This window comes from Cimex lectularius, unplaced genomic scaffold, assembly GCF_000648675.2.
Source record: "Cimex lectularius strain Harlan isolate CLEC.00 unplaced genomic scaffold, Clec_2.1 scaffold8, whole genome shotgun sequence".
NCBI lineage: Eukaryota > Metazoa > Arthropoda > Insecta > Hemiptera > Cimicidae > Cimex > Cimex lectularius.
The window spans coordinates 3069822-3191717 of record NW_019392656.1 but is presented as its reverse complement, the minus strand read 5'-3'; the positions used below and the strand labels follow the sequence as shown (position 1 = coordinate 3191717).

At 35.8% G+C, this 121896-nt stretch overlaps 6 protein-coding genes across 16 annotated transcripts; 3 read left to right on the top strand and 3 right to left on the bottom strand.

The window, feature by feature from the left end:
- Positions 1-284: 284 nt before the first annotated feature.
- LOC112126171 lies at positions 285-17432 on the bottom strand. 6 transcript variants are annotated; one of them, XM_024224695.1, is made up of 6 exons: positions 17341-17432; positions 17077-17251; positions 16941-17010; positions 10969-11454; positions 521-768; positions 285-462 (listed from the first exon to the last, which is right to left on the bottom strand). In XM_024224695.1, exons 4-6 carry the CDS (start codon positions 11150-11152, stop codon positions 355-357), a joined length of 540 nt encoding a protein of 179 aa, XP_024080463.1. In that variant the 5' UTR covers positions 11153-11454; positions 16941-17010; positions 17077-17251; positions 17341-17432; the 3' UTR covers positions 285-354. The 6 variants fall into 6 exon arrangements, with proteins under 6 accessions (XP_024080463.1, XP_024080465.1, XP_024080464.1 ...); XM_024224697.1 differs by having other exon boundaries at positions 10969-11251; positions 17077-17426; XM_024224696.1 differs by having other exon boundaries at positions 16941-17005; positions 17077-17426.
- Positions 11985-14316, bottom strand: LOC106664479 (probable protein phosphatase 2C 52). Its single transcript, XM_014390197.2, has one exon. The coding sequence runs from the start codon at positions 14206-14208 to the stop codon at positions 12088-12090; it is 2121 nt and encodes a 706-aa protein (XP_014245683.1). The 5' UTR covers positions 14209-14316; the 3' UTR covers positions 11985-12087.
- Positions 14466-17792, top strand: LOC106664481. The gene is made up of 3 exons (XM_014390202.1): positions 14466-14812; positions 17433-17552; positions 17611-17792. Exons 1-3 carry the CDS (start codon positions 14716-14718, stop codon positions 17679-17681), a joined length of 288 nt encoding a protein of 95 aa, XP_014245688.1. The 5' UTR covers positions 14466-14715; the 3' UTR covers positions 17682-17792.
- Positions 17793-18323: 531 nt separating this feature from the next.
- Positions 18324-25557, bottom strand: LOC106664480 (transmembrane protein 14C). 3 transcript variants are annotated; one of them, XM_014390200.2, is made up of 5 exons: positions 25449-25557; positions 25311-25362; positions 22775-22954; positions 18575-18761; positions 18324-18518 (listed from the first exon to the last, which is right to left on the bottom strand). In XM_014390200.2, exons 3-5 carry the CDS (start codon positions 22896-22898, stop codon positions 18458-18460), a joined length of 372 nt encoding a protein of 123 aa, XP_014245686.1. In that variant the 5' UTR covers positions 22899-22954; positions 25311-25362; positions 25449-25557; the 3' UTR covers positions 18324-18457. The 3 variants fall into 3 exon arrangements, with proteins under 3 accessions (XP_014245686.1, XP_014245685.1, XP_014245684.1); XM_014390199.2 differs by lacking the exons at positions 25311-25362; positions 25449-25557 and adding an exon at positions 23024-23133; XM_014390198.2 differs by lacking the exons at positions 25311-25362; positions 25449-25557 and having other exon boundaries at positions 22775-23066.
- Positions 25406-40152, top strand: LOC106664477 (putative leucine-rich repeat-containing protein DDB_G0290503). Of its 2 annotated transcripts, none has more exons than XM_014390193.2 (12): positions 25406-25589; positions 25640-25830; positions 31924-31983; positions 32051-32370; positions 32431-32542; positions 32596-32829; positions 32892-34795; positions 35987-39336; positions 39404-39468; positions 39546-39717; positions 39786-39919; positions 39993-40152. In XM_014390193.2, the coding sequence occupies exons 2-12, from the start codon at positions 25654-25656 to the stop codon at positions 40071-40073; spliced, it is 6609 nt and encodes a 2202-aa protein (XP_014245679.1). In that variant the 5' UTR covers positions 25406-25589; positions 25640-25653; the 3' UTR covers positions 40074-40152. The 2 variants fall into 2 exon arrangements, with proteins under 2 accessions (XP_014245679.1, XP_014245677.1); XM_014390191.2 differs by having other exon boundaries at positions 25432-25589; positions 25654-25830.
- Positions 40153-40942: 790 nt separating this feature from the next.
- Positions 40943-92176, top strand: LOC106664478. Of its 3 annotated transcripts, XM_014390194.2 has the most exons (9): positions 40943-41212; positions 66100-66359; positions 87600-87751; positions 88083-88145; positions 88206-88389; positions 88534-88678; positions 88769-88930; positions 89192-89335; positions 89902-92176. In XM_014390194.2, the coding sequence occupies exons 2-9, from the start codon at positions 66182-66184 to the stop codon at positions 91667-91669; spliced, it is 2796 nt and encodes a 931-aa protein (XP_014245680.1). In that variant the 5' UTR covers positions 40943-41212; positions 66100-66181; the 3' UTR covers positions 91670-92176. The 3 variants fall into 3 exon arrangements, with proteins under 3 accessions (XP_014245680.1, XP_014245682.1, XP_014245681.1); XM_014390196.2 differs by lacking the exon at positions 89192-89335; XM_014390195.2 differs by lacking the exons at positions 40943-41212; positions 66100-66359 and adding an exon at positions 80681-81134.
- The last annotated feature ends 29720 nt before the right edge of the window (positions 92177-121896 follow it).

The following is a 121896-nucleotide window of genomic DNA, read 5'->3' as shown; positions in this document are numbered from 1 at the left end:
AAATCTATCATTATTTCTAACTAGAAGCAGGTAGGAACTGAAGAAAATCATAATTAAGAGACACACAATAGCACATTTAATTAACTCTTGAAAAAATGGGCAAAGTTGCGGCAGAAACCTGAAGACTGAATTATGAAGAAGCAGAGGTATCACAATCAGACAAAATTTGTTAATTTGTTTCAGAAGTAAGACATAGTTGAAAGTTGCACCTTAGATAAACATAATGTTAGGCTGCTGTAGAATATATTTGACAAAAGATTCCAGGATAATAAAAATTTCTTCTCTTGAAAATAAATAATTTAATATAATAAGAGTATACAATATTTACAGTATTTATAAAATTTATGGTATTCGTCATGAATATTGCCAGTAAGGTCCTGCTGAGAGCATTCTCCTGTTGATATAAGAGCCGTATTCGGGGCCGCCATTGTAGCCGTAATGAGACTGCGCCAATGTTTGTTGCTGCAAAGGCAAAATTTGTCGAATATCCACATTGAAAATTTATATTCATCGTACTTACCTCGTATTGTTGGTCAATATTGTTTGCTCCGATGATCGCATTTCTCAAAAGGTTCAGACCGAGGATGAACAGTGCCAGCTTACCAATCATCATCGCTTTCACAGCCATCATCTTCAGCTTGAGAAGCATCAGCGGCATCATCTGTGACTGGATCATGAGCGGGATGAGTAGAAGAGGGAGCAGCTTTGAAGCCATCTTTTTACTCGGGCCTTTGGGGCGTTTGATTTTTATCTTATTCTTCCCATCGACTAAACATCAAAGGGAAACACTATAATTTCACTTTTAATGAAAATTTAATCAAATAAAAAAATTTAATTGAAAATTACTGAATTATACAAAGAGTATGATTTTATCAATATTATTAATGTATTTAAAAATCATACAATTTTAATACACAAATTAAAAGCTGTTTTTTGATGTTGAAATATTTCATAAAATTAGTATCAATACAAGGGGGCGTTGGTGGCCGGAACAGTTAAGGTGTTGACACAGATCATCTCTATAAGAAAGAATGTGTGGCGATTAGTGACCGTTAATCGATAATTATTCAGAAATCGAATTTTTCGAAGAAATTTCTGAATAACTGTGTAAGTAAGGTAAAGGTGCTGTGTTTGAAACCTGCAGCCCGAATTCAAATCCAACATACTTACAAATGTGTGGTTTTTTTAATCTAAAATTTTCTAGCATTGTATAAATTCATTTTTTTTAATCTAAAATTTTCTGGCATTGTATAAATTCATTTTTTTAATCTAAAATTTTCTAGCATTGTATAAATTCATTTTTTAATCTAAAATTTTCTAGCGTTGTATAAATTCATTTTTTTAATCTAAAATTTTCTAGCATTGTATAAATTCATTTTTTTATCTAAAATTTTCTAGCATTGTATAAATTCATTTTTTTTTATCTAAAATTTTCTAGCATTGTATAAATTCATTTTTTTATCTAAAATTTTCTAGCATTGTATAAATTCATTTTTTTTAATCTAAAATTTTTTAGCATTGTATAAATTCATTTTTTTTAATCTAAAATTTTTTAGCATTGTATAAATTCATTTTTTTTAATCTAAAATTTTCTAGCATTGTATAAATTCATTTTTTTTCTCACATCTTACAAGTATTTGTAAAATTTAAACAATGTTTATAAATCCCAGGCCCTGAAGATGATCTCAGTAAAGATCAAAACTACACCAGACCGCGTCTCATGATATCTGAATAAAGATCAAAACGTTGGCACGATAAAGAAAATCTTTATCTAAAACCTACGTCACACCAGACCGCATCTCACGACCTCCAAATAATCATACTTACAAATGGAATGTTTCCCAAAACACTAGCACCCCGAGGATTCATATAACCTCATAGTTGAAATACCCTTGCAAATTCATTAAGTTTTTATATTACAAATTTTAAAAATGACGAAATGCACACCAAACTCAGATAATTAGATAAAAATATTTTCTTGTATTATCCATGGTTATGTGTAGTATAGTTTAAAGGGTATTAAAAAAAATCAAAGAAACCGATGGTGATTAATTACTTTTTGGGGGTTCAGGTTGCCCATCTTCAGCAGTCTAATGAACGAAATGTCCAAAACATAACATCACCTTCGATTTCTTGGATTTTTTAATACTCTCATTTTAAAATATTGGCCATGGTTGTTTCTGCATGCTGCTACCCTGACAACCTATGCTTTAAAATGTGTTCTGATGATCTTAAGATGTTAACCACCCTGTTTTCACAACAGGGTAAAATTAAGAATATAGATATTTATTTTCTTACTATTCTATGGAAAAATACTTTTTTCTTTCTATTTGCCATAATTTCCTTTCCAAAAAAAGAAATATATATATATTCAGGCAATAAATACATTCACTCACAACACACACTAGACACAAAACTATCATTACTGTATACAATAAAACGACATTTTTTCCTCCCAAAATCAGAGGACCTGTCTACTTTTTATATCTTTTAATCTTTGTATACAGATTATTATATGGGCGCATGGAGCAATCTTTCTCTACATGCTGGACCCATATGTGGGCTTTGGCCCTAAAGTAGGTGCTGTGTGTTAACCTCGCATGGCCCATTCTTAATCAGGTGATGATGATGCCTCTTCTACAAATCATATCATCCAAGGGCCACCTAGCGGCAGTGCTCGTGACACATGAGAGCTAAAACATGTTATGTTTGGACTTATTTTCTTTTTATTTTATATTCTCCTTCATTTTTATCTTTATGTTCTGTTGAATATATTTTTTACCATTTATACAGTTTTACCACACATCTCACGATTTCTGAATAATCATCGACTAACGGTCACTAATCACCACACATATTTTTTACTTATCTCTTATTTTTATTAATTTTGTAAAGCCAATATGTGATATAATCAATCTTAAACAAGTCCTTGTTGAATTGTAATAATTCTAGTTTCAAATTAACTGTATTGTAATAAAATTGAACATTTCCGATCATCCCGATCTGGCTGGTTTCTCTGTTGGACACATTTCAACATTTTGCTATTGTTGGTGGTTTATCAAAGCTGAATAAGTTATATTTAAGTAATAATTCTAATAGTTGTTTTTTGAAATAAAATAAAAACATTAAAGATTACACAGTTATGTTTAACTATTACGTAGTAAAACGACCAAGGGTCAACAAGAAGTGTTGATTAGTTAGTTTCATAGTTCATAGTTCTGGATTTTTTAACATTATCATTTTTTTACTTTTTGGTTTTAATTTTACATCTAATTTAAGTAAAACAGATAGCTAACAAAAATAAACTGATATTTAGCCAATTAAAATTAGTACAGTAGAGATTGTTCATGATGGAAAAATATAAGGATAATATAAAATTAAAAATAATGACATAATTTTGTAAATTTAAATTAGCTGCTATGATAATAATCAGTTTTTCAACATCATTTTTAAGAAGAGACACACATGTTAGGGTTAGGATCTTATGGATCCAACTCCTAGGGTGCTTTTTTTTTAGCATACTTATTATTTTTGACCCCATATTAGACCTTAACACTTATTCACAATGCAGCATAGAATTATTATTAAAATTATTACTCAGCGAAAAGCGGTAGTTTTATTTTAATTAGGGAACAATCGGAAGATGTAAACTTTTCCTGGTTATTACAAGATTTGATACTGGAAATAAAATCACGAATGCAGTTAAAAATGTAAGGAAAAAAGTATAAATTCAAATGTCGAGTTTTTACCGAAGTTGTTACAATCGGTAAATTTTCCGTGTCCGTTTTAGCTTTTCAACGAATATTTTCTACTGTGCTTGTTTTTTTTCTCGTCTTAATGAAAATGTAATTTATTCTCCAGCCTGGTTTTAACGCTGCTTGACCCTAATTAAAAACGATCAAAAGAAAACTCGAACGGAGATATCGTCCATGTGTAAAACAATCCAAGAGGCCCGAGAGGCCAGCGGTTTGACACCCATTTTATGAAAAGAATCGGAGCGGAAAGTAAAAGTTAATACGGATGATTCTTACGAATACAAAGCGGGAATATGACTATTTGAAAAATTATATATGAAAATGTGTTTTCTTTAAAATAAAACTGAAAATTTTTTTGGCAGAATTTGACGAGTTATTTTAATTGATGTCATTTTTTAAACTGATGGACAAATTTAACGCAACAGACAATTTATTCAGTTTAAAATTAAATCTATTATCTTTCTTCATGAGTTACAGGTAATCAGAAGCTATCGTAATCAAAATAAGCATAAATGTAGCATATGCCCTTCCAGTCTGCTAGGTCTAAATATCGCTTTCAGTTAATCTTTTTCCTAGGCCGATTTCGTTCGATATTTGTCATATTCTTAATCCATTTTCAATGGCTGCAGTCAGGTATTTGAAAAGGAAAATAAATCTGATCCGAAATGTTTCTATTTCTTCTAGGACTGTAAAAAGAGGCACAAAAATAACCTCATGGCACCCGGCTCTTCTTTCCACACCTAAAAAAATTGCCAGGCTTCAATTCACATGTGAATTGGACATTGGAAGATTGGGGACGAGTTATCTTTACTGATGAGGTGAGAGTTGGCCTCAAATCTTCAGATGAGTTTAATTTCGTATGGAGACGTTCAGGAGAAAGGAACGTCCCATGCTGTACGGTTCCTCAGGTGGCGTTCTACGGGTGGAGTGGCCGCCCGTACCGAATTGGTTGCTGTGCCGTGTGCGAGGATCTGCGACAATCTTAGAGGTACTTAAAGACACAATCGAAGAACATGTATTGCCACCCCGACATCGGTGCAAGATTCTTGCTAATTCAGGATAATGCCAGGCCCACAGAGCAGGTATTGTGTATGACTACCTGGAATAAAGTTGGAATTGAGTATGGCCGGCTCGAAGTTCAAATTTGAACCCAATCGATCACATTTGAGACCAATAAGAAGGCGAAACCCAGGTCTTAACACCCTGGAAGAGTTGGAAATGAAAGAATTCCTCAGGATTTTACCAGAAATCTTTTCCAAGAATGCAATAGCGTTTAACGGAAATGTTTCCTGCCAAAGGTGGAATTATTCGCTTTTAAAGAGCGTATTTTTTATATTTTTATTTGTTTTGAATTTTCGTTTTTTTTATACTCTCAATAATTTTTTTAAACCTATTTTTGGTAAGCAAAACATGAATAAACCTAAATATATTAAAATTTAAGGTTTATGTGTTTAAGTGTGTTTATTTTGGCCATCGGTCTATTATCTTCTTCGCCTATTCTCACTGCTTTTATGTATTTTTGTTGTCGTAGCTTTCCTAAACTTACAACTCTGAAATCACCAACTTGTGAGTTTTGTCTCATCACGAGACATGTTTGGCTCGTTTTCACGGATATGAAGACAAATTCAAAATATTTTATGAACGACGTACATTAATTTTATTTGCGGAAAAAACTCGTTCGGTAATAATTAAAATTTATAAAATAATTCTGAGGGTTATTATTATTTATATTTCTGTTTAATTTATTTAAGAAATTAAGCTGTTCAAAGAAGTATGACGGGATCATTTTTGATCCGCCTTTCTCTGCGACCATTTTCTTAAGTGTTTGCAAATGTTTTAGGGCACAAAAAAACTTTGATGACTCTCAGCTGATGACAGGCTGTTTTAATACTGTTTTTTTTTCTCTAATGTTAGATTTTTACACTTATTTCTTTCTATTTATGCTATTATTATTAGTCTATTAGGAGCATTTCTGGAGCGAATCTAACTACTTAATGATACAGATAAAAACTCCTTTTGCCCTTTCCGGAACACGTATTGTTGGATTGATTGACCTAATCCCGTTTGGCCAGCGGCATTCAAATCGGTGAAACTGTTCCACTGGCCTTCACGACGAAGTTTTGGTCAAAGTTCATCCACGACAGAACCCGGATTTTCCTATTTGGTCATCCAGCTCCCACCTACGAATAAAAAGTCCCTTCGATGAACATTTATATGGAGAATCCAAAAGGGGATTTTTTTTCTGGACATTGGCCTACTTAGCCGTACAAATTGCTGAGTCGGTTTTAACAGAAACAAGTTCACGGAAATTCCCACATTATTATACACTTATCTTATCGCCCACTTTTACTTCATAGTAAAATCTCTTTTGATACAGACTTAAAAAGTTTTCACCATGATTGTTTTTTTACTAAGAAGACAACGGGAAAAAATTAAACCCGGGTAGTTCATGTAATAAGAGCATCAATTTTGGCTTCAAACGGCAAACTGTTTCTTTTATTTGAGAACCACCAGAGGTAACTTCACACATGCTTATTAGAAAGTTGAAAACAATTTGTGGCTTTGGAATCAAAGAATATTTCTAGAAAAAATATATGAACCCAGCCTTATTTCATTGGTTGTTTCATCAACACACAACAAAAAAAGTAAAATATTGTTACAAACGTGTGTATATTGTATAACAAATAGATTTTTTTTCTTCAAATTTATTTTTCTCTAACGTTTATTCACCGAATCGTTGAATTTCAGGCCGTGACGATACCAAACCGCTACGCGATTCGGCTGGCCCACTGTCCCAGTGACAATGGCCAGGAGGAGGATCGAATATAATTAAATAAAGCAACAAGTCGATTAGATTCTCCAAAATTAGGGAAATATGGCGTTGGACCGAACAGTTAATTTACAATCACAAGTTAATAAAACTACCCTGAAAATTTACTCTATCAACCTGGATTTCTCAATTAACGTTCTTCGATCTACATTGGGTTTGGTAATTTGAAATTTCGAACGACTCGACTCGGTGGACAGACACGGAGGGAGGCGTGATGTCGAAGCGACAAAGCGAGAATGGGCGGATTCAACGAGCACAGACCACCCGACACGCCCGCGCGATTGACTGAAAAACTACACTGGCAACTTCTAAAGCCGTCATCAAAAGGACTTGTTAAATTGTAAAATTTCCTCTTTGGGAATGATGATAGTTCGGTCTTCGTGGATAGTAAGGCCAAAATGATCAGAAACTACCAAACATGATTTGAATCATTTTTAATACACACGTCTTGTTGGGTAACAAGGAATTTTTTTTTCTCCATCAATCACCATCATATTTTTACTCGGATTAAAGTATTCCGGTTGAACCCTCAATAAAGCAATTGTGACGAATCTGCTGACCAATTAAATTTAACCGTGTTATACAACAATAGGTAAATGATCAATTATTGGGATTTGTTTTACCACTTCTGATTTCTTTGGGACGCAAAGCGATGAATAACAGTATATAAAAAGTCGAAATAATAAGAGAACAACAATATAAATTAATGATGATGTTCTTTTAGGATAAAAAATTAATCTATTTACATATTCCCATTCACAAATCACCAAGAAGCACAAGTAACCTAGTTTCTTACACTTTATCGTGTTTTGGACCTAAATTCAAAGAGGTTCAAGTTTGGAAAATTAAGCATAATTTGATGTTTGTCATGATTCTGGTCAAATATTTAATTAAAAAAAAAAAAAAAATGGAATTTGCCATTTTGGCCAGTATTGTAAAAATCAAAGGAAAGTTTATCCTGGGATCCATAATGGAAATAAGCTGAGTTGGAACTAAGTACAATAAAAACTTAAACTTCATTTCAATTTCAATGAATTTTTCAAATTCAGATATTTCAAAATGATAAAAAAAAACTTCATTTAAAGATTCAGGTAAATTTTCAGTTATAATCTGGTCGTTTCGTTCAATTTGGCCTAACGGCTTCTCGCTGGGTCCGTCCTAGGCAGGTTGGTCGGGAGAGGAAAACTGACAAAGTTTTGGTTACTTGGGGAACTGGGAAGCCAATCGAGAAGAGACATAAAGACACAGCAGGAACACCAAAAAGTCATTATATTCAAATTAACCTTTTTGTATATTTTTCCACATATACAAATCATATCATTTGTATCATTTTTATTTTCTAATTAACCTTTTTTCGCTTAAAATGAACCCTTTTTTACTTCAAATGAATTATTTTTAACCTCAAACTAACGATTTTTAATTTCTAAGTAAAGGTTTTTTTAAACTTCAAATTAACATTTTCAATTTTTAGATTAACCCGTTTTAACTACAAATTAACAATTAAAATTTGTTTATAAAAAGCAAAAACCTAGGAGTTAGTTTGAAATGTAAGCACGTAAAGTAAAATTTCTGCATTTAAAAAATAGAAAAATTAAAATTCTTTTTTACTCAAATTAGCCATTTTTAATTTTTAAGTAGAGGTTTTTTTAAACTTCAAATTAACATTTTCAATTTTTAGATTAACCCGTTTTAACTACAAATTAACAATTAACATTATTTATAAAAAGCAAAAACCTAGGAGATGATTTGAAATGTAAGCACGTAAAGTAAAATTTCTGCATTTAAAAAATAAAAGAATTAAAATTCTTTTTTAACTTCAAATTAGCCATTTTTAATTTCTAAGTAAAGGGTTTTTTATTTCAAATAACATTTTCAATTTTTAGATTAACGGTCTTAACTACAAATTAACAGTTAACATTTGTTTACAAACAGTAAAAACTTAGGAGATGGTTTGAAATGTAAGCACGTAAAGTAAAATTTCTGCATTTAAAAAAATAGAAAAATTAAAATTCTTTTTTAACTTCAAATTAACCTTTTTAAACTTCAAATTTACCATTTATAATATGATTTTTTTTTTAAATTTCAAATGATGTTTAACTAAAATTGATACAAGGTTAAATGTAAAACTATCGGGTTGTCCGGAAAATAATGCAGGATTTTAAGTTTTCATTAAAAAAAATCTATATAAAATATTCTGTTTACGTTTACAGGATTACTCATTTGTATGAATGTCAACACTTATTAATCCTCTTCCAAATGATATTGTTTGTTTACCTCTGTAGCATTCCGCTACTTGGAAATAATTCAGTCATCCTTATAATGTCAAAGCGAGAATTTCGTACGATTTTCTTTTACGAGTTTAAACTCGGCCGAAGCGGAGCCCAAACGGCTAGAAACATTAACCAAGTCTGGGGCGAGGGTTGTGTTAATGAGTGCACTGTGCAAAGGTGGTTTAAAAAATTTCGGGAGGGAGATTTCAGCCTTGAAGATGAAGAAGGTCGTGGAAGGCCTTCCTCTCTTAATGATGATGTTCTGCGATCAGTGGTGGAAGAAAACCCCAAAACAACTGTTCGAGAACTTGCAGAGCAACTCAAAGTCAGTAAAACGACCGTCGCTGACCACCTCAAGGCGATTGGAAAAGTGAAAAAACTCGAAAATTGGGTTCCACACTCATTAAACGACCGCCAAAAAATCAGCGCTTTGATGTTTGTGCATCACTTCTTTGTCGAAACAAAAATGACCCATTTCTGGCCAGAATTGTTACATGTGACGAAAAGTGGATTCTCTACGATAACACTAGACGTTCTGGACAGTGGCTCGACAAAGGAGAAGCTCCAAAGCCCCCAACTCATCAAAAAAAGGTAATGGTTACGGTATGGTGGGCTTCATTTGGTTTAATACACTACAGCTTCTTAAATCCTGGCGAAACCATCAATGCTGAATCATACTGTAACCAAATTAATACCATGCATCAGAAATTGGCAGTAATGAAGCCCTCTTTGGTCAATCGGAAAGGGCCCATTTTGTTGCATGACAACGCTCGACCACATGTGTCACGTGTAACGTCACAAAAATTATTGGAGCTTGGCTATGAAACTTTGCCTCACCCACCCTACTCTCCGGACCTCTCGCCTACTGACTACCATTTTTTTAGACACCTGGACCACTACTTACAACACATAATATTCAAAAATCAAACGGAACTGGAAAATGCATTTATTGACTTTATCAATTCTAAAAATTCTGAATTCTACTCAGACGGAATTAATAAGTTACCAACACGTTGGGAGAAATGTATTGAGAGTATGGGAAATTATTTTGATTAAAGAACATTGCTTTAAAGTAACTAGTTTCTTTTTTTTTGTTTAATACCAAAATCCTGCATTATTTTCCGGACAACCCAATAGATGATTCTACTTTTAATTTCAGATTTTTTTTACAAGCAAAATAATTGGGCTCTTAAAAACCACAATTTCTCACATTTCTAAAATTAACAAGAATCCTTTTGTTATTATTATGTATTTCATATAATTTTTAATATTAATTTTCATTTCGTGTCATGGTTTTTAAGAATTCGGTTATTTTATATTAAAAAAAGCTGAAATTTAAAGAAAAACAATTTGATTATTTAATTTCAAATGTAATTAATTTTCATACGGTCTTTTAAGAGCTCAATTATTTTTATATGTATTAAACAAATCTGATAAACTTTTTTAAAATGTTTATGTAGGATTCATTCGAACTAAAAAATGGTTCATTTAAAGTTAAAAGGGGTCATTTGAAGTTAAAAAAATTAACTTGATAAGAAAAAAAAATTAGTCTGATGTTAAAAAGGGTCAGTTTAGAGCGAAAAGGGTTTATTTGAAATTTAAAAAAAAGACTAATTTCAATTATTAAATTTGATTTAATTTTTGTAAACTTGCAGCAATTTATGGTAATTTTTTTATGAAAGATTTTTTGATGTACAGTATTTTTTTATTTATTTTGTTGTTCTTAGGGGAATGTTGTACCCAGATCGACGGAAAAAGCTATTGCATTTGACGTGAGGTTTTCTGCTCGTTATTATTATTTTTAAATTGGTGAAAATCGTGTGTATTGGACGAGTAGTTTGTTTGGGAAAGCTTGTCGTCGCACGCTGTTAATTCTAGAACGACTGTGATGAATCAGGGTGTCAGTACGCCTGTTTTACAATTTGGTCTGTTTAATGATGTACCTGTTTTTTTACTGTTATCCTAAGATCATAAAAGGAAAAATTTTTCATAGAAAAGAAAAACATGCTTTCTGTATGGAATACAAGCGACAATTAAAAGAAGAAAATTTTACACAAGAGTTGAATAATTGAAAATTTTTAACAAGCACAAGTTGTAAAAGAACGTTTGATACCTTTATCGTAAATCTTTGATTCGGGTTGATCGGCGTTGCCGTTGCTTTTCTGAGTGTAATCCACGGCAGTCATCGTCGTTTCTTCCACGAGGACGTCGTCCGTCGTCTTGTCCTCCCGGAGGGCCTCGTCGGCCCTGACGCAGGCCGCTATACCGAGGATCACCACGAAACAGATCGCGTTCATCTCTGAAGAGGACCGTTTGTGGCCTGGTGATCAGGTCTAGCCCACTTTCTGCCTTCCCCCTCTCACCTCTTGACGGCCACTTTCCTTCTCTTCTTCCTTCTTTCACATACGCAACTTTGATAAATTAGATGGAAGATATATGGCAAAAGTATTGACAACCTCAATATTTGGGTGTATTTTAAGTTAAAGGCCTCCTAATACTAATTTCTTATTACTTTTTGTTTATTTATCCTTACTGCTGGGTAAGGTGTAAAACGACCGATAAGCTAGGTACATTTTGATTTTGATTTCTTGCGTCAAACCTAGAAAACATAAAACGATCAAGTAATATATACAATAAAACAGCCCTGTATCCTCTAAAAATGGGAACTCCAATTATCGCTGACATTCTGAAGGGAAATTCTGATATCGAGTGGCATTCCTACACGCTCTCTATACGGAGCCAAGGACCCTTCAGTTAAGTGGGACACATCGAACAACCTTTCTCTATTTGCCAGACACATGCGCGGTCACTGGCCCAAAAATAAGGATTCTCTTTTGTTAGCAGGATTAATACAGATTTACAAAAAAAAGAGGTATTTATTATAACATAAATCGGAGAGATTTGACGTGTTTAGTTGAAGACAGAAGTGTTGACAAGAAGTTTATGAGGGGTGATTTACTAACTTCCATCGTTCCATAAATTCAAAATATCTCTAGAAAATTTTTCAACAGTTTTAATGCAGGTTGATGTTGAAACTTTAATTGTACTAGGAAAATTCACCATATTGGTGTATGTAATATTATACATACTTATAACAAAAATGTTAATAAATGAAAAACATATGACTACTTAGAGTGGGTCATGTGAAGCGAAAACAAACACGTTATATTTCAAATTAACCTTATAAAATCTTTAGTTAATTGGGTTCGGACCAAATTGTACATTTCCTCATCTATCCGTTAACACTTAATTTCTGTTTACATTCTTCTTTATCTGTGATGGAGCGGAGACAAGTTGTCTTTGTCAATTCTTCTGAGAAGAGGATGATGATGGCGGTCATATTGTCGCAACCTTTGTTCGGAAAAAACGCCGAGGGGGCGAGGCATTTCATGAAGAGTGATTCGCAGATTTCGCTGAGGTTGATATCGTTTTTGATTTTATCTTTGACGAAAGCCGCGACAAGATCGTTGGACATGACGTCCCAGATGCCGTCGCACGCGATGACGACGAACTCCCAAGAGTCGGTCAGGCTTTTTTTGACGATCTCCGGCTGTGCTATGACCGGCTGCTGCAGAGCGGACAAGTGGCGGAAGGACTTGTACCTGAAATCCCCCAAGGACCTGGACATGGCCAAGCCTCCGCTGACCCGGTTGTTCAGAATGGGCAGACCTGCCATGCCGATCCTCTTCGCCTCTTCGGGGAGCGTCGGCTTCTGGTCCTCGGAGAGTGGGACGACTTCTCCGTCGATCACCGCGATCGCCCTAGAATCGCCGACGTTGGCGCAGTAAACCGTTTGGTCTTTGATCATCAGGGTGATGGCAGTCGTACCCTGGCGGAACTTGCCGATGTCGTTTTCCCTCATGTGGTTGTCGATGTTCATGTAGCCTTCTTTTATCGCGATGTCGATCTCCCCAAGGTGAAAACGATCGCTCTGTAAGATGAATTTGTACAGGTGTCGGGCGACGTAGTTGGAGACTTCGTTGCCTCCGTGACCGTCGAAAACACCGAAGAACGCGACGGTCGGATCCAAAGGCGTTTCGAGTAAAGTGACGTGCGCATCTTCCATCCTGATTCTCCATCCTTGCATTCCGCCTCCGACCACTTTCCATCTGTCGTTTTTCATGAACACTGTGTATTTTTCCGTGACCGGCGCTTCCAGCAGTATCGGGAGTCTTTTTGGGTGTTTGGGCTTCTTCATTTTTCGGTCTGTAGTCGGGTTCGCCACTTTGACGCTTTCCTTCGTCTTAGGTGTCAACGGCTTGGTAGTTGCAGGCGAGGCAGCTTCTCCATCTGGCATTTCGAGAACGTCGTTGGTTTTTAAAGAAACTTCTACCAAGATACCGTCTTCCGGTCGATTGTGTTCGGCGTCGTCTGAAGTGTCGAAATCTTTGTTTTCGTACTCGAGCCTGGGTTTCTTTGAAGGCAGCGGTTCGGCGATTTTCATTGCGTCAATTCGAGTTCTCTTCCTTTCCAGAGAACTGGACCGCTGCTCGTCATCTTTTAGGGAAATGAAATAATCATCAGCATTGTCGATGGGAAAATTTAAAATCGTATCTGTAGAGGAACTCTCGAGCGAGGTTTCAGACTGGATGGACCTTTTTGAGTCAGGGGAAGACGCCTCACTCAACTGTAGCGAACTTCTTGAACGCTGTCGGGCTACAGCATCGATTCTCTCTTGTTCTAATGATTTAGTACCGTCAGACCTCTGTGGGATACTGGAACGTTGTTCACCTAACTGTGTTCCGCTTGACTCCTGTGTGAGACTGGAAAGTTGTCCGACCAAAAATTCAATTTCACTCGATTCCTGGGTGATGCTGGAACGTTGTTCGATTAATTTGATTTCACTCTGCTCCTGTGCCATACTGGACCATTGTTCTACTGATTCAGCGTCGCTCGGCCTCTGCAAGACACCGCGATGTACTGTCATATCTGTAGCACCACCTTCCAGACTATGACCCATTTTTTCTGAGGTACTTGGGACTTTTTCTTCTTCTGAACACTGTACTATCTTATAACTCGCTTTGTCCAAAACTTGTGACGTACCCGGTTGCGGTCCGATCTCGTATTGTTCATTTGGATAATTTGGCCTATCTTGGTCCGCTGTTGCGCCTGGCTGTACGACCATTTGAGCTTTGCTCGGATCCTGTTTACGTAGTTTGTGGCTACAGCATTTCCTCTTTTCTTTAGGGACATTGCCCTGTCTGCCGCCGGTTTCTTTTTCGGCCTGAATTTGCGAAGACGCTGGGGTGCATACGTCGGTGATTTCTGCCCTGGACTTTTCTTTTTCTTGCTCCTGATCGGTTTTCGGGCGGCTCCTTTCATCGTTGTTTGTTTCGTCATTATCTTTTTCCATGTCTGTATTGGCCACAAACTAATCTAAACAACAAAAAGCTCCCGACGGTGCGATATTTATGTGTAAATTAAATTATTGCAAATTTCTATAACAATTGGCTTGCAGACAAAATTTTACGGAGGAACTAAATATTTCGTAAAGCATATGGGACATAACACATGTTTTATAAGTAAAGACTTTTAAATACGAGGATTTGTGTCAAAAATTATTTCTTATACGTTACAAATCTTTTCTTAATGGTTTAAGAACAATACGCATGAAATAATGGATCTACTGTGAAACAAACATTTCACGCTGCCTAAGCAGCTTCACGGACTTGCCCTTTATTCTTTAAAATGACAATTTTGATAATACTGGATTGCGCAACCTGTCCCTTTTCCATCTGCTCACATCTTGTAGCAAACGGGGCCCATAAGCGGGAGTAGCCATCCTTGGCAAGTGGGCAGAGATTTGAGGTCATGCCCCACCTGCAGGCAGGAAACTTTCCCCGCTTTCCCAGTCGGCAGCATGCGCTCCTTCGTGTTCCTCATCTCCTTCGGGATCGCAGCAGTGCTTTCCCATCCGACGGTCTACGCCAAAAATGACCAGGACCGCCTTTCCCCAGGTAGGCCTTGTGTCAAAAAAAAGCTAACATATGGCCAAAATGTTACCAGACACATTTATTTTCTAGCGGGGGTTCCGTTTAAATTTAAAATTCGGACTATTAACTACTGTTTTTTAGCCAATATGTTCTTTTATAAAAACTTTTCCAACCTTTGACATAAATCAGACTTAGAAAACTTTTTTGTTTAATTAAAAGGAAACGTAAATCTGAGTTTACAAGCCAACAAGTTGCTTCCAGATGTTAGTGGTTTAGTTCAAAAGAACCATCCCTAGTTTAACAAAAATATTAATAAAATAAATTATATTTAAACGATTTATATAAAAACAGAAATGTTTAGAATGACAGATTGTTTGCTTTAAACGAGGAAACTTACAAAATTAAGTTAATCCATCCAAATCGCGGCAGTTCAGCGAAACAGCTCGTACCCAAAATTATAAACTATGTGCAAATCGTTACCAAGGAAATTAATAATTTCATTCTGCACAACTATGGCGGGAATGTTAACTTAGTAATTTTAAACCATAACAAGTTTTTTTTTTAAACGGAGGCGTTCATCCAGCAGTTGGCCCGCAAGTTCTTGCTGTTGGCATCAACTCGCAGGCCAATAAACCTGTCTTGGTCTGGAAATTTAAACTTAAAAATTTTATTTCAGTTATGTTCTTGTATACAGGAAACGAACACACCCTGCTGACTCATTGAGATAATAATCCACCTTTTACTCACGTTAAGTTTTCAAGGGCGACTCTCGATTTTATTGGGTTTTGTTATTGAAAAATCGAAACTGGACTGGGACTTTTATTAACCAGTAAATATTTCAACGGTTTCACGGTCTCCGTGGGTTGAACATCAAATTTATGAACATGTTGAGTGGAAACATCTGTTGAATAAAAAGTTCCGGTTCCGTTAAAGGGCTTGATTTTAAGATACAATACGGGCGTAAGACGGAACACCGGAAAGGCGAACAGCGAGATCAAACGCACCACTTTTCTTATAATCATGCCTTAATAATTTAATATTTATTTCGTAATAAATCGGAATGCAGGCAATTCAGCAATAAATAGCATGCTATTGCTGTATTCTTCTAAACTTTTTCAACAGAAAAAAAGCTACCAAAGGCACCGACAACGAAAACGCCGGCACACGTACCTACCCGACTAAAAACAGACGACTTAACATCACACCTCTTTTTTAGCTTTTTTATTATAGACGGAAGCGGCTGAACTTGGGGGTCAGAATGAACGAGCAGATTTAAAAAAAAAAAATAAAATAAATAAATAAATAAATAATAAAAAAAAAAAATAAAACCACTGAAGATGGCAGGGAAAAAACTAGGTTTCAGCTTATCGATATGGAGCAAATAACAGGTTTATCATCCCCGCAGACCACACGAAAATATGGCACTCTCTCTTATACGAAGCCTACTAAGTTTTTCTACAAATATCACACGCCTCATAAGTAATTAATTATATCTGTTAGGCAGAACATCTTATATCCAAGTACTAGGAGCCATTGTTAAAAAAGCATTGGAGGGCGTGTTTCCCAGGGCTCTGTGATGGGGACTACTCTATTTATCATATTTAGAAATGACATTAAAGACATCAATTCGTCTTTGGACTTAGCATTGTTTGAACGAGCCTGGCACCGAATTGTTACCGTATCTAAAGAACAATATCAGACGAAAAATGTTTCAAATACTTTAACTAGATTTTGGCTAGCCTACCCTTTTTTACTCTCTTTAGTAAAAATGAGCATGGTTATTTTTAGCATTTTATATAATTATGTGATAAATTTATTTCTGTAAAACATGGCAACAAGTAAAATGTAGACAAACTATGCTTTAAAATGTGTCACAAAAGTATAATTTGACAGAAATACATAATTATACATAGTTTTATTCATGTTTTTTCTATGACAATTAGGTGGAAAATTAAGAAAAAAGTCTTTACATTGAGCAAAGCATAATTAAAACAGAAAGAAAAAAATGTATCAATGGGTACTTTTTTTTTAACGAGAATTTGCAACAGCAGAGGTTATATAAACCCTCAGGGTGCCAGTGTTTTTGAAAAAAAGCCCATTTGTATGTCGGGTTTGAATGCAGGGCCGTTGGATTCGAACCTGGGACCTTTACCTTACAGTGATGAGCGCCGTGTCAACGCCTAAACTGTTGCGGCCACCCTCCCCTGAAAATTGGTGCTTGCCTCAAATAAACAGAAATAATTAAATAAATAAATAAACAATAATATGTACAGTAAAAAGTAACTCACCACGTGCTCATTAAAAATTGAAGATCAATGTGATGAAGCTTCCCAGAACCAAAAATATATTTTTGCTTTTGTGTCTCAGCCAGCTCTCTGTTCTTGTCTCAAACTGTTTCATCCCATTCTAAATAAAACCTTATTCACACAAATATTTAAACACAATTTTAAATCTGTAAGAAATCTAGAAAACCAACATAGTAATATGATTCTGGAATTTATCTGCCGTTATAAAATTTTTGAATACTTAATGCTTTGGAATTAGAAGCTTACATTATCATAACTTTTTTTGGATGTTTAATGACATAAGCAGATATTCGTTTAAGAACATTGACCAGTTTGATTAAATTTTCTTTTTGTTACAGTACTGCTTCCAATATCTTCGACAGTAATTCCACTTCCCATATATAAAGTCAGTTATTCCCTCGGAGGAAGTTCTGACGACGGGGCTGAATTCAAACCTGGCAACACAAAGCTGATCACAGGTAATTTTTGGCTCTGACTTTTCCTATTTATTATATTGATTGAATTTTTTTTTGTCAGCTAAAACACAAAAAGTGAATAAGGGAAAAGTGAAAGCGATCAGCAGGGAAAAATTCGAAAAAGGCATTTAATCTTGTTCAGTTAAAATGAATAGTTGTACTAAAACTTTGTATTAACAATTAATTTTTTTTATATTTAATTTTGTTACCACTGTTGTTAACTAATAAAAAAAAGACCAATTACACAATTAAAATCCTTGATCCTTGATTTATCCTGCAACTTAAGTAAATATGAATTCATATGAAAATAAGGCAATTATTTTGATTCTTGTTTTCTTTGAGCCTACTTAGAATTAAATATTTTGTAATCACTTTTCAATTTTTTAAAAAATACTGTTAAGAGTAGTTTAAAAAAATATGTATAAAAGAATTTTTAAAAATAATAAATCTTCTAAAAACTACATTCAAAAAATAAATAAATCATGAATGAAAGATTTTCAACTTGAACAGAGCAAGATTGCATTCCTCCAACTATTGGATTTTTATGAGTATACTCCTGGAGGTGGTAAGTTAAATCTTAAATTGTCGTGCATTAAAGTTGAAAAGGCTTCTTTGATTAAAATAATTAAATTATTAAGTTAGTCCAAAGCCTTGGGAAAAAATTATATTCAAAACTAAGCATATGCAAATAGTAATATTAATACACACACATTATTCTTTATTTAATATATCGTTTTTGAGTAGAATCTGGTTTGTAAAATATCAAAAAAGGAATACATTCCTGAAATGCAATATATATTGCATATTTAATGCTAAATGATACATGGTACATAAAAAATAGAGATAGTGATGATTTTTTAATATATTAAACTAAAAACATAAAATAACATATATTCCCATCGTATAACTCAATTTTTCATAGGCTTATTCATCATGGCCATGATACCATATCTGACAGTCATGGCGACACTGAAAACGAACATGAATCAGATGATTACATATATAGTTTGAATTTAAAGAATTACCTAATGCCCGTCAAGAGTCCTGCAGGCATGATTTTTCCAGATGAAGCAAACTTATATCCCATAAGTGCTCCGAGTGATGACGAAGCGATTAGAGAAGGTGTGTGGTAATGGTTTCTAGACACCTGGTACGCTCCGTATGCAATAGCCGTCCCAAAAAGTAATCCGGCTGCCAATGACGGAACACTTTCTGAAAACCAAAAAATATCCAAAATCAATCTAATCGATTACTGCTGAAAGATGCCTTCATTTAAACAAAGTTATCGGAAGGATGGGTACTAAACGGTAATTAGCCTATTTGAGCTGCTGAAGATGGGCAAAAAAAGCAAAAAAAAAGTTACAAGTATCAAGTATATTTTTGATTTACATACAGCATTTTTTATTATTATTGGGAGTAAGTAAACTCTTAATAGATAATTTATGAGAAGTCACACTGTCCAGGTGTGTTTAGGTACTGTGTTTGATTCAAGGTATATGAAGAGGAGGGTGTCCATGGGGGAGTCCAAGAGGTTTTTAAACAAGAAGTGGTACACTTTCTCGATTTCATCAAACTACATGCCATCCAGATTTAAGCACCATATAATTCACTACACTGATGAAGTTAAGCTTTGAGTGGAACAAGATGTTTCTATTTTCAAAGATTGTGGCTATACGTTAATGCCCCTGTTGAAATTTGGTAATTCTGGCTTGAAAATGTTTTTAAATGAGAGCCTTGGGGTTATACCCAGGTATATATGACCTCTATTTCACTATTTTGATAATACCATTTTTTCCATACTCCCTCTTCCATTCCTAAAAATCTTAACCTTGGATTTGTTCAGATTTAGTTTTAATTTCACAAGATGGTATAGTCATCTATTCGGTTGATCATCCTTTGCTAAGATGGGACTGCAAGGAATGACTAGGTCATCAGCATATGCAATAATCTCATCAAGGAAGTACTCCCAATCGTTTAGAAATAGAGAAAAAATAACAGGACTAAGCATGGCACCTTGATTCATAACCATATTCATTCAAAAAGAGAGACTCCTTCCTTGTTAAACCAAACTGATTTTACAGTGCCAGAGAGGGCTTCTAGCCTTCTACATTTTTTTTGTAGACAAGTTAAGGAACTTAACTGTTAAATATTCATTGCCAATGCTTTCCTGGATCAGAGAGAAATGTAAAATTTACTAGAGATCCAGAGAATCTAAAGGGAAGATAAACCTAAACATCTCATACACTAGGGCATCAACCTAACCCAAAAAGTATTGGGTGTAACAAAATCATCTTGATCTTAGTTTATTCAATGAATCTACAGGGGAACTGGTTAGGAGTAATGTTAATGCTCAAAATAAAGAACAGTGCAAATCATCCATTGTGCTGAGTCATATCCACATCACTGATCATCTCAAGGGTAAATTCTGCTTGATTGAAACTATTCTATGGACACTAACAGTTATATATTCATTGTCAATGTCTTCCTGTACCTTATATAAATGTAAAATTTACTAGAGATCCAAAGAATCTAAGAGTACGACACATCCAATGTCACATGCGGCAGGGCATCCAACCAAATCATGCTAAAATGTACAATGTATCTTTTGTACCAAAAGCCTTTTGGCCATAATTTATTCGTTCGATTTTATTGTTCAAATTTCTGAATACTAAAACATACATACAAAATATTAAAATTATATTTATCCCACATTATATAATATATGAGGTTGGAGGTTTATAGACTGACAAACATGTGAGGTCATCCCTCTGTGCATTTTCCTTTTTTTTCTAATCTTTTGTGCATATTTTAGTGATGTTATAATTACAAATTAATGTTTTTGAGGATATAGTGGCGGGGCCCTATAACTTCCGCATGCAAGCATTGCCCATAAAGATTTAATTTTACCTAAATTAAGGTTTTATCACTTTTTTTAGTTTGTGGGAAAAATTATCATGCAAAAACCACAAAGCTCTAAATTAATTCTTAACATAACATATATATAAATAAATATCTTTGGTATTGAATATGTTAACTATTTGAATTTATTGCACACAATAAATACAAACATAAACTACTTATGGTAGTATTAATGTACATTTGCTTGTTAATGGCTAGAATGATGGTTGTGGATTTAATAACAGTTGTTAATTAGGTGTTTCACCCTTCTGCACTTCCAGTTTACTCCTGTGTAACTACCTAAAGATCTACATATGGTTAGTGCTTATTGAAACCTGCAAGATTACTTCTGGGATTTCAGTGGATACATGGTGGTCAGAAAGTTTAATGCACTATAGCAATGAGGTAGTAAGCCTTACAAATTTATTTTGAGTATAATAGCTTTTTAAAGTATGTTCTCACTGACGAAAGGCAGTTTTCACTAAAGCATATATCAATCTATTCAGTTTTTGTAAACAAAGCTGTCTATTATTTATCTACTTATGGCCTTTCTAGCCTGTTTTGATCGGTTTGTGTCTAGGAGAGGTGTTCCAAGCAGTTTTCAGACAATGCAATGAATTTCTGGGGAGCCTATTGGGCATTGTGGGAATTGTACACATGATGGAGAAATGTTGAAACCACTCAAAAAATTATTCCCATTTGCAAATCCATGAAGTAAGAGTGGAGCTTTATACCTCCTGCTGCGAGAGTGCTCCTACTTTGGAGGACTCTGGGAAGCAAGCAACAAGTCCATGAAGTATCACCTTTCATAAGTTTTAAAAACTCACCCATTAACCTTCGGGAAATTGACAACTTAACATCTTGAACCGAAGCCATATTAAACCCACACCCTCTTTCCTCCAATCCTGATAGTTTTGACAAGCTCACACCTGTACATTTTATCACTGGAGCTCTGCTGGTCACCCGGATCTGGATTGGCCAAATTGTCCTGGGCACACCCTAACCCACTAGCAGTTTTTACAAAAATGTATCGGGGACGTATGGAAACTGGCAAACCAATTGTCTGCCTTCAACAAAGAGCAAAGTAGTCCGGACGTGAGGTTGGTGTCACTCATGGAACTGTTGCTCGAATCAAGCACAAGTGAGGCTTCATAATGGGCACGCACAGAGGAGCATTGATCTGACTATGGCTTTATAGAGAGAGATTTTATTATTTACACATAGATTTGATTCCCTCTGAAAAGCAGAGAGTTTTGATTGCTAATTTATCTTTACTCACCAGTTTGTTAACTTGTACTTTAAAATTATGTTTGCTATCTAGCAGAAAACCAAGGTGTTTTAGTTTATTGCCCAGTTTGATAGTATCCCCTGTGATTACTTGTTTATTGATGAGTGGTCTACGTTTTGTAAAAAAGTGCCATCCTTTTTAACGAGGTTTAATTGTTATATTTATGCTTAATTTACACCTATTACAAAATGCTTGATTTTTTTTAGTGCCAGATTTAATTGCTTTACTATACGCTTAGTCTCCAGGATGATACATATAATGCAATGTGGCACTTTTCCTCATACCGAGGAGTACATTTAGTATAATAAAAGGATCTACCCCTGACGAACACCCACAACCATCTTATATAAGGGTGAAAGTGACTTATTTAGGGATATCTTGGAGTATTTGCCCTTTAAATAAGAGTAAGCGATTTTAGTTAGATTTGATGGGAACCCATACTCAATTTGGTGGTACATGATGCCATTTTGCCAGACCGCGTCAAAACTCTCCTCCGTGTCTACAAGGCCAATGCCTGCGTGTGTTTTTGTTACTGAAGGCCGCAGTTATGACTTGTTTACCTCAACCACCAGACTACAATGTACCTTGCGAACCAAAACCCTATTGGCCATCATTTATTCATGGAATTTAGATTGAAAACTAATTAGGTGAATGTTAATGAACATTTTAATTTATACTTTTTATCTAAGGTCTTGGTTGAGAAGTCATGATAGCTCAAGTGGCTAGAGCAGCGTAGCCGGTTTGAATCCTGCTTGTGACACTAACTTTTTCAACCAAGACCTTCGATAAAAGTATAATAAATTAAAGTAATTAATAATGACTACTTAACATGGATTAATTAATGAACAGGCTAAGGGAGAAACAAGGCGAATCACCTATAATTGCGGTTCTGCTAAGTCATATCTATGGTGCTGATCATGAGTAAATTCTGATTGATTAAAAGTATTCTAAAGTGATTAACAGTTAAATATTCATTGTCAGCGGTTGTATTCAAAACTGATAGTTATCTGTTGTAAGTACGGTTTAGGGATGAACTTACTTGACTTGGCATACCCGAAGGCACCACCAGATACGACGATGACTGCATAAGCGATTCCCAAGTAATCCATATTCCACTTCTTCCTTTCGGCTGTCCCTTCGAATTGAACTGGGCTTTCTGACATTCAAGAAGATGAAGTGACTTCAGCACGCTACCTGGTCAATCTTCAAACTGCAGAAACTAAAAAAACTTCAAATAAACGCAGTGTCACAGTGATTAATTGGAGCTCTTGTAGAAACGAACACGTACAACGAAGTGTAACTTGTTTGTTTTGAATGTTGACAAAGGAAAAGTTAAATTGATAGCAGATATCAGTCGATGGCTTAACAAATCTTACAAAATCTGCTTACATAACAACTATTTCTGTTGCTATAATAAAATCATTAAAACCTCTCAAAGTCATTTTATTTATTAAATTATGGAATAATTAGATAATAAATGTTCCTGTTTTCATTACAGTGTACATTTGGCAACATGGAGGGGGTTCCCTCGTTTATTTAAAACGGATTTTACTCGGGCTTTGGTCTCCATCTACATTCTGGGTCCGTCTATCTTCGCTTTTAACACATTACTTTAAACAGTATACACGGGATAGTTTTTCGTATTATCTGATTAATTTATCTTTTCTTTGGATATTTATTTTTAACTCATTATGCCAGTTGTGTTTTGTTCTTTTTCTGAATTGAGGAAAGTTGAATTGTTCATGTGGTTTGGTTGCAACTATAGGGTCCGCCTATACTCCCTGATACCGTTAGAACTTTTAAGTTTTTAAGAACAAAATAAACGTTTAACGAAAGCTTTATGCAGATCGATTTTCTTTATTAAGCGAAAATGGATTACTATTTCTGAAATACGCCTCGTAGTTTGGCTAATTTTTTGAAGCTTACAAAGTTTTGCTGAAAGATTTTTTTTTCAGATTGATGTTGCTTGTCTATTGTTCTGCTGAAATGCATTATTATCTCGGAAAATACTGCCTGTAGTTTGGTCGTTTTTTAGAGCCTAATTACAAAACTTGGTCAGCACACCCTTACTGATACCATTAGAAGTTTTAACTTTTGTTGAAAGCTTATTTTCAGATTGATGTTGCTGATCTATTGTTCTGCCGAAACGCATTATTATCTCGGAAAATACGGCCAGTAGTTTGGTCGGTTTTTAGAGCCTAATTGCAAAACTTGGCTAGCACACCCTTGCTGATACCATTAGAAGTTTTAACCTTTGTTGAAAGCTTATTTTCAGATTGATTTTTCTTGACCTTTGTCTGCTGAAGTACATTATTTTCTCGGAAAATACTGCCGGAAGTTTGGTCTTTTTTTTAGAACCTAATTGCAAAACTTGGTCAGCACACCCTTACTGATACCATTAGAAGTTTTAACTTTTGTTGAAAGCTTATTTTCAGATTGATGTTGCTGGTCTATTGTTCTTCCGAAATGCATTATTATCTCGGAAAATACGGCCAGTAGTTTGGTCGTTTTTTAGAGCCTAATTGCAAAACTTGGCTAGCACACCCTTGCTGATAACATTAGAAGTTTTAACCTTTGTTGAAAGCTTATTTTCAGATTGATTTTGCTTGACCTTTGGTCTGCTGAAGTACATTATAATCTCGGAAAATACTAGTAGTTTGGTCGATTTTTTAAAAATCACCGCTACTCCGAGAGTTCATATAACCTCGTAGTTGCAATACCATCGTAAAAAAAATCTATTATGTATAGTGTCATAGACAGACATTGTATATGTCTATCTTCTTATTATTTTTTGGCTACACTATAATCTATTATGGGTAAGGTCGTAGATGATAAATTGTCAGATAGAACCTGGTGCTGTGATCAATCTTCTTCTGAGTGTTATTCAGATATCGTGAGATGCGGTCGGGTGTGATGTAGGTTTCAGAAAAACATTTTCTTTATCGTGCCAACGTTTCGATCTTTTATTGAGCCCTGAAGATGATCTCAATAAAAGATCGAAACGTTGGCACGATAAAGAAAATGTTTTTCTGAAACCTACATCACACTCGACCGCATCTCACGATGTCTGAATAACTATCGATTAACGGTCACTAATCTCTACACACTTCTTCTGAGATTTCATATGCTCAATATGGGCATCGGTGGCCACAACGGTAAACCGTTGAAACTCGACTCATTACATTAAGCAAATGGAAAGTGCTATAAATAGATAAATTATCTAGATGCTGGTATCCTCAATGGTCTGGTTTGTCAATATTAGGCATTTTGGCATCTTCAGTGGTGGTTTTGGTTTGGCTACATTATGATTATGGTTTTTCTGTTTCATTCTATTTACCAATTTCTCTATTTATGTATACAACATATTTATTGGGTCATTTGAAGTGACTTTTATCTTGGACCGTAGTATTCGTAATTTCTTGGGTTTAGCCACAAACCAAAACAGCGTGTATGGGCAGATCAAAATGTCCGAAAACAACCAAATTAAGTATAGTTTTTATAAATAAATTATTTGACTGAATTATTTACACTAGTTTAAATAAAACTATATTGTTGATAGTTTGATTGTTTATTACGTGTCTTTAAGTTTTCTTGCATGTTGGTCCTCTCATCTGTTAAGAAATTGTGCTGAAAAAAAAAGAAAAAAGAAATGTGTCATCAGGCTATATAGGAGAAAAATGTTAATGCAAAACATATGTTTTGTCATTATTTACCATTATACTGTTCTGTAGTTTTCAACAAGATTTTTGTAGAATTTCTTTAAGTAGTTTTTTTTAAACAATTCTAAATGCTTTCACATTTTTGAATGAATTCCGAATCAAGCCAGGTCTGACTTGTTCGCTCGACTAGACAAAGTAAGCAACTACTTAGTATTGATGTACGTTTTTTTATATTAAGTTTCTAGAGTTTACGTTTCAGATGCCGACGTTCATCGCACACAAGCTCGACGTCTTCAACGATGCTCAAGGGCGGAGGCTGCAGCGGAAACGAAGCGATGGCAGGCTCAAAGCGTCCGCCTCGGCCACCGACTTGAGGAGCTGGACGAATAACGATGAAGACAAGAGACAATATATGCTGGACGTCATGAATAATTCGGTAACGGAAATGTATTATTATTTTTGATCAATCATGTCTACTGCAAATCAAAGAGGAACGTGTGTCGATACTGAATTGACATGTACGTGTGTCTGTTGGGGTCAACTGTCTTTTTTTTCTCAGAGGGGTTTTAGTTAAACTCAGCTGATTTTTCTTAAACTTATTGCCATAATAAGAAGGGATGCTAAAAATAAATAAAAATTCTATACAATGTCTCTTCTCTGCTTATAGAAAATCTTTAAACTTTCAAAACTAATCAACACAGACTAACAAATTCAAGTTGAAATGATCGACTCTGATAACTTTAGTTTGCTTGTTTCCGATCATTTTGGTCTGCCTATCTTTGCTGGATCAAGGTATCAATTTATCTATCTATCACATAATGTATCCAAAGAATCCCTCCACTGAAGAGTGCGAAAAGTCAAAACGCATCTTACCAACCAATACCAGCGAGAATAGAGGAACCAGCATCACCAGAAACGCATAACTTCAGTTTTATAACTTGCAGACCCCCAATATATCTCACAATGAAAATAAAATTTAAAAATTTATACATCACAAATCTTATATTTTCAACTTACGACCATGATCAAATGTTTGAATAATCTCTTTCAATTAATCTTTATGTAAGGTATTGGCTGATATAAAAAAAGTCAGTGTCACGAGCGGGATTCGAACCCACGACCTTCACGGCTAAATACGCGGCTGCTCTACCACTTGAGCTATCGTGACTTCATCCACTCGGACACCAACCTCCCTCTCAACCCAACCTTTCGAATCTTCCCTCCTTTTTGCCATTTTTCAAATGTCTTGAATATTGAATTTTTCAAATGTTTGAATTATTAAAAATTAAAAGGCGTTGGCAACAATCCAATTATTCTTCCGATAAAAGAAGCTTCGAACCAGTTCTCTTCTTCTGCGAACAGTACAATAAATGCCTTGATATGACTTCCACTCGCTCCAATCATGACAACAACCTCTAATTCGCATCCGCAATTGGAGAAAAAAAAAACTATGAAATTATCACTCAGTCGATTTCCAACGCCCTTTTACTTAAGGGAACCTGGGCCAGACGCGACAAAGGCAAATAAAATCTTCTCGCAACCTATTAAGGATCCAAGTTTTTAGTTCTCATTCAGATGTAAATGATGCACCTCATGTAAACCTTGGTATACCACATCCTTCTCATATGCCTCTCAAATCTTTCCATCCTTCTGTAGTTCAGAAACCTCCCAGCCACATATCCTCCTACAGACCTATCAGCCTTCTTCTTATATTGACCAAAATCATCGAAAGACACATTTTAAAACGTTTAATACCTATCCTTGATTCACATAAAACTCACCTAATTGGCTTTCGTCTCAACTGAAGTCATTTCATGATATAACAAGGTTTGAGAGTTGTTGATACCAGAGCGTGGCCCAGGCTTTCGATAGGTCAGAAACCTAGGCATCCTTTATTGCTTCCTACCAATCCCTTATTACCTTAAATTGAACATGATCTTCAGAGTGAACTGTGGCAACGAATACTGAGATATCAGACCAATACATCCGTCCAGGAAGCATACTTGGTCCTAGTCTGATGAACATCCCAACACTATGCGGATGATATCGCATTTTGTCTTCTTACCCGAATCCTATTCCAAGCAACATCCCAACGGAACACCTTGAGCTTATCAGAGTATCAGACTAGGGATAAAAGTAGAGGACAAGACTGAATGAAGAAAAAATGTACCCATTGTGCATTAAATAAACGTTCTACACAAGGTAGATATTTAGGACTATTTCTAGACAGCAGAGTGACGTCTAGACTAATTTTACACAAAACATTACTGTGACCACACTGGAATTTCGGAGTGGAACTGTGGGGTCTCGTCAATTTTTCCAATCATAATTCCTCAGACATTGTCAAAGCTAACTACGCCACTAACCTCACTAACCACAACGACAACCAAGTTCCTCTTCTCCACGAAGGAAAAGTTCCACAAGATTAGATCTATCCTAACCTTCTGCCCAAGAATTATTGACTCTTTTCCATCCTGAAAATCCGCCACTTCACCTTAAACGATGGCCTCGAGACCTCATCACGAACGACTTAATCACTTATATTGTATGCAGTGCCCGCGTTGACCGGATTCTCTTAACTTGCATTCATCGGCTGTAGTATTGACCATTGAAGTATTTGACCAGAAAAAAACATACATATTAATACATCCTATAAAAAAAAAAAATTAAAAAATCTAATTGGCTAAAGTTTGTAATTTAAATCATTATCCTCGTTATCTCTAACGAGTTTAGAATGGTCTGAGTTAAAAAATAATGTTCAAAATTTCGATTTTCTGAAGGCTTGAAATAAAACGAGTAAAATTTATAACAAGTGGGACGAGGCGGACAACGATGATAAATTATGATCGATGCGGCATACTTTGGAATTAAGAGGGATAACGCAGCTCTTGTCTAAAACCAGAAAACGCCGTCTCGCTGAAAAGCGAGTTTGCTTTTAGAAAAGTTACTCATTAATAAATATTTTAGGTCTTTAATTTATAATATTGTTTAAGTTACAGAATGATTACGTAATTAATTTGACGTAGAGTTTTTCACTTAAATTATTGTAGTCGAAATGAAAGCTGAAATTCGAAAGAAATCGGAGGGCAATATGTTTAATTAATTATAATTTGTAATTTTTTCTGCATAAATAATATATTTTCAAGTTCAAAAATTTAAATCTCACTTTTAATCCGGGATGTCAGTATGCAACAACCGCCTTATTTATAATCCGGTTGTCAAACCCATGCTATTATATGCATGTTATGGAGTCTCAACTGCAAATCAAATATGCTAAATATTCAAAGAATGCAGAACAAGTTTTTTTAAGGCTAGTGACATCATCTCGCAGGCGGACCAGGCTGGAGCAACTCCACGGTGAAAACCGACACCAAAAAATTTTATTGTAAGTTTGCCTCCAGCAAAAATCTTTTCAGCAGATCGTAGGATAGTACGACAACCAGATTCAATGGAAGCATAAACGCATAAAAGCGATTCTGTGATAAATAATTTGTATATACATAATCTCAACACGACACACAAGAATGACACAATTACGCAGAAAACAAACACTTTGCGACCTGAAGATGATCTCAATAAAGATCGAAACGTTGGCACGATAAAGAAAATGTTTTTCTAAAACCTACGTCACAACAGACCGTATCTCACGATCCTCCGAATAATAATTATATAAGTAATATTTATTTATTTTTTTACGAACATATTTTGTCTTCGTCACACGACGAATTACACGACATTTGAAATATGGCAAAAGGAGGGAAAACTCATAAGGTGGGGTTGAGATAGGAAGTTGATGTCCGAGTGGATCGAGGTCACGATAGCTCAAGTGGTAGAGCAGCGGCTTATCTAGCCGAAGATCGTGGGTTCGAATCCCGCTCGTGCCATTAACTTTTTTCATCTCAACTAAAAACCTTAATTAATTGTAATGATTTAATTGGTCAAGCGGACCACGAAATTAGTGAATTTAAAATGTTATAGCTGAAATGGATTTCCATTGTTAAGAAAATAAGCAAGATTAGAAAGTCAAATGTTTAATTAATTAATAAATTTCTAATTTTTCTCTATAAATACTATATAATTTATATATAAATACTATAGTTTCAAGTCCAAAAAAGAGTTTAAATTTAAATTTCACACATACTTTTTCTACTAAAATGTTATACTTGGAATGGAAGTTCAATTGTGAGAAAATAAACAAGGAATGTGTGGTGATTAGTGACCGTTAATCGATAATTATTTAGAAATCGTGAGATGCGGTCTGGTATGATGTAGGGTTCATAAAAACATTTTCTTTATCGTGCCAACGTTTCGATCTTTATTGAGATCATCTTCAGGGCCTGGGATTTACAAACATAGTTTACATTTAACAAATACATTTTGGATGTGGAAAAGTGAATTGCATTGTATAAATTCACTTGTCCACATCCAAAATGTATTTGTTAAATGTAAACAATGTTTGTAAATCCCAGGCCCTGAAGATGATCTCAATAAAGATCGAAACGTTGGCACGATAAAGAAAATGTTTTTCTGAAACCTGCATCACACCAGACCGCATCTCACGATTTCTAAATAAAAATAAACAAGATTGAACGGTCAAATGTTTAATTAATTAATAAATAACCGAGAGATGAACAATTTTCACGTAATAAATTCGTACATTTTTAAATTCTGGGATATAAACAATAAAAAAATTACCTATGAACTTCACTTGTGACTTAATTCATACGCAAGTGGTTCAGGGGGCAAATAATCGAGATTGGACGGGAAGTTTTATAATTAATTAGAATGAACGAGCGTACGTCCAATTTGTCCAGTAATAAATCTTATAATACCTAGTTACAGGTTAGATTAATTAGACAGAGGGAGACTATTCGGACAAAAACATAAATCTAGCTTAAGACTTTTATTTATGCTGACAATTTTATATGATTGTGGTATAAAAAATATATAAAAATTAGATATTTTTTTGTAGATTTTATTGATGTTCTCTATGTACTTTATATCCTTTATAAAATAGATAAGCATGGTGTCTACCTTTTTAGGTTTATAAACTAGAAGTGGTAGCAAAACCCATCAAATTGCTTGTTTTCAGGTACGCTTGTAACAAAAGGGATTTCCTCGTCCTTAAAAGAAACTTTCTCTATTTCTAAAATACAAAGTCGATTGGGCAGGTCAAGTTCTAGCAAGCTGCCATGGTACCTTTACTCGAACCAATCGACCCTTTTTTTCTCACCCTCATATCTCTGCTTCCTATTAAGGTGGGGTTTTGAAATTTGAAATAAATTGTACTTAGATCGCTTAAGACTTTGTAAAAATGTAAGCATTTAGCCTTTTCGAAAGGGGATAATTTCAAAATTTGCATTTTTCTTACTGACTGGCTCACTGATCTTCAAAATTATAAGGAACTGCTCTAATAGCTAGAAACGAAATTCGGTAAAAAAAAGATTTTACAGCAAGTAAAGAAAAAATCTGAAAATTGCAATTGTCTCAAAATAGGTACCGCTTTAGGGGGAGGAGGAGGTAATTTCGTCATCGAAATTATAAGGCAGTTCCCGTACAAGTAGAAATGTGATGTTTGGTCTTATACTATAAATAAATTTTTTCAATTAATTAATCTTTTGATGTAAGGTATTGGTTCAAATGAAAAAGTTAGTGTCACGAGCGGAATTCGAACCCACGACCTTCGGATAAGATGAGTTCGAATCCCGCTCGTGACACTAACTTTTTCATTTCAACCAATACCTTACATAAAAAGATTAATTAATTGAAAGAGGTTATTTGGTCAATCGGACCACGAAATATAATGGATTATAAATAAAGGTAAGAATCTGACAAATCTGAAATTCGTGCCACATTAGGTAGACTCATCGTTAAAATTATAAGGCACTTCCTGTATAAGCAGAAACGTGAAATTTGGCAGAAAGGTAGATCATATATCAGAACCAAGACGATGTGCACGATGCTGAAGCGAACAAACAAGTATGATATCTCAAAAAACCAAACCATGAAAAAAGCCAAGTTTCCGACCCCCTACAAACAATTATTAATCAATTTAATAATTTCTACACTGTGGTCAAGCCCTCTCTTTAGACATAACATGAGAGAACTCAAAATACAAACGTTTCACACTCCCTCCCATAAAAGTAAAAAAGTCAGCCTTTCAAAATAGTGACATCTACATTGTGGCCAATCTCACTTCACTCCTTTCTTTATGAGGATTGCATCAGGACCCTGTGGACAGTAGAGGTGGGTGACTCCGAAGAAAAGAAAAATGTTTCAGACTCCTCATTTCTCATTGGAATAGGTCTAAAATTGGTCTGGTAGTACTAGATGAGACTAAGATAATGAAAGTTTAGATATTGATTCAATAGATGTTGAATTCCTCTTAGCAAGGTGAATATGGTCATTCAGTGAGGTGCTATGATAAACAATTATTGTTATATGTTATTCAATATGTTGAATATTTAAGGACTTTGTTTTTTGACGGTTAAAATGAAAACTTTTAATAAAAAAAGTAAATGTTTTACAGAAAACCACGTTTGGAAATTATATACCTTTAGACGATCTGCTGGAAATGGTGGCCAACCAGGTACCACTCGAAATTCTGAAACCTTTTACAAGTTTGACCATTTTTACAAATTTGATTTATCTCTCAGGCCGATTTAGGCGGGTATGCCGCTACTCTTAGAGCGAGAGACAACGAAGAGGTCAAAAGGCGGCTTTCATCACGGTCCTTGTCCATCACGGAGTCCGAAGCCAGGCTGAAAATGAAGATATACCCCGATGACGACCCGTACGAGCCGATAATTCATAACGAAGAAGTCCGAAACTTGAGATGCCAGATAAAAGAGTTGTGCGAACAACACCAATACTACACCTCCATGCTGGAAGGCAGAGAGTTAGAAAAGCAGAGGTTCTCGAGCCAAATCGACGAATTGCAACAACTAAAAGAAGAAAATACTTGCCTCCAGCAACGGTGAGTGATTAATTTAAGGAAAGATCAACAACATGATATAATAATAATGTTTCTAATTAGCTTGAAACATCAAGACGAAATGAGCGAACTGTTAGACAGGATGTTTAAAAAATACGATGACGCCCAAAATGAAAATCAACGGCTGAGAAAAGAAATGGCGAAACTAAAAGCTGTAAGTGTTAAATATTCACACTTAGATTTGATTGATATCGGAAGTCTTTCCAGATGGAAATGGATTACGAAGAAACAATGCAGAAATTGCAAGACTACGAGGAAATGGAGAAAGAGGCGAAGATGTTCAGAGTGAAAGAAAGGCAGTATCGACAAGCCATCTCTGATAGTAAAGATATTGAAAGCGAGCTCATCTCGTGCAAAGCTCTGCTTGCGGATCAAGAAGACGAGATTCAGCAGTTAACGAACAAGATCGAACACATGGCATCGAGTACTGATGAAAAGCAGGTCGGTACTTCATAACAAAATTGAAACATTTAGCAAAATTAATCATTTTTCGTTGTATTTAGGAAGTATTGAGAGATGCTTTACAAGAAATCAGGATGTCCCTGAAGGAACGAACGGACGAGCTTCTCAAATGCAAAGGAGAATTGAAAGACGCCAAAGAATTGATTTCCGAGTTGGAGAAGGTCCGTGAAGAGCTCAAGAAGAACATAATGTACCTTACGGACAACAAGGAATACTTCAAGGATCTGGTCGGCTTGATGTCCAATTCAGAAGCGGAATTGCAGGAACGGCTGAAAAAGAAGCAAGAAGAGCTCGAAAGGATAGAAAAGCTGAACGAAGCTGCGATGTTGTCCGCCGAGAAGAAGGGCTCTGGAGACGAAGCGGCGCACGACTACATGACCAGGGCGGTCAATACGACTAGAGACGCTCTTCGAGCGCTTATGGACGACTACAAACAGAAGAAAGAGGAATTAGAGCGCATGCAAACAGAGAAGGACCAGCTGAAAGAAGACATCAGGAACCACCAGGAGCAGGTACGGGCGGCGACGGACGAGTTGGAACGCTTAGCCGTCCTTCTCGGAGAATCGAAGGGCAAGCTTCAGAGAGAGCAAGCCATGGGTAAAGCCGCTCAAGACGAGCTGCAAAAGTTGAGAAAATCCAGCGACGAAATGAAAAAAGATCTCGTAGATCTCGATTACTATAGAAAATTGTCTAACGAGAACAAAAACGAATTGATGAGAAAAGAGATGTCGATCTCAAGCCTTCAGGACAGACTAGCAAAAGCCGAAAATGACAACGATAATCTCAGAAACGAGATAAAAAGTTTAAACGATATGATAAACAAGCTAAACGGCGAAATAGAAAAACTTTCAACAGAAGCTATCGATGCTAATAACATAATATCAAAGCAGAGCATCGAGGCGAACAAAATGTTGAACGAGATACGGGAAAAAGAGTTGCTCAAGTGTTTGACTGAAGAACTGAAGAAACAGATATCCGGCTTGGAAAACCAATTGAGAAATACACAAGACGAGGTCAAAAACAGGGAAAACGATATTAAACAAATGCACGAATTACTCTGCGATAAAGAAAAGGAGCTCGAACTTTTTAAAAAAATGCTCCAGGATAAAAATAATATAATAGAATGTCTTGAGAGAAACCTCGCAGAGTCCTGCGATTTCGCGAATAAAGTAAACCAACAAATCGAGTGTTTAAATGACCAACTGAAAAAACAGCACGAAGCGAACCAAACATTGCAATTAGAAATGAAACGGTTGAAGGATGAATTGGATAAGACGAAACATTTGTTGGAAGAAGAAAGGAACACGAACGATATGCATTGCAGAGAAAAATCAATATTAAAAGACGAGTTGGCTAAGGCCAAACAGGACATGGCGGCATTGAACGACGAGCTGAATATGACTCGAGGGCAACTAAACGCCGCACACTTAGAAATCAGATCGTTAAAACAGGACATTGAAACGCTACGGTCTACGATCCAAAGCAAAGACAGAAAGATAAGCGATTTAGAAGACGAACTGAAACTGACCAAAGAGAAACTTGAAAAAGCCTGTTCGCTTTACGGAGAGGCGTGCAACAGGAACGACGAGCTTATCAGACAATTGAAAGAACTTGAGGACGAACTCCACGCGACGAAAGACGCTCTGCACAAGTCAAGACAGTTTGGAGAAGATATGAAAAATTGCAAGGAGTGTCTGGAAAACAATCTCAGGGACGCCAACCGAACTAATGTCCTCCTTCAAGGAGAAAACGAAGAGCTCAAGGAGAAAATAAATAAGGGGAAGAACGAGATTGACAACCTTCTAAAACAGATAGACTCATTGAAAAATGAAATATCTAGGTTGAACAACGATATGAAGAAGCTGAGCCAAGAAAACAACAGTCTTGTGTTAGCTAAAAACAAGACAGAACATGACCTGCTTGCAGCAGAAGATGAGATACGGAAGTAAGTACTCCTCATTGTTAATACTTAAACTATAGTCTTCGAGGGCTTTGGTGGCCGTAACGGTTTAGGCGTTGACACAGCGCTCGTCACTGTAATGTAAAGGTCCCGTGTTCGAACCCAGTAGCCCTGAACTCGACATACTTACAGGCTTTTTTTTTTCAAAAACACCAGCACCCCAACGGTTCATATAAGCTCGTAGTTTAAAAAAAAAACTTCATGACTGAACCCTCTAAGAATTAGCACATCTAAGGAGCGTCGGTGACCGCAACGGTTTTGGCACTGATACGGCGTTCATCACTGTAAGGTAAAGGTTCCGGGTTCGAATCCAGAACTCGACATATTTACAAGTGGGCTTTTGCTTTTCAAAAACACCGGCTCCCCGGGGGGATATGACCTGTTGTTGTGAGCCCTTGTAACAAAAAAAATAAAAAAATTAGCACATTTGCTTTTTAGTGTCTATGAACTTGTTATGCGTATAACCGGCGTGGTACCCTTGGGGAAGCGAAGGATCGGACCACCTAGGCTGAGCCTATGGCGACCCTCGACTGCGCATGGCAGGTGTAGGCTGAGCTCGAAAGGAGATTTTTACCGTAGGCGGTGCTCATCTAGAGGGTGGTTAGCAATTTCACTTAAAACTAAACCGCGGCCGGGGCGGGTCCGGAAGTTTCTACGCTGGGGAAGCCCCAATACTCTGGGAGATACAGTGGCCTTCTCCATCTAGGGAGTGCGCGGGAGAGCAGGCTGATGTATTTCGGCTTGTCAGCCCTTTGGGCGCGGCATACGACACGATGCACAATGCGGGCCCGACCATTCGGAGTGGACAAGCGGAGAGCGAGGTTGTTTTGGTCCTTATGGGCTGGGACGCCTCTACACCAATGCTGCGGCGGTAACACTCTTCCGTCGTATGCGGAGTTGCGTCAGCTCTCATCTTGAGAATCAAAACGTTCGATAAGGCCGAATAGGCCAGGTGCGGACGCTAAAGATCCTCTAGTCTTGTGACGACGAGTACTCGGGAACGACATGTCTATATGTCATAGATATGTCTAGATTATAACATTTAAAAGTAAATTTATGTGTATTATGAATGAGTCATAGAATTGTACCGTAAGTAAAATATGGGATGGGTTGAAAAATTCCTATTGTACACTACAATTTACCTTTTTCTCAACGTCCACCGTGCTTCTGTTACAGGTTAAAGGATCGTTTAGACAATTTGCAGAAGTTGAACAACGAAAATCAGAAAAAGATCGAATCGATGCAAGCTGCGTTGAAAATGATGGAAGCCGAAAACGAATGCTTGAAGAACGAATTGCCGAAGCTGAAGTCTCAGAACGAGGACCTTTTGAGCAGGGGTAACGGCCTCGAGAAGAGCCTAGACGACTGCACTAACGCTATGAGGCTGAAGCAATCGGAACTCGAAAAATGCCTCAATGAAATGGAAAACCTGAAGAGGAAGCTGGCCGAGGCAGAAAGGAAATTGAGTAACTTCAAACAGGAAAACGACACTCTGCTGCGGGAGTTGGACAACGCGAAGAACAACTTGCAAGAAGCGAACCGAATGAAGGCGGGAGGTGACTCGCAGTTGTCGGCAGCTCTGAACGAAATGACCTCCTTGAAGGACGAGGTGGATCGACTTCGCAGCGAACTCGCGGGTTGTAACAGCAGGTTCAACGAGCTTGAAAAGGATTGGCGACAAGCCACGGACGAGTTAAACAGGCTGAAGAAAGACAACGAGAACAAACAACTCGAGTTGGCGGGGCTGAGAGCGGCAAAGGATAGCCTAGAAAAGAAGTGCAAAGGCGATGCTGACAAGCAGATGCAATTGAAAAACGAACTTTCCAATTTACTCGAAGAAATGGAAGACACGAAAAACCAACTGGAGGAAATCTCGAAATGTTACAACGAAGCTTTGGCGGAGTTGGAGAGACTGAGAGAGAAAAACGAAAACGCGAATTCAGCTATCGACGCGTTGAACAGAAAGAAAAACGAATTGGAAAGAGACCTTAGCGATCTGAGAAAACAGCACAAAGATTTAGAGTCGGACTACGCACAAGCTCTGAATGATTTGGAAAGAGCCAGGAAGAATATCGAACAAGCAGATATGCGTTATGAAAAGGAAAGACGCGATCACGAAAAGACACAAAAGGATTTGCACAACCTTCAAAAGCAATTGGAAGGTCTGCAAGGAGAATTCAACCACTGTTGTGCAGAGCGGGACGTTCTAAAAGGGAAAGTCGCGGAACTGCACAACCGCTTGCAGGCCTGCTGTCAAGAGCTCCAGAGTGCAAGCTGGAACAAAGAAGCCTTAGAAAACGAACTGAGAAAAGTGAAAGACCAAATGAATCAAATAGTCAACGCGTACGAAGGCAAGCTCAGAGAGCAAAAATCTCGAATCGAAATGCTGGAGTCTCAGTTTGAAAATATGGAATTGAAACTGGAGAGAGCGCTTAACGATGTTAACAACCTTCAGGGTCAAGTAAGCGACTTGTTGCAAAAAAACAAAACTTTAGAGATGCAGTTAAACCAGTCGAACGATCTATTGTACAAACAGAAATTAGAGAATGGACAGTTGTCACAGAAAAACCGGGATCTCGAGCAACTGGTAAGCAGTTTGAGAAAAGAAATAGACAAACTAAAAGGCGACAAAGAAACCGTAGAGAAGCAATTGCAAATCTGCCAAGATACTTTAAATAAAATGAAATTGGAAATGAACAGGCTAGAGGATAAGTGTCAAAAGTTGCAGGAAAAATTTAACGAAATGTCACTGCAACTGAACGAACTGAGAACCCAGAATAAAGGCCTCGAGCAGATTAGAGCGGGGCTGGAGAGAGACCTGGAACGTGCGAAAGACGACAAGGGATTCTTAAAAGAAGAGAACGACGACTTGAAAAACAAACTCAGAGACGCGCTGAAAAAAATCCAAGACCTGACCGACGGAATGAAAAAGACCATAGATCAGCAAGACAGAATCGCCAAGATGTCCAAATTGTCGGACGACGAGAAAAACGGCATCGAACTTGTTAAACTCCAATTGGAAGAAGAGCTGAAAAACACTTTGAGGGAAAACAAGAGGCTAAAAGAAGATCTGAGAAAATGTCAAGACGAATTGCGCCATTTGGACAAGTGTAAAGAAAACTTGAAAGCTACGAAAGAGGAACTGGATTCGGCCTTAAAAGAGATCGAAGAGTGCAAAAATAAAGTTGACGACTTGAAAAACAAAGCCGATGAGGAAAATATCAAGAGAAGAGCGGCTGAATCGGAAATGGAAAGACTTAAAAAGGAAATTGAGGAATTGACCAAAAAATTGGCCAAGGCGGAAGGGGCTTTGGAAAACGAAAAATGCAAAACGGAAGCTTTAAAGAGAAACATAAACGACCTGACAAAAAAAATTAAAGACGGCTTAGCCGAGATCAACGCTTTGTCGTCCGAACTCGCGAAGACGAAGGAACAGCTGAGAAGAAAGGAATCCGAAGACAAAAAGAAAGTTTCCTTGGCTGGCTTAGACGGAATCCTCGACGAAGAAGAAGAAAAAGGTGACGAAGAACGTTTGCGAGAAGAAAATGAAGCGCTGAAAGAAGAACTCGACGCTCTGAAGGAAGAGGTGATGAAATTGCGGGATCAGTTTGAATCCACGAAAACCAGGGCGAAACTAGCGGAAGAAGAACTGGCGAGAGCGAACAAGAATATAATCGAGCTAAAGGCGAATATCCAGACTCTCGTCAGTGAAATGAAAGTGCTTAAAAACGATCTCAAAGACACAAAAGCAGAATTGGTGAAGTCGAAGAAAGAGTTGTCAGACACGAAAAAAGAAAAAGATAAGTTTAAAATGCAGCTAGAAAACGAACAGATGAAAGTGCGTGAACTGCAATTAGAAGTCGACTCTTTAAACAAACAGATGTTGAGTCTCGAAAAGGAATTAAGAGACAGCAGAGAACAGATAGAAGCTCTCATGAGCGATAACAAAGATTCCAATGAAGAAGTGATAAAACTATGCAAGCGTCTGAAAGAATTAGAAAAAGCGAAAGCACATTTGGAGAGAGATCTAAACACGACATGCAAAAAACTGACAAACAACCAGAGAGAATTGGACATTCTCAGGGCCAAAAACGAGGCTCTGTCAAACGCGAAACGACAGCTCGAAGAGTGTCTGGCGAAGAAGAACGTCCTGTGCGAAGGGCTCGAAGAAGACCTGAAGCTGGTCAAAGACGATCTGAACAGCATCATAAAACAGAAGGAGTCTTTGGAGCAGCAGCTGGCGGCTCGCGAACGGCTGAACGACGCCCTGAGGAACGAGATCAAGAAGCTCAAAGAGCACATCCAGGATCTGAAGAACTCGAAGCAGGAGTTGAACAGGAAACTCCAAGAGCTCCAGCAACTAGGACGGGAGAGCTTAATCGAACTGGAGCGACTCAACGGTCTCTTGACCTCCGAACAGAACAAAGTTCAAGCACTAAACAGCAGAATACAATATCTAGAGAAAGAGGGTGACTTATATAAACAACAACTTTGCAAACTCAAACAACTACTTGAAACGCTCAAAGGTTAATTCAATTGAAACTATTACTTATATAATTTAGAGAAATTTATAAGAATGATTAATTATTTCAGCTATGGAGCCACCGGATACCAAAGTAAACAGAATATTGAAGAAAATCATGCAATTTGGATATGAGGTATATTGGACTTTTATTATATTTTTGTTTAATGTCTAGTTTTTAATTAAACATGAGATTTTGTCGAAATATTTTAGGAGTGCGATCTCGGCGAATTGGCCGAAGTTCACCAAGGCGTCAGCATAGCCACCGACGCGATTGTGCAACGCTGCGACAAGTGCAAATGCCCCGGAACTGTCACGAAGGGCCAAGGTCTGGCGAAGGAGCTCGGCCGAATCGCCACCGCCGAAGGCATGGCCAGTATTAAAGGTAAAAATACTCGAATAAACTCTTTTAACAGTTTTTAGTTTTAACTTAAAAAACGATCAAATCTACAGCTTGCGACGTGGCGAACAAACTGCAAATCCTTGACGCGATGGACGACAATACGTTCGGCCTCAACGACTACCAGCCTCCGCAATCATCCTTGAAATCCATGTGTGAAAAGGCCGCTGACAAAATTGAACAACAGGTAAGTCAATTTTCGAACAACGACCTCTTACAAAACAATATTCGATAATTAACGTAGCATTTTAAAACAACAGAGATCAAGACCAAAAACGAAAGAGAATAAATCGATGCAGTTTCCCAAAGAAAATCCAAAAAGCAAAGGAAGCAGAAAATGATTATAACGCGTAAAGAAATATGTCAAAAAAAAGTAAAAATTGTGAAAGTACTCAAATAAAATTTGTTAATACGGTGAATTATAGGATTTTTAGCTAATTTAATAATAAGCACTACTAACAGTATAAAATTCAAAACTAGAACAGGGTTTTTAACATTAAACAGGACATTAGAGTGTAAATATTTAAGTGTGTGGTGATTAGTGTAATAAATATTTAAAGAGAAAAGAGAAACAAGAAAAAAGATAGAAAGAGAGAGAGAGAGACAGACAGAGAGAGAGAGAGAGAGAGAGNGAGAGCGAGAGAGAAAGGAAGAGAATGGAGCAGCGGCGTATCAAGCCGAAGGTCGTGGGTTCGAATCCCGCTCGTGACACTGAATTTTTTATCGCAACTTAAAACCTTAATTAATTGAATATTATTTATATAAGTTGGGCAAGAATGGCTTATTCAATTTTTTTATAAAGTATTTTTAGTAATTTGGTGACAATCATGTCTTTATTAACATAAAAATATAAAACAATATTAAATACAAAATAAAAAAATTCAAGAAGAAAAAGCGTCAAAGCAGTGAATAGTCTCATTAATGGCTCGACAAACATCAATTTTTATTATTTATTTGAAGGATTCCTTTGTACCTGAGGTCGTATGAAAAGAATAACCTTTTTGGTAAAACTAACGGTTTTAGTTTCAATGAGCACCCAGTCCGCCTGGGAACGTTTCGTGTTAATAGACGATCCAAGGACCAAAGCTCATGCGTTCGATCATGATCTGGCTCTAATCGGCCGCGGTTCGACACGTCGAGTCGATATTATCTCCTCGATCAATAAGAGCCAAGAGGTGTAGGAGTCCTGGACGGAGGACGCGGTCCCTCGGGTTCTTGAATATCGGTTGGACTCCTGGAAGGAACCGGTCCTGTCCCCTCTCTTCGACCCCAGGACGATTGAGTGGGGTGGGAAGGGGGCATTCTCCTAGTCCTGACCCCCGTCCCCTTCACTCGCAAGCGGTAGAGGTCCCGTGGAATTCGTGCCGATTCCGTTGTTGCCGGATTTTGAGACCAATCTGTGTGCGCTCTTTTTGGAAACTCGGAGTTAATTGGTTTACCGGGAGGCGGAAAGTGAAAAAAAAAACGAAATGAAACTAAGGTGAGTGTCAAAACTTTAACTATTAACTTACATATACTGTAATATTTTTTCCACTCTTAGATTTAGTGTGAAACATTTAAAACGGTAGTAAATTTAAGCATAATTGCTAAGCCAAACCACTTATCCTGAAGATTTTTTAATTGACTGGAGTGAACTCAACCTACAGAAGTTTCTTTGTCTACGATCTGACAAGAAAACTGACGAAAACACAATATTCATTTTTACCACTTACCAAGTAGATACACTAAAGACACTTGGGTTTTAGCTTCAAAAACTAACTTAAAGTTATAAAGAAAAACATTTCTTCAGAGAGGCTGTTTGTCTACAAATAGGAGCGTTCCTCGGCCCGACTTATGGTTTGGATCGGGAGGGGGTGCTCAAACGGTCTTCCTACTCTTTACGACGTTATTCGAAAAATGTTTCTACGATTGCGGCTTTGGTTCTGTTCTTTTTAGACTGGAGCAGGGTGAATCACGTGCCGAAGATCGTGTGTGGGTCCGGCTGTTCTCGCCTTTTTTCAGGTCGAACACGCGACTCTGTGTGGTTTGTGTTTACCTCCTTCCAGAATAAACTTTGAAACAACCGAGAAGATGGCGGAGACTTTTATTTTTAATCGTATCGCATGTATACACATAGAATATAGGTCATAAGCTGTCGGATGGTACAAATCGTCTAGATGGTCAAGAAGATTGTGAGGACCCTTTCGTAATGTCTTCACGAGGTGAAAAGCGTTCTCAGTGAACAATACCTCGTTCGGTTTAGAGGAGAGTCCTAAATGTGCCGCATTGTCCGAGACGGGATCTCCGAAGAATGGACGGTCCGTCGAGGGCGGCAGTCCATATGGAGAATTACGGGCTCCAGATACTATTGTCGCTTTTTCTACCTGGCCGGCCCTTTCACGAGGTCATTCCCTAGAAATCGGCCCGTCCAAAAATGAATAACTCCTAGGATCGCCTTCTCTGTGGGAGGGGACTGCAGAATCCTTACACCTCCCCTAATTATGTTTATGGGAACTGATGAATTATTCAAGAGGCCCCCGCCGGAGGATAGTGGGTACCCAGGAGATTTTTTTTCCACGAGCCCATCTTAAGCCTATCAATTGATGTTTATCCATCCTTTAAATAGGGGATTTTTTTTATATTGGTTATATTGGCTATAACGGCCAATATCAGTTTTGCATGATAAGATAACCTTATGATCGTCCTAGAAACTCCACCTCAAAAGATATTCTGACAAATTTTAGAAGAAAAAAAATAGGCTATTTGCTTTGATTGAATAAGAGTAAAACCTGTTTCGTATATGGGAAAAATCAACTGAACATCACTAGAATGATGATCGAATAAATTTATTTTTTTCCTTCCTAATAATAGAGCAGGATTCAAGTATGATCAACGATCTTATAATTTTTCCATCCAATACTTGCACTGGACATAAATTCAAAGGTAATCTGCTAGAAATGATTTTCATTCTATTTCGTCGTAAAAAACCACAAGGCGATCAATCATCTCCGATATAATTGATATCAGCCTTCAATTTTATAAATTTAAATTAAAAATTAGGGATAAGACCAGTTTGAAAGAACTTCCCTCATAGAATTTGCAAAGAATAAATCGTCTTTATCAGGTATCTATAAAGAAAAGGCTATTAATACAAGTTAACAAATATTAACAAGGAATTAAAATATTGAACCTTGTGAAATTAAAAATTGATTTTACAGTACTACAGCTTATCATTATAAACTATTACTAATAGTTTTATAAACATGATGAAGGAAGTTTATTCATCGATAACTCGACAAATGAAGTTTTTTTTTTTAAATTATCCCCAACCTTGATTTTTACAATAAACTATGCTTTTTATTTACTTGGACCTATTTAACCAAAGTAACGATTTAAATTGATCTATATTTTTATCTATAGCGTGTTTGAGATGCAAAATTAGTGTCACGAATGGGACTCGAACCCACGACTCCCTTCTCAATACGCTGCCCCACCACTTTCTCGACTCCTTTCCACCGGGCACATATCATCTCAACCTAAGACTTTTTCCAATTTCTCTCTTTTTATTCAGTTGCTTGATTTTTATTATACAATTAGGTATGGATGGTCGTTCAGGTAAATTGCGAGAACAGTCAAGACAGTATGAACAAAATAGAAAAACACTTAACGATAAAAATCTTTTCATTACCAGCCATTGTTCAAAAAGGAAGAGCCAAGTCTCATCGTTATTGCAAGTCAGAATACCGGAAAATTTTATGCGTACCATTTTCCAGTAGAGTATATATTAAAATAATTACAGAATGTCAGCAAAAAATTCCTTAACCCGAACAATTTTGGTTGTGTAATCAGAGGCTTAGAGAAAATAATCGACGGTATACGTGAGAGCTTAAGGGTTTAATTGCTAGTCGGCCATTTTGTACAAGAATAGAAAACCAGTATATTTACTAGTTTTATCGCCTGATGCTGATCGGTTCTGAAGGAATAGTTGAAAAAGAACGTTTAAAATGTTTGAAAACCCTTTTAGCCCTGCGTCAAGACTTTTTCTTTGACATCTGTGTTTACATTTTAAACCTAAAAGCTTTCGGACGTCCAGATGCGGCCGGGCCATCGCCTTCCGTAGAGTGTAAACTGGAAAGTCAAAGGGATTGTTGTCAAACGGGGGACTTTGACGCGATGGGCTTTTCGACCGGTTGACGAAACGGAGTTCTCGTCTTTTTAACAGGGAGATTTGTATCCTTTGTCAAAACGTGCCGGTTGAAAAAAAAATCCATTCTGATGTGCCAGTCCTACTCTGGAATCAAGATAGGGATCAGGCATTTCTAATGGACTCTTGAAACTTTACACATTTATTTTCGAAGAATCTCACAAGGCCATCTGATCATTTTAATATATGAAAATGAAATAGTGTGGGCGAAAATTGGAGTGATCTGAGTCTAAACTACACCGACTTAATGACCAGCGGCTTTTAACCCAAACGAGGCTAAATAAGTTGAGAAAGATTGTAGTAAAATCAACAGAATTTTTCTCATTTCAACTCGGTTTAAACATATTTTTTGTTTAAATAGGACAATCCCTAACTATTTTATTAGTGTATATCCAGTGGTGGATTTGGTTTCGGTAATTTATGATCTAAGATAGATAGACTAAGTAGGTAAATAAATTGACAGATAGATCCTGATATAGTCGCTGGTTTGGTCCGTCAGAGCAAAAATTCTTTGACATTTTAGCATCTTCAGTGTTGGATTTGTTCGTCTATATTAGAGATCATAATGGTTATTCCATCTACCTAACTGTCAACTTCTCTATCCAGAAAAAGTCAAAATTTACCTACCTCAATTGACATAAAACATGAACTATTTCCAGAACTTTTGTCAAAAAAATTTACATAATGTAACTATCAAACAAAATTATTCTTTGTATTATCTGAGGACAAAAGGAAAATTTGTTCTGTCTAAATGAGTCACATTTTATTTTCCGCGTTTTCTAATTTATTCTGCAAAGTCTCAATACCGATAACGAACATCGATCAGCGGAATAATAAAGACTAGGGGTAGAAATGTTAAATTCTTCAAAACATTGAAACAGTTGGTTGCTTAACATTAGTCACGTTGACCGTTTAATGACTTCGACACATGAATTTATTATCTTTTTTTTATTACTGATAATTATATTGCTTGTACTGCGATAATTTAGGCAACAATAAATTTTTACATTTTTTCTTGGGGTTCTGTGGAGTGATGAACCTGTAGTTAGGTCGTTACCGATCAACTTTCGATACAATTTTTTAAAAAATTATTCATGAACACTGAAGTAACTGCGAACTATACCTTAATATCATAAATTTACATTTCGCTGGGTTCTTTTAGCCCATGATCATTACAGTAGATTACAAGACCACATAATTCAGAATTCATGATTTCTATGTCATCGTTTATGCTATCCATTTTCGACTATACTAATATGTCCAAATCATCATACATATTAGATTCTTTTCAATTAATTAAGGTTTTGGTTGAGATAAAAAAGTCAGTGTCACAAGCGGGATTCGAACCCACGACCTTCGGTTACTCTACCACTTGAGCTATCGTGACTTCGATCCTCTCGGACACTAACTTCCCATTTTTCAAATGTCGTGTAATCTATTTGATTCTCGGCGACAAATGACATGGCCACGGAGAGGTTTATTAAAGTATACTTCATTTTCAATTTAAAAAAAAAAAAAAAAAAAAAAAAAAAAAAAAAAAAAAAAAAAAAAAAAGTGGGGTTGAGACTTTTTTACTTGAACTATATACTTGGAAGTTGGCACTACTTGGAAGTTAGTGTCTGAGTGGATCGAAGTGACGATAGCTCAAGTGGTAGGGAAGCGGCGAATTTAGCCGAAGGTCGTGGGTTCGAATCCCGCTCGTGACACTGACTTTTTTATCTCAACCAAAACCTTAATTAATTGAAAAGAATTTATTTGGTCAAGCGTACCACGAAACGTAATAAATATACATATTAAAGTAATATTTCTTGAAAATCTCAAAAATCCCGTTTACATATAGTGTGAATAATAGAGTTGATAAAGTAGAACCTTGTGGGACACCAGTTTTTAATTTTCCCCATCCAGAAAATGTATAACTCATGGTTCTAACTTTTTGAAGTCTGTTTTTTAAAAAATATGTTCTAAACCATTCTAGTCCATTTTGAGAAAAGTTTACATATTTCAAACTGGCTAATAGCAAATCATGCTTCACACTATCTAAAGCTTGACTAAAGTCGACAGTAGTCAAGTAAGTAAGCATACTTTACTGTTATCGAAATCTTTATGAATTTCATCGAGCAAGTTTCTTAACGCTGTTTCAATACTGTCCTTAGACATATTGAAATCTGTTTATTAGATTATATTGTTTTACATATGTATTAATTCTTTTAAATATTATTTTATCTAAGATCTTTGCTAATGCGCACAAAATATTAATTAATCGAAAGTCTGAAAGAGAAAAAATCTGTATTACAACCAAACAAGACATTGGATAAGAGTTTTGAATTAATGAGAACTTGGGCTGTCATTAGGCTAGATTGTAAACTTAATGTGTGATCTTCCATGAATGCTCGTGCATTATTCCTTATTTGAGAGTTCGTAAATGGTCGATGCCCGTCGTAATAAAAACTCCAAGCTATAAAAGGGTCTTTAAACCTTTTCAACACAGTAGGTATTTTGTTTTATTTGATGGTTTAACTTAATGTTTTTTCGCTTAGCGTAGGCAGGGTACGAAAACGGTAAATGGTGGACTAATTTGAAGGCGCGAGAACGGTTCTCGGCAGAAAAAAAACCCCCGGGAATTCCCGGTTTGCTTCCTTTCTAACCCAATATTGGGTTTAGTAAAAATCTTCTCGCTTCTTGGGCGGCGTACAGAGGGGCCTTTTCTTCTGTCTGGCCTTGACGCCATCTGCTAGTACACGCAATATTTCCCTGGACCTTTGTATTTCGTGGGCCCGCAGGATCGTAGGGTACGCAAGCAAGGGGTCTCACACGTTTTTCTATCCAGTAGAAAAATCCAGAGGTGATTTAATCACTTCAACCATATTTTACAAAATGACAAACTTGGAAAGAACGATACATGGTTTTTTTTAATGGTTTGGTCGTTCCCGATAATTATGCTAAAGTTCTTAAGCATAAAATATATGTATAAAAAAAAATTCGGACACATGTTACATTGATAGATAAATAGGTAGGCAGAATAGTAGAATAAGATGCAAAATGAAGGGAAGTAGATATGATAGAAAAGAGCCTTTCTCATGGAAAATTTACTAAAAGAAATCCACAATAAAAATAACTCTTTAGGTACTCTCTCGAATTCAGTAGTTCGGAAGCAAAAATCGAACAGACGGTATAATTAAAACACTAAAAGTATCGAGTTGAAATATTTCTTCTTGGAGCCTGACGGTTGATAAACCTCTAGTTTTGTCTTTGTCGATCATTTTGGTCCGCCTATCCTCGCTGTTTTGGACAGTCACAGCCATACCACACAGAACAAGGATAGCAGACAGTACAGTATATACAGTACATACAGAGAGTATATAAACATAAAACAGCAAAATCTCACTTGCACTCTCAACACGACACGTAAGAATGGTTCAATTACACAGAAGACAAACTCTTTGAGTGAGTAGAAATGCTTTGATTGAATATAAAAAATATATTTTGCATTGTATAAATTCACTTTTCCACATCCTAAAAGTATTTGTTAAATGTAAACAATGTTTATAAATCCCAGGCCCTGAAGATGATCTCAATAAAGATAGAAACGTCGACACGATAAAGAAAATGTTTTTCTGAAACCTACATCATACCAGACCGCATCTCACGATTTCTGAATAATTATCGATTAACGGTCACTAATCACCACATATTACTACTATATTAATTCATTAAAAGTTTGTGTAAGCATGACCCTGTTGTTGTCAGAAAAGTGTAAAAGTGAAAAATAGTTTTGTGATATTCAACGAGAAAGTACACTTTTACACCTTTTTTTTTATGGCAGACCAAAATGATCGGAAACGACCAGACTAAAGTGGTGCATTTGTAAGGCTTTGGCCACAAAACATGTGCGCAATGTATGACATCGGTACACATAAATAAAACTAGTACTTTAGGATATTTGTGCATGACATTGTTTTTGGGCTGTCTGTACTGATTAGGCCACATGATATGAAACAATTTTTTACTAACAGTGCAAATCGAATCACCCAATAAATCCTTTACTCTGTACTTTGGTCCTTTCCGATCGTTTGGGTCTGTCAGTTTCAGCAGTGGGTCTTTGGGGCAGAATCGAAAAAGGCCAAAATAGTTTCCCTTCGGGCCCAATGAGTCAAATACCACAATTGTCTTTATTGCGAGACATTCCTCGAAAATTGTTGTAATCCTTTGAAAATTAAATAGAGGGAGAAATGGCAAGGAATGTTTTCAATTGGTCTCCGCCCCTATATCTTGAACCGTCGGAGGAAAAGTCACGGATCTTGTAATAAGAAACACGTAGTCGTTTGGCGTGACAGGAGATTTCCTCGGCTCCGACCCTTGACCAATGGATAATTCGGGTGAGAGGGACGTGAGGGCAGGAAAAGACGCCAATTCGAACAAATAAGAAGGGCGGCCGGGTCAAATGTTTACATGGGGGACGGGTCTGACATCTGCTTTGAACCCACAGGAAAACTAGGCATTTTTTTTCTCTAGGGGGCCATTATACAGGGTATACCTGGAGGGTTCTTTCCAACCCCGAAATCTCACTTGAGTTAATTAGAAACCTCCTACTAACCCAAGGCCAATGTTTGGAAAAATATGACAAATATACTTGGTTGAGTTTACTTAACTTCATATTAATGAATAAGTAAACACATGTATAACATGTCCTATATTGCTAAAATTGAACATTGGGCAAGGATATCAGGATGTTAGTGTAGAATATCCTGACTGCTTATGAAGTATTCCGAATGACCTATTAAGTTTGAGCTCAAGTTTTTATATTATATTATTTTATATCCAACCTATAAGGTCAAAAGTCAGGAGTTAATTTGGCCTCGGACGCAAGACGCTATAGTGGCAGGAATAATAGGTCCTAAATCAAATAATCGGAAACAATAAGGATGTAAACTAATTCTTCAAAAAGGAAGTTTGAGCAATTGAGAGCTGCGCTCAATTCGTTCCGAACAGAGGAAACGGTAATAAAGACGTAGCTAGCAAGTTTAGGTAGTCCATCAGTTGACAACAGAGCACTGAATTTGAACATGAACCAACCTAAACCAATTGGAATGCAGAAAAGGTCCCATGATTCCAGGACAATAATTGATTGACAAGCGTCCTTCCTATTAAGGGATGTTCACAGCACGGAAGATAAGATGAAAAGTATGAAGTCATTTGAGGAATTTCCTATGGCATGAAACAAATTTCTGGATTTGTAAAGAAAGAAACAGGAACGCAAGAATCACAGATTGCTAGACACAGCACTATCAAGTTTTTATTGTTCCTACCTATTTCTATGAAGTTTATACGTAGATTTTCGAATAGGTTTTTTTTTTAACGTTTTTCGTATTTTTTGAATACCTTTTTGATTCTTCCCTCCTCAATCTAACTTGTTTCCTTGCTCTTATGAACACTTGTAAGCAAAGAACAGCACAAGATAATTAAAAAGGAAACTTATAATGTAACTTTTGATGACCATTGAATTATAATTGTGATGTTCGGTGGTGATCGGATCCAACAACTATTGACCGATAATCCCATCACCACCGATACGAACATCACAATTAAAAAGTAAACCATAGACTAACCTTAAAAAGAGTACCAGGATATTCTATTAGTGATTATTTGGAGATCGTGAGATGCGGTTTGGTTTGACCTAGGTTTTAGAAAAACATTTTCTTTATCGTGCCAACGTTTCGATCTTTATTGAGATCATCTTCAGGGCCTGGGATTTATAACCATTGTTTACATTTTACAAATACGTGTAGGATGTGGAGATGTGGAACATTGTATAAATTCATTTTTTCCACACCTCCACATCCTACATGTATTTGTAAAATTAAGGTCGTGGGTTCGAATCCCGCTCGTGACACTGACTTTTTTATTTCAACTTAAAACCTTAATTAATTGAATGTTTTTCTAAAACCTAGGTCATACCAGACCGCATCTCACGATGCCCAAATAATCATTGGTCAACGGTTAACACCACACAGGTTCCGACTTAACGTCTCGACTTTAACATAACACTTCAGCACATGTTTTCTGAACACTAGTAGTGTTCAACAGGAAGTAGATAAAGGTGGATGCTGGTAAATTGAAGTCTGGTTTGGGCTGTTCGATTTCTTCCACTAAAGAGAAAGTTAATATGAGATTTAAACCACGAAAACGGTATGCTTTTTTTCCAGTCAGTAGTTACATTGCTGCTAGTCTAGTATGTACCCTCCCAGTGGAAATTGGGCATATAATGAAGTTTCACGGACCCAGTTTTCCATGACACCTATCGACCAGATCTCATTACGCTACCTTCCATTGGACCATGAATGAAGTGACAACCAACCAGAAAATTCTCCTGATAAAGAAATTAATATCGAGAAAAAAAGAGCAGATTCACCGACTCCCGAATTCTAGGTGTCGTTACACATAAATCATAGAAATATACAGGTTTTTCGTCGTAAATGTGCTCTTCGAAAATCCCCCGGTCATCTTCATTAAATGTGCAGTTTTGGAACGAATCGGAATGAGCTAAGAACAGCTCATCAGGGCCGAAATTGAGCCATTACCTCTTCTTCAGGCGCATTACCGTCATGCCGCTGAGTGTGGTCTTCGCGTTTTTTTAAACTTAGCGTTTCCTTGGTGGAACAACAGGCTTGTAATTTTCATCCAAGAGGATAGGAATTAATTATTCAACTAGTTTAAGAGGTTCAGTTTTACAAAATAAAACCACTGTCAATTGGTCATTTCTGGATACAGAGACTGATTTACTGGCTAATCATTTTATAATGACACAAATTACTACAAATTTCACAAAATTTTTAATATTCCAAAAAAAACTACTTTATTAAACTAAAGAAACATGGAAATTTGTCCATCCCGGTTTCATCAATATCAGTGTGTCGCATTTTAACAGTAATTAAAAATCACCGAGTGTGCAATTTATCCAGTTTGCTATTCTAATTGTTAACATGTGAACTTGCTTGAAGGCCGTCATTACCCCGAACCGAATTGACATTGGGTTAGCAACGTAGCAAATTACCCTGGCGAAAAAGTTCCCCGGCCGTCCAACAACCGTGCCTAACATCCTACATAAAAGGTTTTAGAGGAGAAATAATGAAAAAAGGGTTTCACAGTGTGTTTTCCCAAAAATTACAATTGAAAAAACCTGTATTTCTTATGGCGTTTGAATTATGCTAATTCGGTTTATGCTCTTTTCTTATCTCATCATATGCACTATTGTGGTGTAAATTTTCGACTTGTAATTTATGAAAGTCATAAACAATTTTACTTTGGTAGCAAAAACGTATTTTTAGTGTAATAAAATGATTGATAAAATAACTGAAAAACAACGTTTTTGTTTGACAATCTTGTGAATTTTTGCTTTTTTTAAATACAGGCAAACAGAGAATGAAAAGCAGAAACACGCCTGATAGGCAGACCAGAATACCCACTCATTCACTATTTATCTTAGCCATTTACTCAAACACTCGCTCAGTCCCTCCTTTAGTTACTGACAAATCCACTTGCTGGCTCAATAATTGCTCATTGATTCACTCACTTACTAGGTCCTCACTGACACCTGGCTCAGCCATTTGCTCACTCATTTAATAACTCCCTTAGTCCTTCACTTCTCACTCGCTCAATTACTTGTCTATTGATTCACTAAGTATGTTAGTGATAACTTGATCAATCATTCACGCATTTTCTCAGTCCCTGTTAGTTAGTTACTCACACATTTACGGATTTAGTCACTTGACCGTCGCTTACTCACTCAGTCAGTTGGTAAATTGACTCAATTGGTCACTCACTAAATGACTCGTTCAGCCATTTCACTCACAAATCGATCCATTCACACATTCACTGATTACTGGCTTAGTCGTTCGCTCACTCACTCAGTGAATGAATTAATAAAAATTAATTAAAATTATATAAAATAACATATTAAAATAAAGGATTGTTCTTTTAAATTGAGAAATAGTGCTTTTTAGAAACTATTTTTTTTTAAATATCTCAAATTAAAAGAAAAGTCAATTGTTTTTATAGTTAATTTTTTTCTGTTTTCAATTTTAATTGTAATATACTTTTCCTATGGTTTCTGACCGAGAGCCCAATAAAAATTAATTTTAATTAGAATAAAATAAAATAAAGGATTCTTCTTTTAAATTGAGAAATGTGAGAAATACTGCTTTTTGCAGACTAATTTTTTTTTAAATATCTCAAATTAAAAGAAAAGTCATTTGTTTTTATAGTTAATTTTTATGGTTTTTAATTTGAATTGTAATTTACTTTTCCTATGGTGTTCTAAGCAAGAGCCCATTTTTTTTTTCAAATATAGGGATTTTACTTTACTTGCTTACAGTTTTATTTACCGTCTGCTAGGTTTTTTAATGTTTAAAAGAAAGGTTTAATTTGATATCAAAAAAACTAATTTGAAATTAAAAACGGTTAACTTTATGCGAAAAAGGGCTAATTTCAAATCAGAAAGGGTTTATTTGTTCAATTATATATATTTGTATCATTACACAAAATAACATAATAATCCATGGAGCTTTTCGTTTTATTTCTCCTTTTTTTTTTTTTTACTTTTTCAATCCTGTTTTCTAATTTTCAGACTAACTACAATTATATTAATATTTCATTGGTTTTTACTGGATTATATTCTTTATAAGGCGGAACTGAAGATTTCTTTTTTTCACTCTCACGTTTTAAAACGTCACAAGTAATTACACACGTGTCTTCCAGGCAGGATATTAAAGAAAAAAGTAACTCATATTTAAATTTTATTGTTGTTGAAGCCTGACATGATGTTCCTAGATCTTTCAACTCCCAATATTATCATAAAGTGTTAATTCTCGCTTTTTAACTGGTTTGGATATTTAAAATTAAATTTAATTTCAATTAATTAACGTTTTGGTTGAGATAAAAAAGTCAGTGTCACAAGCGGGATTCGAACCCACGACCTTCGGCTAAATACGGTTCGAATCCCGCAAGTGACACTGACTTTTTATCTCAACCAAAACCTTAATTAATTGAAAATAATTTATTGGGTCCAGCGGACCACGAAACCCAATAAAAATAAATTTAATTTAAATATTAAAAATCTTCTCTTCATTGTTATAATTTTTTTGTGTGGTGATTAGTTACCGTTAATCCATAATTATTCAGAAATCGTGAGATGCGGTTTGGTGTGATGTAGGTTTCAGAAAAACAGAAAATGTTTTTATGAAACCTACATCACACCAGACCGCATCTCACGATTTCTGAATAGCTATAATTTTTATTACAATGATTATATTGGACGTTTAAAAAAATTACAGTTCGTTTATACACAAACTTAAACTAATGGAGGATTGTTTTTAAATAGAGCAAAAATAAGTTTAAGCAAAGGAATGTGAAATAATAATTTTAACTTCTGATGCAGTGAAACCTTATTTCGACCAGACGTTCTGTTTACCATTTATGAGTATGTTTAATAATAAATTCTGTTATGCAATTTATAGCTGTTCATGTTTGTAATTTGACCTTAGGGTAATTTTTTCAGATCCATGCCGGCCGACGGTATTTTTAGCGAGAAGCGTTGCTCGTTAAATAAGGGAGCCCCTTCATTGCCCGGGGTCCTTTTCGTGTATGACATCTTGGCCGAATTTATGACCCGACGGCCTGGAAGGGGGCTCCGGCTGCCATTCATAACTAACAGGGCTTCTCTGATTCAGAGGTTCTGGAGGGCTAGGAGAAAGCGCGACCTTCGGGCCCGGCGAAGTCCGACGCCTAGGAACCGTCACGCCCAAAAATCTACGTCCGTTGCTCAATCTCACAACCCGGGGCAGGATGAAGTCAAATCCTTAGATCTTTAATCTAATACGAGACGATAAAGCCCCCTTCGTTCAAAGCACAAGAGGGTAGGAGTACGGTGCTATATCGACCGGGCCCTTTCCCTTGCCAAGTCGCTAGATATTCAAACGTTATAAATATCTTTATTTCATGTAACATAATATTGTCAGGTCTTATAAAGAATTGGCATTTTTTTGCATGTAGTAAGTTTTATTTCAATTAAAACTTCTTTCATATCAACCATCTATATTTCTGTATTGGAATTTTTTTCGAAAGATTTGCTTTATTTGCTATATATCCTCGCCATCGGTATTTTGAAATTTCTATTATTAGATTACAGGGTATTCAAATCCAAAGTTTAAAATCCTATGGTTTAATGTGAATGAAACAGAAATATCATCCGGTTGTCGTATACGTACAGCCAAAATTTCAAAATTGCCAAAATTTTCTATAACGTCAGAAACAATATTCTTAACCAACCTAAAAAAATCATAAATTATCTTATAAATAATATCTTCCAACTACAATACCTAATTAATATAAATTATCTGAAATAATTAATTAACTAAATAATAGCTACGAAATTTTTGGCATGTAGAGAAAAGTTTCTCGATGTGTCCTACCTAATTGAAAGGTGCAATTTCTTGGTTATTTATAGAGAGCGTGTAGGAAAACCACCCAATATGAGAATCGTGCTTGAGCAAGGCAGTGCTTATCTGGGTCCCCTGTTCCTATTTTTGGAATGGGGGTTGTTTATATTGTATACAGTAATGATGAGTTTTGCGTATTTGGCTGGTGTTGAAAGTGAATGTATTCATTAGCGTGAATGTATAGCGTGGAAGGGTCGATGGTCTGCTCAATATTCCGCCATCGACCCTCAATTAGGTTAGCTATACAGGGTGTTACAGGGTTAAATGTCAATATTGCCACGGTGAGTTCACTAAATAAAACGTAGTTCAGTGCCACCGGAACGAGGTTTCTACCTTGATTCTTTTCTGGGATATTAACATGTTTGTGGTTATAAAATTCATTAAAGTTCGTGGTCTGATTGATCAAATAACTTCTTTTCAATTAATTAATCTTTATTTAAGATTAATACGGCGCTGCTCTACAACCTGAGCTATCGTGACTTCGATCCACTCGGAGACAACTTCCCATCTCAACCCACCGGCGTATTTAGCCGAAGGTCGAGGGTTCGAATCCCGCTTGTTACACTGACTTTTTTATCTCAACCAATACCTTACATAAAGATTAATTTTTGTGATTGTAATTTCTCAACTTTAGCGTCATTAAAATACAAATCTGACTTTTATTTCGCAAACGACGTTAAATTTTCCACAAGATAACATTTCCGTTGAAAAATTTACGCTGCCGAATACACAGTAGCTACTCGAAGAATAAGAACAAATGGCAAAACCCGTGCTTTTTTTTTTTTTTTTTTAAATACTCAATTTGTGGCTCATGCAATGACTTTTCCATCAAAATTTGCGGATATTTCACCAAAGTTGCCTTATGCATTCCAAGTACATTCTCACTTTTACTTATTTTAGTACTTTTCTTAGTGAAATCCCCTTTGCAAGATTGAAAAACAGGATATCGAATCCAAGGAGAGCAGCAACACGAACATCGTACATGACATATTTTTAATGAAAACATTTATTAGTTGGTAACAAAAATCAGATCCACTCTTCTCGTGGCTTGGACAGCGAGGAATCCTGATTTGACCTTACTAGATATGATTGACACTCTGGGACACTCCTGCCATCGAAACTAAGGAACAGCTTCATAGAGATTATTGAAATCACGTGCAATGACATGAGAGAAAGAAGGGAAGAAGTGTTCCTCTTATCTATGACTTTACCCATCTGAAAATGCGATGTCCATTAGCAAATCCAAAAACCACTCGCAAAAATCTTAACTTCTTCATTTTATGAATCATTCCGTTTTAAGAGAAATTCTATTGTGTACAACCTTTACTACGCTGAACCGGCATAGTGTCGCTTATTGTGTCCATCTTCACGACGTCTCAATATGTGACCCTATGGGTTCAGCATGAGTTCATCGAATCCCATACTAACCCCCATCATCAAGTATAAACCTTTACTATGTCATTTTTTTTAAGAACGTTAATATTTATTATAATATTTGTAAATAACATGTTTTTGACACTGAATATTGGCCCGTGTTCACGAAATCGTGACGAAAAATTTCAGATCACCACAGTTGTATGTACATCAGTAAGAGTGAAACTTTTTTATATATTCACTAGTTTTCGCGGTCCGCTTGACAAATTAATATCTTTCAATTAATTACGGTTTTTAGTTGAGATAAAAAAGTCAATGGCACGAGCGGGATTCGAACCCACTACCTTCGGCTAGAACGCCGCTGCTCTACCACTTGAGCTATCCTGACTTCGATCTGCTCGGACACTAACTTCCCATCTCAACCTCACCTCTCGAATTTTCTCTCCTTGTTGCCATTTTTCAAATGTCGTGAAATCTATTTGATTCTCGGCGACAAATGAAATGGCTACGGAGAGCTTTAGTGAAGTGTACTTCATTTTAACTTATTAAATTCACTAGTTTTCGTGGTCCGCTTTTTATATATTTTCTTTAGTTAAGAACTAGTCAATGTATGTACATAATTTCTTTGATTAGCCTTCTGCCTTCACTAAATATACATTATCCCAGCCAAAATTTTGATCCGTTTTGTGGACGTGTTGTCTACCACCCCTGTCGGATTTGTGTACAGATGTTACATTTTTAATTACTAGCTTAGCTTTTCAGTCAGCATTGTTTAATTCAAAAACTATTCTAATCGGCTTCAATTTCTTACTTTTCCTTTACGAAATCCTTATTGAATTTCGGATTATTGCTTCAAAAGCTTGTTTTTTCATATTTTCTCCTAGAATCCTTTATCCTGCGGGAGGATTAAACAATATTATGCCTCTCGTTTCTCTTATTTTCCCTTTGAACGGTTAATATTTGTATTTTATTTATCAATCTTCTCCGACGTTTATTAATTTTAGTAGAATTTTTTAAATCTTAAGGTAAAAAGGGTTCTATATGTGGATTACGCGTGTTTAATAATTTTTAATGACTATTAGCAATATTATACATTCAATTTTGAATGCTGGTTAAGAAAAGAAATATTCCGTTTATTTTTACGGTTTTTATAGATGTTGATATAGGAATGTTTAAAAATTCACGCGTTATTACCTGCTGGCAACATGAAAAATGGATATCGAATAAGAGATACCTTATTTTTATCCATAAATTATCGTTTTCACAGGTAACAATGCGAAAAAAAGATAACGTCCCCCTAAGAAGGTTAACAATAAGCCAATGGGGTGCAAAGGCTACGTTCCTGGAACATCCAATACAGAAGAATAAAAGGACAGAAAGCTGTGGGACAGAAACTGGCACATCTCATGATCGACCGACCGTTGCGCAGTTAACAATGGAGGTCTTTATGCTAGACCGAAACTATTTTCTCGAATCATTCCAGTGCACAAATCTTTTATCACCGGGGAACTTTAAGGGCCGAGATCTACCTGACAAGCTTACAGGTGGTTTTCACAATGGTGGAAAAAAATACAATCCAGTCTACGCCCCCGAATGTGGTAGCCGTTCCCACGACCTCGTATCTCCTTTTCCGACCTTGTAACGAAGCAGTTTCACACCTCCGGCTCGAAGATTCCAGCGTCCGTCTCCTTAATGCTCTGTAATAAAGCTTAATTCATAATTAAAGTGGCCCCGGGCTGTTCCAGGACGGGATAATAATCCCTACCGCTCCCCGAACTGGTTCCTTTATAATTTGCCCTTCCAGGATAATACTGCATTAGTTCTCCATCGTCAAAACTGATAATCAATCCTCAGGGAATCCGCTTCGTTGATTTTACGTGGAACTCACTTGTTTTGAAAACCCGAGCCCTGAGGGATATTTCATCTCTTTAGGCCGGCCTTCAAAAGGGTAATGGAGGGTTTGAGCCCAAAGGGACCGACGGCCACGATCCTTCTCTAAATAGGACGAGGTACTACTTAAACCTTACAGGTAAGAGAAACTCGACAGGTACATTCAACGGATTCCTTCCTCAAAAGAAAAAGTAAAACTGCTTAACGTTCTTCTCTGAACAGGTGTTTCCAACGTATAAAACCACTTTACTTTATCAAAATATTTTCTTCATTTATATAGACATGCTTATTGGTAATTATCTCGTATAAAGTTAGCTATCAGCCATCAACATTATAAATTTCCAGTAAAAGTCGACTGGGGAAGAGACCAATTAAATAATAATAATCAGCTCTTTAGTCTGCCTCTTCAAATCTATTAAACTACACTTATTTATTACAAACGTACTAATATAAATATCTTTAAGGGTTTCAAATTTTTGAATAGATGATCTTATTTTTTAACATGAAAATTAATAAAAATAAATAATTTTCATTTCATAGTCCTGATTGAAAAAGGAACTATGAATTTTCTTTAGAATTCGTGAACTTCCCAGATCGTATTTTATTATAAAATCCTATTGAAAATGTTACATCGTTGTCAAAAGATTATTTTCTTCTCAACGCAACCTTCTCAAATTAATACTTGCCATTATATATTGTGCTAGGCAATTTTTTAAAACTCGATTCGCACTCTCCACAAGTGTTTCAAACTAGAAAAACCGTTTTACTATTCTCGAGATTATTAAAAACCATTAATATTAATTATAAACCGATCTCTTAAATGATTTATATATCTAAACTGAACCTTTGGCCATTAAATCTTGTCCCTATGCAAATTAACGTTTATTTTGAAAAAAAAATTGCATAAAGGTTTTTTTTAAATCGATTTACGTAACGATTTACGACGTGGAAACGATTAACTATCCTTGCCGTTATTGATTGTAAATGACAAAGTATCAATAATTCATGCAGTTTTCTTATTTTTCTTCCAAAAAAAAGTTGGTCGTTAAAAGTAGTCCAGTGGCAGATTTCTTTCGAGAAAAGTACAGAAAATACGGGTTAACGGAAATATAATAATAATAAATGTTTAATTATAAATCAAGATAAAAGAACAAAGAGACAAATTCGTTATGACCAACAATAATCGGAAATAAAGTATGGAGGCAAAATATATGCAAGTGGGAAAACTTGCTACACTAAGAAATCCAAGTAAAAACTTGTTTTGTTTTTATAGCTTTACAAAAATTTAATGAAAAAATGCTTAATATTTAAAAAAATTGTGGCTTATCTGATTTAATGTGTTTGTTTTTTAGATTTTTTTGGTTATTGTAAAGTTTGATAGCTTTTACTATATTTTTATTGAAATCTACAGACAAAATGGAAGTAAAATGATGTACTGATATATAATATATACTTGCAAGTAGAACGGCGAAATAAAAATATTAAAAAACGGAAAATTTCAACTTTCAAAATTTTATTTTTGGCGAAACCAGGGCCTATTCACAAGAAGTGCGGATACATGTCCGATATTTTTTTGAGTGTAGAATCACCAAAAAAATTTGGTCCAAATCCTTGATCCGCGAAACTGGTCATCCCCTTGTTAATTTGTTTCTTTGTGTTGGGAGTGCCTCTGACCGAGTATAAGCGAACCAAGGTTAACGAAAACGACAAAATTAGATTCAACACTAATGCAATTCTCTGACTATTCTTTTAAGTGTAAAATAAAGAGAACGTACATTTGATGTTAACTCGTTTTTGGTTATTTTATTCTGTCTATCCTAGCTGGTTTTGGTCAGTTGTGTTTCCGCATTCTTCAGTGGTGGGTTTATTTTCCTACATTATGGATGGATAAAATAATAGAAAGATAGACCAATTTACAAATGATCCTGGTATCCACACAGTTGTGGGGAAATAATTGAACCTTTTGCCATCTTCAGTGGTGGGTGAATCAGTTGATTAGAGGTGATTTGACTAGAGAATGGTTATGATTTTTCTATTCTTTGCTCTATCTACTTGTATTTTATCTGTCTATCTGAACACGATCATAATGCACCAGTAGTGTATATAAACTAAATTTTCATAAACTAAATAAAACAACTGATAATATGATAAATCATACTAAAGTAAAACGCAATATAAGCAAAACAAGAAAAATACAGACACAATCACGACAAAGTTAGCTTGATTTTATCAATAAATGAATGTGTGGTGTTTAGTGACCGTTAGTTAATGATTATTTGAAGTTCGTGACGTGCGTTCTGATATGTGGCTTTAGAAAAACATTTTCTTTATCGTGCTAACGTTTCGGTCTTTATTGAGATCATCTTCAGGGCTCAAAGTGTTTGAGCCATTCTTGTGTGTCGTTTTAAGAATAACACAATTACGCAGAAAACAAACACTTTGAGCCCTGATTATGATCTCAATAAAGATCGTAACGTAACACGATAAAGAAAATGTTTTTCTAAAACCTACGTCAAACCAGACCGCACCTCACGATCTTCAAATAATCAATAAATGATGTTGATTCGTTTCAAATTTATCTAAAAATGTATTCATGTTTTTTTCCCTTGGAGTTCTTGGTGGTAGAGGGTGCATAATAATGGTCAGTTTGACATTTGGGCGGTCAGTAATTGCAGTTTACCACACATCTAAATTCTGATGACCAATAAATATTTGTAGACTGCAAATAGTATCATGACTTCATCCGAATTAAAAAAGACAGGGTTATAAATAAACAGGTTGAAATTTGTTGGAGTAATTCGAGATGGCATGAGCGCTATTTATCCCGCTTAAGTAGGCCGTCCAAAAGAATGCCTCTTCTTGTTTTTCGTAAATCCCTGACGTACTACAGTCTTACAAAGCCGGTCAAAAAGTGTGCTCAGTTTGAGGATGAAATTAAGGAGGAAGTGAGACCAACTTTTTTTATGAATATCCTTCATCTGCGATTATTTGATTAATTCCGTTAAAAATTTGTCAACCTTAATTTTTCTTTGAATACATATTTCCCTGTGATATACAGGTCTGGCCGAATGACTGCAAAACTCACTAAAATACTTAACACAGAAAGGTTGAAAATATTGAAATAAATGTCAAAAATGTAGCTTGCTTACACGCTCTCTACAAGGAGTTACATCGAGTTTTTTCTGCTTGCGAGATAGAATTCGGCCCAAAATGTATCCAGTTGTCATACGAGATTGTCCGATTCTAAGTCTGATAAGAAAAAACACATTTCTGTGGTTGTTGAAGGCTATTGGATCTATTGGATCAATACTGATACACTACCAAGTTTACCATTGATTGCTTAGTCTACTATCTAGTTTATCAAACATGATTATGTAAGTTTATTTATATAGTCGAAGAATAATAAGCGGATCAAAGATATCCTATTTTGATCTATTAACTATTTTTGGGAATTAATCTATTGATCATTTTCTCCGTGTGTCTTCGCTATTTGCGCCTAAATAATATTGTCCGAAGATGTGAAAGAAACTTGTCTTCATGTACGATCATTAATCATAGCCGGACAAGACTCTCGTGTGTTATAAAGAAAAAAAACACGTAATATCGAAATTTAATTTGCCCCGTTGGTCGAACGAAATGATTAATTTCGATCTACGCTTCATCGGTCAATAACAATCAATTCTTTATGAAATGTCAATTTTTAATATGTAAATATCTTTATCATGAAAGCGTGTCAGATAATCACTGAAATTGTACATACATGTGTTTTCGCGGTGTCCTTCCTAGTGACGGACGTAAAGCGAGGACAGGCGGACCAGAACTAATAGATTCGTTCAGACCGATGCCAATGGACAATGTGCGATTGTGTTGAATCGTATTGTCTTGGCGTTTCTGTGAAAAGGTTACAGTAAAACCAAATTGACTATTAACCAAGTAAAATTTCTTAAGAAAACGTCTGTTTTACACCATCAAATACTTTCAAAATATTGCAAGTTATAGAACGGGTCATCCTGATTCATGGTACAGCGCAAGAAAAATTCATACAAATAAGGCAGTGTTGTTGGTAACAAAACTGATTTTGTATCGTAGATCATCTCCGTCATAGGCAGGACGCTGTTAAATTGTTTAAACGGGATCTTAGGAAAACAGTCAATTACTCACTGGATTGGATAAATATCAAGTAATTGATCCTCTGGGGCCATTGGAGACATCCTGTTATTACAGCGCAACTCTTCCCGACATTCTTTGATTAAGACGGCAAATGCAAAATTGAAAAGAAGAAAAAATTAAAAAAGGGTCGGGTTAAATTGATTTTGTTTTAGGAAGTTCCCTCTCCCCTAGTTTGGCCACCTTGGCCTGCATATCATCGTTAAATCTGACAGATCTTTTCGTTTTTTTGTCATCTTCAGTGGTGGATGTCCGTTCCTGAGAGACTAAAACAGTGAGGCATAACAAAATTGTCGGAAACGACCAAACAACATAGCAAAGTTCAATGGATTAGTTATTCAAAAAACCAAAGCAGAGATTTATTTAAAAGATGATTTATAAAAAAATTCACCACTGAAATTCTAATTACAGGCTTGGTGGGTGCGTGTAAGGAGAAACGTCGTGATCGGTCCATCTCAAAGGTCCAAGGACTCCGTTCTCCGTCATGCAACCAACAATCAAATTATGTTGCCAAATAATAGCACGACTGATAGTGCAGTTTTTGTTTTGTTTGAAAATCGTGGAACTTTCATCCTTCAGAGTTTTAGAAAGAGGGAATCGATGGAATATCGAAAATATTTCCTAACATTAACAGTTAAACTAACTATGTCAGTCTGCTTCATTGACATTCCTGGTGCAATGGAAGATAAAGCACTTGAGTGATTTTTTGTAAGAATCTGCCGGTTGATAATCCTGTAATCTGATCTTTTATAATTTGTACAAAATAAGACAAAATAACAAACAGGCATGATCACCAAAGATGGGAAAATGTCGCCTGACAGACAAAACCAGCGAAGGTGAACAGTTCGGTATTTATGAAGTTGCATGATTTGAAGATGGAATGTTTACGTTGGATAGTTGGATTTATTGATTTCATAGCAATCTTTGGCTATTCTATTAAGTGGAAAATAAAGAAAATGTTCTTCCGTAGTTTAGTCGTTTTTGGCATTTTGATCTGCCTATACCAACATTTTCTTTCTTTCAGACATGTTTTGGCTTTTCACTATCTTAAGTGGTAGGCTTATTTAGCGATATATGGTCCATGATGGATAGATTCCTCGTCATGTCAAGCACGGTTTGGCATTTTCTGTTGTGGGTTTATTTAGCTATATTACGATCAATTCTGGATAAATCATAGATAGTTAAGTCAATTTACTGATAGTCATAGATATAGCCTGGCCCTTTCACATACAGTTGGGCATTTTGTCAACTTCAGTCATTTTACCTGTTAAGGTTAATATGATATTTCTATCGTTCATGCTATCCATCTTCCTACATTTCTTGCTCCTGGAGAGTGCTGACAATGTGAGGACCAAAACAGCGAGTAACCGGAAACGACCAAGCTTGACCCAACTACAGGTTCACCACTAATGCAATATTTAGCTATCCTTTTAAGAAGAAAATGAAAAAACGTTCTTTTGAACTTAATTCGTCCATTTTGATCTGAATTTCCTCCCTGTTTTGGTCGGCCAAACGTGTTTCGGCATTTTGCCATCTTCAGTGGTGGGTTATTTATTTAAAATTTTCTTCCGTAGTGTGGTGACTTTTGGATCTCAAACACTCAAAAATGTGTTTAATGGCAAAATTAGCAGGGTTGGGCAGACCAAAATGATCAGAAACGAAAAACTACAAGTTTGACGCTTGTTCCATGACGAAAAGCGTGGAAAATGGACAGTTGAAAACCTATAGACATACCATTCAGTACTTAGCAAACTATCAATAACAACATACATTCTTATTGCATGCAATACAATAAAATTGGCGAACAATCAACGAAACATAAACATAATCTGTATTGGAGAAGGCGAGAAGCGGAATTCAAAGATACTGGAAAGGACTAAAGTACAGAATTCAGTTTGCAACATTGTATTTAAATTGTTAAAATGGTTTATTTTTTAGCCTTTTTAACATCCACTAAAGCTGGGCACACTGACGAATAGTAATAGATGATAGCGCAATAATGAGTGGATCCTCAAAGTTGATCAGTAATGATAAAAAATTCCACTAATTCCCCGACCAATCAGTTAAACTAACAGTTGTTAGTCTTTCTTTACTAGTTTCTTCGTTAGTGGGCATTTCAGTACAATATAATGACAGACCCGGGAGTATGAAATTGTTCTGAACGAATAAAGAACAGTTATAGTTTAAAAAAAATGAAATTACATTTTTGAAATTCTTAACCAACTGACGTTATTTTGAGTTGTTTAGACATTTTTCACAAAAAGTGGGCTTGTTGAGGTTTATACCCGTTTTACCCAACGTTAATTAACCAACTTGGTAATCTCCAATAATGGCCAATGGGTTTTGTTCGTAAGGTTGAAAATTAATATGCGCGCGACCATTATTACTTGTCTTAAGTTGTCTCAAGAGTTATCGGCGTTCCGTTAACAGCACACCTGCCCGACCTCGGGTACACACAATTGACAAAAATCGCACGACCCGACGGACCCAAAGTTTACAGAATGCCAAACCCCAGGCGTGAAAGGCACCAACTAAATATATTCAAATACGAGATGGTTATCGTTTTTTATTTCTCGTTGAAATAATTACAACCGTACGGGGAAACCGTTACCTGTTGGATTATAAATAGACGGGTTTGTTTCCTGCTTTCAATTCAAAGAGAGTCGATTAAACGTCCACTTCAAAAATATTACTCTTTAATTAAGCCACGTATTTCTGCCTTTGTTTAAAATAAGAATGTAAATTTGCAATTTTATATTAAACTACATTCCACTTATATTTTATAAAATTTTTAACAAATAATAATCTGCAATATTCGTTTAATATTTATACTAGATAGATACCGATAGCGCAAACATCTCTCTCTCTCTCTCTCTTAACCTCTTCCTCTTTCAATCTCCTTCACCCACTCTTTCCCCCTCTTATTATTGCTCTCTCTCTCTCTCTCTCTCTCTCTCTCTCTCTCTCTCTCTCTCTCTCTCTCTCTCTCTCTCTCTTTCTCTCTCTCTATCTCCTTCACCCACTCTTTCTCTCTCTCATNTCCTCTTTCAATCCCCTTCATCCACTCTTTCCATTTCTCATTATTGCTCTCTCTCTCTCTCTCTCTCTCTCTCTCTCTCTCTCAATATCTTCCTCTTTCAATCTCCTTCACCCACTCTTTCTCTCTCTCATTATTGCTCTCTCTCTCTCTCTCTCTCTCTCTCTCTCTCTCTCTCTCTCTCTCTCTCAATCTCTCAATATCTTCCTCTTTCAATCCCCTTCACCCACTCTTTCCATTTCTCATTATTTCTCTCGGTCTATCTATCTCAACCTCCTTCACTAACTCTCTCTCTCTTTCTCTCTCTCTCTCTCTCTCTCTCTCTCTATCTATCTATCTCTCTCTCTCAACCTCCTTCACTAACTCTCTCTGTCTTCCTCTCTCTCTCTCTCTCTCTCTCTCTCTCTCTCTCTCTCTCAACCTCTTCTTCTTTTCTCTCTCTCTCTCTCACTCACACACACTCCCTCTTAATTTCTCTATCTCTTAACCTCACTATCTGTCTGCCTTTGTCTCTCTTTTTTTGTATCTCTCTCAACTTTCTCCATCTACTTCACTCTATTTTTCTCTCTCGCTCCTTCCCACCTCTTTCTTGACCTGTACATTCTCGGTGATTCGGCCTGTCAGAACACGCATTTCGGCATTTTGCCATCTTCAGTGCACCGTTTGTACATTGTTGTTGTAATTTACTTGATTACATCCTTGGCCCACTACTAATTGCCTGACCGTCTAAAACAGTGAGGATAATCATACCTAAATTATTGAAAACGACCAAACTACAAACCAAGTGTCTTATCCTTTTCAATGGAAATTCTTTTTCTGTTAAATTATTTATATCAATCTGCTATATATTAGTTTTTACTATATTTTTCACTTTTAGATACACTAGTCGGGGTGTGTACTGTACTGCGCCCTTTAAGAGCTATTGTATTATATTTTTCACTATAACAACACAGTTTAGAAGTACATTTTTGCCGTGGTCAATTATAGCACAGTTTAGTGTGGTAATTTTTACAATGTGAACAAGATATCCACAATCTATATTGGTTATTACTGTATTATAGTTAGTTAACATTAGTAGAACAAGAGTACTTAACAGCCTTACAAGGGACCAACTTTTGTTGTTAAGTACATAAAAAAAATCAAGTCAAATTTTACTTTACTATATACTACTATCGATTTAAGCTTCACTAGCGTTTAATATAATTTTTTTTTTTTGGTTTCAGAGTGAGCTGACAGGCGCAAAACGTGCAGTGTTAGTTCAGTGAGTGGTGTGATGAAATGTGACGTGAACGCGGCATCGGGACGATGATAGAATGCGAGGAGCAGCGATGCGGCAGTGCGGGCCCACAGATCCTCGGGGGGCGGCGCAAACTGGAGGACGAGGACGTGCCGCCCCCGGAGTTGCCCCCGCGCCCCCAGCTCTGCCCCAGGCACCCCGACCGGCCCCATCAGGCCTCCATCGAAGCCCACCTCTCCAAGAAAAGTAAGATTAACATTACTCGAAAAACGATTAAGTGTTTTAAACAGGACCAAATTATATTTATATTATATTTGTAGTTATTGTTCAGTTTGCAATATGTATATTTAAATTTATATTGTTACCATTTAACAAATCTCTGCTATCTCCGAGGCAGTTTGCGAAGTTTTGTTTCCAAACTTGCACGGATAACGGAAAGGATTCGCAACCACTTCTGCAATCTAACATCTCTAATTTACAAGTAATTTGCAACTTGTACAATGGCTTTACTCACGCTTTAAATAGTGATTAAAATATTACTGATGTTTTAAGAGTCACTTTTCTGTGCCCCTTCGAAGTTTTTCTCCCTCGCCGGAGGATCCGTTTCATTAATTTTCAAATTCCTTTTCGAAATAACTGTTCATGATCGCCATGTTAGAAAGCGAACGAAACGAAAAATCGAAAACCCATTCCTGGGTCAGAGATAGAGGGCTAGAGGTCATCTCTGAGATGTAAATCCTTGTTTGACCCAGTGAGAAGAGGCGCACGAATGTAATTGCGATCTGGACTTATTTTCTTTTACTCTTCAACTTACGAGGGACGACGATGTTGATGGGATAAAACTTTTTTTGGTGATTCTACATTCCAAAATACCGGACACGTATGCGCCACTTTTTGTGTCTAGGCCCTGGTTTCGCCAAATTTTTTGTTGGTGTGTTGAAGGTGTTGAGGTGTTGGTTGAGATGAAAAAGTTAGTGCACGAGCTGGATTCGAACCCAAGACCTTCGGCTCGTATTCGGTATCGAAGTCACGATAGCTCAACTGGTTAAGCGGCCGATAGACGATCAGTATTATTGCAAAATATTTTGGGTTGTGCAATATAATTGATCGTGAGTAGACGATATTGAAAGTTCGTGCAATACATTGCACGATTGACGAAAAGTTGAAAATATATTGTACAACCTGGAAAATATTGCACCGTCTGTTGGCATTATTGCGCAATATCAGTCAGTTTGTGAAGTATCAACAAGTGGTACAAACTATTCAAGTTCATTACACAAATAAAATTTTGTACAATATTATTGAACGTCAAATTATTGTGCAATCTATATTGTACAATAATATTGACCGTCTATGGGTCGCTTAACAGCAGCGGCGTATCGAGCCGATATGGTCGTGGGTTCGAATCCAGCTCGTGACACTTAACTTTTTAATCTCAACCAAGACCTAAAAAAGAATTATTAATTGAAATATTAATATAGTCAATTAGACCACTAAACATAAATATATATTTTTTTAAAGTTGAAATTTTCCATTTTTTAATATTTTTATTTCGCTGTTTTGCTCCAATAAACTATTTGAATATATCATTTTACATCACTTTTTTTGTAATAGTAATAAAAGTGTACTAAAAGCTAACAAAGTTGATCAATAACCAAAAATTTTTTAAAAAACAAATATATCTCAAGTAAACTAGGTCATAATTTTTTTTCGCGAACGTAATATGAAATTTCGTTTTAGTTCTTGTAGAGACCCCTAAATTTAAATATTTGCTTTAATTTAAAATTAATCATTTTTTACCCCCAAAATTTTTCTGATTTTAAAGAGGACGTTAAAGGAATATCTGATTGAAACGGCTACAATTCAAAAACAGCTAAAAGGATTTTAAGATAAAACATACCATTTGAAAGAATAGGAACTTTTTAACGACGTATAGACCATTAAAATATATAAAATATTTTTATAAGAAAATACACAAAATAGCAAAATGTTTTGTCAGAAAATAACCTCTTTTTTGAAAATAGAAATAATAGTCCGAGTTTAATGTTTAATACAGTTATAAATTGCACTTGAAAATTTTTGTAAAACGAAATCATGAAAACCGGTTCACTAGGTTTTGAAAAAAACCAATGTATAGCTTTCACAGTTAAAAAATTAATTTACTTTTATGGCTTATTTTTCTTACATGTTTACTTATTTATTTATTTTAGTACATCACAGGGGATGACCCCCCCCCCCCAAGTCAGTACAGTCATATTACAATTTTTAAAAATTAAAAAGTACAAATATTAACAAAATCAATAAACTTATTATAATCACGACGACAAGCATTTATTTCGTTTCTGAATACATTGAATGAGGATCCAAATATATCTAAATTATGCACGCAACAGATTTCATTAAAGGCATTTTGAAGGAAAGTCATTGTACCAAATTTCCCATAATTAGTCCTATGAAACTGGGTATAAAAACTTGTGTCGCTGACGACAACTGTGAGTAGGGTCATGGAAAGTTATCCGACTGAGAAGTTGTGGGCAGTAGTAATGACCGTTTATCACCTTCAACAAGAAACATCCCCATCAACAGAGATCGATCCTGAAGGGAGAACATTTTGCACAGTTTCGACCATTCGTCAAACTCGTTTTCATCTCATTGAAGTCCTAACTTGTTTGTTAAAATATGCAAAAAAATCAGTATTTTGTTGACTTATCTATCTTTTTAAATTATACTAAATTAGAATATTCATTATATTCTGTTCGTCGTTGTTTTTATGTTAACCAAAAATAAATTTAATATACGAAAAATAATATTTTTTAATTTTCATCCCTGGCAAGAATTCCGCATGAATATTTTCACTCTTGGATATTTGGAATATTATTGAACTACACTAATCAATGTCAAAATATCTTCTGGCCTTTGCTTGCTAACAAACTTAAGCAGTTTATGTTGACAATGAGAAAATTTTTTCAAAATTTAATTTTAGTCGCAACGAGCAAAAATCATTATTTAGAAATAAAAAAATATTATTTTTGTCGTATTAACTTCAATCCCTCACTTTGTCTCTCACTGAATAACTCGACCAGTCCTTCAAGTTGTCGCACACTGAATGACTCGCTTCGTCCCTCACTTTTCAAACAATCTGTTGAAATGGAAATACTCTCTAAAAACAACAACACATGCAATCCATATATGTTATAATTGACCTATTTAATTATTTCAATTAGTTATACTTTTTATCTAAATTCTTGGTTGAGATGAAAAAGTTAGTGTCACGAGCGGGATTCGAACCCACGACCTTCGGCTAGCTAATCACGCCGCAGCTCTAACCAGTTGAACTATCGTGACTTCGATACCGAATTTGAGGCGAAGGTCTTGCGTTCAAATCCTGCTCGTGACACTAACTTTTTCATCTCAACCAAGACCGTACATAAAAAGGATATTTAATTTTTAAAAAAATTGTCGAAACCAGGGTCTAGTCACAAAAAATGGCGGATACGTGTCCGATATTTTGGAGTGTAGAATCACCAAAAAAAAGTTTTATCTTAACAACCTGGTCGCCCCTCGTAAGTTGAAGAGTAAAAGAAAATAAGTCCAGATCGCAATTACATTCGTGCACCTCTTCTCACTGGGTCAAACAAGGATTTACATCTCAGAGATGACCTCTAGCCCTCTATCTCTGACCCAGGAATTTGATCTGACCCAGGTGGATAGGATAAAATCTTTTTTTGGTGATTCTATACTCCAAAATATCGGACACGTATCCGCCATTTTTTGTGACTAGTCCCTGGTTTCGACAATTTTTTTTTTGAAATTAATTATTCTTTAATTAATTATTATGACAATTAATTATTTTGAGATGATCAAATGAGATGAAAAAGTCAGTGTCACGAGCAGGATTTGAACGCAAGACCTTCGCCTCGTATTCGGTATCGAAGTCACGATAGCTCAACTGGTTACAGCAGCGGCGTATCGAGCGTGGGTTCGAATCCCGATCGTGACACTGACTTTGTCATCTCAACCAAGACTTTAGATAAAAAGTGTAATTAATTGAAATACATGCAATAACAAACAATAAGTTATCTACTGACGAACTATAATTAATATGATTATTCGGAAATCGTGAGATGCGGTCTGGAAGGTGGACGTAGGTTTCAGAAAAACAGTTTCTTTATCAACACGGCACGCAAGAATGACACAATTACACAGAAAACAAACACTTTGAGCCCTGAAGATGATCTCAATAAAGATCGAAACGTTGGCACGATAAAGAAAATGTTTTTCTAAAACCTATGTCACACCAGAACGCATCTCACGATTTCCGAATAATCATAGACTAACGGTCACTAATCACCAATTATACTTAATATTTGGTTTTGACTGATTTTACCCATTTAGAATGTTTTTCTAATATATTTTTGATTCTGACTCGCCATACGTAAGTCGTAAAGAAAAAATATCCACAGGAAAGACAAAAACAGGAGGAAAAATTCTCGACTCATCCATATTTAACTGCACCTGGCCCCTCTATTATGCCGGTGTGCCCTTTTCTTGCCATCTGTTTCGAAAGTCGGAAAATACCCGGGTTGCACTTTATTATATCAATTACATTTGCAAAAGTAACTTTTTTGCCTCGAGCCCTCGTTAGGGAAAATTGGAAACGAATTGGACATGGTACCAAACTGTCGCAGTTTTTGTGTTATACTCTTGTTTGGATTAAACAGACAAAAAGAAAGTCCTTTGGTGTACAAAGAAATAGGCCACAAACAATAATCCCTAATACAAGTGCCTAGAAGTTATTAAATTTATACAATCGTCTATTTGCTTCTTCTCAATCGTTTATTTTTTTGATACCGTTTGATTGAAAATTACGTAATTCAAATGTCTATTTGTTATCCTTGTTAGAAAATCATTACATTAAAAAGTGAACGCAGAAAGCTATGCGACGAAAGGGTGAGCGAGGTAACGTCAAAGCATAGGTTCAATAATTTTGGCCCCATTACTAACGAAATATGGTGCCTTGAGAGAGACCAAAAGGCTAAATTACTACTCTTACTAAAGATTAGCATCATAGCTTTGTTTAATCAGTCGGTTCGGCCGATTTATAACTATTGACAGTGACTCAAAAGAAATCCTTAATGAAAGATTCCCCTTAAATCCTAACAAACTCATAGAATTAACACGTACGAAAAACTTGACATTATTAGTAAATTAACGTTTATTGGGTGAAGTTGAACTTATTTAGTAAATAATAATCACTATCTGGCGATTTATGTTGAGGTTGAACGTCAAAGACAATTTTTTCACGTCGCCAACGAAATTTGAGGACTTGCGATTGATGAAAAAGACTAAATTTCTTATCATTGATTAAAGTAAGACAATTTTTTTAATACACACGTTTTATCAGACAGTATGCGATAAAAATCTATCACAATTGACCTTCTTTCCCATAAATTAATGCTTAAAGATTTACAAAAATCATACAAACACGTTGAAATAACATTACAAAAATGTTAAACATATCAACAAATAGTTGTCTGTGATTGACAATATTCGCATTCATTATTGTCTAGGGCTTTATTGTTTTTAATCAATGAAAAAAAGCTTTAATGTTTATTTATCTGGCGAATTTATATTCAAGCTAGACGTCACTGACACTACGGTAATTTACCAACGTAATGTGAGGCCTAAAAACCTAAATTTTGCATCATTTTCTTAAGTAAGACGATTTCTCCTGTTTTAGAATTGTTTAATCTGTTGGGAATCATAATTTATAAGGATTAATAGTTGTTTCTCAAGAATTCTTTTTGAAGGTAGGATTTAAACGAAAATAGATGTTTTTTTGGTCCAACTTCCATTTAAGTTTTAACAATGAATTTAGCTTTTGTTTGGAAACTTTGAAGGAGATTTATCTTTAGTACTGTTGGATTGATTCTAGTTTGAACCAAGATTACACGAATGTCCAATTTTTTCAGCGATAACCACACCTAACAATTTCAGATAGGGCATATGGATGGGAATGATCACGTTTTCGGTATCGAGTTTCTTTCGTCATCGAATTGCTTAGCTTTGAATCATTCTATGAATCCCAAATTACAAAAATTACAAGCAAGGAAGCTGAAGGAGCCGATATTAAAAATGAAACCCGGCGGGAAGATTGTAATCGCTGGAAAATTTATGAGTTGTTTCGGCTTTAGTGTCCAATAAAAATGTCTTCTGAAGGAGCATAGGAGTACATAAATTTCTCAAATTGAGTTGTTCTTCTCGATACTACAACGGATTGTATAATTTTCAAATTCACCAAAAAATGCTAGGGCAATTAAAAGACAAACATATTACATGTGCATTACATGTTGTTCATGTTGATTGAAAAAATAAATAAAATAAAATAAATAAATTGCAGGTGGTATTTCTAAAGTTTACGTTTGCATTAGTAAGTAAGCTCATTTCTTTTTGAAATGCAAATGATGATATATTTTCAGTTTGTTTTCTTCTTCTCTTTTGTATGCTAGTTTCTCTGTTGGTTATCGTTTTTCAATGTTTCTTGTTTGTATATTTGTATGCTGCTTGACTCTCGGTTGGTTTGCATAACTACTGTGCGTGTTTGTAAGGTTTGTTTATTTGATTGATTGTTTTGTTAATTTTGGCTGTTACAAGGTTTGTCTGTAAGTAGACATTAGTCTATTCGTATCTGTGCTAACTACTTATATATTATTTGAGTTTTTTGGTATTTTTGTACGTTTTGTTCGGATGATGTTGTTTTTCTGATTGCATTTGTTTAACATGTGCTGATAATTTTTGTATGAATGGTTGTTCCTTAATTATTTATGACTTTTAACTTTCCTTGTGCTGTATGAGTTACACACATTCTTCACTCTCTCATTTAGGCAGTCATTCACTTCGCCCCTAACTCGCTCGCTTACTCATTCACTCAACAACTCACTAGTTCAGTCATTTAATCAATCGATTCACTCACCTTCAACTTAATCAATTGCTCAGTCCTTCAATCATTAACTAACCAAATTACTCGCTTAGTCACTATCTATCTCAGCCTCTCACTTATTCCCCCACATTTACTCGCTCATTGAATCACACACTCACTTAATATCGCTCATTCAATCACACACTCACTTAATATCGCTCATTCAATAACTCACTCAGACAGTCCCTCATTACCTTATGCACTCTCTCACTTGGTCACTCACTGAATAACTCGATCAGTCCTTCATTTTGTAACTCAATGAATGACTAGCTCAGTAACTCGGCCAGTTCTTCACTTTATCACTCACTGAATACCTCGATTCGTGCTTAACTTTGTCACTCACTGAATTTCTCGGTCAATCGCTCACTTTGTCACTCACAGAATGACTCGCTTAATCTCTCACTTTATCACCCACTTAATAACTCGATTCGTTCCTAACTTTGTCACTCACTGAATTACTCACCCACAGAATGACTCGCTTAATCTCTCACTTAATGCTGGATAACACGTCAAGTCCATCACTTCGTACTCACTAGGCAACATGCTCAGACCCTTACTTTGTCACTCATTGAATAGCTCGCACACGTATTAACCCAATCACTCACTCCTTCACTTAAAAACAACACACTGCTTTGCTCGTCATTGAGGTTAAAGGTCGAAGTCCAGATTCAACACTTTTTACCTCGTTACTAACAAAATATGAGGCTTTGATCAATGAAACGACTAAATTTCTCATCAGATAACTCGCTCAGTCTTATCTTAGTCACTCATCAAGAGGATCACTCGCTAGGCGCTCACTCACAAATACATTCAGTTGCTCGTTACTCTCTCACTCTTTCTCTTTATCATTCCTACAAACAATTGATAGCTTTGATTTATACGTACTCGTATATGAGAGATCCAGCACGACTTGGAATTTAAAAAATCCTAATAGTTTATTAAACCTCCACCATACATCTTTCCACATTTCATTAATGGATAACCACAAGTGCGATGTATGAGGTTTATTTAATTGATTTTATAACTGTTTAATATTTACATTTACCAATTTTGTTAAATAAAAACACTTCCTGATAATGGACCGTCGGAGGGGTATCTAGGGAAAGCATCTGGGACCGCCTGCGGCATGTTCAAATCTATTTCCTTATGTAATACGACTACATAAGAACATAATTGCCACCCTTTTAAATGGGCCGGGCTCTTCTACGTTAAGACGTTGTTTAACGTAATTATCGGGGATGCCCATCTGTTCGTTTAGTCGGATTTTCAAAGATGGGACGAAATTCCGAGAACCGTTTTATTTATAGCGACTTATGCTGTTGACAGGATGTGATACTTGACGCGCATCCATGCTGAAAGAATAACGATAAATTAGTCTGCTCTTCATAGAATTGTTTTTATGTTTATGTTATAGTTCATCCTGGTCTTATGCCTTCTGTGAAAATATCACGATCATCTGAGTACAAAAAAATATGCTTCATGCAGAACGAAAATTTGATAATTTACACAACAGTTTGTTTTCTCTTAAAAGCTGAAGGTGCCTTTTTTTAAATGAAACGTGGACAAAACATTGTAATCGTAACTTATAATTATTTAGAATTTAGGACGATCGATTAAAAAAATAATTCGAAAAAGAAGAAGATAATTCGATTTCAATTAGATAAGTGCCGACTTTGTTTGATATAAACTTGTTTGCCATGGGGGTGATTTAGCCGTATAACATGTATTTACAACTAAATATAACATAAAAGATTTATGGCTGCTTATCTTGCTCGAGATAGATGGAAAAAATGGACTGTGGCAGGCTTTTGACGCACCATGAAGTCCTGTATGTGGCTGATAATACTGTTTCTTTACTGAATTACAAAGATTGACGACAGGAAATAAATCTGAATGAATCCAAAACGGTTAGCGAGAAAAAAAATGGAGCGGACACAACGATTGTCGGTTGTTGGTTTATGGTGAACTTTTTTATGTATGTGTAATGTATCATATAAATATTTTTAAAATACAATTAGGTCTTTTATATTTCGGACAATTCTGATGATTAAATACTCTATGAAACCGTAAAATAAAATGCTATAAAATAAATAAATAAATAAAAACAAAACATAAAATTTTTAAGAAAAACAATCACGATTCAACGCCTACATATTATTCCCATTAAAAAAACTTTCCTTTAAAAATTGAGAGTACAATAACGAAATATTAGCCTTGTGGTAAGTTAAAGCGATTAAACCTCTCATTATTGACAATATTAAGACGATTTTTTCTTAATATTCAAGAATAATCAAGCAATCAAGTGGTCCTAGAAGCACCGGCGCGCAAAAAGCCAACTATGATTTGTGGGATATGATCAAGTAAGAAACCACATTAAAAAAATGAGACTGTGTCTAGAAGAGGCAGAGTCAAATGAGTAAATCTTATGCAATTGCTCTGCAATAGCTAGGAAAAGGTTTTGATGCCAAGAAAAACTAGTCGAAACCAATCTAGACCTTAATACCATTCCCCTGAGAAGAATTCTTTAGTTTATTAAAGAATAGCCATATCCATATCACATCGTAGTTGGAGAATGCATCCAAAACCTGGGAAAACATAATTTAACAAAAATGAGAAATGAACGAACTCCAGAACTATTAACCCCAAATAACCCTACTCAAAAGTACCAAACATTGTTTAGATAGGGATGGTTATCCCATTTTGTTATGCAATAAAGAGAAAGAAACTGCCATTAATGGTACCAAGCCTACCCGGGAAACAAATTGCAGCAGACCTTATATTTCTTAACTGTAGCCAATTGAAGTGAACTAAGAAACTAGGCAAAGTACAATAAGCCAGAAGGCAGTAGTGCTTCGGGTATACCAAACCCCCCCGCTTCATACTATCCTTCTTCCTACTTACTAACATCAAAGCGCCTTATTGTATTTACACAATAAATAAAAACAATCAAAAGCAAAATTTGTGGTGAGGTTAAACGTTAAAGCACAGATTCAGCAGTTTTTGCCGCGACACCAACGAAAAATTAGACCTTATTATAGTGAAATTTATTGTCCGTTTGTTAATTCTATTTTCGATTTGTTTATTGACTACGATTTATCAGAATTGACAGTCGTCTCACCAGAACTTGATCTTCATCTGACTTGACGGTCGTTTTTCTCGAAAAATAAGCAAATAAAAATAAAACTGCAAGAAGCATTAGAAAAATAGGAATAAACATTTATAGCGTAGGTTTTTAAGAAATAAATTTTTACAAAATTGATGTAATAACTCATAAGATTCCCCCACATTTGACCATTTTTTCTTCTCTGTTTGTAAACAATATAATATATTCGTTAAAATCAGAATAATATACCATATTTATATAAAAAAAGTCAAAAGAAACATAAGTTAACCAAAACCCCCATACATCAAATGCCCAGAAATTTTAGCCTTTTTTTATATCGAGTTATTTAACTATTGGTATTTTTAACGTTACAAAAATATGTTTAGTAAAACAATTTTCATAACTCGGGCATATAAATTTATGCTATGTCTATCTGGTTCTATATATNTTTTTTTGGACGAAAACCTTTCTATTGTTTAAGTAATAAATAATAAACTAGTTTAAAAAGGACCAACCGGCGGAAAAACCGTCATTCTCCAGCTTGGATTTTTTCTTCCCTCTCGAGGATAAAAGTGTAGGGTTGGCCCCGGGTCTAATTTGTATAACGATATCGTCAAAAAGTTTAGGGTGACACCCTTATAAACGACCGAGTTTTTATTTATTTTTAAACATCTATTGTGTCTCGGAGTCAAAGCCCCCCCGCGCACTTCGTAGACGGGGACTTTCCCCCGATTTATACCCAGGATAAAAACACGAAATGCTCTACAATGACTTACAAAAACGGAGAAAAATTGTTACAATTAGCTTGGTAAAAAGTTGTGGCTTTTGAACCACTTTGTACTTTTCTCAAGTTAAAGTGTTCTCAAGTTATAAAGTATTCAGAAGCGTAGCCTTATTATAAAAGTAAAAAGATAACCTCGAAGGAATACCAATTAAAATGAAACCTTTCCGTTTGATGTGATATTTAAAACTTTAGATCGAGATATTGTATAAATTTGCGTACATTTGTTATAAATTAAGGCAAAATGTAAAAAAATCCGTGGCAATAATTTTGTTCTTTGGATACATAGAGTTGCTCTGCTAATGGTTCCTGGAAGATGGGGATTTTGTTTCTACAATAATGTTTTTAATAAGAGGGCTTGAGCTAGTGGATGTGGAAGAAGAGCTTAGAGTGGAAGTTGTGTGAAGTCTCATAACCGTCACGATGGGATGTCCAAAAACGGTTTGGTCAGTGATATAGAAGGGAGCGTTGAAGATGCGAAGGAGGACTTTTGGATATTGGATGGCTTGGATGAACCCCAAAGCTCGATTGCGAAAATCCAAATTAATCTAATTAGTGTCTTATATATTGTTGTGTATACTCTCTGTGGATTTGTGAACAAGTAGGAGTCTTAGTTGACCGTGTCTTCGGTTGTGTTATTTTTTAATATTTTTTATGTTTGTGGTCTATGTAAATTTGCCGTCCACGTAGAACCCAAGATATTTGGTTGGATGGAGGAATTATCTTACTGTATATGTGCACTGGTGAGCAGGTGTTTCTTCATGTGTGAATATCACATGCCGGCTCTTTTGTTCAGTTAGCTATATGCGCCACCGAATGGCGTTCTCTAATAGAGTAAAGAATTCTTCTCAGGGGTTTGGTGATTACAGTCTAGATTGTTTTGAACTAGTTTTCCTAAGAATCAAAACCTTTTCCGAGCTATTTCAAAGCAGTTGCATAAGATTACACAGTTGTCTCTATCTCTTCCAGACACAGTCTCATTTTTTTAAAGTGGTTTCATGCACGAGCATGTCCCATAAATAGACCTGTCTGGGTTTTTAATTCCATTCATTCCTGTAGGATTTCCTCTGAATCAATTGGTATTTTATTGCACTTCAAACGGGTCAAATGACCGAAAAATGAACAGTAAAAAGTACAAAAAAACATAAAAATTCAGTAAATAAAAACTTAGCATTGATAAAAAAGAATAGATAATAACTACAATACACAACATTAAAACTTGTGGCTAAGGAAAAACCCCGGCAAGGAATCAGAGGAAGGGTCCGCAACATCTCCATAGTTTATGCCACATGGCAATCATATTTCTGAAAGATTCAACATAGAAAAAGTACTAGGATGTCGGAGGTCGTTGGATAGGAGCGGTTAGAAGACAAATTTGGTATTGTGAATATGAAAGTTAGCGGTATAAATGATAAACAAGATGGGACATAGAATGCTCCCTCGTCGGACGCCGGCGGTATGATATCGGTATTGGTATGATATCTGCGTTCTCATAGACACAGCTCACTATGAAGCAGCATGCAGTTAATTAGGATTTAAATTTACGGTAATAACGAGTGATTGGTTAAAACTTCTAAAGTGAATTTGAGAAAAGATCTATTCAGTTTTTACTTCAGAGGAAAGGAAGTTTGCTCTAAATTGACATCAGGAAAAATATCACAGTTAGAATAAGAATCTAAAATGCGAGGGATATTTCGAATAGAGACATTTTCGAGATTTCAGCTCAAAAATTTCTTATATCGCAGAAGAAAACAGCAAACTAATTTTTGCAATCGAATTGGGCCTAGAGCAGAGCAAAATTATATTTACACAAATCCAACCTAAAAAAGAAAGTAAACAACGACCAGGGGACTTCATCCGTCAAAGACGTTGACCTGATAGTCTCCTTTTACCTTTCCCGAACTTATAAAAGGGACTAAACTGGAGGCATACAGAATCACCGCTGAAGACGAGGAGAAACCTAAATGCGCCTATTAGTCAAAACGTCAAATATCACAGTTTCGTATCACTTATACCTAGTTAGAAGTGGTTTAGGGAATAAAAGTCTGTATATGGAATTCAGTATTATTAGGAGGATGGGACTTAGAATATACTCTTGGGGACGTTGGCCTGTTGTGGCTCATAATTAAGTTCTCAAAGCCACACCTCATTCTGAAATAGCATAATTTATTAGGATTTAAATTTAACGTAATTTGAGAAAGTTCTATTATTTCAGTTTTTACTTCAGGCAGAGGGCAAAGTTATATTTACAGAATTCGGGAATTTTCGTCCTTTCTCCTTTCATGAATTTTTAAAAGGACTAAACAGGAGGCTCACACACTCACCACTGAAGATGGCAAGAAACCTAAATGCGCCTGAGGGATCAAAACGGTGTGAAAAGTTCAAGAACGCAAGTAACGTATTAGTTATATCTAGTTAGAGATAGTTTAGGGAATAAAAGTACTTAAGACGGACATGTTTCTGTCGGAATGTATAGGAAATTCAGTATTGTTAGTAGGATTGGACCTAGAATACTCCCTTGAGGGACGCTGGCCAGTTTTGGCTCATAACTCGTTCTCTTAGCCACAAATCATTCTGAACCCCAATACAGTTCATTAGGATTTAAATTTAAGGTAATAATGAATGGTGGGTAGGGGTTAAAAGTTTAACTCATCTAATCTTAATTTGAGAAGTTCTATTATTTCAGTTTTTACTTCAGTCAGAGGGAAAAGTTATATTTAATGAAATCCATAATTGTTGCCCGACACGTTCCCCTCTCCTAACCGACTTATAAAAGGGACAAAACAGGAGGCACACTAACTCACCAATGAAGACGGCGAGAAACCGAAATGCGCATGATGGATCAAAACGTGTGAAAAGGTCAAAGACGAAAGTAACGTGTTAGTTATATCTAGTTATAGACAGTTTCTGGGAGTAAAAGTCGAGGCAGTTTAAGGGATAAAAGTCGATAAAAGCACATAAGACGGAAATATTTCTTCGGAATGTATAGGCAATTCAGTATTACAAATGAGAGGATGGGACGTAGACTACCCCCTATAAACGTCAGCGGTATATATGATATGCAGGATGGGACATAGAATGCTCCCTCGTCGGACGCCGGCCTGTATTGGTCTGATACCTGAGTTTTCATAGCCTCACCTCATTCTTAACCAGAATACAGTTTATTAGGATTTAATTTTAAGGTAATAATGAGTGGTTGGTAGGGATTCAAAATTTAATTCAGCTAAATTTAATTTGAGAAAAGATCTATTAATTAGTCAGAGGGCAAAGTTATATTAACAGAAATTCGGAATTGTAGCCCGACAAGTTCCTCTCTCCTTTCACGGACTTTAAAAGGGACTAAACAGGAGGCCCAACTTACAACTGAAGTCGGCCAGAAACCTAAATGCGTCTGATGGATCGAATCCATGGGACAATATAGACTTAAATGATCAAAAACGACCAAAGTATCATATTATAAATATGAAGTTAAAGATAGTTTTGTAGGAAATGTCATCATGATAAAAGTCGATTAAAGCACGTAGGCGGGGAAGGATAAGGCTGATTATATTCAATCCGTTCCAGCTTATCTGTTGAGGTGCCAGTGACGAAAATTTACCCTTTCCGGAAGGACAGAGCCTGATGACATTTTCCCGCGGCAGTGGGAATGCGCGCAATTCCGTCGGAATGCCTCGAGGAATCCATCGTGAAGCCGCACCCGTGCGGCCGGGGCTTGAAGCAGAAATCGATCCCGTGGGAAGGAAGCGCCCGGAGGAGGCAAACCCACAACACACCCGCGTCGAGTTTACAGTCTCCCCATGGCTCGTCCAAGGGGGACCAGGATTTCCGCCATGTGACCAGCCCCGGAGGGATTTTTGCCAAATTCGAGTGCTCCCTCAAACTCCGAACCCGCCTCCATCTACCTCACACGAATCTTACGCCGAGATATTTTTCGTGCACCTCGAATCCATCCTCAAATTCGTCCGTCCCGAAACCACCTTATGTGAACGAAAGGGAGGCCAGCTCCTTCTTTTTCTCTCCCGTATACACAAATTTGATAAATTCTCGGTCATCTTCTAATTAATTAAGCCCTTTTTAATAAAATGGAAGGGTATCCTGTAATGCAATTTGTCGGGTACAGACTACCTACCCACCAAAGCCTGGCACCTGTTAGACCAAGTAAGTACATTTTGACTACAACTTTTAAATTACATTCTCCCGGTAGTCACAATGAAAAGCGAATTAGATAAACCTTGGCGTTTCAAAAATAAAACAAGCTGCACGCTTTCTTATAGGAACTTCATTCAGAAAAAATGGAAAAAAAATTAATTTTAACAATTTAATTTTTGTAAGAAAATTTTTCTCTAATATAACATTAATTTTTTTTATCATAGATGAAATTCAAATTCAATTCTTTTATAAAAATAAATTAATTAGAAATAGTTAGAACAATAGAAAACTGCTGATGAAGGGGGATGTATTTCTCGAAAGCTAGACGAAGGAACTGAGTGTTTTACTTTCTTCAAATTTGCCTTATCTCTAATTTTTTATATAAAATTATATAAAACGCACGCATACAAATGTTTACATACTGTAAATAAAACATTTACGTTTATATATGTTTTAAATTGAATGGATTTTCGTCTTAGAAATTTTCTATCAAAACAAAAATACAACTGGAAAAGCTGATATTCTTTCATTTTCTTAAAATGGAATAATAGTTTGTGTACGCTTGAAGTTTTGTAGTTTAAAAATACTTTTTAAATAGCTGTAAAGATATTTTAATAATACAACCCGCCTAGATATTTTTGAGTTAATTTATTATTCAAATTATTCTAGAATTGTTAATCATTTATTGAGTGATTATTTTATGTGCTGATATAATAATGCTCAGCAAATGCAAAGACAAAGTGGAATAAATTGAATGGTAATAAATTTTTTATTTCGTCAAAACTACTTGAAAAAATTGGAAAGCTTCGAATATTATTTACTACTACTACTACTACTAATATTATAATTGACTACTAATATTATACTGATTCTCATTTGTGCTAGTCTTAACATAATTATTGTATTATGAGTTAGTAATTTTAACCATACAATATTATTAGCTTCTATTTAACTTTAATAAATTTATTTTACACAGTACACCAGTGTTAAAAAACTGGGAGTTTACACACTGTTTCTATGTGCTTTTAAGCTACTGTCTGTTTGATCAATACTTATTTGTGCTAGTCTGAACAATTTATTCTTGTTTTAAACGACTTTTTAAATAGCTGTAAAGATATTTAAATAATACAATGTACAATGTACTTTTAAAAATAAATTGCTTTGAAGTTCTATTAAATCGTAATTATGTACGACTTATGAACTGACTGACAAAATATTTGAATAGTACGAGAAGAGAATTTATTAATCGTGAGTGAGAAAAAATACTGCCCATGGGAGAGGGGGAGAGAGAGAGAGAGAGAGAGAGAGAGAGAAAGTGAATGAGAGGATGAAAGAGTGAGGGAGAGAGAGAAAAAGTAAATGAGAGGATGAAAGAGTGAGTGAGAGAAGTGGTGAATGAGAGAAGAGAGAGAGTGCGAGTGAGAGGGAGAGAGAGAGAAAAGTGAATGAGAGGATGAAAGAATGAGAGGATGAAAGAGTGAGGGAGAGAGAGAAAAAGTAAATGAGAGGATGAAAGAGTGAGTGAGAGAAGTGGTGAATGAGAGAAAGAGAGAGAGTGCGAGTGAGAGAGGGAGAGAGAGAAGAATGACAGAGCAAGTGAGAAGGAAGTGAGTAAGAGAGGAGAATGAATGAGCGAGTGAGAAGAGAGCGAGTAAGTGAAAATAGTGTGATTAAGGGAGGAGCGAGTGAGAGAAAGAGAGACGAATTATAATAAAAGAAGAAAAAAAGAGGAAGAGGGACGTGTGAAATTTGCTACTATTCATAGTTTAATTTAGTCTGACAACATTCTTATTATTGTAACCTTGCAAATTCATTGTTTTACAGTGATTAACATATTTACAGAAATTAGTTTAAATTAAAGGGGTTTAAATTGTTTTAAATTAGGGAACCGGACTTGGTTACTTGTTGGAGCACTATGAAAATAGACTTCTTTTTCGATGCGTGTTCTTTTGCAAGCATTAGTTTTGAGGGTAAAAATTTTTAAATGATGCTAGAAGATGGAATTTATGTGGAGAATTTCAGTGTTTTTTTAAAATCTTTATACAACGAGCGCGTCAATATGCACGAGTGGTTTATGGCTCCTGGAAGTCCCATTGCTTAACTTTTGTACGGCCGGCAGCACATACATTGATGTGATGTGTTGCTCCCTGATTTCGCCTTATCGTTTTTCCGCTTCGAGCCCCTGAAATGTCCTGAAAACTCCATCATCGTACGACACGTTGCGCCGTATGAGATATCGCTATCACCGACGGGTGACAACGAAATCAATCATTGGCGGTAACAATCGTCGTTTCGGGCCAACCAGTTTGAAAAACATCAATATTGATATTTGGACAATTTATTCATTTATTCTCTTGTGAATGCAATCATTTTCTTCTGGTTGCATGATGTACGTACATTCAAATATTTTTAAAGTTTCAGTTGAATTTTTTCCGGTGGTCAAATTTAACACACTTCTAATCCGCATTAGCATTGTAGCTAACCGACATTTGATAATTAAAATGACAAGAAGCAAAGAGTGTGTAGGCTGTATACTATATACAGAAATAGTAAAATATGTGTGTTCTTATCAACGCATTAAAGGGGAAGACTGGCTAAGCTGTCTTAATGTTCTTATCGGCTTAAGATCTTTGGACCGTCCGTTCTCGTTATAAAATTGTTTCAGCTACTAAGCTCACAAGCCTCCTAACCACATATCCTCTTAAAGACCCATCAGCCTTCTTCCTTTGATGTTCGAAATTCTCGAAAGATTCACATAAAATCACTCACTCTCACCAAATCGGGTTCTGTCTCCATCATTCCACAATCCGGCACGGTTTCATTTGCGTGGAATCCCATCACAAAACTTAAACAAAAACAATTTGGCAACAATTTAAAAGAACTACAAAGGCTTTTAGGCAACACTCAGACAACTCTATCCACTTTAGAACTGTGGGGTTCCGCCAAGTTATCCATTACTAGCGCATCCAATCCGTCCATCCAAAAGTCGTCAGACGAATTTTCAAAGCTCCTAACTTAACCTACGTCCTCAGAGTGCCGTGTTGCTCACGGTGTAAGTTACCAGCGACCAAGGGAAAAAAACATATACGTACATATTTGTATTTAATTCTATAAATATAAATTATGGCTAAACATGATTTTATTTTCTGAATTATTGTCGATTGGAAGAAGCCATTTGGCGATTTTAGCAAATTAATCCTGACTCTATTCCCACATTTCATCTCTGATCTGCCTGTCCTCGCCGTTTCAGCGTTTGATTTATTAAATGGGCAGAGCAAGACTGGCTATTATTTATGTCTTTACCATTTATGTTAGTACGTTTGAAAAAAAATATATATCAGGTTTTGAAATTTTAAAATTAAACTGAAGTTAGCCCAATATTGAAAAATTGTGATGTGGAACGATAGGCAGAACGGAATTACTACAGATTTTTTTTTAATTAGGAAAATATGATATATTAGGCTTATCTCATTTAGATCGCTTAAACATATTCAAATTTGACATTATTTTATCTTTAGTTATCTATTCATTACTGATCGTAATGTTTCGTTATTGATGTAATGTCTTCGTTTTATAATGCTTCTTCCACTGATTTCTGCCATTGTTAATTAATTGGTCGATCCTTGAAAAAGTATGGATATTTATCAGTATTTGATCATTGCTAACAAATCCACAGCGTTCTATAGTTCTTCTTCCACATTTTCTTCAGTCTTTTTTTTGCTAATTTGCTGATATAATTGTTAGTATTTTAACATTTCTGATAAAGTCGCTTCGTTCTTCCATTGATTTATTATTTTTTCCATTGCTAATAAGTCGATACCTGAAAAAGGTATTGATATTTGTCAGTATTTTATCATTAATGATAAATGACCAAGTCATTTCGTTTTATAATTGTAATTCCGTTATTTCTACAATTTTTTTAAAATGTGTCGTTCAACAAAAAACGTACTGTTATTTATTAGTATTTTATCATTGCTGATGGAGCGACTTGGTTTTATAGTTTCAATTTCTAGGCCAGATGTATTAGATTTTTGCAAAATTTTAGGTTGGTCGGGTTTTGGTGCTTAATTTATTTAATTAAGCCCTAACCATCCCTAAAAGTACATATATGTATTACAATTACACATAAAAAGAGCCATCGTACTAACAGTATTCATACGATACTCAACAATATTTACTCATAATATGGTGTAATTTACAATAATATTGAATAATAACGTTTGTAGCCTCTAAAAAGATCTATCTTTCGAAAACAAACAATTTCCTCTCGTTTAGGCTAATAAAATTGTAAAACATTCATAGTACAGCGGATTTTTTTCAGTCTAGGACACAGTTTTTATTTGTATATCTCAAGTCCACATTACCCGGTCGTATTTTACAGAGCCGGCTGGTCTTGGCAACTAAGCCGGGTACGACCGAAATGCTAATTCTCTTAAAGCCGGAATATATGAATAACTTGCTCCCTGAATATGCTATTTCGTATGCCTAGATGTGAGTCAATAAACACAATGTTTAGCAAATTTTCATGGACAAATTGCATGCTGAAATATCCCGACAGAAACAAATTACCAAATAAATAAACTTAGGCGCCGACTATAGATCGATAGAATTATTAGACGAGTGGTTACATACAATTTAAAATTTAAATAGTTACATGCTATTATGTCAAATCAGTTTATAAATAATGTGAATAAATTCAGTCTAGGTGTTAACATTAAGGTTAGCAATTATCAACATTTACTAAAGTTACAAATTCAAATTGTACATATTTTATTTTCTCCTTTATCTTCTTTTCTTTCTTAATTTGGTTTTACCATTCCATTATAAATAATTAATATTTAAAAAATACATTATTGCATTGTTGTATTATATATTTTACTACATGTTTATTATTATTGCTATTATTATATTACTATGTTTATAAAACTAAATTTACTTCTAATGTTTGTACATGCAAAGAAATAAAAAACAGACGTTTCTTACTTCTAACATAGCAGTTTGTCTTGTGTGTGTTTTTTCCGTAGTGGTAAGTATTATTTACATTTGTAAAAGTAATTTGTGGGAGTCGTGAGGTGCGGTCAAGAATGAGGTAATTTAGAAAAACAGCTTATTCATTGTTTTGCCGACGTTTCGACCTTTATTCGGGTCATTCAGGGTATAAAGTATAGGGAATAGCACAACACTCTATACACTGAAGATGGCCCGATTAAAGGTCGAAACGTCGGCCAAAAATTGAAAACGTGTTTTTCTAATAAACTACCTCAATCTTGACCGCTCCTCACGACTTCAACAAATTATGAAACAATAGGTCACTCAGAAACACACATTTGTAAAAGTGAAAATTAAAAATATTCTGAAACAGTGTCGCAAACCAGGATGAACAAGATGGAAGTTTTACCATAATACAATAACAATATTTTATGTATGAAAATACAGGAACACTTTTCTTTTATTTCCTTCCTTGAAACAGATAGAACTCTTTTAAAGTGATTAATTACAAATTAAATTTTTATTACATCTTTTTTTAATCAATGAAGTTTCCTTAAAGTTTTAAGACTTTTTACTTTCCAAAAAGTTCTGCTGACAGATCTTTCTAGAGTTCATAAAAGCCCTTAAGCACTAAAACCTGACCGACCTAAAATTTTGCAAAAATTGATCAGTATCGACCCATTAATAATGGCGAAATTAACAAATCAGTGAAAGAACTATAAAACTATGTGAATTTATCAGTAATGATAAAATACTGACAAATATCAATTTTTTTTGTTTATTGGCACATTAAAGAGTAAAACAACAAGTTAGTTGAAGACGAATAATAAAACGAGGTGCTTTCATCAGCAATGTTAATATGATAGAAACCAGTACTTTTCCATTAATCAGCTGTAAATACTAAAAAGAATAAATCAGTGGAAGAAGAATTACAAAATAGAATGGATAATCAGCATACTGATAATAACAGTACTTTTTTGTTGATCAACCCATTACAACCGTAAAAAAAATAAATCAGTTAAAGAAGATATATAAAAAGAAGTCGTTTCATCAGAAATAATAAAATACTGATTGATAACAGTACTCTTTCGTTGATTAACCCATTAAAAATGGCAAAAATAATCAATCGATGGAAGATAAATGATAAAAAAGTGGTTTTTATCAGTAATGATAAAATACTGATAAATAACAGTCCTTTTGTCAATTCATCAATCCACCATTTATGATGACAAAAATAATGTCAGTAGAAGAACTATTAAATGAAGTGGTTTCTCTATGACTCATCAACTCAAATTCAACTCAGAATGAGTCATATTTGACTCAACGACTAATTGGCAATAAAATTGAACCTCATCTGAAAAATAGGTCAATATTTTTACCCTTTAAAAATGAAAAATATATAAAAAAATATATATAATAAATATAACTATATATTAAAAATAGGTAAAAAATATTCAGAATATAATTCTTTCTTTTTGTTTTTAGGGCTTAGAAAATACGTTTTTCTCTGTACAGTATGTGGGGGACTGGCCTCACTCCTTGGTGGCCTATTCCTCGGTGTATACCTCATATTGAGGTCCTACACGTCTTCGCTGGATTACTTTGAAACCATCCCAACTTACATACCAGCAGCCATGGTAAATTTTTTTCTTAACAAAAAAAAAGTTTATTTATGCCATTTAAAAATGAACTATTTTTTAAAGAAAGGGGTTAAGATAGATTTGTTGATTGGGAATTGTATGAATCGTTGGTTAATCATGCATGTCATTGCTATTGAAGCGCAAAGGGTTTATGAGGAAAATTCAAAATCAATACATTCAGGGTCAATGCCTTCTATGTACCATTCATTGACCTAATCTAATAAAACCTATATGTGAAAAGAATTGTATGAGTATATAAAATAATATAAGCGATATTTAATTACATGTTGAAAACTATAATTTTCTTGTACCTTCAATTATTTTTCAGTTATTGCTCACTGGTTTAGGAATTATGTGCTTAGCTAGGAGAAAGAACAGATATGCAGTTTTGGTGAGTTTTATAAATCCAAATTTAATTTTTTGTTATGATTGAATTTTCATTTTGCCTTAGATCAAATTATGCGGCGTATGCTGTTTGATATGTGCTGCCACTTGCGTTCTTGTCACTGTAACAACAACAGTGATCCATATGAGCAGGCTTCAGTCACTCAGAGAATGTGTCTACACGACGAAAACACAAACCTGCACGTGCTATTCAATGCTATTGGAAAGCGCAGCTGACAGGACTGAAGAAGGTATGGTTAAATAATAAATGTCACATCAACATGGTCAATGATTGTATGGTTTAAACTGTCATATATGTTTTTATTGATAACAAGATTATGGATTGTTGCTATTTTTGCTCTTGTTGAAATTATTTCTCGGATTGTGTTATTCAGGGGCGCATTATGTATTCAACTCCACACCAGACTGTGAAGTAATTCATGGTGCACTTTATTCCTGTCTAAGGGCAATGTTTGGACTTTCAGTCATCGGCATATTAGTCTGCATTTTCTGCTGCATGCTAGTCTACCAGTTACTAAGGTATTTGTCATTTCTTATGCATAGTATCAATACAATCTCATAGACATATGTTGAAAATGGTTCTTTTTTCATTGTTGTGCTATGTTTCAGCCATGAGCGAAAGAAAATGTACTGGGAACAGCTGGAATTGCGATGCCGATATCTTTATGGCCAGCCTAGAAACCAGGCAGTTATCAATCCACCACAAAGATGTAGCCATTGTGCTTGCTCGCAACAATTCCGATTCCCCGTCGAAAGCACTTTTGAAAACAGGTATAATTTTATTCCAAATATTAGCATGTGTTGCATGTTTGTGTAGCAGAATCACAATCCTTTCTGTGAAGGGAAAATTCAATAAATTGTGGTACAAGGGGGGCAAGTCTGAGGATTTGTTTTTGTCGTTACTAAGTATCACAGTATTTAATTTTGCCTTTACACAAAAAATTCATTTATTGTGGTTTTTCTGTGACCTGAAATTGTTCATTTTTTAAATTTTCTTTTGAATAATTGAATAATTTCTGTTGCCCCGGGTAGACTTTGGGCCAGTGGGAGAATCGGTAACCTGTACTCGCCGAACCCTGTCGGCGATGAGCCACCTCAGAGTAGCGGCTGGGCATGGAGGCTTCCATGGTCGAGATCCGACAATTCGCACCAAACCACGCCGGCCACACAAAACAGGTGTGTCCAAATGCTAGAAAACTGTCACAGGGAAACTGCAATATTTATAAAAAAATGGTGTTAGCTAATTTTGTGCTTGCATTTGAGGGCATGATCATGCTAAGGGAAATTCATAGATGAAGTAGTAACAATAATTGTGTGAATTTATGTATATCCCATTTATTCTGCCCTGTATTTTACTATCCATAATTTTTTTGTCAATAATTTTTGACAATCCTAATGGAATTTCATGAAATATATTGTTACTGAAGATGCAAATCAAATGCAAGGGGTAGCAAAATTAAAAATGAAGAGATTTATAAATTGTACTTCATTCGTGAAATATTGACATAGACCTCCAAGAATATTTTGTTTAAGTTTCAAGTGCACAGCATGAACCCATGCCTTATTTAGTAGCTAGCCCTTTTAAAATAAAAATTAGAAGTGATTAGTTAATTTTGTTCTCTTTGTGGTTTGCAGCTAATACTAATCCCTGTGACTTGTTTGCTAACAGTATTTTTGTACCTGAGAGCATGGAGTAATTTCAGTTAGTAAGAGTTGACTTGACAAAGAAATTTTGCTTTCAGGGAGACAGTGCCGTATAATCAACCTTTGAATTGTTCAAGCCCTGATTCCCAATATGGTTTCACAACTCAGGGGGTTGCGACAGTGTCTTCGGCTACTTCGGCATCATACACGATGATAGAAACACCACCAACTCAGGTGTACCAATGGGGTCCTCCACCGCCTTACTCGGATCCAAACAGTCCAAGGAGACTTTGTCCTTCTGTGACTCACAACTGTGCAAGCAGGCAGAGCCATGTGCAGGAGACTTACCATAATCTCCAAGAAGTGGAACATGAGGAACCGAGGTCCGCCAGAGGAAGGAGGATTGGTGACTCTTGCTCTTCCTCCGCCAAGTCTGAAGAAAGAAACAACCAAAGGATGGAGGAGGTTGTATCCCCAAGGATAAAATACCTCCGCCAGACAAATCCGACTCCAAGAAAAAGAGCAGAACTTTCAGAGTCTGAAGTTTATTTTGCAGACGTCTCAAGTTGCTGCAATGGTTCAGTGAGAAATGATTCGCTTTTGTACGATGAACCTGTGACACCAGAGCAAGAAATCAACAAACTCCGACCACAGGCGCATCCTTATAGAAAAGATACACCGATAAAACAGCCTCGTTATGTGCCAGATAAGAGCTTCCATGTACAGATGCAAGAAAATAAAGAATTCCAAAAAATCCCTGAAGAAAGAGGCTCACCAGAGGCATATTCTGAAATGGCCCATGATGGATCAGAAGAGGATGACCCGGAGCTTGTTAGTTTCAGCCAAAGGAACGAAGGAAGAAATAGAATAACCGATCTCTCAAGATCACAGTGTAGAAATAGAATGGACCTTTCACAAATGAATCAAGATTTTCCTTCGCCCATGTCAATTTCATCCCCTTCGACTGGAAGTAAAGACTATTTCCCCGATGTCGCCAATTCAGACAATGGCTCTGCGAATTCTGTCTGGAGTGGCTGTTCTCCAGATTTCCTCGCACCTGATGCTCAGTATGAAGCGATTCCTGAGCACAGACTGAGAAACGAAGGAATAAACTCAACACCGAAATTTTCACCTTCTAAGCGAAAAGGCTTGCAAGATTGGCACAACTACCAGGAACCAGAACCGATATTGTTTACACAGAATGTCAACAGCATAAGAGCAGAGAAAATCAGGGATAAAAGAAATGCTGTCAATTCACCTAAACTGAGAAGGGAAGAGAAGCCTTGCTCATTTGAACAGGCCCTGAGTAGTCTTGAGTCAGACATATCCGAATTGAGAAATGCCACTCGCTATGACAAACGTGACAGAGAACTGAATGTGAAAAATCCGATAATATCTCCCACCAAATACGACAACAAAATTTTAGACAGTCCTTTATCTAAATTCGACAAGTGTGGGAACTTGCCTCAGAGTTATTATGAGGACCATTTATCCAGTCCTTCAGAGAGCTTCCAAAGATATTCAAACTCTGATAGCCTCCAATCACCGAGGCACCACTACGAAGAAATCAGGGATCATATGAATTCCCCTGAATACGAATCTTGCAGTACCCCTCGAAGCAAATCCAGGCCCCATCTTCATTCTTCCCAGGATTTTTGCTTGAGCAACAAGAAAGATCCAATGACAATAAACAACACTGTTGATTCCCCAAAATTATTCGAGAAGCGTCTATTTACTAGCACCGCACTCCGAGGTTCGCCTGAATGTATAGCATTAGTAGACGAATCTCAGTGTTCCCACAATGACTCGTCATGCAGATGTTCTCTAAATCTAAATAAATGTGTGACCGATGATCCTAACCACTAGCATTTGTTGAAACATTTTGGCTTTTATATATTTGCAAAGGTCCAAAAGGCTTGAAAATTGTGATGATTATATTTTAATGTTATTGACAGATTATTAGTATTAACTTTTAATGGACTCGTACCTGATGTTTATCTCTTTATAATCATGGGTCTTATGATTTTAATTTAAAAAAAGTGGGAACAATCCTCTCAAAAATCAATAAGATCTAATTCAATTATTTGAACCGGCATAATCTATGTCGGATGTGTACTGTAAGATAATGTAAATAGAACAAGGCATGTCAGGTTAAATATTTTGGTGTTAATAATTTTGAATCAAATATTTTGTATACACATGTTGAATAATTGAAAATTGCTGTTTTCGTTTGAAGACAAAAATAATATTTGCATTGTATCATATGTGCCTTAGGCTTCATAGGAAGTATTACAATAAACTTGCAAGTTATTTTCAAATGTTTAAAGTGAAATTAATTTGTACTATTCATAGTTTATTAGAAGAAAATTTTCATAGTGTAAATAATATTTATTTCCTTGCTTAGCCTATATAAATGTTAATTTATGTATAATTAATTTTAATTAGTAAATACTTTCTTAAAATGCACTATTTTGTTTCTTATTATTACTATGACCTTGCTCTTGTTAACATAAATATTCCTGCAGTATCTAAGGTAATTCCTATAATCTGGGAACGAAGAAGCAGGCAAAGAAGCTGCTGGAAGCCACTATGATGCTTCCCAAGCTTTACGCCTAGCAAATTTAAAACTATCAATTTCAAATATTATAAAAGGAGAATGGATAAACCCCAGGGCTCATGAAAATAGAAATAACTAAAAAACTGTGGGAGGGTAAGACAGACATCACACGGCGAACAGGACAAAAAGAGAAAAGGCCAAATGACAAGACTACGTATAGGCCATAAAAGAATAACTCGAGGGACCTACTAGCTAGAAAGAAATCATGTAGATGCCCATTATGCAAGAATAAACTAACAGTCAAGCATATTTTCAATTGCAGAAGGCTTGATGTTTATAGGCAATATTTTGATATATAGTTGGACCTGCGTGGGCTCAGATCGTTGTTCTGGTACCTTAGGGCTTTAGGGATTTTTAAATGTAGTGTTTCTGTTGTGCTTATGTTAATTTATTACAATGAATTTAATTTATTAGCGTTAAAGGAAGGGGTTGTGTAATCCCACTGCGAGATATGTCGAATAACATGGGGAGTGAATTTGATCAAATCTAATATATTTGTTTATATACGATGTGAAGTATATGTATGTATTATATGCTGTGTGTTTATTCTATAGTTGACAATCTAGGTACCAATGAGAGATTACATTTTAAGATATCGACTTAGCTTTTATGAAAGCAGAGAATCAGTAACAGATTGAGATGCCTTCTACAATTGAAGATGTGTTATTTTATTCTTGCATAATGGGCTGGTCGCTTTCAGGCCACAAGGTGCCTTTGAGTTATTCTTGTATGGCCTATGCGTAGTCTTGTCAGTATAGCCTTTTCCCTTTTTGACCTGTTCTCTGTGTGACACCTGTCTTTACCTGCCAGTTTTGCAGATATTTCTATTTTTAGAGACAAGGAGTTTTTCCATTCTCCTTTTACTGTATTTGAAATTAGTAAGTTTTACATCTGCTAAGCATACACCATGGGAAGCATCATGGGGGTCTTCCAGCATCTTTTTGGCCACTCGGCTGTCATTCCTATGTTATATCAAGATCATTGGTTGAAAAGGAAATGCGGTCAGTCAATAGAACATGATAAATTTAACAATGATAAATTTTTCATTGTTGTAAAGATAAGATATTTTTCATTTTAAGGTGTAATCAATCATCTCTTTGACTAATATGCAGATGATAAGCCATTAAAAAAAGTTTTAAAAAGTGTAATAATTTTTTTTCTCTCTTTCAGATTGATTAAAAAAAAAGGTTTTTATTTTGACCCACTCTATTCCAATTTTTGTAAAAACTATATTATCCTATATTGCTAATATTGTTATAGAAATTATGAATGATGGAGTGAGTGCGGTGTTCAATCATTTTAAAAAGATAGTTCCTACTCACAGTAAGTTGTTTCCCAACTATCCGGATTTCGAGCTTTTAGCTCATCAGGTTGTAGAACTCCTGATGATGAGCTAAAAGCTCGAAATCCAGATTGTTGGAAAACAACTTACTGTGAGTAGGAACTATTTTTTTAAAAATATTGTTATTGTTATTCTATTCTCTAGGTTATTATTAAAATTTATTTTTTATCTTGACTCACGCTATTCCACAAGAAATGGAGTGGGTGGAAAAGAGTGGGACAAGATAAAAAGTAAATTTTAGTGACAACCTACAGAATTGAATAGCAGTCACAATATTATCAATATAAGATCATATAATTTTTATAATAATTAGCACACTTTTTTTCAAAGGTCATTCACGAATTCCTCAGTGGTAGTTTCAAATATCGTAGGTCGAATTATGGTTGTCCCTTAACACCTATATTTAATACCCTTATCTACATTCCACGCTTATTCAATAATTTAAAGAACCCATATATGTTTAGCAGTCATAATTTACCGTATTAATTATTGCAATTAATTATACTTTTTACCTAAGGTCTTGGCTGAGATGAGGAGTTGGCGTCCGAGTGGATTGAAGTCACGATAGCACAAGTGGGTAAAGCAGCAGTGTATTTTGCAGTTCGAATTTCACTAGTGACACTAACTTTTCATAATTAAGTTTTTAAATTTTTTCCATAATTAATTGCAATTTAAAGAATATATTTAAAAATAACAATAACAATTGTTTTTAAGTCTCTAAAGATCCAATAATATTGTTCAGTGAGATTTATAAAATTGAAAGCGAGTTGTGAATAATAAGCACCCCTTGAGTTGTGACTCTATATTTTAGTTAGACAAAACAAACCTAATGCAAGGGAATGGACCAGCATTGTGTTACAGCAAAAATTGAAGTTACAAGGTAATCAATACATAGAGCCAATAGAGACCAGTTTTATTAAATTGGACAGTCTTAAAGTATTGGATAGAGGTCACTTGTGTTGATTGGATACTTGATTTATAACAAAACTAATTGTAAAATTAATGTATTAATTAGCCTAATCTTCAGGCGGTCCCATATGTAACAATTTTAATCTAATTAATTATTACCTGATAAAATATTACATATTAATCATAATTTTTTTTTATAGAGTTTATTGGGGGTTGATGCAGAAAACAATCCTTTCCTCCACTGTGACGTAAATAGGACTATTGTGGAACCCCTATAGCTTATAGCCATACGCTGGAAAGTGGGCTACTCGTTATAAAACAAAGCACTTTCCTTGGGTGTGAGAAATGTCCTACCAAAGTGGCTGTACCGTGAACAGGCTAATACTTTACATTCAAAAAAGATAAGTGCCGGTGTCTCTGTTTCTTCCTGGCAGAGCCGGCATATTTCCGTCTCAGCCTTGACCATCTTCTTAACGTGACAGTTAAGAGAGCAGTGGTCAGTGTAGAGGCCTATAATTTTTCTCAAATCCCGCGAACTGAGAGAGAGAGGAGTTCTTTCACCTTCTATTTGGCAATGTTTATAAATCTCTTAGCTTGCCGCATGGCTCATATCTGGAATGTTTTTCCAATGTTTGAGTTTTCTTTCTCAATCTATATTTCCAGTTCCAACTTAAGCACACACTCTGGAGTACTTAATTGTGGTTCTGATCCCATGGGTGAGAGGGTTGCCCCCTTTTTGCCTAATTGGTCAGCCTGTTCATTTCCTTCTAAACCTTCCTGCCCCAAAATCCACTTTAAAATAATCTTTTTTGTGTTTTCCTAGAGCCATTAGACAAAATCATAAACATAGATTCTATAATTTTTTGAAAAATATATATAGACTCCAAATGTTTCTATTACTATTAGTTAAGGCAAAATATAACATGATAGCATTAAAAAAAAATTTGTTTAGTATTAATTTGTTAACTTAGCTTTGGTGGCATAAGTTGAAAGCTTGGGGAAACTGTAATTGGTATATATATGAACCTCCTTCTGATCCTTTCAAACAAAATGATAAATGGTAGATCAATCCTAAAGGATTAGTTATAACTTATAAGACAGAAAAGAAGGAGCATTTTTGTTATTTTTTAATTTATTTTTGGAAGCTTCTGGGCCATTACTTAGAAACGATAAACGTGGGGCGAGTATGTTGTTTAATCCTTTTTAAAAAGATAGTTTTTACTTACAGTTCGTTGTTTTCACTAATGGGGGTTCAAGATTAAAGATCATCATCAGGTTGAAGGAGTTACGAACATGTCTCGACACGAATTATCAATTGTGACTGAAGCGGGAAGCCTTCCCGATCCCCGCCAACGAGTATTCCAATGCCTCTCAATTCTGAATGTGTGCAAAACGAAAATTACAACACAACTAAATATTATATTAATAAATACTGTATGAAAATAATTTTAAATTAGTGATTAATTTGGATGTCTTTTCATTTATTAATTAATACAATTAAAATTTTTTTTTCGTTTTTCCCACGTTCAAAATTGAACGCCAGTAAAAACCAGCTTCTTATTGGAACCAAAACAGTCGAGTTGGCGGTGGTCCGCGGGCTCTCTAGTTAACGTCGAAAAACGTTTTTGTAACTCCTTCAACCCGAGCTTTAATCTTGAAATCCGAGTAGCTGAAAACAACAAACTGTAAGTAAAAACTATCTTTTTAAAAAGGATGAATTGTAGTTTTTAAGCTTCTAAAATCTACACTTCTGTAAAGCTTTATGTGGATCTATGAAGGATCCATAAAAAACATGGTTTGCCATTGATGGCTGAACACTGAACACCTCTCGGATAAAAGGAACTTCAACAGGGCATCAAGGGAATTAGATAGAGCCCTAAGGGAAGAAACAGCAACATCTCACTCCTGAGGAGCCCCTCATCCCAGAATAAATTATTCTCTCTCTCCTGGTCAAGTCAGAATTGCCAAGGCACCCGGATTGCTCCCCACTTCTTCTTCAAGCACTACCTCATAAAGCCGTCGTATAATTAACCCAAATATATAACATCCTCAGAACTACTCATTACCCATACAAATGGAAGCACGCTTGTGTAATCAGACCAGTCTTTTGCCACCCTTTTCAAAAAATTTAGAGCGATTATGGTTACTTAAATTTTTCGCATTCTTTATTCTCCTACTACTCTATACTCACATAGGGTTTAGACATGTTCGAACCAACTGTACCAATTAATCTCTACAATCCTCAATACCTATACAGAGAAGGTGTCTCGGAGGACATTTTCGGGAAACTGAGAATGCAGTTCTTTCCTGGCTGGTACAATCCTATCTGTCTAACCATACTTTTCTGTGAGGTGTTCTCATGTAGCATCACAGTTTAAATTGATCCAGCTGGAGTTCCACAGGGCAGTGTCCTGGGGCCTCTCCTTTTTCTCATATATGCTTACGACTGTATAGATCACATCATCACCAAGGACCGGCCAAAAGGTAGAGAAATTGTTATAATGTTTTTCTGCTTAAAGATCACATTGAGGATCCAGTGAGTCTTTCTCCTATATTTCTTGTTTCTATAATATTACCAGTTTTCCTTGCCAAATTGTTTGTATTTTTGTCCAGAAAGGAATAATATATTTTGTTTATCTAATTTTTATTTACGAAAGAGAATTATTTGTTTATTTTGAATTATATTATTTTCGTTATTATTATTATTATTATTATTATCATTATTATTATTAATTTTCAAGGGCGTTTTAAAGGCTGAGGTCATTTCACGCCCTAACATTGAAACCTTATATCTTAGGTTAGCTATATCCCTTCTGAGTGCTATAATGCACTGACTCATAAACTCATTCACTCATAAACTAATCTATCCTATTGCAATCCAAAGCTTTTTTAAAATACTTAATTTGGTAGGCCAAATGTATGCAAAAACCTATTTTAAATCATAAAATTTATTCCTATTCTTTAATTAGAATTTCGAATTTTTGTTCCACACTTTAAACATTTCCCATAGACTTGTTTGTCCAATAATAATAATGACTAGCAATAGTCTCAGCATGAGTATATGGTCAACGTTATCCTTTTATTCTTCAATTGACATACTGTAAATACCCTAATGCTACTTAACCATAATAATAAAACAAAAACACAATAACACTTCTTTTTCTTTATACTCTTTTTTGTTGGAAGGAGCTGCATTGTAGTTTATTACCCCGAAATTAGTATTTTCTTTTATTTCATTTTTCCGCCACGGCAGCCTCAAAAATTCCCGAAAAATGAAAGAAATCTTACACGCAGAACTATCATTCAAACATTAGCAGACAAACATTCAAAGGTATAAGAATTTGGGAAAAGGCCTAAATCTCATTATAAATTTCAATAAATTAAAGAAAGTTGAAAAGTGCTTTTCGATACAAACACTAGGACCAAAATATGTTTTACAGTTAGAGTGATGTTCTCAACTTCGGATACGTCCAGGATAAGTTGGAAGGTTGAAGCCTATTATGGATTACCCTGTTCGCAATCTAGAGAGAATCACAAGTTCTTTTCTCTCAAGTTACTCAGTTGGCCATTTATGTACAACTGACTTAATTTCTTTCATTTCCAGAAATGCCGACATGTCTACGAACCCAAACATTCATTGATTTAATTGGTATTTGTGAATTTCTAAGATGTTTGGGTCATCCGAGAATTTATTTTGGATGGCTTTGAGATCACTCTGCAAACCAGAGGAAATAATGGCATTACCAATTACTTGCGATTCCTTTATAATGCTCAATGATTTTCTGATTGCATGAAGTATTATATTTCCTCACACACTTTCCAACATCTCAACAAATGTCATAGTTCGGTTCACTGATGACAGCTGCTCTTAGCGTGTATAGTAGTACCAACGTTAGTCAGTTGAATTACGGTTATTTATAAGAACTTTATCATGAAATCTAGAACATAATTCGCTTATAAAAATTTTCCACCCCGATTCTGCCACTCGGCTTCCTCCCCTTGTTTGTCGTTCAGTTCACCCCGTTTATGTAAGTCGTGTGGGAGGGCAATTGAGATGAATGGGGATACGGTTAGGAAAAAACAAATCGGCGTCAATTTTTGACGAGCGCCCTTGGAAAGGGGGAAGAACAAAAGCTGACCCAGAGTGTAAACACGACAATTATATTAACCGCCCGAAAGGACTAATCTCCGAGGTCACACATCGCTTCTCGCACTGAAAGCCGCCCCCTCGGAGTCTTCGGCCGACGATCCGTCACATCCCGACACACGACATTATCCGGGAAATTGTGTTTCAATTTATTAAACGAGAGTTATCGATGAGTTGTCTGGCCAAATGTTAAAGACGGGGAGGCTTAAATCACTACTGGGGAGCTTGAGAAAGAAATACTCAAGCACTGGGTACGAGGCCCACTAAATCTTCCAGAAAGGAAGGCGATGACTCTCTCTCTCAGCAGGCAGGATTTGAGGATAATTATATCCCTCTTTTAGAGGCACTGCCCTCTTAAATACCACATAAAGAAGATAGTGGAAATGGACTCTGTCAGAAGGAACCAGAGACATCGGCACATGTCTTTTGTGAATGTGAAGAACTAGCCCGGTTACTGTACGGCAGTTCTCACACTGAAGGAGGTGCGAGGAGAGGCACAGAGGAAGTGCTTGATCTTATAGGAAAAAGTGCAGCTTTAAGGGTATGGCAAAAATGATAGGAGTTCCAAAATAGATCTATATAAATCGCAGTGGAGAAAAGGATTTTTAAAAGCCTTACTCAACCCTTGCAAACTTCAAAAAATGTTGAATGTGGAAAAACAATGGGAACTATAAAATAAAATATACAAACAATGTAAAAGCTTCCATGTGAGATCTGAAAAGAAAAAATTGCAGAATGCATCAAAAGAAGCAGGAAGAGACTGCGCTTCCTTGAAGGGTTCTTAATGCGAAATGAATATCCACTTGAGTAACGTAACAGGGTACAGATTCTGTGAAGAGTAAAAAAAAAAAAAAAAAAAAAAACCAACTCAATGCCAGAAAGTGCTTTGGGACAATGACCCGTACAAGAAAAGAACCAATAAAACCGGCCCTACTAATTAAATTCCTTAATTAATCGGGACTCACCGGTGTACTGTAAGTACCAAAACAAGGGATACATTAGCTCTCTGAAAGGACACAGTATACCAAATCCCTTAATGTACATCTCTATGTACAACATTTTACCTCACACTTCTTTGTTATGAGGTTCAGAGTTAGAACAATTTATCCCACTTTGGCATGCGCTCTGGATCTTGTTAGGCATTTTGAAAAACGTTAATTTGCAACGGCCGTCCCCTGGGACAGGAAGTCGCGTGTGTCCCGCCGAAAAAAAGCTCCTGACGTGACCGAAGTGCGCATTGCGGATTGACACACAGTCACGGTGTAAAACCGGGCGAACCGGCTGACAAGGCCCGCGCCATTAATTCCTATCACATTCGTAGAGTAAATGCCCATTAGTGATTCAGGGGTGGCTGCGGCGGGGGTTGGATTTCCATAACTTCTAGGGTTGTGTACCTGTTTGTCAAAGCAGCTCCCGTAGCTGATTATACAGTACAAATAGCTAAGCAGTTAGCATTTAGATTCCCCCGGCACCGAGGGCTCCGCCGACTAGCTGTCGCTACTTACCACGCTGTAATAATCAATCTTCTATTATGCCATTTTCTATCCCAGACGCGTTTATTCACGTACATTTTTCACCACCATTACCCTGTTTTTTCAAATGCCATAACGTACTTCCTTTTTGAATTTGTTTAACAACTTTAAGTAAAAAGGTAACAACTTGAAATTATCATATTAGTTACAACAAAATACAAGAATGTTTCGTAAAAAAAAAAGTAATTTCTTTCATCCAGAAGTGCGTAATGTCCATCTAGGCGTTTTTGTCCCGGACAAGGGGTCAAACCACATTACATTACATTCTCCATATTATTCACAATTAAAAATCCATGACGGAATTCGAACCCATGCTAAAATTAGGTTATGTGTGGACGACATACGGACAGTTAGTCTTGTACCGGCATGTAGAGAAAGGTTTCTCGATGAGTACCACCTAATTTCTTCTTAATCTAGAGGGTGTAGTGCCACCCGATATGAGAATCGAGCTTGAGCACGATAGCGAATATCGGGGTCCCCTGGTTGGAGGGAACATGGGTGTTCTAAATAATACTGATAGTTTTGTATCCTTAGCGTGAGTTGAGAGGGAATGTATTTATTGGCGTTAATTTGTGGTATTAGAAGGCCGATGATGGAATGCTGTTATACTACTATAACAACATATACAAGTTGATATACTACCTCAACAATTATTTAAGAATTAAAGCCTTATTATGACCATGCCGAGAAAATCATAGTATGAAATAACAGCAAGAGGAGGAAGCACACCTTATAAAAAGATGTTAAGTTTGTTTTATAATGTTTTATTTATTCAGGTCAGACCGAATCTCACGATTTCTGAATAAGTATCGATTAACGGTCACTAATCACCACACGTAATGTTTTATGTTTATACGCAAAAGTGATTTTTTAAATTTTTTCGAGAGATATTTTCACCCTAACCAAATCTCTCAATAAATATCTAAATAATAATAGGAACCGATATTAGTGAAAAGAATAATATAATTTCAAAGTCCACCACTTTTTTTGTGGATCAATGTATTAAATTATGGAGGATGTAATTTGTTAAATTTTTTTAGACTGTTTTATGAATTTTGCGTAATAAGTTAATAAAAAAAGGAAAACTGTCAAACAAACTGTAAGGTAATAAATAGGATATGTTCTCTGAGCCCTAATGACATAAGAGCAACCCTCGAAACGTCCCAAATCCTAGGTCAATTACTTATTACGTTTGGGGTAAATCACGGGCTTACTACATTTCTGAAAGTGAAGGAGGAAGTCGAAGGAGCTCTTAGAGGAAAAGTACGGCCGGACGACTAAGTGTAGTAGGCGTGGTTTCTTAGTCATACACTCCCTTTATGTTGGACATTAATACAAGTCCGTTACAGCCGTTTGCAATAAGCCATTGTGGCCACGGCCGAGGGTTCTTCTCGGTGAAGAAGGGCCTCTGAACTACTTCACCAGTAACAAATTCGACGGGCGTTCCAAAAAGTTAACATCTTGAGACGTTCTAGATGTGTCGGCTGTTCCTAATTCTCTTAATGTGTCTTCCCCCTTCGACATCAACTAAATCTAGCTAAATTGTTTAACCAACAGAGAAATGGCATGAACCTGAAAACCATCATCCAAGAATAAACAGCTGTTAATAAGTGAAAAAAAGCTCAAAAATTGGCACACTTACGCCATAGCAAGATGCCTATTAAGGACATGAAGAAGGGTAAATTCCACAGTAGATCTTTAGGACGCCTTAGAAGAAAGGGATAGGGTTGAGAGCTGATAAAAAGAGTTAACTCACTTTACTGAGCGAGCGATGAACCGCTCTGAAAAAAGAGCATTATCTCTTCTATCATCTCCACTCCGATAACAACTCTTTAGCGATTGTCGCTTAATTTTGAGTTTTGTCTTTACCAACACACGGTAACATGAAAGTGTCTTCACCGTTTGCCCCTCCAGCGGCTTTTCGCTCTCCTGATTCACCTCTCCTGGCCGACAGGAGTTCGCCTTCCTGCGTTTTCGCCCGTTTAAGTTCAAGCTCCACGATTCCCTTCCCAGTGTTGAGCATTGTTTTGATTTGGATTTCCTTCACTCGTGTACGGAAAAAAGTAATACAATTACAAGATTGTTAATTGTTGTGTCACGAAATGACGAACCGTTCACCTTCTTCGTTTAATTCTCCATTTTTTTACATTTATTATTGCCAATTATAAAACTCGAGAAAGGTTTAATTTTTCGTGATTTATTTCCTACAAAAACTCTGTAATTCTAACAATCAACCTTTGCGATTGGCCCTGGCAAAGGTGCACCGAAATTCGAAACCCCCGCCAAAGTTAACGCATGGAATTATGGGTAAAATAAATTTAGTGAGCGCGATCAGTTAACTATGAAAAATAGCTGAGCTTCAGTGAGTCCTTAAAATAAGAGGTTTTTTCCATCTCTAGTCCGAATCTAAGTGCGATGTCAGGCCTTTAGTTCGTGTGCGCACTTCATCATGAGTGACTTAATTTCTGAGCGATTAACTGTATGGACTTCTCTTTGAGCCTCCAGTCTCAACAGGATATTAGTCAGAGTTCCCTGGCTGTCCTGAAAGAAGCAATCGGTCAGATCAGAGGAGAGGTTAAGTAGTCCGACTTGTATTTGCTAGTAGTTCAAGGTTCTAAACCCGGCAGACCCCACGTTTTCTTAATAAGATTATGCATGAAAATTGTATTGCAAAGTGGTTTGATCCTTCTCTCCTGTGTAACATGAATTACTTTATTTATTGTTCAGCTTCTACTACAAAACCCCACTCAACTCTACCCAAGGCCTCATCAACAAAAGCACCCGAGCAGTACTGTTTCAGCTCAAAAGAGGAAGAAATAGCAATATGTCGGTGGCATTGTTGTTGGGTGGTGTTTACGGATGGGAAGGATTCTTTACAGACAGAGCTTCTCGAGAATTTTCCTTAAGATAAGTAAAAAACCTATCGGGCTATATGATTGAGGTAGGTTGTTATGTTTATCGGGTTTCGAATCATCTTTATAAACATCCATTGCATGGGAAAGTGAGTAGCAAAGATATGTCACAAGGAGGATTGTTTTTTCAGGAAGGAGCCACAAGTATATGAGCTATTAAAAGGTCGTATCCATGAGCTTTCTTTTTGCGTTTTGGGTTTGAAATATGCTGGGGCGAAAGCTTTGGACAAAGGGAAAGACGTAGTCGTTGGAACAGAACCTTTACTATGGTTTTTGTGTGATCAGTATATAATTAGTAGGTCAGGATGAAATGTTTGAAAATCGAAACTGTGACTTGGCTCATGATCGAGGAATTATTATCATAGGATGCGTTGCTAAAGATATTTGTCGTTTTTGTTTTTTATATGAACTGTTGTTAATTCTTTCATATCCCCAATGCACAAAAAAGGGGATCAACGGGAGTATTCAAATTAAATGAATTTCACTCCTGACATGTGCATACCCAATTTTGTCGCGCATCCTCCTTAACAAGCAAACCCCCTTGGCCGACAGAGAGTTTGGAAAATATCAGGTAGCCTTCAGGAAAAATAAGACCACAGTAGACAAATCTTCTCTCTTCGGTTGATTCTTAAAAGAGGTATTGAATTTTAGGTCGGTCCACACATCACCTTTCTATAGATTTTAAAACTGCTTATGCACATATACCCAAGACTGTACGAGAAAAGAAATGAATATACCATCCAAACTCATTACGTTGTTGCAAATGAAAATGATGGATATTATGTGTAGTCTGGATCGAGGACTATACATTCCGTCATAGAAAAGTTCAACGATTGGCATACTCACCAAATATGCTTGCTTTGCGGATGACATAGACATCATAACACCCACATTCCAAGAATTAAAGGTGCTTTCCTTCCTTTACAGGAGGTAGCCTTAACGTTGGGTTTTACCATTAATGAGGAAGACCAAATATGGTAATAATAGCCCAGTGAGAGATTGTCTTCAAGTGGGTCCTAACTTCTTTCAGAGATTCAACGAATTTATCTATCTTGGCTCCGAAAGTAACTCCTTTAGTATCATCTCTCTGGAGATCAGTAGTTGCTAACCTTTTGGCCTTTCAAAATCTAAGAAAAGCAGCTTAATATTCAGTAACACAAAAATCAGGCTTAGAGAGCCGCCCAGAACTAGCGTATGCTTCTCAAACTTGAGCCACCCCAAAACAGATGAAAAGAATCTCTTGAATTTCGATTATATTTTCTAAATTTTGTTAGTGTGATGATCACAGATGTTCTGACTGTCCTTTTATATTTCCAAACACCGTTGCACGTTTTTCAACGAATGAAAACAAAACCTTTTTTCATTTAAATCTTGCACTGAATTACGGAATATGTGAAAGTGCGGTTGAAATCGTTTAAACAGCATTTATCATATTTCGATTGGGGTTCGGAGAACTCGTGAAAGCACTTTTGGTATACCATGGTAATTTTAGAGAGGCGGCCGTGTGTCAGCGGTCCATTAGCGGCCCCCTTCGCATTGTGGCCCAAATTAAAGCCCCTCTTGTCAAATTTAGCATGGGACCTGGACCGTAACTAAAAGCCCGAACTTAGCCGAGCGGCACCGAAATCAGCAGACCGTTCAGGTTATGTTAAATGGTACGCTTGGATCCCCGCCCCCGAGAGATAGTCGCAAGAAGACATTTGACATTAATTTAATGGACCCTGTGGCTTCCTCCTCTCCAGTGTCCTTTCACCGTCGCCATAGGAATAACCTCGGGCTTTGAGATTTAAAACTGCAAAATTTACGTTCATCATCTCAGATTTACCAGGGTAAAAATCAAATAAACGATGTAATAAACGATAAACCACCACTATCTCCATCGATAACATTAGCTCGCTATTTTTTTATTATGGAAACTATTGAACATTATTAATTATATTTCTTATGATTACTTGAAGCAATTAAATACAACCTGCCGATCACTTTACACATTTATTTGTTAACGTATCCTATCTATTTGTGTTGTAACCATCATTTATCACAATATATCCAAACAAACCCGCAATTAAAAAGGACAAAAGGTGAAACACGCCTGACAGACCAAAAAAGCAATTTAGTATCTAATTTTTACTCTATGTCAATTTACTTTCTTATTATCACTTAAACCATTTATCTGTCAACCTACTATAATTTTTTTAAACAAACTAATAATTTAAAAAAGGGAATATGCGAAACGTGTCTGACAGATCAAAAAAACCGTGGATACCAGGATCTGTTTGTTAATATCTTTTAAACTACTGCTTAATTTTTATTTTTATTAATACAAATAATATATTAGTTATATTATTTGTAATATACATTAGCTTTGCAAATACGGTATAGCAGACGCTTTCCCTATAAATACCGCATAAACTGAATAATGTATATTATTTTATTAATAAAATTCTTTTATTAATTCATTGAATACTGCAGAAAATAAAAATTGATAACGAAAGTTGATCAATTTGAATAAAACTCTTGTAGACCACAAATAAAATTTTTTGTCCATCCGTTGTTGGATCGAGTTGATTTGGAATTTTTTTGTTTTTGTTCGTGTGCCGGTGGTTTTAATATAAGTGCAACGACAATGGCTTTTTCCTTGTCATACTGCACCCCGACCCCGATTTGGTAACAAGTTAATGGACAAATTCACCCCGGAACCAGTTTTTCGGATTGGTTTTGCATAACGCTTACCGCTGATAGACGTTTCATGATTGTATATCACGGTAAAATGTTCATTTGCATAAATACACAATGGCAGAACGGAAATGATAATTCTCGCTTATATGACTAACCGGCGAATAAATTCATCCCTTAAGTGATATCTCATGTCCCCGGCCTAACTGCCCTTCTGCTACCCCAGTCGACAAAATCACTGCCTTTTGTTAATGCCGACTTACAGGCCTGTTGGTAGATCATTAGCATTAAAATGTTTGTCTATTCTAAGATAAACTCAACTACATGGGATATTTTAAACGACTTACTTTTTTGAAAAAAAACAAAAAACCGCCATAATACACAGAGGAATGTTTTTCGCTGTCTATGACGAAAGAGCTTTTTACTATTTATTTGATCAATAATTTGATTAAACAAACCAAATAGATAAAGTTTCCTAGTTATAAAACCACAGTTAATCTCAGTAGATGTTGAACAGCTGAAACACAAATAATGGCCTAAATGTTAAAAATTAATCAATAAAGCATCTTTTTCCCTCACTGACCAATATTTTTAAATGGTTGACTAAATCGATAAGTATCAAACAAAAAGGAATAGTCTATTTATCTATAAAAAATATAAAAACGGATGATATTATAATTGAAAAAAAATTTTTATTTTCAATACCTAAAACTATGGACCAAAGATATTGTAAAACATGGGGTATAAATCGAAAAATAGATTACTGGCAACAACACTGGTTAGACCTCCCACTAGGTCATGGACCTCTAGTATAGTCACCAGAAACATTGGAAAAGACGACGCAAAATGTTTAAAACGTTTATAAAGATTGGCAATGCATTACTTAAGCAGTGGAACTGACACCTGTTGCAGCATCCACAGAAGGTGCAAACAGGCTCATAGGGCAAAGCCTGACCTAAGAGAAAGCGACCATAAAATCCTAAAAAGCTTAGGTTAAAGCCCAAATTTGAAAGTGAAACCTCTAGACCTCACACCATCAATTTTCCGAGCTGAGATCCATGAATTAAAACTGTCCTTAAGAAATACTTAAAAACGGACATTGATATTCTCAAGCTGTCAAATCTGGTCTGGAAATCAAAAATAAGATATTTTCGTGTGGTTTGTGGGGTGAACTTGTAATTTGGAATATGCCTAACATTGCTAGGAAAATAAAATCAGATTAGTGGGGGTTAATCAGATTATATGGGTGCCGACGAAAGGATTGAAGGCAACGAACAGGCTGACAAAATACCAAAACCTTTGGATCAGAACTCAAATCAGCACACGCAAAAGCCAGGCCAAACGCGGAAATGAACTGATAGAGAAAGAAATGTCTTACACACTGGATGAACTCACCAGGTGCAAAACAATCAAAGAAGTGTTTCAAAATCTCAACCAGGAAAATAAAAACTGCTCTATCAGCAGACAGAAATCAAGGAAAATATTAGGCCTTTGAACGGCCTGATTTAATTCCTACCTTAAAAAACTGGGAATAATGAGAAAGACGAACTCTACCATGAAACAGCAGATACATCATGTGACTAAGGAGCTTTAGACTGGAAACGGTAAAGCAATATCGGCAAGTCCTAGGAAAATAAGCCAAGAATACCACTGAAACGTGCTCGACTACCTACGACTACTACGTATTGCATTTGTTGGGTAAGGATATAACAAGGTAAATTCCACAATAGAAAAGGACACAGTAGAAGAAAGGAGAGTATAGTCACTAGGGACCCCAGAAAAAAATAAATCAAGATACTTTACATATAATGCAATAATTATATTACAAATTATAAATTTATTTTGTTATTAGTATACTAGTGAAAACCGAAAAATCATTAGCTCAAACTAAAAATTGTAGAGACTAAGTAAATGTACAATATTTCAACTTGAAATCAATAAAAATGAAACTGGGCTCCAACAAACTTTTAAAAAATTGTTTACTATTTAAATTGTTTATTACTGATCAAACGATATAACGTAAAATTAAAATAATAGAAACTAATTACTCCAACCAGAATTTAAAATAAGATCATAATTTAACTTTGCGTTTCTCGGAAAGGATTTTTGATAACTTTGACTATTCTTTAATAACCGCCTTTTCCAACTCTTCAAGGATGCGCTTGAATCTGAGTTACTCGTCATCTACGAGGCTTACGTTAGTCCCGCAGATGTCCGATCAGATTCAAATCTGGACTCAGTGTTGGCCACACCATGTACTCAATTCCAACCATATTCAAGTAATCATCGTGCATAATACGGGCTCCATTGTACTGGCATTACCCTGTATTCGTAAGAATTTCTATATGATGTAGGACGCAAATAGCGTGTACCGACCAACTCGGTACGAGAATCGAAAGAAATGCCACTCGAGAACAACAATGAGCCTTCAAAGAGCATGGAGCATATCTTTTACCCAGGGCCTCTCTAAGCAATAATTCCACCATTTAAAGATTTGAAACTAATTTAAACATCTGTAAAGAGAATTCTCTCTCGATTTTCTAAAGTTCAATTGACATTATCACGTGAAAATAGCCTTCATTTTGGTGTGATTGTGATAAGGTGGTGTCCGGTCCTAAAATACCTTCATCGAGCTTCTTACAGTAATCTAGGATATATTCAACAAATAAATCAAGTATTATTTGCAGTTTATGTTCTTCCTCAACAAGCACAGTAATTTAATCCCCAATTTTAGCTATACAAAGTTAATAACATCGACATATATAACATTGGATAATAACTGGCATATTCTATATTTTCTAGGTTTGAAACTATTCCTAATGTTGGCGTTCAACTCTCCCACTTTGTATGGACTCATACGATCAAACCCAATGACAAGGGTGGCATGAATTAACCTTGTTCTAGAATACACGACTTGGTCATTTATGTTCTTAACGAGTAAATTCATTAAATGTAAGACTATAAAAAAAAGGGTTGGAGTATTCCACTTTAAACATATGGTAGAAAAATGCGACCAAAGTCTTAATATGGTCTATTTACGTTTTTAATGGATTGTTTTGTATTTGGCTTGTATTGTTCATTTTGGCAATTGCCCAAACTAGATAGTAACACTGTTTTCGTCCTCGGTTTTCATCGTCAGCTGCCCTGTCCACCTATCGTTTGTCGATGCAAGATGCGATGTATCTGAGTCAGCAGATTAGCCATCTCCTAATTGCTATTCGCGCCCCGGCCATCCAGAACTCTGCCCATTTCCGTTCTTCGTCCTAATCAGAGTTATCGTTCATTAAACGGGACGTGATTGGCAAAACGATCCGGCAACGCCATGAGTGGATTCCAAAACAGATTGGCAAATAGTTTAATTGGCTGATGAATACTTAAACAGATTAGCGCTGTTCTTAATTAAATTGGCGTATCATCAGGGATCTACCTCTAATCGTTTGTTAATTTGTAGCATAAATGCAAGAGTACATTATAAGCAAAAAGGTTTCTGCATAATAACCTTCGGTCACTAATTATCGGTAATAGCGAAAGTGAACAACTCAATTTACAAAACCGTAATCAATTATTATTATGCCAATTTTAGAATTTTTATTGTTTCCACAGTGCGATTGTTGATATATATAGTTGCTAAATAAACAAAATAATTATAAGGTTTCGTTTTAAGTTCGGTGGAGTAAGTGACCAGAAGATTGAAGGTTTCCGATTATTACGGTCTATCAACTCCAATCTTTAGGTCCGACAGAAACGTTTCTGCTTCCTCAGGACGCACATTGATAAACAACAATCTACTTCTCATGGCTGATGGATAGAGTTATAGGTAGAGAGATTGTTAAAATGATAACAGGAAGTAAATTGACATATAGTAAAAGTTGGACCTGCACTTTTTTCGTCTGTCAGACGCGTTCCACTTTTTATCCATCTTCAATGATTAGTTTATTAACTACGTTATAATCTTTTACGAATAAAGTCACAGATTGATAGATAGATTGACAGATAAAAGGTTAAAATTATAGAAAGAAAATAAATTGACATAGAATAAAAGATAAATCCATCCTCGCTTTTTCTCTATTTCAATGATTAGTTTATTTGACTGCATTAAGATCTTTCATGGGCACTGCCACCGATAGATCGAGAGATAAATGGTAGTGATAGATATACTGTACACATACACACACATTTATATCTAATTTACAACATACAACATATACATAGGACAACAAAATAAAAACGAAAAAATGTTTATATTATTTATATATTTTTCATTTTAAAGTAATTTTTAAATTGTTAAAATATTTAATTTTTTTAAATTTAAATTTTATTTTTTATACTAATCTCAAGATAATTTGGATATCGTGAGATGCGGTCAGGTGTGACGTAGGTTTAGAAAAACATTTTCTTTATCGTGCCAACGTTTCGATCTTTATTGAGAACAACTTCAAGGCCTGGAATTTATAAACATTGTGTGAATTTTACAAATTTTTTTCCACATCCTACATGTATTTGTAACTGAAGATGATTTCAATAAAGATCGAAACGTTGGCACGATAAAGAAAATGTTTTTCTAAAACCTACGTCACACCACACCGCATCTCACGATCTCCGAATAATCATTGTCTAACGGTCGCTAAACACCACACACAATTCTCAAGGTTTTGCTGAACAAATGATTTTGTAAGATGTAACTGAATTTTGCGTTTTTATTTTTTTTAAATATTTTAATATCAGTGGGGAAAGAGTTCCACAATTTGCCGGAACAAGTTAAAAATTATTTTTGGTATGTGGCAGTCTGCATATAGGCGTATATCAATCTGCATCAAAACACCTGGTTGATTTCAATTCAAGCTGTCCCCTACTGATAAATGATATATATATTGAGGGGATCTGGCTTTTTCTCTCAACAGTAGTATCCCTACAGATGAGGAGTTTATTTTTATCCGTGTTTATTAATGTTATGATACCTCCTTCATCTCTCCTACGATTTACCCACTCGAGCGCTTTCAATATGGCCAAAAGCTCGGTTTGGTTATTTGAGCACCAGTTAGGGAACTTAAAACAAATAGTGTGTAACTCGGTAGCATTGTCTCTAGCATACACCACGAGGCACCTCCTACATAATTTTCCATCTTTGTTCGTCCCGTATACCAGGTGTCCTTTATAAAAGGCCCGGCTGAATTTCTCTTGGAACAATGACACTAATGTTTAATAGGTTTTAGTCTAGTTTCAGGTTTTTATCTTTTTTGAAGAAAAATTTTATAGGGTCCCGCAGCAGGTTCAGTTCAACTTCAAAATTCCAAATACGACCCTGTACATCCTGACCCATCATTTTAAAGGATTTTTTACGCTAAAAACAATGGTGCATTCTGATATTAAATTGGTCACAAAGTGACATAGTTATGGCCAAAAGTTTGAAAAAACACTTTGTTTATTTTTGTTCATTCCAATAATTTGCTTGTTCACTAAAGTAAACTTTAATTGTCTTTTTCTTTACATTCTGTCATTGTTTGCTAAACTCGCATTATGAGCGCAAATCTTAATTCCTAGAAGTAAATTTTACAATAGTACCTATTCGTCACATTCAAAATGAACAAAAGAGCACATTTTTCCGATCAACAGCGAGTTGATATGTTTGACTGCTTTATTGACAATGGTGGTATTGCGTGTTGCGCAGTCAAATTGTACTCCCACAAAATGTCCTCATCTCCCCAGAGTAAACCACAAAAAGTTGATTCGTATTGCTCGTAATAAGGACATACAGAGAAGTTGCTAATTTCGACGAGGAGCTGAATATTTTGTTATACTGTATGTTCGCGAAAATCCGAATTTCTTTCTCCGAAATGTTGGAAGGTTTTTTTCAAAAAACAAAATTAGAGCTGTACTCCGGACAATTTTAAGCCGTATCGCTCTCATCTTGTCCACGGACTTCGGGACTCTATTATGACAGTCGTCTAACGTTCAATAATTTGTTTAACCGGGTGTTTAGTTTGTTAACCGGGTCATCTACAACTTTTAGTCTTCTTATGTGTCTACTGTATCAATTGATGGATGAGGCCGTTGATTTAGTTTCCATTTAACGGTATAGAATTATAATAATTATGGGGACGATAGCAGCCAGTACACAAGACACTCGATAGGAAATCGTCCTGTAGTCTTTTATGATTCCCGTGCGATACACCTTTGCACAATTTTCATTTTACCGATTCCAATTTTTAATTTGACTGGATTTAATTTGGCTGTTTTTCAACATCGCGATAAGTAGCAGACCAAATTGCCGGATCTCGAACTGTATATTTCACTTCCAGTTTCTACTTTAAGATGCTACTTTTCATCGAATTATATATTTCGGTTAAAGATCCACTACCATCTTTCATGTATTCGCGTAAATCATCCCTAAATTTTCCACTTGTTTTAATTACATTGTTTAAATACTTCAGAGCAATTTGTTCGTCTTCATTTAGCGCCATCCTGAAAATAAAGGTTATCTGGCTTCGAACAAACCATAAAAAATGAACTCAGTTATAACCTAATTTGCCAAAAAAAAAGAAAAAAAAAAGGAAGCTGCTCCAAAACCTTTTACAATCTTTTGAAAAACAGCTTGTACAAACAAGAACTAGCTTTTGGAAATCATTAATCAGATAGATAGATAGGTAGATAGTTAGATAGATAAATAGACATATAGATAGATGGATAGATAGATATATAGTTAGTTATAGATATATAGATTGATAGATAAAGAGATCGATAGATAGATGGATAGATAGATAGATGGATAGATAAATAGATAGATAGATTGATAGATAAATAGATACATGGATAGATAGATAGTTATAGATAGATAGATTGATAGATAAATAGATAGATTGATAGATAGAGATAGAGATAGATAGATTGATAGATAGAGATAGAGATAGATAGATAGTTTTATATATATATATATATATATATATATATATATATATATATATATAGAGAGAGAGAGAGAGAGAGAGAAGGAGGGAGACAGAATAAGAGAAAGAGAGCGTGAGAAGAGACAATGATTGAAAGGGAGGCCATTACCAAATAGAAATAAACTAAAAACTGATCCGTGGTCAATTTGAAATATTAAAACTTGCATTTTGGAAAGTAAGCAGTACAATTGTACAATAAAATATTGTATTTAATTAGTAAATATGAGTTCATATTATTGTATATTCGATTGTACGGCTAAACGACGTTGTAACAAGAAGAGATACAAATTTAAAAACAAACCTACATATTATTATAATAACGGGATAACATTTACAATACATTTCTGCCCTCCTTTTATTAAATCTTAATGGAGCAAATAGTAAAAAAAAACATTCAAAGGACAATTTGGGGTGTGAGTGAATCGGAGGGGAAAGAATAAAGTGCGGGATCGAGTTGACTTGTTCTAATTGAATTAAGTCGAGCTCGCCCTCTCCGCCATTGTTGTGCAAATGCTGATGATGATGATTAGGGGGAGGGAACACACACTCTAATGCTTTATGAATACAATTTGCATTTATTCTTTGGTCTAAGTGACGGCCCGACCCGTCACAATCTTTCCCCCGGATTTAATTCCGTTCCATCCAAACCACCTTGGCCCCAGGCCCTTGTTTAATATTTATCTCGTGTTGATTTATTTCTGTCGTTTTATCTGTAAAGACGTGGAAAAGTCCCGGAGGTTAAAATTATGAACGTATTCGTAATTTTTACCATTTAACCATGAAATATTGACGTTCCTTCCTAAGATATTGAACTACCAGTTACTACTAGTTATATACCAATGGAGATATCGTTACTTTGATCCACTCCGATACCTCGGAAAATAAGGCAAAAAGAGGGAAAATTCGAAAGGTTGTAGGTTGAGATAAGGAATTGGTGTCCGAGTGGATCGAAGTCACGCCAGCCCAGTGGTTAGAGCAGCGGCGTATTGAGCCTAGGGTTCTTATCCCGCTCTTGACACTAGATTTTTCATTTCAACCAAGATCTTAGATAAAAATTATAATCAATTTCCTACAAATTTTACAATAAGCTATTTTTCACTATATTATTTAAAAAAACTGATTTACAAAAGAGTGAATTTTTTTAAAATGAACCAATCCAATTAAGCCACTTTTTTTATTCTTTAGTACTAAGCTTATTAGAAATTCAGTGATTAGTCGCGTGATGGGAACCCCCGGAAACCCACAAAACGCTCCGCCAGTGGAAAAACTGACCCTTCTCTTCGGAGCGTGTTTAGACTAGGCATAAACAATAAAACTAGGTTAAGAAATATTTCATAAAGTCAGAAACCTTATCATCATAAAGTCCCCAAAATATGCCTTGCTTTCCCTTCCACTCTGGAATGACTGGGACTCGTATTAGGCAGTGAGACCCTTACCTGATCAGCAACTGACCCCGCATCCTCCCCCCAGGACATGCCATAATTAATATATTAATTTCTCAATAATTTAATTATGGAGCTTATATATTTATTGTTAAATTTAATCACTTGTGTTGAGAAGTATTGGTATTATATATCCATATGTGACAGTAAATCTGAATAACAGATTTTTATGCATTGAATTTTGAAATAGAAGACGTACTTTATTTATTTATTTTTTGTTGCTGGTGGAATTTTTTTCCACCGTGAATTATCATAAATGTCAGAAGATTTCGTTACGAAAAAAATCCACACATCGTATAAATTAACTTTTCGAGCAATAAATGTCTTTTTTAATTAAGGCTATTAGGATGATCCGTCGAGTTAAATTTTTCCCCATCATATATCCGGTTTCAGATATGCAAATGCCCCTAGTGGACCGAATGTGAATGGAAAGTCGAAAAAAAGGGGGAAGTCGGAGCGGAAAAAAATATATGTGTATCCGTCAGCCATCCCAGGGCGCATATTAATTGGTAAGGCCAACGGGCACCGCCATCTCGTAAGTGCGGATGTCGCTGCGGAAATTGTTTTTCGATGACGTCTGCCCTTTTGAGAATGCCGACGACGACATGTGTTGGATTTGTAATTAGGACCCCGGCCACCTTTCCCACTCTCGTGGCTTTCCTTCCACCACTATGGGATAAGTGGGTTATTGCTTTGAACGAGCAATTAATCACCATTCTTTACTCCTACTGCTGGTTGTTTTCGACCTGATAGACATCGACAATGATATGGACTCAGATTTTCCACAAATGGCCATTAAAATGTGGTGAAAACCATTAAAGGTTTTCCTGGTCTACTTTCCCGAGACTGTACACAGTTACCCTTTGCTAATATTTCATCACGCTGGATGCGTCCTTTGACTTCATATACTAAACCCAAAATAACTCGACAAGCTAGTTATTGTATAATAATCTAAGTGGCTATATTTTATTACTTGTATTAGATGAGAGGGTTATTGCTTTGGACGAATAATTATTCACGGCTCTTTTGTCCAAATGCTCATTGTTTTCGACCAACTAGGTGATCACATGGAGTCACAGTTTTCGGAAGATCAAAGTTCTATTTTCTGTAGGTATTATTCCTATTACAACGGCATGCAATTTTTAATGTTCTAAATAGTTTTGTAACTCATTAGGAAAATGCACTTCGGTCTTCCAGGGTGAAATATATTTTGTGCCATAAAACATCTTAAAAGAGGTCACATTGATTAAAACATCCTCATAAGATCAGGCAGCGCAGCAACCCTAAATAAAAGCAATTAACACGGAAAAAGGTTTGGATGTGAAAATAGTCGGTGAATGCATGGAAAATCTCCAAAACCTGAGGAAACATAACCTGACAATATCTTGAGTCCCTTCGCACAAATGAATTTTTGGGTGAATAAGAAGACAAACTGGCCAGAGATCTGTGCAGGCACTCTTCCATTCTCACAATGAATTGGCAGACACGGTAAATTCATGTCCTTTAAAAGAGAACACTTGTCAAAACTAGCTACTGTTAGGCAGGGTAAAACTCGGGGAATGATAGGTCTATATACTGGCAACTGGCATGGACTACAAATAACATGGGTCTATTCAATGTTGACCCAATTTGTAGATTATCTATTGAGGAAGAAGAAACTGTCACCCATGTTATCTTCGAATGCGAAATAGACACTATATGGAGACATATCCTAAAGTACAACAAGCAATGACTGTCAATGCTTCTTAAAACAAGAACGTAGGCAAACTTCGATATGCCAGAGGGCTGCAATGCTTTGGGAACATAAAACCCCTAGATTTCCTGTATTTTCCTAGACTAGCTGTATTTGTCAAGTTTCTGGTCCGAGCATGTGACGAATCGTCAATATTTCAAACGTTTTTTTTTTAATCTATTGATAAATTCCACTTTTCATTTCCCAGAACTCTGTATTGTACAGCACTAAAATACGTAAAATTTGATTAGTTTCTAACGTGATGAAAAAGCCTACCTTTTTGGTTTTTATAGTGGGTTTTCGAATTTCGTGAATGTTCTCTTTGTTAAGTGCGTTTTGTCTAACGTTTTGCCATAGTTTTGTCATTTTTGGGCCAATTAACATATAATTGGGCCATTGTTTTCAGCGTAAAAAATGCTTTAAAATGCTTTATCAAGATGTACAGGGTCGTATTTGAAATTTTGAAGATGAACTGGACCTGAGGTGAGGTACCCTGCATAATTTTTCTCCAAAAAAGTAAAAATTTAAAACTAGACTTTGAAGACATTTGGTTGGGTCATCTAAAAAGGACACACTGCTTCGAAGGGGTAATAAATACATGACGCAAATTAATTAAACTGTTGGCCTTTGCAGATGATACACTAATATTTGTTATTTCTTTATTAATTAAATTAACATTATTAAAATATATGTTTTATTATTTATTGTCTTTTGCAATAATTACAAATGGATTATACAGTATTGAATCTCTGCTTAGGGCAATTATTTTGTCTTTATTGATACAGATTATTCTAAAATATTTATTGGAGGTCTGTCCAAGTATAATCACAGTATAGAAGGCGCAATTTTTGTGTTATTAAGTTGTACCGATATCCGTGTTATATAATGCTTTAGCAAAGCTCTCTTAAACGAACTATAAAGTATAAAGGTCATAGATGACAAAATGCATTCCTGCCGAGCATCAGTGAAGATCTGATATTTTTGATCAGATAGATAATAGATATTCGGTAATAATAAATCGTTGAGAGATATAAAGGAATTAATTGGGGTTGAACTCTTCTATTACTAGACTTTGTTTAACATAAACGACTTTAGCTGTGTATCATATTGTCAATGGTATGTTTTATCGATCTATTGTTTTAAACATCGCCCTGTTAAAGAGGAGAAGTCTTTGTGGCGTGGATTAAGCCGGAGCCGTTAATGACTGGGTAATTGTGGGAAAAAGCGCAGCCGCAGATGTGCAGGAGTCGACCGCAAAGGTCCCCTTCCTTCCTTCACGCACACCCGTCACCAGCCGCTACGCTTATAATTTCCCAACAGGGCAATAAATAAATGAAATATGTGCCCTTAATGCCCTCCTACCCATTACCCGCAATTACAGAGCGGCGGGCGGGCGGGGCAATTTATCACCGGCGAATTCATTCGGCGCGGGACCAGAGGCAAATTAATTTTGATATCGGCCACCCTTGCGATTATGGACCTGGAGACGAGTACAGACACTTTTCAAACAAATGCTAAGATAATGCGCTAAGAAATAATGTTAAAACAAGGAAGGTCATTTCTGATTTCCAGTTTCTAATTATTCAGGAATCACAACCAAATCGCATTTCTATTAGTTCTGCAAAACTCTTAGTTTCATAAGCCTACAAACTACACTGCCCATCAAAAAAACCGACCACCTGGTTTTTGCACTATAGCCTGACTATTTTGGCCCTAAAATGGCCAACTTTGTAAATGTATATTTTATATAAACCTACCCAGCGCTAGGTCTCATTTTCACAAAATTTTACGATGAACAAGATTTTTTTAAAAATGTTTTACTAGCTCCAGTCATTCATCAGTAAATTCAAAAATTTTGGACCATGTAAATTTGTGCATTTTTTACTCAATTCACAGGTCAAATCGAGCTGTGGAGCCACGAAATCGTCCTAGAGCGACGGATTTTAGCAATCGATAAGAAATTTTAATAAGATTTTAATTGGTCACCATCCACTTTGTCCGATTTCTCAGCCGTTTTCGAGCTATTCGCGATTTCTGGGCATAAAACGTATTTTTACGTTATCACGAAAAAACCGATCATTCTCTCGATTTTACCACACATAAACCTCTCCAAGAGGTCTCAGGTCTGCTAATTCTGTCTGCTCAGTCTTCTGCGTGAGCTAGTGGTACGTTTGGACTGGATAGTATACAGACCTATAAATATGTGGATATATTAGACAGATAACTTAATTTTTTAAAAACGTGAGGAGTGGTCAAGAATAGGGTAGTTTAGAAAAACATCTTTTTAATTTTTTCGCCGATATTTCGACCTTTATTCGGGTCATCTTCAGGACCTGGGTAAATTACAAGACATGTTGATTGGAAAAAATACAATTTAAGATGTAAATATAAATTATGTACCAAGAATTTCATACTCACGTAAAGTATTGTGCTATTCTTGTGGTGTCATATTGGTTTTGTGTGAAATTGTTGGGTGTAATATTTGCTTTATGATGTTGGCGCAACTGCAGTTGATTTGTATGTATCTGTTTAATTAATGCTGTGTGTGTCTCTGTTCATGTAAACCATTTCTAGAAAGTTGCGTTTGATTTTTTTTCCGTGTTTAGTATTTATATTTCATCCAAATCAAAGTTGTGTTGTTTTTCAAAATGGTGTATGCCCAATGCTGTGGGATTGGTTTTTGCAGTTTTACAGTCATAGATGTGTTGTTTTTCCGTTTTTCTAGATATTGCGATGTAATTCCAATGTATATAATTCCAGTTCATACAATTCATTTTATAAATTACACTGGATTTGTAGGCTGTTGGTCTTGTGTCTCTTTGGCAAAAAGTGTATGTATGGTTTGTCTAAAAGCTATTTTAATGTGTTCTGAGGAGAGAAATTTACAAATATTGTGTGATAATGTGTGGACGAATGAAATGGACATGTTTATTGGTGTGTCTTTGTATAATTGGGTTGATGATGTGTTGTGTACTGTGGAGGATGTTGCTTTGTACAGTGCTGGGTTATAATTGTTAATGATTATGTTCATTATGTTATATATGTATATAGGGTATATATGGGTATGTATATAGGGTTATGTTTGTGTATGTTTGTTTGTTGAATATTTTTTAGGTGAAAGGTTATGGGTTAGAGTCTGGGTCGGTTTATGTTAGGTTAGATCGGATTAGAGTTAAGCAAGGTTATTTCAGGTTTGGTTAGGATTGGGATTAGGGTTGATGATACACGGTTTAAAGTTTTTCCGTGAAGCGAAGAAAATGTCCGAGTGTGAAACGTTAAGTTTTCTTCCGTCTGTCTTACTTGATGTACTGCCCATAGTTATTTTTTGTATACCAATTTCGTCGATGTTATGTCTCAAATTATGGTGGTTTGTTGTTGTTAGTGTGTTCTTTCCTAATTTAATAGAGGTATATATTAGTTGGTGTGTATAATTTCTTCTTTGTGTATGTTTAAAAGTCTTCTGTTTTTTATTTATTTATTTATTTTTTATATATTTTTTACAACCTATTAATTTGTTAATTATGCCCTTGTTGTTTACTATGTTTTTCATTCATATTTTGGCTTTGTATTGAGTTCGTTTGTTAATGTGATGTAGTTTTGTCATTTTGTATCTTTGTGATTGGCTAGAGTCTGATGTTTCTTAGGAAGTTTATGCTGTTGTCTTCTGTTCAGGCCGTTAATACGTCGACATAGTTGAAACAATGAAATTGAATAATTTTATCCTTGTGTTCCTGTCTTATTTGGCTTAGAACTTTATTGTTATTTTTGTGTTTTTTTTTATGAACTTGCAACTGAACAGTAGTTTCACAACAGCCATTAAGTTAATAGAATCGTCGTCAAATAATGGTATTTCTCTTTGAAATAAAGCGTTTCGTTGTTGTTCCGGGGGTAGTCAACGCCGCTGGAGAAAGTATAACAATTATTTTCCTGGCTGGAAAATGCCGGCATGTTCTGATCATTGTCTTTTTATTGCTCCGGGTGCGGGGTATGTTTTAATCTCGACCCCCGCCGAGCCGGAGCGGAGCATAATTTTTTCCGACTCCCGGCCACCCTCATCGGGATTGTTTTAGGGGAAATTAATCCGAGACCCGGGCCACTAATTGAGCTCTAACGGCCCCGTGATTAAAGTGCCACGCCATTACAACAATTAACATTACGAGTGAGGCGAAACTGGGATTAACTCTCGAGGTGAGGCCTCTTCCAGGTTCGGGACGCCTGAGGATAACCATTCTCCCGACGATTCCTTTTTTTACATCCATACAAAATGGACTCCACTAAAAATACGTTTGCTTATTGCAATTAAAAAACTATTATTTACTCTTTTTATCATTACCAAATCTGTGTGTATGTTGACTGCCTTTGATGTTTTGATCTGTTTAAAGTTTAGAATGCTTTAATTGTAAGTTTCTGTTGAATACAAAATATAGAAATTGTAGTTCAATGAACGAGCTTGATTTTAACTTGCTTCTGAACAGGGAAAACAGTGAGCAATACGTCCCTCATAGTTTAAGTCCTAGTAGTCTAGAGGCTGGAGGAGTCATAGTCCTCATAGCAGTCGTGTGCTAAGGAGTAGAAAATTCGTGAATACTATAATAAATTCTTGGTGTATGTGTGTGAAATAAATCTCTATTATTGTTATTCTTATTTATTGAAAAGAGCCGGGGTGGTTTGTTTTCCGATGAGGGCCAGTTGTGGACATTTGGCCCGAGATTCGTCACGGTCTCCCGGAGGACGTCAGTATTCGTCAACCCGATGTGACTGACAGTTGAAAAGAGGGTTTCGCGTGAAATAGCTTCGCAGGGCGATGCCACTTCAGCAGCCCCTCCGGTTCCGATTGCCGGATCAAATTAAACCGTACAAATGTTATTTTATTAACCCCTCGTCGACGTGCCCGGTTCGACGTATGGCACGTATTGTATCCACGGTTTTGATTCAGATTGGCGCGAATTCGCCGAGTCCACCTGGGCCGACTAGTCTCGCTGTTTATCCGTCGCGAATCGCGTTTTTTCCATTTTCCAAAGACTCTTTATTGAATTCTATTATACACTCAACAAGGTGAAAACGATCATTCATAAACAAAATCGATTTTCAGATCTATAACTGCTCAATTTAGCAATACACAACTCTGATCAGAAAATCTTTTCTATGAGAACAGCCCAAAAGAATTTCAACTATACATATTAAACACACACCTTTAACCAATTATATTTACCCACTTCTCTTTATCTATTATTTCCTCTACAGGCATCACATGAAAGAAAAAATGTGTAAAATGCGTGAGAAAGGATGGATCATTCTTGACCAATAATTTTTCAATCAAAACCTACGCTTTAGGTCCTTTTATCTGGTAAATGTGCTAAAATTCAAGAAGGTTATTTATAAATTTTTGAATATATTTTCTGAGTTCTTGGCTTAGAACGATTGTATTCTCCTTTCTTATCTATCTATCTCTTGCTGCACTGGCCTGTCGGCTTTTTGATATTTTCTCTAGGAGGTTTGTTCCTACATTATTGATCAATGATAGCTACTGCAACGAAAACACGGCTAGATTACAGATATAAAGTGAAAGATTTTTGTGTTCATTTTGTCATCTTCAGGATCATTTCATGATCAATGATAAATAGATAATGTAATAACAATCCGTTTATGTTTTAGTGGCCAATTGACCAAGTTTCTTCTATTCTCTTTATGTAAGGTTTTGGTTGAGATAAAAAAGTCAGTATCACGAGCATTCGAACCCAGGACCTTCGGCTAAATACGCCGCTGCTCTACCACTTGACCTACCGTGACTTTGATCCTCTTTGACATTTGATAATGGCAAAAAGAGGTAAAATTCGAAC

Excerpts from the sequence above, each read along its gene's own strand:
- LOC106664477 (XM_014390193.2), top strand. The coding sequence starts at position 25,654 with ATGCCGACGTTCATCGCACACAAGCTCGACGTCTTCAACGATGCTCAA. Across the intron at positions 32,543-32,595 it reads AAATGGCGAAACTAAAAGCT|ATGGAAATGGATTACGAAGA; the intron begins GTAAGTGTTAAA and ends AAGTCTTTCCAG. Across the intron at positions 39,469-39,545 it reads TCATGCAATTTGGATATGAG|GAGTGCGATCTCGGCGAATT; the intron begins GTATATTGGACT and ends GAAATATTTTAG.
- LOC106664478 (XM_014390194.2), top strand. The coding sequence starts at position 66,182 with ATGATAGAATGCGAGGAGCAGCGATGCGGCAGTGCGGGCCCACAGATC. Across the intron at positions 88,679-88,768 it reads CTAGTCTACCAGTTACTAAG|CCATGAGCGAAAGAAAATGT; the intron begins GTATTTGTCATT and ends GCTATGTTTCAG. Across the intron at positions 89,336-89,901 it reads ACGCCGGCCACACAAAACAG|GGAGACAGTGCCGTATAATC; the intron begins GTGTGTCCAAAT and ends TTTTGCTTTCAG.
- LOC106664480 (XM_014390200.2), bottom strand. The coding sequence starts at position 22,898 with ATGTCAGAAAGCCCAGTTCAATTCGAAGGGACAGCCGAAAGGAAGAAG. Across the intron at positions 18,762-22,774 it reads CTTCGGGTATGCCAAGTCAA|AAAGTGTTCCGTCATTGGCA; the intron begins GTAAGTTCATCC and ends TTTGGTTTTCAG. Across the intron at positions 18,519-18,574 it reads GGACTCTTGACGGGCATTAG|TGTCGCCATGACTGTCAGAT; the intron begins GTAATTCTTTAA and ends GTTCGTTTTCAG.
- LOC106664481 (XM_014390202.1), top strand. The coding sequence starts at position 14,716 with ATGCGCTCCTTCGTGTTCCTCATCTCCTTCGGGATCGCAGCAGTGCTT. Across the intron at positions 14,813-17,432 it reads CCAGGACCGCCTTTCCCCAG|TACTGCTTCCAATATCTTCG; the intron begins GTAGGCCTTGTG and ends TTTTTGTTACAG. Across the intron at positions 17,553-17,610 it reads CAACACAAAGCTGATCACAG|CTAAAACACAAAAAGTGAAT; the intron begins GTAATTTTTGGC and ends TTTTTTTGTCAG.
- LOC112126171 (XM_024224695.1), bottom strand. The coding sequence starts at position 11,152 with ATGAACGCGATCTGTTTCGTGGTGATCCTCGGTATAGCGGCCTGCGTC. Across the intron at positions 769-10,968 it reads ATCAAAGATTTACGATAAAG|TCGATGGGAAGAATAAGATA; the intron begins GTATCAAACGTT and ends TTTGATGTTTAG. Across the intron at positions 463-520 it reads ATATTGACCAACAATACGAG|CAACAAACATTGGCGCAGTC; the intron begins GTAAGTACGATG and ends TTGCCTTTGCAG.
- LOC106664479 (XM_014390197.2), bottom strand. The coding sequence starts at position 14,208 with ATGGAAAAAGATAATGACGAAACAAACAACGATGAAAGGAGCCGCCCG.